Source organism: Sinohyriopsis cumingii, chromosome 10 (genome assembly GCF_028554795.1).
Source record: "Sinohyriopsis cumingii isolate HCF-2022 chromosome 10, ASM2855479v2, whole genome shotgun sequence".
Classification (NCBI taxonomy): Eukaryota; Metazoa; Mollusca; class Bivalvia; order Unionida; family Unionidae; genus Sinohyriopsis; species Sinohyriopsis cumingii.
The window spans coordinates 102551316-102688096 of NC_142970.1; the positions used below are offsets into that span (position 1 = coordinate 102551316).

The 136781-nt window shown below is 35.1% G+C and overlaps 2 protein-coding genes across 3 annotated transcripts; both read left to right on the forward strand.

The window, feature by feature from the left end:
* Positions 1-4906: 4906 nt before the first annotated feature.
* Positions 4907-87705, forward strand: LOC149790737 (protein arginine N-methyltransferase 2-like). 2 transcript variants are annotated; one of them, XR_016423890.1, is made up of 9 exons: positions 4907-5115; positions 6923-7096; positions 16259-16348; positions 22789-22860; positions 38864-39028; positions 41785-41960; positions 43001-43267; positions 49247-49459; positions 54793-54977. XR_016423890.1 is itself a non-coding variant. In XM_089972790.1 (9 exons), the coding sequence occupies exons 1-9, from the start codon at positions 4972-4974 to the stop codon at positions 85195-85197; spliced, it is 1311 nt and encodes a 436-aa protein (XP_089828916.1). In that variant the 5' UTR covers positions 4907-4971; the 3' UTR covers positions 85198-87705. The 2 variants fall into 2 exon arrangements, 1 of the variants encoding a protein (XP_089828916.1); XM_089972790.1 differs by lacking the exon at positions 49247-49459 and adding an exon at positions 85159-87705 and having other exon boundaries at positions 54793-54976.
* A 37345-nt stretch (positions 87706-125050) lies between these two features.
* LOC149790738 (uncharacterized) lies at positions 125051-127882 on the forward strand. The gene has a single exon (XM_089972791.1). It carries the CDS (start codon positions 125348-125350, stop codon positions 125672-125674), a length of 327 nt encoding a protein of 108 aa, XP_089828917.1. The 5' UTR covers positions 125051-125347; the 3' UTR covers positions 125675-127882.
* The last annotated feature ends 8899 nt before the right edge of the window (positions 127883-136781 follow it).

A 136781-nucleotide genomic window follows, 5' to 3' on the forward strand; every position in this document is an offset into this window, starting at 1 on the left:
GACGCATCAAAAGCTTTTTCCATGGCAGTCGTGTCAGCAGCGGGCAGTGCAGCAGGACAAAATATTGCTGATAAAACCAAGGGCCTGTCACTGAGCCAAGTTCACCTATCGCAAGTAATAGGGATATAAAGCATGTAATTTCTGAAATATCAACATCAGAAATTAATAAGGCGTTGATAAAAACGACACAAAAAAACGGACATCTCCGCCAAGTGAAGACATTATGAGACAGTTAGTAACTAAAACTCCACCTCAAACCGCGGCGCGGTTCGTTAATAGCGTCGCATTCTAGTCGACTGTTTACAGTCTGCAGTTAATTTACCGTAGTTTACATTTTTGTCTAACAATAACAGATAAAGAATGTCAATCAAAAATTGCATTGACCTGACCAAGGAAATACCAACATATACCACAAGAAAATAATTTGAGTATGTTGAGTATCATCGATAAAAATTCAAATGGGCCTGATGAGCAGGGCCTCAGGACGTTTAATGCACGCGATAAAAATGCATTTCCATTACCGCATAAAGTCGTATTTGAAGTACGAGGAAGTATAAGAACAGCTATAGGTGGTAATATTGCGTCTGGTACTCAGGTGACACTTGTAAATAACGACTGGAGCTGGTTCAGAAGCGCCAGATATCAACTCGCTAATCAAACTGTAGAAGATATTTCTATGCGCCTATCAATAGCAAGTACTATTCTTAACGTGGTGTCGTTCACGATGATTATTCGAGATCCGTTACAAAAAATAGTTTGTGGTTTAAAGATACTGGGTCTGGAGATACTATTGTAAACGTATATGATTATAACAGTATAATTACAGCTTTAGCTGATGCTGATGCTGATCGTGCTTCTGCAAGAGATGTTTATATTAAGCTCTTAAAATTACAGCACCAGCTGCAGATTAAAATGTTGATATAATAAGGACTTTGCTGACAACCATGTATTATTCTTGGAATTCCTGCACAGGCGCAGCTGCAACTTTAATTCAGATGATACAGTTTAAAAACAAACTAATAACTATTAGAAATAGAACGTACAACGAAGGTTATGCTAAACGAAGAGCATTTACAGACAACTCAAATCAAATAACAATGCTGCTACCGTTGAGTACAATACATGGGTTTTGTCGCGACTTTAGCAAAGATTTTCGTAGCATGAAACATATTCTTATACCTGACCGGGCTGATCGAAATGATTGGCTGATGAGAACTGCTGAAGCTGGTGATAGTGCGTTTGTAATTTCACGACTAGTTTTGTGGATGCCACGTGTCGTTCTGTCGATCGATAAATCAATATAACTTCAGTTAATGCTTACCACGTTTACCAAAAAGTTGTATGTTATGCAAAACAAAATTATGCAACATCAATACCAGCTTCGACCGATAACACATGGCAAATAGCAACAACGCCTAGAGAACAGTTACTAAGACAAGTATGTGTTGTGTTTCAGGGACAAGACCGACGTAATAGTCAACCACAAAACAATTCAATTTCTGATATTCCAGATGTCAGACGATTATTTTTCAGAATAAATTCTAAGTAGTATCCATATGATGCTGCAGAATTAGCTGATAGAAACATATCTCGCGCTTACATGTATCTTATAGCGGTCAAGCAAAACTGTAACAATAGATTAGTAGCGTATTATGCATGTGCGTTGATCGAATCTGAATTCTTAACGAGATTCTACAAAAGGCAGAATGACTATCTAAGTGTAAACACGTTGTGTGAGGTGTTCCGAATTCGCCTTGCATTTTACAGCGGTGGAATGTATTAATCGCCTAACAAAAGGCAGAATGACTATCCAGGCGTGTGAAGTACTTTGCACTTACAGAAAGCGGCGGAATGTATTGCTACCCTAACAAAAGGCAGAGTGACTGCGGCATAATTTTATCAAGCAAAAGAAAAATAAAATACGATGAAATGTATTGTACACGAAATGAACTTATCGCCAGGACACATTTTTGTTTATTAAAAAAAGCTTTTATTAAACGACAGTCCGTTTCGCTGAAGATGGATTTCGGAACGCACAGGGATCCACAACCAGCAAAACTGAACAATGTTGAAAGACTTTAGTATCAATTGATATCAAAGGCTTCCTCAAAACACAAAAACTGATATATAAACAACCGGCAGATGGTGTAGTGGTCTGGTTTGAATGGTCAAAAGCACAAACCTAGTATATTAGATAAACGTCAAGTGTGCAACAAGGAAGATCTTCTTTAGACGCTAGTGTGGTACAGACCAAACTTCAGAACAGGAGAAACTTGAATATTTGCAGTTATTCGCTTGTAAATGAAATTTTTAACTTTAATAACTTTGTTTTTGAAAATGTATCTTGTCTATAATATGAAATCTTACAAATAAGTTCCAAGTTCAATATGTGTTTTTAAAAAATATTTAACTGTGTATCGAATTCCATTAGAGCATTTTACGGACGATTTCAATATAAATCTATACAATAATATAACAACCATTTATGCATTAATCTAATGTTTTGATAACAAAACAATACATATAGTGGAAAATATATCAGAAGCTAATTTTTAATAATAGTGAGTTTACCTTAGAGATCATAATGAAACCTACTATTAATAAGTTCACATTACTGGCTGGCCATCTAGGTTCACAACATGTACAAAATTAAGATACTTTCAGCTTAAACCTTTACGTAGAATTTCGGTTACAAAAAGGTTTGTGAATAAGATGTAAGAAGTTAGTAGTAGTTCATGTTGTCTTTGTAAGGATGCATGTTTTTTCTGAGGAGTATCGTACTAAATACCTAATGTTTCGCAGTTTAAAAAGGAATTCAAGTTAACTATGGCGCCAATAAACAATGCTTATGTCAGTTATAACTGGAAATAAGATGATTTTATTTGCAAAACAATGAATCTTGAACAAAAGGCTTTTTCATTCAGTATTATGCATGTCAATCCCTCATGAACATATTTATGGAACAACGATGGATGGAGACAGAGAGACACATATAAAAAGGTCAGATTGATGGATCTTACCTTATATTACATTAAATATATATATGCATGTTAAAGACACAAAAAGTCGCGAAACAGAATTTGATACGGACACTGCATTTATTTGTGTGAGTAATGTTTTACATAGCTGCTAAACAATACATAGTTATTATTTTGCTAATAAGTGTCATTTTAATAAGAACTGGATATATAAAACAGGTAGTCTTTTTTTTCGTTTCTGTTTTGTTGGCGGGGGGATCTATGTATTTTCGTTTAAGTTTCCAACGATAGAAGAGGTAAATGTAATGAACTATAATTGAACTTACAATTTACATATAGAAATGATTTTCAGTATGCATGTGTATCATAGTTTGCATAATTTGCCTTTTTATCGCTTTCTTCCTTCCCCTTTACCGCTCCGGTGCCCTAGTGGTTAGAGCGTTGACCTCGGATGCGGGAGGTCACAGATTCGAACCCCGGTCGAGTCATGCCAAAGACTTATAAAAATGGTACTAACAGCTGCCTCGCTAGGCGCTCAGCATTTTAAGAGGTTGGTGTTAGGACTGGTTGGCCCGGTATCAGAATAATGTGACTGGGTGGAACATCATGCTACATTTCTGCAGCATGATGCCCCATTGCTAGACATCACTTTAAACTGCCACACTGCAGCCATCGTAGCGATATGACTGAGAAACAAAAAATAAAGCTAATTTTAAAATGCAAATCACACACACACACACGGACTTTCTTTCTGTCTTTCTGTCTTTCTTTATTTTTTTTCCTTCTTTCTTTTTTTTTTTCTTTGTTTCTTCTTATTCGCTGATTGTTTGTCTATGAATTTCTTGCAATGATTTGTTATGTTTTTCTTCCCCATAGGAGTCTACTGTGGAAATAACTTTGTGAACATTTTAAAATCTGTTTATAATCTGATCATGAGCCAAGCAAAACTGGAAGCAGGCTAATATCTACGAAAACATTAGTTATTGTGAATATGTTCTAAACGTAACTCCGTTCAATTCTATGCGAATGAAAGTTATTATGTTATTTCTCATAATTCGTTTTTGTATGATACAATCAAGGGGACCAGAACAGGTAAAAAATTCAACTTCGCATTGGCATTTTAAAAATCATGATCAGATCCCCTTTGGCCGACAGAAAATAATATGATTTAGGGAATGCCCACAGTCTTCTGTAAACGAACATTTCCCTTTATTCGATCTCTTATCAACGTTTTCTCCTTAATGAAAATGAACATTTTTAATCCATATTGAATGAATTAAATCCTTGATTCTGAATTTAACAATAGTTAATCAACTTTGTGGTGTGAAGAAAATTACCCTGATCACATTTGCTTTCTGCTGGATGTTTGTATGTGACATTTCCGTCTGTAGTCCGATCAAATAGCTCCAAAATATGTTTTGAAACTGATGGACAATAAAGCATCAGTCAACAACATCACAGGTGTAGTGCTGATTATCGTCATATTCCGTCTGTTACCTCGTTTTATGGGTCACTTATGTCTCTCTTTTTTGTTGTTGCTTTAAAACACATAAGTATGTGATATATTCAAAGAAAATATGTTAATAAACATTCTGGCTTCACACAATCATGATCTCACTCCTGAATATACCTTCTTATATTTTAATTTCTGACCGATTCGCCATTTATAATAAAGAACGAGTACGAAAGTGACGTTATTTACATGAACTGTACTATTGGTAAAAATTACATAATTCGTATCAAAATCGCATAAATCAAAGTTAGCTTGTATTATTATTATTATTATTATTATTATTATAGTGCAATTGCTAATCATAATATTGGTGTGTTCACCGATAGATACGTACGTACTTTTGTATCCCGGTTTTTGAGCCCCTTTCGGTGTTTCTTGTAACCGGAAAAGACAGTGACATAAGTTGTTCGGAAAACTCTGTTATATTGCTTTTAACGAAGAACACTTGTTTTCGATGTGCAGTTCATAAAAATTAGTAGGATGAGTTCTGAAGAGGAGAAAGAAAATTTTGTACAAGAGCAACGTAGTATTAGGGAACCGGATTGTATGCATACGACCAACGAAGAAGAAATAGACGAGATTGTGTATGCTCTAAGCAATTTTAAGGGTGTTGGTCAACATCAGGTAGGTGCTCCCTAATTTCGAACAAATCAGTTTTAATTTAGTTTATGTACAAAATCAGTGGGCCATTATGTATCATCATGTCATACGACAACATAAAATATTAACTGAACTAAGCAGGCGATAAAGACTTTATGGTAAACTCGTTCATTGATTCAAGAGTGCTCTCAAAACTCACTTATTTCTACTGCAAGAACAAACTTAAAGACCTAATAGCTACCTTAAATATTCTCAGCATGTTTTTTATGTTTTCTAATTTCATGGTGTTTGTTTTTGTAAATCATATCATTATGTTTTTGTTTTTTTTATCTTATAGGTGTTGTCTAATGTTGTAATGTTGTAAAGCACTTAGAGCTTCTAAAGATTAGGCGCTATACAAAGTCCTCATTATTATTATTATTATTCAAGACAATTCCTAATCCCCACCCTCATTCTCAGCTAATTTATGATTACACCCTTACCACCTTGTACTGTGTCTGTGTCTGCAGTATTATTGTTTGTTTGTATCCCACATCTGCCGAATTTAAATCCGAACAACATTATGGAGAAAAAAAATGCACAAACCTTGTCATTTCATCAATTGATTAAAATTTCAAACTTGGTTTTTGCCAAAGATGTAGACAAGCGAACAGACTACTGAGCTCGCTGTTCATTTCTGGTTTGTATAATATTCTATTTCAGTAAAACGTTTGTCATATGTGTCCAATATTTGCGGTGTCTAGTTTTAATATTTTTAAAATATATTGACAATATAGACAGGAGGAACTCTTGTATAGATGTGTTAAAAGAGATGTAAATCCAAAATTTATGGAAATATTGAGATTTTCAAAGATGGTAAACTAAATCACATCTGTTGCTTGAAAACATAGACTGTCACAAGCAAATATGCTGACCATATTGCTAAAGAAACTCCCATTTGATTTGAAACACCCACAAGTTGACAATGTTTGGGACCCCCTCACAAAAACCTGGTTAGAACTTATAAATCAATTAATGAAATTTTTAGTGATAGTATTTCTTTACTATAAAAAATGTTTTGCCCCCCACCATTCCTATGGAGGGAACATATCATGTTGCCATGTTTGTCCATCAGTCTTATTACTTAATGTTCATCACATATTTGGTTTGTGGCTTTTGATTTAAATCTTGGCAAAGTTTGATTTTCACCCTTTTCTGATAAATTTCATGGAGTTGTTGACCATGTTTTGACATAGAATTTTTCGCTTCAGTTGTATGACATTGACAGGAAGTCTTTCATGTGTGGACACATTTCTAGACATGATATGCAGTTATTTATTGTCATCAGTACATGTGCAAAGAAAACAATGCATTTTATTACAACATTTCTTTTAATACATATATATATATATATATATATATATATATATATATATATATATATATATATATATATGTATTGTATATACTTGCTCATAATCTATGTCTACCATTGCATAATATACCGTCAAATCATATTTATGTTGTTTGCTTAATTAAGTAATCCAAACATGTACTATTTCTTTTTCAAAACTTGGCCACCTTGACCATTATCACAGGACAATGATAATTCAACATTTTGGCCTTTAATTAATACTTATAAATTTTTCACATTTTATCCTGAACATTTTTCCTTATTATGGATGTACATTATTTATTTTTAAATAGAAATGGAGAGAAAACAATTTACTTTTATTTGATCACTAGCTGTATGCCTGTGAGACTTGATTATCCAGACTGCTACATAGATGTATTGAGTTTTCCCATTTTAGAAAAAACTTTTGCTACAAGCAACTTTCATTTCATCTTTTAGCTATCATTTGGCAAGGGTGCTGCCATAAGGATTTTGCAGAAACCAGATGATAATTGGTGGTGGGGAGAAATAAATGGTGTGGAAGGTTACATTCCTGTCAACCATCTGACTTATGAATCAGTGCAACAAATGTACTGGGAAGACAAAGAATATTTTGGAAACTATGGTAACTTGGTGAGTGTAAAAGGATTGTAACCAAATGAATTTTTGGACAATACCATAGCATCACTTAAATCCTCATTTATTCCCAAACATGTTAGATGCAGATTTTGCTTTATTCATTGTTTCAACCAAATTGCATTCTTCTACATAACATTTCAGCTAGTCCTTAATAGCTGTTTCATTTACGTTGAATCACGCTCTCACGAGTTATTCATTTTCAGTGATATAAGCGATCCTACAAATGGAGGTAATGTTTTTAAAAAGGTATGCAGATTTAATTGTATAAGGCATATAACTAGCATAATTTACATGATCATGAAGAGTGGTAATAATAAAGGCTAAAATTCTCATATAGATCAACTAAGATCAACATCTATCAATTTTAGTTTTGTGTTTTGGCTGAACAAACATCATAACTTTCCACACAATGTAAAGCTTGATGTTTCGGCATCTCCAGTGTTGATAGTTGGCGAATTTGTCTTTCATTCTGTGACAGCAGTACAGGCCAGTTAATGATTAAAACCCTGAAATAGGCTTGTGTTTAGAAAGAATTTTGACTGGAAACTATACCAGTACATTGATGTGTAATTGCCTTTTATTCCATAATATTAGCATGACTACCATAGTTTTGTAAAACGGGGTGTAAGGCATACCTATGAACTTTTCAAAAGCCAAGTAGGGAGATTGAATAAAAAAATAGATTGGGACATAAAATCAGGAGGTTTTTCGTGGCATTTTTAAAGCCTTGTTTTCACTAAATAGTGATCGATCTTTCTGGTCCAGTATGCATGAAATTCGTTTTAAAAAATCTCACCATTTCTCCCTGTGACATGCCCCATTTTCCCCCAGGACATGCCCTATTTTCATATTCTGGTCAGCTGTGGTCAAACTGCACAATAGCTAAAGATTATTCTTAAATAAACAAGCAAGAAAGTCAATGCGACTAATTCAAAGTTAATCATTATTGATGCAACTATTTTGTAAAAATGTGGTGATTCAGAAGAACAACGTTCTACACTATTGTGGGTTATGCAAGCACAATTGATTGGCAAATAAAGGATTCCCAATTTTGTTAAACTAAAGGTACCTAAATAGGCAGTCTGATGGTATTTTCCCCTCCTTGTATATCTGACCTTATTCCCTTATTGTTAACTCGTAAAGCATTTAGTATTGTTTACTATAAAACATGTATTCTGAATTAGTTTTTTTGAGGACACATTTGCTACATGGTATGTATTTTCATTTCTTCTTTCAATTTAATGATGGTAATTAACATACAGTATAAAAATGCCAGGTGTTCACTCGTGTTAATTTCTTTCGTGGGAATGGTGCTATAGCATATGAAGTTACAGCATTCATAGTGATCATCCTTGGGATCGAAATTAATTATGGACGATTTTATTGTTGTGGTTTATTTTTTTATTCTGGTTTATTTTTGTTATTTTTGTATTGTTGTAAAGGTAAAAAAAATCATTAATTAATGTGAATAATGTTTAAACTTAGAATTCTTTCTAGTAAAGTAATTATTTTGTCACAACAGTAATTCACAGGTGATGCAACAGAACATGTAGGACTTTTCTTGTTTAGAAGACTTGAAAATCAAAACATAATGTAATAATCGGGAGTTCTCTGCAAAAATCTGAAGATATGAAATCAGGAGGTAGGGGTAGAGTGCCCCCAAAATCGGGAGTTCTTTTTCTTCCTGGCGTGAAACTTGACAGGTATGTTGTAAGGTCACTTACATCAAAGCAAACTACAACTCAGCTTTTACAGTATTAGAATCATTTTTGAAGCATTATTTCTGAAACTTCGTTGTTGTATCTTGGAGATATCATTAAAGTTAAGCACAATTGTGCCCATGATTCGACTCCAAAGGATGTACTTAATTCAGCATGTAATCAGACCTACAATGTACATGTGGTGGCACCATTATGCAAATACGTTAGTAGCCTAACTGAGAGCGTTGAATCAAACCATATTGTTGTTCGTTGTGTTGTCATACTGGGATTACATTTTAATGAGTTAGGTATTTACAATTTCAAAGCAAAGTAAAAACATAATTACCAGTGCACTGATATAAAATGTCAAATGCAATAATGATAAACAAACAATCGAGTCAAAAGGGAGAGGTAGTGTTACAGCAACTCATGACTGCTAAACAGTTGTCCTCGTTTGATCATATTATACACAAATCTAAATTAGGCAGCAGCAAAAAGATAACAGAAAATTAAATAAATTACTTTTCTAACAAGATTATGCCATTTCTTTTTACTAATCATGCACGCCAACCTCAAGATAAGTATTCATTATTTTTTTTAAAACATAAGTTTGCCTAAATAAGTGCATTTAGAACTTACCTCTTGCATCTTGAGATGTCTTGGAAATGTGGGTAGGCTTATACGCGGGTCATGCACTTTTTAGTGTTTATACCTGTTCAGTTTTGGGGGGGGGTTCGGCTTATATGTGGGTATATATGGTAATAATACATTAGACCGACCAAATTTGTTATTATTCAAGATCAATAATATACATTCTGGGCTTAACAGAAACCAGGTAAATGACAATCATGCATATGTCTTTTTGTTTATTGATGGCTATGACACACCAATCAGACATTATAGCGGTTCAAGGATGGAAGTTTTTTTGTTTGCATAAGACGTGGTTTATCATTTGAAGGGGAAATGAGCTAGAAGCAGATGAAATTGAAACAATCTGAATCAAGGTAAATCAATCAAATACAGAGTCATTCCAAGTCAGTTTTGTCTATAGGGTCCTCTTCTGTGAAGATCGGGTGCAGGGATTTACAAATTTTGTAAACATCAGCTTTTCCAGGGCAAGTTAACTGGAAATAGAAACTTGCCCTTGAGAAATCTTAGGTTGCCCCAGTCATAATATTCCAATATGAGCAAACCAATAAGATACAATAAAATATGGGATATTTTAAGTTGAGTGACATTTATCAGCAAATAATTACCAATGACAATATCCTTGGGGTGATGGTTGATTTGCAGTGGAATGAGGATATTCAAGTCGTGTCATAAAGTCAATTCATGTCAGGTTATACAGCAAGATACGGTCATGTCTGTCAACAAAAAATAGGTTATTATATTACAAAAGCTGTGTGCAAGACTCTGGCATTGTTACCTGGGGAAACACATCTGACAAGAATATTTGCAAATTATTCCACTTACAAGAAGCGCTTGCAGACTCTTCCTAGATAATGCTGTAAACCTCAAAAATATATGAATGATATTAAAATTTAACAATAAGTGAACAAGTATTTTTGAGGAAGGCTAGATGTATGCACCGAATTTCAAACAATATGGCCCAGTTATATAATGAGGAAACATTTTCATGCAAGTCAGTTTCAGCTAATTACCTTTCCATCCCAAAACCAAATCAAGAATTCTTCATGAAAACAGGGTTAGAAGTGTACCTCAGAAATCTCAAAAAAAACTTATAATTTAATTTTGACCCTAGCAACCTAAAAAGAAGCTTAAAAAAACTGAATGGAACCTAAATTTATATTTTTTTAAAAATAAAAATTGATGACTGGCTTTACCCCAACCAAACAAAAGTACTTTTGTTAGACTTTTTTGTTAGGCTAGCCAAGTCGTCAAGAAAGAGCACAAATTTCTTACTAATTACAGGTATTTGTTTTTTAATTATCTATTAATTTTCACTTTGTCTTTATTTTCATTTTATTTAGAAACAAAATCAAAACATACTTTGTCATATTTTTAATAAATGTTATGCTCACCATGGAAATAATCTTGTAACTGGTTTGTGTCTTGGACTGCAAAAAAAAATTTAAATCTTGAAAACTGATTGAAACAACCCCGTTAAATTTTAAAATTGACTTTCACTTCTAACCATGAAAAAGGTTTCAATATTCAGGGTCACTAATTTGGAACAGAATCTCAAAGTAAACTGGAGAAAGTACAAATATAAATGCATTTAACCATACTCTAATTGGATGAAAAGTGGAACCTGTAAACTTTGACAAATGCAAGACAATTAAAAGTAAAAATTCTCAATTATTCCACTTTGTCGTCCCATTATTTTTGTACTGCATATTCACTGTGTGCCTAGATGGAGCATGTTCTTAAAAACTTTTCCATGTGTTTTGTCAACATATAAATATAGCAGATTATCAATGCAATTTCATTCTTCCTCTTTTTCAAAATATAGGCAACTATATACTCTATATGAAAATATGCATAGAGGGCCACAGTGAGAATTAGTCCATGAAACTAATTTAAATAAAGTTATTATTATTATTATTGTTATTATTACTATTATTATTATTATTATTATTACAGTGCAGCCTTGTCATGTCCAATAACCTATCATCAAGTATGTCCCATATCATATTTACTAGTTCTCATATAGTTTTCCTTTTGCAGTTGCCTCCCTTAAACAGCAACATATCTTTAGTTATAGCTAATGTTGTTTCCATCCCATGCATGGCTGAAAAACCATATAGACTGCACTGTGTACAGTAGACCCTCACTACAAGGTACCTCAGTATATAATGCTGTAATGATAAGCTGTACAAGGAAATCTTGCCTGTAACACAGTACAGTTTTAGAGTAGCATTATCTTGACAGTTGATTGTACTTCCTTTTCATTAGATGGATTAACAGAAACAGTGAGGTCATAGAGGTTTGCAACAGATTTCTTGATGTTGAATTATACTGAAAGTGTCACAGGATTTGCATGATTAAATGCCGTGTGTTAGACGTATAGTACTCCATCATTATAAGGCACCTTAATATGACAAGCAGGAATAACACACCTCATTATAAGGTTGTCTGCAGTGAACAGGATTATAGCGAGCGAGTGCTGTATTGTCTTGCCATACCCAGATTAATTTTTGTATAGCTGAGGTGTCTTTTTACCAATCCATTTTTGCCCCATCTTCAGTAGCTGACTGTTACAGAGATGTAACTTATAAAGCTCCATCAGCCAACACTCACTAATTTGTCCGTGACAGTGGGTAACTCAGTGCAGGAGGGAGCCTGAAATATATAAGGTTGAAATGGCATGATAAAGGGTACAACTTGAGCTTGAATCTTCCATTGTAAGCTATACAGTGTCAGAGGTCTCGCTAGGATTTTAAAACTTGGAGTCCAGGACTCCCGTTTTGGTAAAAATAGGAGTCTCACCTGAGCAAAGGTTGCAGTCCCCTCCCAGAAGATATTGAACTTTGCAGAATAGAAGAACTGTTCGTTGCCATTGAGTTTAATTTCCACATTCTTTATAACACTGACATGTTTAACTATGTCGGCCTATACTGCATGTTGGGTATTTCTGCGGAATGATATGTCATTTCTGTAAATATTAGATCACATGTTGTTTTTGTTGAAAATCCAATTTGTATCAAGAAAGAATGAGCCTCTTTTATTTAAGGAAAGTGATATTCATAACCTGTACAAAAATAGCCCAAATTTATATTCTAAATGATTATGTAAATGTGATTTCTAAATGTTTATGAAGACCTTCTCCATGACCTCTTGAACTTGTAACCCAGAAAAACCTATTTAATATTTATCTTTTAGAATCATACAAATAAATACATTAATTAAATGATAGAATTGTTTACCTTAGAATAATGCTGTATCTTAATCAAAGTTTCTAATTTTGCAAAAAGTTGTTCCACACGTCCAAAGTCCCACTCCTACTTTATTGTCTGCTATTCAATTAGTCAACTTGCATCTCTGATGGATTCTCAAGAAATTCCCAGGCGTTTAGTTTGTCTCTAAATTCTTTAGTAGTTTTTTCCCAATAAATGAGATGTTATAAACATGTTACATCCTATTCATTGTTGTTTCTCTTCAACATAATAGCTTACTGTTTTCTACAAAATAATGAACTTTTACTAACTTTTTACAAGATCGGTTTAGTTTGTTGAATAGCTCTTACCATTTAGTGGTATTGTTATGTTGAATTCTGTAAAACCAGCTATAAACATGGCCTAGTTCATTGGCTGAAATTCTGACAGAAAAGAGTCCAAAGTAATGTATTTAATTTCCATAGCCCGGTGCATAAACATTACATATTTTCAAGGTCATGTGCAGAATAGGCTGCCATTTCGTGACTCATGAAAACATAAGGGTGATATCCCATTTGCCCAAAATTAGTATTATTCTGAACAGAATGTTATGGTGACAATTGCCACTTTTCATTTGATAAGAATTGCATAATTTTATTTTCATCAATCAGTCGAATTTGGTATGTGTTTTGTGGCAGTATTGGTGACGGAAACCTTGGCTGCGCAGAATAGCCTGACAGTGGTATAACTCTTGTTTGTCCTTCAGGGTGAGACTGAATTTTGTCAATCCAAGGAATGGTCTTCCTCCAAACATTAAGCCAGGCATCACACACTTTCTTTCACTTTTCTACTGTCCCATTCAAACTATCAGTTGTAGCAACTTTACCACTCTTCTGAATCTCATTAAAATCTTTATCAGTTTGCTGTTTAACCCCAAAATACTTACCCAAATTTGCAAACAATAATTTGTTTGAATCTTTATGTGTCTTGATTTCAAGGTCGTATGCACTATTTATTCGGCTACAATTAGAAATGAACACAATATAAGAAGAAGCTAAAGTTCTGATGTACACTTATAATAGCCACATGTACATCTCTGTCATTTTCTGCCTCTGAATTCAGTTATTGTAAATATCAGCACATTTTCCTATCCAAGCTGCTAGTCTAAATCTTTGAACTTGCCACCCAACTATTGTATCGTGTTCTTTTGATGTACTCTTATAAATACAGCAGGTACAGCCAGGGGTCTTGTAGCAACCTAATTCTGTCATTGTAAATATCAGCACATCCTCCCATTCTGTAGTTGGTTGAAGTAGGACTGGCAAGTCTTTAAATTTGCTGCCCAGCTATTTGCATGTGTATGTATTACTCCTGCATGGGTGATATTCTGTGTCCCAGATAAAACGTTTGCATCATAAGACGTGTAATCAAGTGTTTCCGAGATATCTGCAGTTTTATCTACTTATGTTGTCATTTTGAGCTACTGGTCGAAAATCAGACCCTGCATTTTCAACACATTTTAAGTATGACATCAAGTTGGATTTCAAGGACAGAAAATTTTACACTCTGTACATTTTAGTAGAATAAATATAACTTAATAAATCTTTTAAACTTTGGTTCTCCAAGTTTAATATCTGGTTTGGGAGATCTTACCTTGAACACAAGTTTCTTGCTCAAAACATTTCAAGAATATGGGTCATTGACAAAGATTTACATTCCATGATACTGTAGATGTTGTCTGACATTGGTTTACCCTCCACCATTGATTTTTTGTCATTAGTATGAGTTTAGCTTGGTTGGCTTAATCAACAACCACATTGTGTCCTTGTATTACTAATTTCCTTTTAAGAGTGGAAAAGTCTAAAGGTCATCCTCATAGAGGAAAATTCTTAATCCTGTTTGCATGTGTGATTAACATAATCATCCTCAGAGAGGATACATCTTTATCCTGTTTGAATATGAGATAAATATTATCATACTCAGAGCAAATAGACCTCAGTTCTGTTGGCAGGTGAGATTAATTCAGTCTTCCTCAGAGAGGGTAGATCTTGGTCCTTTTTGCAGGTGAGATCAAAGCCTACCTCAGAGAGGATACATCTCAGTCCTGTTTGCAAGTGAGAGTAAGAGATTCGTCAGAGAGGGTACATGATTGCATGTGTGATTTCCAGAATCTACCTCAGAGGATACATTTTAGTCCAGTTTGTGGGTAAAATTAATAGTATCTTTCTTAAGTGAAATCATCTTAATCCTCTTATGGGTGAGATTATTATCATCCTGTCCATGTATGTTGGCAGGATAATTTAGCCAAAAGTGAATGAGATTTGTGTCAGGGAAGAGGTTTACCAAATCCTCGCACAATTCTTATCCCATCAGGTTGGATTTCCCCATTCTTTCCACACATACAGTATGGAATATTCGTTTTCTCAGCCACCAGATGATTCTTTTCTGCAAACATTGCAGAATAATGAACAATCAATGTAATATTTGCATGTTATAATACATGTTATAATGAAGTCAAGTCAGTGATGCTATGATAACAGTGCATGAACGTTTCTATCCATTGGACTATGTATATTTATCTGTCCCTTGGGCTGGGTATAAGTATATTTTCTTTGGGTTAGGTATATTTTTATATCCCTTGCGCTAGATTTATTTTTCAATCCCTTGGACTATGCATATTTATCTATCACTTGGTCTACCTATATTTATCTTTTCCTTGAGATAGATGGCTATGTATCTTTACCTATCCCTTGGGCTACATATTTTTATATTTTCTTTGAGCTAGGTGGCTGTGTTTCTTTACCTATCCCTTGGGCTACATAATTTTATATTTTCCTTGAGATAGGCAGCTATGTATCTTTACCTATCCCTTGGGCTACATATTTTTATATTTTCCTTGAGCTAGGTGGCTGTGTATCTTTACCTATCCCTTGGGCTGTGCATCTTTATCTATACCTTGGGCTAGGTATATTTATCTTTATCATGGCCTAGGTATATTCATCTTTCTCTTGGGCTAGATATATTTATCTTTCCCCTGAGCTAGGTATATTTATCTTTCTCTTGGGCTAGGTATATTTATCTTCCACTTGGGCTGGATATATTTATATTTCCTTTGGGCTAGGTACATTTATCTTCCCCCAGGGCTAGGTATATTTATCTTTCTCTTGGGCTAGGTATATTTATCTTCCCCTTGGGCTAGATATATTTATCTTTCCCCCGGGCTAGGTATATTTATCTTCCCCCTGGGCTAGGTATATTTATCTTTCCCTGGGACTAGGTATATTTATCTTTGTCTTGGGTTAGGTATATTTACCTGGCTGAATGGCATGGTAGATAAATGTAGCCTGTGGAAACACTTGAACTAATTGTGTACAATATGTGAAAAATACTGATTCATGCGACCTTTAATTTATCAAATATTCTAACATCTAAATATTGGCTAGAGAAAAAAAAATTGCATGATTTTTTTTACATGAACAGTTTTCTGTTGTACATAATTTTACCTTAGTAGTGTTGATTAGCTATATAACTACATTATCATCATTGCTGGAAATAAAAAGTTACATACATACAAGTGAAATTGTAATATTTCCTAATATATTCTATGTGAATTATTTTAGAAAATCCACCATGAAATGTTGAGTGATAGGCCTCGAGCTCTTGCATACCAATCAGCTATACAGAAAAATGCCCAGCAGCTGAGAGGAAAGGTAAATATTTATAAAGAACTTGTAAACATTAGAAGCAGAGAGAGTGAACAGACCTTTTGCTGAAATTTATGGAAACTAAAACCTCATATAAAAAAAAATGAAAAACATACGCGTAATAACACTAATCCGAAGCCTCTAACTTTGCCGAGAGCTTCTCTAATTGGGTTAGTTTATTTTGTTAAATTTTTTTGTCGTTAATGTTTTTCTAAATTTGTATTTGTGTTTTTGTTTACCCACCGGATGTTTCATTGAGGTTGCACCATCTCTGCTGCTATAATTAAATCATTATTATATCAATAATGGCACCAGCTATGGAGTCTTATACAGCTAGATTAGCTCAAGATAAAGATTAGAAGCAATCAAACAGTTTTTGCCTGTTTGTCATTCTCTTACACAAAAACTTCAAGAATGTCAAGAATCACAAGTTGAATTTGCAGAAGATACAGAAAAGTTATTTAAACCAATTTCGAAGCAAAGAACTGCAGAATCTACTGGGGCTCTTATTCCAGCAGTAAAACAAACTGCTGCGCAAACTGAAAAAATAGCAAAAAGATCTAAACAAACAAAAAGAATTTTAAGAGATCTTCCAGCTGGAATAGCTGCTGCTCAGCCTCACCCTGTTCCTCCTCAACTTGAAATTTTTTTTAAAGATGCTGTTGGAGTAAAACCGAAGAAAAACTTAAACTGCCTGATAAATTTGAGGAAGAAATTGTTGGTGTAATAAGAAAAGCAAAAGTAGCAAGAGATTTATCTGAATTTGCTGTTATGAGTTTTAGTAATAGAGATATATTTTTAAAACCAGAACATGCTGATAAACCAGATTCAAGAGATACTTGGTAAAGTTGGATATTTCGATTATACAAGGGAAGTAAACAAGCTAGGGCAGGTGATTTGATTTTATTGCATATGAAAACAAAGTAAGAAAAATATTGTCCCTTTTACAACAATTTAAAAAACAAAGTAAACCTAGACCTGTAATTGATTTTCAAGACAGATTTAAAATAAAAGGTAGTTTATGATATTGCTTTAAGATATGAAAATAGGGGTAAATATATGAGATTAAAATATGTTGATTCTTCGACAGAAGATGATTGGGTTAGAGATGTATATCTTTTCTACTAAACAAAGTTTTCTTAAGGATGATGATTCTAATTTTCAAAGATTTAAAAGAAGATTAAGAGAAATGGAACAATCTAGACAATCACAACAAGTTATAACTGAAGACTCGGTCATTCTGCTGGCATTATTAAAAATTCATTTAAAACGTGGTAAAATTCCAATTGCTGCAGCTCCAGCGTTAATAGCTGCTGCAGCTCCAGCTGTAGCAAAAGCAGCTGCACTTGGTGCTGTCGGAACTGCTGCTGGAATGGCACTAAAAAAAGAAATATGAAAAGGATTTTAAAAGAGAGGAAGAGGACAGAGACTTCCAGGAACTTATACTTATCAATATGAAAAAGGCCTGAGACTTCCAGGAACACTTATTAATCTTTCCAATGTCAAATTATGATTTAAGTGATTTAGCTAATAAATTGAAAATGAAAAAATTTAGAGAAGTTTTTATGCATGATCAATTACCAGAACAACCAAATAATATTGAAACCGGAATTATTAATCTTGATAATAATTCTAGGCCAGGTACTCATTGGCTTGCATATGCATTTGATCCGCATGGTTCTATTTATTTTGATTCATATGGGCTTCCTCCGCCAGTAGAATTTTTAAAATCCACTAAAAACATTCCATTTTGGTATTCATCATTGCCAACACAAACACTAACTGATCTGCCAATATGTGGTTGTGAAGTAATTAATGTATTAAATGCTATATCTTCATCAACATTACCACCTCATAAAGTCATGCATGATTATACAAGTAGCCGTTAATCGTTTTAAACAGATCTTAAAGTATAATGGTTGATATTTACAGAAGAGCTTCTCCTATCAAAGACAAAAAAAAAATGATATTGATTTGTCAAATTACGCAACTAAAGATGAACTTGCTGATATTATGAACCTCTCTGGACTTGACCGAGATGAAGTTGTTATTTTTCAGGATGAATATGGTGTTTTAAAGACAAGTAATATCAGATGGAAAGATGATTCGTAGAGTTTTCGGTGCTACCATGGATAATATTCCAGTATTTACTGACGGCGGTAGAATTAGAGACTCAAATATATCAATCACAACTATTAGAAATGAAATTGAAAAAAGTTTTGATAATTGTTTACGATATACTGGTGATATAATGGCAGGTAAACTCAGCATGAATGGAAATAAAATAGTTGTTTTAAGAGATCCAACATCTGATGAAGATGCTACAACAAAAAAATATATAGACAGAGTCAACACTAAATTAACCATGCAGCAGGCTGAGTATGACGTTCACATATATATGCTTTCAAATCTTCATAGAAACTTTCAAAGACTCAGTAAAATCGCAGATGATTTCTTTGGAAGTCCTTTGACTGCCAATGTAAAACTCATTGATATTAACACAAAACTCAGCGATATTAAAACAGCTAAGTCAGACATTGAAACACTAACTGATTAGGTGTTATCAGTGATCCTAAATCATTTTCAGAGTTAATTACGATAGCGCAGAGTAATATCGATGATATTAGAAAAAGACTAGAAGATGTTATAAGTGGAATTCCTGATATCGTTAAAAAAATTAATCAGATTAAAATTTCCCACAAGCAGATTATCAGTGTGGTATATACAGTAGCTTCTGACCAAGCATTATGGTCACCACTTAATAAAACTATTAAACATCACGCTGAGGTTACTGGTATATACAGGTTTTCAGTAATCACTGTTGTTAATGTTTATAATATCTACCATGATTTCACTGTGTTATCCACTGACTCTGTCAGGTGGATCTTCTGGATCTATGTTAGTGATGTTAGATTAAAACGATGAGGAAACATTTACTGTGGAACCCGAAGAAACAAAACTCGGCTTGATTTATTATTGGTGTCTTGAATTAGTAGCTAAATTCCCACCTACTTTAAACATAATGAGCATTCCAATCAATGTTCAACGTTTTAGATAAAATCAAGCACGTGAATGGCAAACAAAATTAAAAATATCATTGACGAGTATACAGTAAAAGTAAAAAAAATATGTAGTTGTTGTTGACATAATTGTGTATTCAATGTCTGCTGTTAGTGCTGGAGCCATGTATTATTATCAACAATAGCAATAGCACCAGCAGTTGTAACACTTTGTGTTTCAGCTGCAACAACGATTGCCAGTATTCTTAATATCATCACAAAAAAATATGCATGTGCACAAGTGCAAAATTACATGATTATATAATAAAATTACATACAACAACATTAGCATACTCCAAATTATCCTCGTTATTATCAACAAGTCTTAGTGATGGAAAAATATCAGATTTTGAGTTTATGTAGATAATTAACATCTACAAAGAAGCAATGACTGTGATTGATTTAGAAAATTGGGATTTAAATAATGTCAACTCCAAACGAATTACTTCAACGAATGGTAACGAACACAGCTCCAGCAAAAACAACAATGATATTGGTAAGCTCAACTAATCCTGAATTTAATGTTAATTTTCCAACTGCAATTCCAGCAAAAGAAATTGCACTTGCACAATTACAAGTATACCGTAGTTTGCCAAATATTAGATCAAAATAATTCGGTGGATTACAAGCGAATAATTTGCTTGTATTTGCAAATAAAAATAAAGATGATGGAACACCAGACTGGAATGTTGTCAGAATTTCAACAGGCAGTTATCAAATCAAACAAATCAATGATGAATTGCAGCACAGAATAAAATCTATAGCCGAAAGAGAATCCAAAATAGCTATAACAATTCATGAGACAAATTTATCATCTGCAATTGAAATATATTCTCCAGATTACGTTGTAGATATTTATCAATCGTTAAGTAGATATGTTTTAGGTTGGCCTGAAATTACACCACAGTATAAAAGACTGCCAGAACCTCAATGAGATGATTTCTCTATTAACAAAACAAAAATAATAAATGAACCACCATATCAAGATGGATATCCATAGCATCATTATGCAGAAGATTGTATTAAACTTACTGATGGTAGATTATTTCCTAAAATACCATTTTCAATAATTTTCTTTCATAGAAAAACTTCCGATCATATTGTTTATGAAAAAGATTTCAGATCATTGGTTGATGAATTCAAAACTGAAAATATAACTACATTCACGACATTAATAGTTATTTAAAAATTATATCCTGGAGTATCCTAATAATGATCTAAAAAAGAATATTATTGAAACGATACAACATTTAAATCAAATTGTATCAGATCTTGAATTTACTAATCGAGTTATTATTGAAATAATAAATGCTAATACTTATGATATAGGAAGTAAAAAAAATGACAAACATCAGACAACTATATTTCACTATAAAATAACTGAAGCGAATTTATTAAAATTTGTATTACTGGGATTTGAAACTGATGAATTAAAATAATCAATCAGTCATTAATCTTAATAATGAAAACTTTCCTAAAATACTTGAAGTAGGGGGAAAACATCACCACAGCATCTCTCCTAAAACATAACACTGATCCGTATGGTAAATATAACTTCAACAGTTGCAGTTAATCTTGTATGTTGGGCAATTAATGGCAGTTATAAAATAGATCTTGGAAAATCAAATCGAGCTCAACAAGGAAATATTCTGTATACATTTACACCGCATGTACCTCCTGGATATTTAATCATACAAGAACCAATCAATCCGGTTTATCTATGATGTTATAATAATTTATTGTCAAGAATACATTTCAAACTTACTGACCAGAGTGGACACTTAATCGACTTAAGAAATGAAAATTTGAATATAAATTTTTATGTAAGATCTTAATGATTTTTGATCATGCAGAGAGTTTGATAATTAATTATTTAATATAAAGTATTATATAATGTACCAGCATGTGAGACTTTTCATACACGACAAAGAGGTATATGAAAACGCCATCAGATAGAGATTAGATTCTTGTATTAGATAAGCTTAAAAAAATATTGCGAATTCTGAATAAAAAATCTGATTTCATTAATATGTGGGGTATATTACCCACACTTTTTCAGATTATCAAATAATTTCATTAAATTGATGAGTACTTTACCCATATTAAATCAGATTATCAAACAATTTCATCAGATTGATGGGGTATATTACCCATAATTTTTCAGATTATCAAATAATTTCATCGAATTGATGGGTAAAATAGTTTTAAAATACTGAAAATCTCATCAAAAACAGAAGAAAATAATAAAAAATTGCATAATAATCCTTGACAAAGCAAAATAGATATATTATAACAGAATTTTTTAATTATTTCTCAGGTGGAATAAAAGTCAGACGATAGTTAATCACGACATTGCCGTAATTTTCATTTTCATCAGTGACATCAATTCATGTACTTTCAAAATCCTCATTACTATTTTCAGTTTCGTAACTACTTTCACTAATAACTTTGTCATTTTCATTTTCACAATCTGACATAAACTTTTTTACTGCCTGCTACATGTGTTAATAATTTTCTTTGTTTCATATTTGTGAGTTAATTCTGATCTAATTTTTTCGATCACGCTTGAGAGGGATACAAATTGTTTAATTTCCATATTTTTTACAGTAGCCAAAGAGTGGAACATAGCTTGTTGTACAATCTTTGTGAATCTGTATTCTGTTGGTAGTGTATATCTATCTTCAAATTTATGCTTTTGCAGTGATTCAAAATCAAAAATAATTTTTTCTGGAACAAGTTGAATTTTTATGCCGTCTTTTTTAATTTTTTTATTGCAAAATAAGATCATTAATATTTTCGTAATTCATTATATAATAAATATATATTTAAATTGTATTCCTCAACCAAGGTGGTATGATACAATTTTGTGATCTAGCAGAAATACAACCTCTAGATTACTAAATAAATATTCATTTGCCTTTGTCCACTCCAGATTGCAAACTTCTAAGCTGACTGAGATGTTGTGACTCTGTGCCTTTTATAGTCCACACAGAACAATTCTGAAAATCCCAGAAACATGTAGTAACAAGTTATTTTTAAATCCCTGTCTGGCAATCCCCAGAAACATGTTGTAACAAGTTATTTTGGAAATCCCCATCTGGAAATCCCCAGAAAAATGTAGTAACAAATTGTTTTGGAAATTCCCCCGTCATTCCAGAACATTTTGTGCAGACTATAAAAGGCACAGAATATCTTTCACTCAGTCAGTCTGGAAGTGTGCATTCTGAAGTGAACAAGAGGTAAATGAAATATTTTCTTTAACTATGTGTGTTAATTATTATACATTAATCATGTCATAAATTACATAATATGTATGTTTTTTCATCAAAGCTTGAAAACTTTCACTGTTCAAGTACACATTTGTCTCTTTACCTTTCTACATTTCAGAGAGTTATAGATGTTGGCTGTGGTACCGGAATCCTTAGTTTAATGTGTGCAAAATATGGTCTACCATCACAGGTAATTTAACATATTCAAATTTTTGTCACTGTTAAAGCTGTCAACAGGTAACTGGGTACCTGTCCATTCATAATTACCTGGGTAATAAAAAATGAGCCATAGGGTACATTTACCTAAAGCAAGTTTTCTGCTATTGCTTGTTAAGAACGTACTCACTCTGCTCTCAAGTTGACAATCCTTTTGGCTGAGTCTCGAATGTGTGTACTTTTTCAGTGCCTAGCAGAGGTGTAACTTGCAGTAAATAACTGATGTTAATCCCACAGCTTGTTTTCCCACATGATGACCCTTTGGTTGCACTGCAAGTGTGGTTCAGTGGCAAGTAACATAGGGTGGTTATTTGATCTTGCCACACAACAGGCATGTGTTCTGTTGTAACATTTAATAGATTTCACAGACTGTATCATCAGTGTGTTACTTACAAAGCTCAAGCTCAGTGACTTAATAAGCATCTGCATGTGACAGTGAGGCCAAGGAAAGGGAGACGGGCAATATTTATGATGACTATAGTTTTTGCATACCCTTAAAAACAAAAGCATCATTGATATAAAAATTGCACAAAACTTCATCCTTTCATTCATTGATTTATAATTTATAACCTGATTGTCACCAGGAGGTCCCTGATACTTGAATTATTGGCATTTCAACACAAACCTAATATTCCAATTTTAAACTCACTGCTTCCTGTCCATTTCCATTTTCTAGAATAGTCTATTTCAATATAAAGCTGAGTTTGCGTCCAATATTTGCAGTCAAGTGTTATTATTTATAAAACAGATTGAGCAAATAAAAAGGAGGTGCTCATATATACATGTATTTAAAGAGATGTAAATCTAAAATTTACAGATTTATTAAAATTTTCAAAGAGAGTGAACTACATCACATCTGTTGCTTGAAAACATAGACTGGCCCAAGCAAATATGGGGACCTTGTTGCTGAAGAAACTTCATTTGGATTCTGAATGCAAACAAGTTGACAGTGTTTGGGAACCCCTGGCAACAATAAGGTGAGAACTTACAAATCAAGGAATAAAATGACTAAGTTTTGTGCATTTTTATATTCTTGATGCTTTCTGTTTTTAAAATCAGTAGAGGGTACAAACAAACTGGATGGTGTGGGAATAATATAGACTATGATGATGGAGGATTTCAGAACTTGATCAGGCAAAATAACCCTGTATGTTATTCAGATTGCAATGGTTTTAAAATAAGGTTGTGTGTGTACCATTTTTTAACATTATATATATATTAACTTCAGGTTTGTACACATTTAATACAATTTCCCTTTGATCAGGTACCTGTTCCTTATCCTAGGATCATTGGGTACATGGTATATGTTTTCTACAAATTTAACAGTCTCTATTTTAGTATTTGATATAAGAAAGAGGTTTGATGTTTCTGTGTCAAATAAGTTTCCTGATCAGATTAAATTGGATCACCTGACATTTCTTCTTTTTTTCTCCAGAAGCATGGAAAATACATGCACTTTTAATCAGCTGGGAAGTAATGTTGGCATACGACTTCCCGCTATCAGTTTTGATAATGAAAATAATTGAAAAAATTGAGGGCACAGACTGGAGCAACTCTGATTGCCCCACTAAGATGAATCAACAGTCAAGCAGACATACTCAGAGGAGTCCTGATGACTTCCACTTAAGTAGAAGAGATCACCACTTTTCCACCCCTTTCACTTCTTTTTGTAGTAAATTGTTTCTCCAATAATACTTCACTGATTACAGTACAAATAATCATTCCCACCATTCCTGGTAATGCGAGCATCCTTTGAGGTTTCATGCAAGTCAATACTGGTTATAATGGTAACCACAAAGTGGGTAAAAAGGGGAGTTAACCTGTAGGAGTTACTTCCCTTAGTATACTATGTGGACACAGTTTTTTTTTTTTTTTCTGCAATGACTGGATTTGGATGTAGCAGACAAAGTTATCATAACATAATGTGATCAGGCAAGTATTATCAGAGAAACAATATACCCACAAATTTGCTTTCTCCACAGGCTCTTTGGAAATAAATTTGTACATCATGAAGTTTATTGTTGATATGCAAAAATTTAAATTAATAAAAACTTAGATCTAGATTTAATAAAGTAGATTCAAACTATGATACCTGAGAAATCACTAATTGAATATTCTTTGATTAGTTACTGCTGGCACAGGCCATGTGTACATATAGAATTTGCAGATACTAACTGATTAACACCATTTAAGGGCTCAAAATCACTCACTGTCCTCACCATTAGCATTTTCCCAGCTTGATTAATCTGATGTGCTTCATAATAAAAAGTAAAAAATTGTCATCATTACTATCATCAACCAGTATTTGCTGAACAAAAATGTAATTAACCAGACCGGGAATCATTGTTTAACAGTGCCAGATATATAAATGATGGTAGAGAAATCGAAGCATGCTTCGATAACATTGATGTTGCTATGACAATTATCAGTCCTACAAGATACAGCAATGACTGTTTATGGTCCAAAGGGCCATCCATGATGTTTGCGAAGGACATTACTGACATTCCCGATGATAAGCAGCATCTCACAGGTTAGTGCCATTGATCCTAAACCAGCTAGAATAATTCCTTGACCGGCTGTTTCTTTCGCGACACTACTTAGTGTTAATCCAGAATTCAGCTTGGGATTTGCAGCATGGCAATCTCAGGTTAAAACAGATGGTGCATTTTCATGTGTGATACCATTATCACATATCTTTGGATTCTGTAGACATGTTAGAAACGTTATCTTTGGAGCAATGATACAGCTGCACTGGTTCAAAGAGCCACAGACAATGATGCTATCTAGCATACTGGAATTGGTGGAGGTGGTGCTCATAAAGGAACACTACAAAACTAACATTATGGATACCAATAATGACTCCTTCGTTAACTGAAGAACAACAATTATTTTCATTCATGAATAATGGCGGCAAATCATGGCAGATTGCATCACAACAAGGAATTTCAGCACCACACCACATATTCTTGGCATTTCAGCATGCCGTCAGATATAATGATCAGACAGCGAACCTAATGGTGTTTGATAGATTAGCAGTGTCTTCAGTTTCACTGAGGGTAAATGAACATCAAGAACTATCTGAGGATATAATACTGAATTTTGACCACAACAATGTTGCATCATAGTTTGATGATATTTATGGGACATGATCAGAATCTAGACTCCAGCCTGCAGATATATCTGCAGGATTTCTCAACACTGTATCCAATCTACTATTTTTCCTTGGAACATCTTGGTTTATTCAGACAGTCAGTCGTTAAGGTACACTTGCAAGCTACTGTTGGTCCTGCTCCAGCTGGTGGTTGCAGAGCAATCGCTGTTATACTGTCAGACAAAACAATGTTGCTTGAAGATGTTGGTGGATGAATGAGAGTCATTGATGTGCCTGTAGAAAATATGTTGTTGTTGTTTTGTTTTTGTAGGGTTTAATGCCATTTTTCAGCACACGACAGGCTATACATGGCGGCCAGTATTAATGGTGGAGGAAGAACCTTTAAAAACCCCAGAAAGAACCACCGACCCACGAGAAGCTGCTGGCAAGCTTTCTCACATATCCACATAGGCAGAATTCGAGACTCGAACCCACAATGACAGGTGAGATGGCAGTGATCCGTAATGGAGAGTGCTTTAGACCACTCGGCCACTCGGGGCCTGTAGAAAATATGTAATGTTAATTAGATCATTCATGATGTTATAGTGTCATATCATCATGTCAGTGTTACTCTGACACCTGGTCAGATTAAAAAACTTCAGTCCACATCAAAGAAGAATTATGGGACAAAAATAACTCTGAAATCAGAAGCATTGCAGGGCCCAATTTAATTATTGTTCACTGAACATCAACTCAAACACTACAATGATGTCAGGAAATCAAGAACTGGTGTGAGACTTTACCTTTCTGCGACACAACAAAAACTATATATTTCCGTTTCTAGCGGTGTTACCAGCACTAATTGGAGCTGCGGCTCCAGCTGTTGCAAAAGCAGCTGCACTTGGTGCCATTGGAACAGCTGCTGGCATGGTGCTGAAAAAAGCAACAGGACAATGCATAAACACCTCAAAAAAAGTGACACAGTCTAAGATTATCCAGAATGAGGTATGGTCAAAGTCTAAGGCTGCTGAGGATGTTTCGCTGTGAACTTCAACATCGTATCAAATTAATAACAGGAAAAGAATCAAAGATCACTATCAGGGTACACGGGCCAATGCTGAGTGCAGCTGTTGAAAAATCAATGCCAGATTATGATGCTGACTTATATAAATCATCAATCAGAACCATGCTGGGATGGTCATTGGAAGCACCAATGTATGCTAAACCACCATGACCATAATGATCTGATTATATTTTTGGGGCAAGCATACTAGAGTAAACATTCCAGAGCTTAGACAACATTTTCAGAGGAGGGATTGGGTAGAGTGACATAAAGAAAAAATTAATACAGCAATACAGTGACAACTTTGTTAGATACAGACAGAAACATTGGGAAAGTTTTGGAAGAGAGTAACATGGGGGAAGACAAGGCAGACTATGTTAGAAGAGGTCAGATATACCCAGGGTAGCTTTATAAAGAAGTAGCAGTGACGGAATCAGAATTAGAGAAAAACCACAAATTGGGGGTTTCTCGTAATTATTGATAAAATAATGCAGGAACATGAAAATGCACAGAGCAGTCTGAGAGGGGTTTTTGAGCAGTATATAATTGAATATCCGAATGATAATCTGAAACTGGAAATCATTAATGTAGCATTATATATGAGAGTGGTAAAATTAGAAACAGCAATTGGCTAGTCTCATCAATTGTTTTTACTCCAGGGCGAATACAAAAAGTTTTTTAAGATTACCACGGAACAAATATCTAATATGCTGAAACTACCAGGATTGGATATCAATAATATGAAGCAGGATCTCGATGGCATAATTGACAAATATCTTCCAAAAATTATTGCAATGTGGGAGAAGTTGCAGGGCCCTACAGATATTCTCTGACATAATAATGATCCAGCAGGTGGTGATCAACATGTATTACCAGGCATTATCAATATCACATCAACGATTTCTGTAAATCTAATCTGTGATGCAGTCAGTGGCAGCTATACCACATCTGGGCAGGCATTATGGCAGTTTTTCTCCAGATGTCCAGCAGGGTCAGTTGATTGTGTCTGTGCCAACTAGTCATATTTATTTACCATGTCATAAGTTTTTAAACTTACCTATGTCCATGTCACCAGGACACCATGTCACAAGAATATTTCACAGCATGTGTGGTGTATCAATCCCATTAAAAATAACCAAAATGTTACAGTGATCCCTGATCACTTTGGGAATCTGAGTATACCGCTAGTTGACCTAAATAACATCTGTGTTTGTATGTCTGCCCCATGAAAATAGGATGGCTGGATTTGCTTGTTTGTCAAGCATGACTTTATCATAAACCACTAGATTGTTAATATCCCCGCTAAGATCCTCGATGGACAGCGCTTCATCAATATCCATTAAAAATTCAATAACATTGTCCTCGGCCAGTGCAGATTCATTATATTTCTTGGGAACATTATAGCATCATTGCTAACCAACAGCTGGTGCTACTAATTAAAGTTTGTCCCACTTGAGCCACCTTATTAACAGGTTGAGTAAGAACTGGGTTTTACCTGACCCAGATGGTCCAACTATATTAGCTCGAATGGAATTAGGTAACACTGGATGATGCTTGACCAGTGTTTACTAATGTGTTGCAAAAAAGTCAATCATTTTCATATTGTACAGATATAATATTATTTATAAACATGAGTTTATGTTGTGTTCGATGAAAAACAGTCACTGGTACAAAATTTCTGATAGCAATCATTTTGAAAAATAACACTCTGCACTTACAGGTAAATGTCTAAAATGTGGCAAACAAAATTATAAGTTTTTGATGCTGGATTGTGCTGCACAACAATCATTGAGATTGACATTGGTATCTGGCTTATTAAAGTGTCTACCAGACCAAATTGGTATCACTGGATGATTACTCACTGAAAACTCGAATGATTCAATCTCAGCAAATCCAGTAAGATTGATATTTGGTAGTGGTCTGTTTATTGCAACTTGTGTCATTTCTTGTGTTGGGTGCCCAAATTGCTCAAAATAATGTTGACACTAATGCTGCCGGATAAGCAGTGATATTGTCAACAGAAATCATGTTAGGGGAATTGTATTTTGTGTTCCAAAGAGTGCCATAGCCAAACTCAGCACAATACTGTGATACATAATCCAGATTTTTTTTTTAGTTGGGTTATATGAACCACAAAAGACAAAATTATAAAACAGTTAATGAGTAAATCATCATTGTCTATGGTAATTTTTTCATATTTTGTTGGAGTGATTCCTTCCAATATGGAACCCCAGACGGCAGAAGAAACTGATCAAATATTGATTTGTCTGACTCAGAGTCATCTCTGTGAAATATCTGGACCAATACAGATTCATGCTAACTTATGTTGTAGATTTCTTCATAGATATCGCCTTCATAAAACTGTATTCTCTTCCTTGGAAATTTTGTCACCGAGTCGGTCCATGCATGTGAATTATGATCAAACAAAATTATCAGAGCACCCTTACTTCAGTATTTACCAGAATTGTACAAAATCTCATTGGTTATAGTTTTTACAATTTTTGGAATCTTTCATGTTTTTTTCTAAAATAAACACATCATTTATTTTAGCTTAGTTCATAAGAGTTTTTTCCCAGTTATTTTTTTTAAAAATCTTGATTCTGTAAGTCCATTTCCTCGTCTCTAGTTTGCAAAATGTTCTCTGACACATTCAGCCACACAATTTAGTGAGTCTGTTTTAATTGAAGCAAGAGCAGCTATGTCTGGTTCGTTCAAATGATAAAGTGCATTAGCATGTGCGAAAACTGGTTATGCATTATTATAGTATGGTTTGACAATTCCGGTGAAAATATCTGCTTTAGAATTTGTATCTACTATGACGACATTGTTTTGTCGCCGTGATTCCTTAACAGGTTCGAGTTTATCATGAATAATCCAAATCAGACAATCTTCACTAATGTGTTCAGCAATAAATTTTATTCTGAATATATACTTGCTGTAATCAACAAGATTATTATTGATAGCAGATGCACGTTTTTCATCCATTGTGGAATCAATAAATGTTCCATCACCATCAATCTTAAATGTTGAAAAAACATGGGACGCACCATCATTGATAAATTCATTCTTTGCTTGTAACTCAAATGGTATTTGTTTTCTGTCACCCGGTAATCTGTCAAAATCTGTTTTGGCGAGGTGCTCTGGCTCAATCACAGATAACCGTGTAAACTCATCGTGTGTTGCTTCTTGTAATCTGATGTAATTTTTGATGAGATTTAAATCTGTTTTTGATTTTGGTGATATGATTATGTTCCCGGTGAGATCTTGATATTTTTTGCAGCAATCTACCTTCATCTCGTCGTCCCACGTTATATGCCTACTTTTCTTTATATACATAATAGTATTTCTCTAATTAGGCTTTCATCTAATTAGACATTTACTAATAGTATAATGATCAACCAAACATATAACAGTTGCTGATGATGGGGTCATCTACACCTTGTGAAAAAAAATATTGCAGTGGTTATTGTGCACTTAATGTTCAGCGTGGAAGTACTGGCTCAAAACATTGTCTGGTTTGTGAGTTGGCGTTAAAGGAAAAACATGATTGTGTGTAGCTTGTGGTGGGAGAAAATATTGTGTGTTGAAAACATGCTTTGAGATTACATATGCTTCAGATGATTTAAAAATCAATAAGATTACATTGACCATTATACTAAAAACTGTAAAATGTATAAAAGTAGTGAAAAATCCATTGAACAGGTTAGTGAAGACTCATCCGGTGCCCCTTAGGTCAATTACCCCCACCATGTTGATATTATGAAAAAAAATTCACATTTTATAGCACATAAAATAGTATCACCATGTCACATATAGTTTATGTTACTGTTTGTTGGTCATTCCAATGGTTCCATGTATTGTTTTTGTGTCATTTTTTTTCACCCATGTCTGGCCAGTTGACCCCCTCCTGCTGCTGTAGATGGTAAGCAAGCATTCTCAATACTGTTGGTTTTTACTAATAAGTATGAGTACATGTGACTGCAAATTCTGTGTCAGATGAATTCTAAATTTAAACAATAACAAGACAAAGTAATAATAATTATTCATGACTGCTGAAGATTAAAATAACTTGCATACAGTATCATTTTGTATCAGTTCTCTATTGTTTTGTGTCGATATGTGTATCATCACAGCAAAAGTATTGATGAATTGATATATTGATAAATGATTTCAGCCCTAAGTTGTACCATCAGTATTTTCAGATGAAAACGATGGCATTAACACAGTTGCCTGAGAATGGTAAATTTCAACTTAGGTCCCCATCAGTTTGAGACTTTATTTAAAATTTCATGAACCATTTTGGTGGCCTAACTGGTTAGAGCAGAGGTGGGCAAACTTTCTAGTGCAAGTGCCGCATGCACAAATTTACACCTTATCGCAGGCCACATAGTTCATTAACACATTAACCCCTAGTGACGACTTTATGGGGCAGGAGGTAGTAGCCTACTGCCAAGCTCTGTAGCGTCATAGTCATGCATGATACACTAAAGTGGGTGGTATTATAGAAAGGTAGACAGATGTAGCTCTACAATGATACCAAATAATCTGGAATATCTAGTTGCACTACAAAATACAGATAGAGAAACCTCATTTTATGGACCCAACTTTTTTTTCTCGCAAAATTTGCCCGTGGTCGGAATCCCAATTTGTGATCGGATTTTAAACTTTTTGGTCTCAGATCTAAGGCAAACCGGTATGAACTGCAAACAGACAGATGAGCCTTTGCAAAAAGTAGGATAAGATGGGCATTTGGAATAAAGAGTGGTCTCCATACCAAAATAATGGCTCTGTTTAGCAAAAAAAAAAAAAAAAAAAAAGTCCAACTTTTACCCTTCTGCTCATGTGTGAGTCAAATAGCCAATGAAAAATGATGTTTCTAACACAACTAGGTAGTATGTTTTTGAAAGATGACTGGGGATTTGGTGTTTTCGAGTCTATTCAGAAATAGCTTTCAAAATGTATTTCCTACTTGATTTTGAGGCAAAAATGGCAAAAGGCTCCAGGGGTTAATGTGTTAAGTAAAATAATATTTGAAATAGCAAAAGCAAAAGGTTTTTCTAAATAGCATCTAATTAACTTTCAGTTGTTAATATGTTGTTATTTTTTGAAAACTTAAACTTAAAAAGAATCACATTTATTTGATAAACAGAGTAACATAAACAGAGTCAGTGCGAATAATGACTTGTTCCTAGGCCACATGAAAACCCTTGGCTGGCCGCATGTGGCCCGCGGGCCATAGTTTGCCCACCCCTGGGTTAGAGTGTCCACCTTGGATGTAGGAGGTCATGGGGTTTTACCCTAGCTGAGATATACCAAAGACTAACAATATTGGTACCAGCAGCTGCCATGCTTGTTGCTCAGCATTAAGAGATTAAAGTTAAGACTGGTCAGCCTGGTGTGAAGTTAATGTGACTGGGTGGGACATGTTGCCACATGTCTGCAGCATGGTGTACCAGTAGTGGACATCACTATAAACTGCCATAATGCAGACATCATTGTGATATGATTAAAATTGTTAAAGCTACATTAAAAATCCAAGACACACACACACATAAACACACAACATTTCACTAAGAAGTTGATTCATGCTGAATGGATAATTGCAGTTTATTATTACTATATAAATTATGCAAAAATGTGTAAAAGATTGGATCTAATTACCTTTGGCTTTAAGAATGCTGGACTTATTTAATTCAACAATTTTATGATTATTTACCTGGCAAACATGTGTGTGTACCAGCATAGTAGATTGACACAATGTTGACTCTTCAACCAGTCATAGACCAAAGTTATCTCACTTGTTTCATCCATGCACCATTATTCAAACTGCAAACACCAAGGTGGGTTTTAAATGTCATTCAGGAGGGAGACTACACTATCATTGTAGATCTGAAAGATGAATATCTACATGTCCTTTATTCACAAATCTTCCAGGAAATTCCTGTTGCTTGCTTTCAGGGAGACAGTTTACCCATTCAGAGAACTCAATGTCAGTTCATGGGTCTGCATACATATTGCAAAGTAATGGCCTACTTCCAGACTATTCACATGCTGGTAACATTAATTTTACCTGGACACCATTCTTCATAAAAACAAGGTGAATTATGTTTTGAATCAAGACATGAAATCCCTTGTTACACGCTCCTCGTTAGCCTTGGATTCCTGTTCAGCAAGGAAAATTCTGGTATCTTACAAGCCAAACATTTTACCCACTTGTGTATGGAGTTCAAACATTTCCATGTCTCCCACAGGAGCATTGAAAATCAGTTGATCAGTGGCTTAATCATCTCAGATAATTATTTTGCCTTCTGGGGAGATGCAGACTTCACTCTGTTAGAGTGCATATTTATGAGGCCATGGAACAAAAATTACCAGTTTTCCAGCATATGAGGTTCTATTTGAAAAAATGGGAGAACCTTATTGACTTTTGTTGGGTGTTCCCTTTCAGATGGAACCTCAAGTTGACAGTTTGTATGGATGTGAGCACAGTGGGTTGTGGTGCACATCATCTTTCATTATTGCATGTGGCCAGTGTACAGTGGCTCACATGGGATTGTCTATCGCATATCAATATTCCACAGATGGAAGCCATAGTGAAAGCATTTTATTGGTGGCAGGAGGAGCTACATGGCAAAGACATGCTTATTGTAATCCAACAAATCCTCTGTCATGAATTATGTCAGAATGCAAGGGGAACCAGATCTCTAGACCTCTGAGTTCTTGTCTGGGATTTTCTGACGTGTCATTGACAAATCCATGTACAAGTTCATCATATTTCGGCAGACTAAATGCATTAATAGATTCACTCTTATAAAAGTATGAACTAATACAAATGGAATGGTCAGTTCATTGTTGGGATCTACCACTGGTGGGTTTATTTTCTACAAGACGGAGTGCAAAACTCCCAGCCTTTGTCTCACTAGTTCCAAACCTGAAGGCCGGGGTAGTTTCTGCTCTTTCCATAGATTGGAATGGCTTGGACACATTTCTTACCCACCAGCACCTTGCAAACATAACACAAATAGGGAAGTGAAATGGGGCATCACCTCATTTTGATTGCTTCCCTGAGGTGGGAAATATACATGGCTTAATGACATCTTGCAGCGGAAATCCCATGGAAAAAAATATATATTTCCTTATCTGCTTTAACAACGATGTTGGCAGCCATTTCATTATCAATGCTCCATTCTGGTTCCCAATGTGGAATCCATCTCACATATGTTAAGGGACCGGAGATGGTCGGGGGGGGCATGGGATGGACCTCACCACCTTCTGCCTATTCTTTAAAAGTATTATGATTTGGCAATATATTTGAAGAAGAAGAAAAAATTGTTTTCTTATTAATAATTGTTCAGTCATGGATACACCTGTGCAGCCTCCCTGCAGTTACAGCTTACTAGAAGAGAGCATTTACTCCTCTCCAATAGTAACTGATGCACATGCAGGATTTGGTTCCAATCCCTGTATCAAGGGGAGAGCACTGTGACTGCCACATATGTGGCAAGACAACAATTAGCTCCCATAGCTAAACTTTTAGCTGGGAAAGCTGAACTTGCAAGTAGTGGTAGTGCTTACAAGGTACTATGATAGGGCAAATATTATGCAAAAAAAAATATATTTTTACTAAAATAAATTAGTATTTCCCATGAGCTATGACATGACATACACATGGCAACCATTGCTGTTCACAGACCAATCAAATAAACAAGTTTATATGTAACCTTATCTCTCAGATATTACAGTCATGCTTGATATAGTCATTGTGGTGGTAACAGTGAAATTTGCATACTGTTGAAAAGATAATGTGAACCAGACATAGATGATGAAAACGCTAACCCTAGTAAGAGAAGATGTACTTAATAAAAAATGGATTGAAGAGTGTTCATGGCTTCATTATGTTGTTAAACTATATGCCATGTTCTGCACTCTATGCCAGAACCAGAGATTAAGGATCAGTGAATTTCAGAAACTTAGCCATTGTATTGCATCTAGCTTGGACTATAACAACATTGCAGATGGGAAAATGCTGGAAACTATTTTCAACAGGAAAGGTAGATGAAGGTATGAACACCTGGAAACTATTTTCAACAGTGCTACAGAAAAGGTAGATGAAGGTATGAGCACCTTTTTGGAACATTTACTATCATTACAAGGATAATTTATCAATAGACAGGTTCTATTCTTTGAATTATAGTAATAATAATAATAATGCTTTATTTATAGAGGGTGACTCATTAGTCAAGGAATATTCTTACTTGAGGCCCTTTTAAGGAGAGTATAACAATGCACATTAAAGGAAGATAGCAATAATTACTGTTATTTTAACATTGTTTAGTAATAAAATATTAAATTCCATTATCTATTAGAAGTACATACATGCTCATGATATCTCTTCTTAAATACTCTAATATTTTCAGCAGATTTTACATGTAGTGGAAGCTTGTTCCTCAGAACTGTACCAGAGTATTGGAAGCTCATTTTAAATTGTTCTGTTCTTGGTTTTGGTGCTAGAAGCTTTCCATGTGATATTGATCTCAATGGATCTCAACTGGTATTGTGTTGTAAAGGGCCTGAATAAGTCCTGAAGATACTCTGGTGCCATTCCATGTAGACATTTATATAAAAGAACTGCCTTGTGAAAATCTATCCTGTCATATATTGTGAACCATTTGAGTTCTGTAAATAATGCTTTTGAATGATGATCAATAGATGCATCTAAAATTAAGCATCCTGCTCATTTCTGAAGTTTATAAAACCTGTCAAACTGAGATTTAGCAGTTTCCCCATACATATGAACAATAATCCATTGTTGGAAGAATATATGACTTGTAGTGTAGATTTCGAGTTTCCATGGGTAAATATTTCTTGATTCTGCTGAGTAGGGCAATTTTGGATGACAGTGTTTTACAAAGCTTATCAGTATGGTCATTCCATAATAAATTATCTGTATTTGTGGATTCATTATTTAATGGTAGATCATTGATATAGATAAGGAAGAGGAGAGGGCCCAAAACTGAGCCTTGAGGGACTCCTGAATGAATAGTGTGAGTGTGAGAGCTAATATTGCCAATGCTTACTTGTTGATACCTTTGGTTTAGGTATGATCTAAACCAGTTTAAAGAAGGATTGTTGAACCTGTAACAGTTCAACTTTTGCAGCAGAATTGCATGATCAACAAGGTCAGAGGCTTTCTTGAAGTCAAGGAAAACAATCCCAGTCATATGTCCATAATCCATTTCCTTCAGCCAAAGATCAATTAATTTGGTAAGTTCTGTTTGGCTTGAGTGGTACTTTCTAAATCCTGATTGCCCAAGATCACAAGATCACAGTTCCATGACTGAATTCCTGTCTGTTTTATTTGATATTATATTGGATCTGTTGGAAGAAAGCATGATATCAGAAAGATAAGATTGATTTCAAGTCTGCATGATTTAAAAGAACAATTAAGATAAGCTCTAATGAGCTTTATAGGAACATTAAAGAACTGAATACTGACATTAATGAACTGATTACTGACATTAATGAACTGAATATTGACATTAATGAACTGATTACTGACATTATAGAACCGAATATTGACATTAATGAACTGATTACCAACATTATAGAACCAAATATTGACATTAATGAACTGCAGGAGAGTCCAGCTGGATGAGTGCACAAATTTATCAATACATTATTATTTGATTTTGGTCATGTAGCTTTTGAAGGATGGTGAATTGAAAATCTGTTTCAGGAAACTAATGAGTCTATCTCCAGCTGTTTCATGCCATATAATTGCTCCACTGCTCACTTATTTAGTTTTGGCTAGGTTTTCCTTGCTAAAAGTGATGGTATTGGATCTGATAGAGCTATTATGGATTAATGGTGGTGTAGCAGATTTTCTGAAAACCTAATCGTCGTACTTGCCTGAGATATGCTCTGTGGCTCACATCTTGCACTTGCTTGGTGGATGCGGCAATGACCATCCCTGAAGGACTATAAACATATTCCTTATTCCATGCACATGTATTTTAAAAGCATTGACATGCTCATCAGCTCTAAAATTCTGGCCAGCTCTAACAGAAAACCTAAAATAGCCTCTTTGGAAGTTCATTGTTGGCTTTCCTTAATTGCAGTACAGCACTCGTTGATCTCACCATTAATTGTATCTTGGCAGAGGTTGGTTTGGATATCATGGGTAACTTGTTATACCATGCCCTGATTTCTTTCTGAGTCACCTCCATAGTGACATTTTCAGATATATTTGAGTGTTAATCAAAACTCTGAAGTTTAAAGATCATTGTGACAAGCCCAATATTTAAAGAAAATCGATGTTATGAACAACACTTATCCTGATTTCTAGAGACAGCTTGTGAAAGTTACAATTTCACTGGATTTGACTTCAAAAGAAATGCATGCAATGTATGGTTGACAATGAAAGCAGTAGAATGTGCTGAATTTCTCTATATCATTTCTCAGGGATGTTTTCCAAAATGTTTGATGCATTTAATGTCTTTGAACCTACCAATTTTCTGGACAGTGTATCAGACAGTGAAAGATATGGAAACAACAAAATAGGAATGTTTCTTGATCACTATGAAAAAACGAAAAGAGTACTGCAGTTTGTTAGGAGTAATCAATAGAAGAAAATAGCATAGACCCGTATCGTCTGGTGCAGTTTGGGTCTGTGATGTTTGCCATTAGACCAGACCTATACATCAGTATAAATGGTGTCTGTCTGTGTGTGTGTGTGTGATTTGGACTTTTAAGATAGCTTTAACATTTTTTCAGTCATATTGCAACAATGTCTGCAGTGTGGCAGTTTATAGTGATATCTATATTGCATGCAACAATGTCTGCAGTGTGGCAGTTTATAGTGATATTTATATTGCATGATGTCCCACTTAGTCACAATTATCCTGACACCAAGCTGACCAGTCATAACACTAACCTCTTAATGTTGAGCACATAATGAGGCAGCCATTAGTACCAATTTTATAAGTCTTTGCTATGACTCGACTGGAGTTTGAACCAGCGACCTCCAGCATCTGAGGTGGATGCTCTAACTACTAGGTCACAGTATAAATGGTAATGGAATCTGTTACTGTAACCACCTTATAAAGGGACTACATTATACTGGGATATCCTGCAAAGAGGTCTTCTGATGAATGTTGCCTTCATTTTTTTCCCATTATGTCACTGTGCTGTAAAGCACCAAACCAGAATGAACTGGATCCCAAAACATGTATATCAGTATATCAGTGTCCCTTCTGGCAATGCAGTTATAGTCATAGATGTCATCAAACTGTTTCAAGTTGGTTTTAATATTACTATATAAATTATTTCATTTTCTGCATCAACTTATGTCCCAGTCCAGTCCAACTGCAGACAGCATATAACGTGATCTGCTATCACTTAATGCACCCACCAATCAAGGTCCATTTTGTTTGTTCTGCAATTTACTCTTAACAAACAGCATAGACCCAGATCTGCCAGTGCATTATCTGGCTCTATGCAGATGGACTCAATTTATAAGCTTGTATATATGGTATTTTACTTCAAATTCGTTCTATATTTTGTGCGCAATCATTGGAACAGGTGCTTTTTATGGCTCCAGTGAACATTATTATAAAGGCAGAACCCATTTTCTGCAGTTACATGCACATAATTCTTTATATTTTTGCCCAACCTCACCATTTGTAGGTTATATAGTGCTAACTTTGTCCTTGTATTCATACATCCATCCATCTGTCCATCACACTTTTCTTAAATCATTTTTCAGGCATTATGGTGGGACGTCTTTGATCCGTGAACACATTTCAAATTTCGTTCATGTTTCAGATATATGCTGTTGAAGCTAGTGACATTGTAGAACACACCAAGACAATTGTAGAGAAGAACAACCTAGGGGAGATAATTCAAGTAATACATGGTTATGCTGAAGAGTTGAAGCTGGAAGAGGGAGTTGACCTTATTATATCAGAATGGATGGGAACTTTACTCTTGGTAAACAATTAGTTGACTCTTGGTAAACAATTAGTTGACTCTTGGTAAACAATTAGTTGATCATTTTTATAATAGTTCATACAGCTAGAAATAAGCAGGGTATTAGGTAAATTATAATGTTCACTTAGCTTACTGTTGATCTAGGCTTATATTTGAGTGAAAACAATAGCGATTAAATCATTTGTTTAAATTTAAAAATACTACTGCAAACAATAAGAGTTTGAAAGACTGTTCAAACTTTGCTCTTTTTAGTTCAGTAACTAACAGGAATATTCATTTATGAATACATTACTTATGTCTCTTGTTCAAAAAGGAAAATCCTCCATATGTATACTTGTCAGTATTAATGATGCAAAAGATTAACTTGTAAGATAGGGTTGCTTATCAGGAAGAGGAATTTGTAACTATTAGTGCAAGCCTGCTTGTTTGATAAATGCTAAGTAGAGTGAACTCTTGAATTCATACATGTCTTGGATAAATATGATAAGTGAATCAAAATATTTACCAAATTTTTATTCAAATTCCATTAGTTTCAAACACTGGCAACCTGGGCTCCATCAGTCTTCCTGATTGAAGGATTTGTGACATCACGAATGTCACATCTGATTTATTGCCAGTACACTGACCTGATGATTTGTTGATACCATTAAGGTCATTTTGGAGCTGTTAAATGAAATCACACAGAACAATGATGTTGATCCATATAGTAAAAAATAAAGATGAAATCAGGTTATGAAGATGCACAAAGAACCAGTCTATTATGATTTTTCTGACTTCTTTGAGATATGATCACTTTTCACTAAAACAAGATAACTATAAATTATTTGTAATACAAACTTAAAATTGTATCAATATACTAAGACATGTGCTTTTTCAAATGAAATCAGATTCCACTGAAATGAAATCCACACTTTTTAGCAAATTTCAAAATTATGAGTCGCTTTCAACCAACGATCATCTTGGTACAAACCTTGAGTCTATTAAACATTAATATCACAAGTACTGGCAATTACTGCTTTTACATGTGAAGGATTTACAGAGATGGCAGTATCTTGTGCATCAATAAAACCATCGATTGCAGAAAGCAAACATTTTGCCTTACAGATGCGCCAACAAACAAAACTTATTTTTGTACACATTTGTATGTAATTTAATCACTTTGTCACAAGCATTTTTTTTTTTTCCACTTAATATCCCCAGGTCATGGTCATATTTTTTTGTTAGATTCTTTCGGTTGGCACATGTCCATTTAATGTCCTTTGAGTTGTGGTCAGTTGTTGTTTTAGCTTTTTTTGCCTAGCATACATATTGGAATGAATACACTAAATATGTGGTGTCATGTCAAGTTTGTGGTGTCATGTCAAGTTTGCATAACCATAATCAGATTAGTGGTAAATACACAGAATAACATGCTAGTCATTAATGGTGAAAATTTCTAAAGCTTTCTCATGTTGTCAAGCTGAACAAGTAAAGTATAATCCATGTATTCAGTAGGATGGTGTTTTTTTTATAGAGTACAGGATTCGTGTAACATTTTATTTAAGCCAAACACAGACACGTGTACCACAGTGGCCTGGCTCCAGATCTCTTATTTTAGTAGATTTTCAGTAAGGTCACATACAAATCTGAAAGTGATCAATATCAGATACATGGTTACTTACAGAGGAATGTGTGCAAATTCAGAGCAGAAAAAATATATCATAAACAACTTAAATATTCATGGGTTGGTTGTAAACATTTCACACTGCTTGAAGATTTACAGAGAAATGGACAAAGGAAAATGGCAAATTTTGGCTCAGCTTACCATCTTGTTTCCCACTTTGAGATGTGAACCATTCTGAATTTTGTGGAATTGTTACTGATTTGTAGTGCAGAGTCTGCATTGTGAATAATATTCATGACATTCCAGAAAGTGTAAACTGTATGATGGTTGAAAATTTGAGCATAGTTTTCAGTGTGGACACAGAATGGGAGAAAAATGCTTCAGCATGGTATCACAGTTTGTAGAACATAGTTTTTCAGCGTAAAAACAGAATGTTCCTTATTCCAGGTATCTTTTTATAAATGAATATATATATATATATATATATATATATATATATATATATATATATATATATATATATATATATAAAAAAAACTAATTATCATTCTGGAGAAAGTACTGTTCAAAACAATAAAGAACCTGACATTGAGGACGTCTCCAGAATCTCTACATGATCGTCAATACTAAAATTCATGTGCATCAGACTAAATGACACTAAAGTAGAGTGTATTAGTACAATATGTTGTTTAAATTTGCTTTCATATGTGTGTATTCAGAGATTCTGTCACACTGGTATGTGGGTCGGTGATTCTTTATTGGGTTTTCCCAGGTTATTCCTCCACCATTTATACTGGGTGCCATGTATAGCCTATTTTGTGCTGAAAATGGCATTAAACCATACTACAACATCAACTGCAACATCAACTGCAACAACAACAGCAACAACTTCCTTACTGATACATAGTACTGGTGCTTGTGAAACCCTAGTGAACTCTCTATTAGTGTAATAGATAAGTTTGAAAATGATTGACTGTGACATGGACAAAGGTGTTCCATTACACATTTTTTATTCTTACACCACATGATTGAAAAAAGATATGCCCTGATATGAGAGAAAGAGATATGTTTGAGCCCTTTATTATGCCATTTAGCAAGACATGACTGCATTTCTATAAAAAAAATTTATAGAGTATATTAATTTCTGTTTTAGTTTGAAATGATGATAGAATCTGTGATATTGACACGTGACAAGTTACTGAAAGATAAAGGAATGTTGTGGCCTTCCTCTGCCAATCTCTTTCTGGTTCCCTGCTCTGCACATGCTCAGTATAGTCAGAAAATGGAATTCTGGGATAGCCAGTATGGTTTTGATTTTTCACCATTAAAGTGAGTATGCATATGTTATTGATGTCCATGTTTATAAAGCAGCTCATTTACTCAAAGATGTTATCAAATTATCATCCATGTTTTATATTCTCACAATTCTTCAGCTTGAAAGAAGTTCAAAATCAAAAGTTTATAAATTTGGCATTCTGTAACTGTAAAGATTATAGAAATTTAGAAATTTTCTATAGTTTTATTTTTTTTCTCTATCTGTACCCCAAATTATAACATATATGTACTTATGCATCATACCTGTTTTTTGTGATTTATTGATAAAGCTTGAAAAGACTGTAAAATTATTTAAGAATAAGGCCAGGTGTCATGTTTTGAAACTTCTGTCTAATAATGCAGTTGTTTCTTGCTTTCTGTAAAATCTGGAAGTTATTAAATCAGCCCTATCCATCCTTCCAGCTACACTCCTGTCCCACCTTGATTTCTGCACAATAGCTACCCTAATTATCCAGACCAGTTCAAGATGTCTCTTCGAAACATGGTACACATATTGCTTTGGATTATCAGATTGTAAGTTCATTTGTGCTAGTTGTCTTTGGATGACTTGGAACAAATTCTTTGGGAGCTTTGAAACTATTTAATGTCCTGGTTTCTAGTGTTTGTTGAGGTGTGTGGGTGGAGGTCCATAATGTACCGTGTTCACTGGCTTACAGGTCTAACTTCAAATTGCACAGAACCAGAACTGTAATTGCATAATTCAATGGCAGATCTGGGTCTGTGTTGTTTGCAGTTGGCCTCAGCTTATAAGCAAATGTTTATGGCATGGCAAGAAAAAAACCCATAAACAATTGCATGTCTTTGTGGTACCAGTATATATATATATATATATATATATATATATATATATATATATATATATATATATATATATATATCCACAAACACTTCCAGGGACATAACTCTTTCAGATTAAATAAGTTCAGGGCATTTTTTCAAAGATCTATTTGACAGATTTCATCAAACACATTAGAACTGTTTGTGGGCACCCAAAAATGAAAATAAATTATTGGATGAATTTTCTTGTCTTCCAGGCCTGTAGCGCGACAGGAGTTTCTTCATAAGCCAGTACATAACCATGAAATGAAGCCTGAGGACTGCTTGAGTTTACCTGTCAGTGTTCTTTCCATTGACATGAAGACTGTCAGAGTGGCTGAACTGGAACACTATATGCATCATTTCTCCTTTCAAATTCAGAAAGACCAGGTCATGCATGGTTTCGCTTCCTGGTTCCAAGTGACATTTGATCCATTGGGTCACAATAATGAAGCTGTGATACTGAATACAGGCCCCTGGCATGAGTAAGTATCAATACTAATGCAAAGTATTATCCATCCATCCATCCATCCATCCATCTAGAATAAAGAAAGTTCATTTCAGTCACATAAGCATAACAGATTTATGGGCTGTGATGTTTTGTGCAAAAGTCAGGAATAAAAACTAAAATTGAAAACTGGTAACACTCTCCTTTACTTCTCTAAATATTTTTTTTATTTTTTCTAATGCTGTAAGTGACTTGAGAATTCGTTGACTAAATGCCTACTCAGCATGAAGTACCATTGGCTGCACTTTTTGGAGCAAAATTGATCAGTGTTCTGTTTTTAAAAAAATACCCACAGTTATGGCAGCTTCTTCATTAACCGTATTACACAAAAGCACTGTTAGCTTCTCATGGGTCGGTGGTTCTTTCAGGGGTTTTCCTGGGTTGTTTCTCCACCAATAATACTAGCCCACGTGTATAGCCTAACGTGTGCTAAAAAATGGTGTTAAACCCTACAACAACAACAAAAGCACTGTATTGACATGTATAAAGGACAGATTCTGCAGCAAACTGTATAGACCCAGGTCTGCCATCATACAATTCACTAGCACATGTGAGTCTGTGCAGTATGTTAAGACTAATCAGTAGCACAGACAGTATGGACCTCTTGTGCTGGTGCATTATGTTACGGTAGACCATGGTCTTGCTTACAGTTGGCCATGATTTTTATGTAAGTTTATACAGTACATTGTTCTGCTATGCAGTTATGAGAGTTATGAATAATACACATCAATAAACTCCACAGTCAATGTAGATATTATATCACGACATGACTGGAGAGATTCTCTCAGATGTCACAGAGCTGTGTCTCAGCCACCCGCAACCATTGGTGTCCCATGCTCCATCTGCAACTGCCTGTGTGCATTGGAATTTGGACTCTGGAGCCACATGTGCATCCAAGATCAATGAGATCGCACAACTTGTCTTCCTTGGCCCGAGAGACTACCAAGAGAGAGTATATAATAGCTTCCTTGCCACCCTACGTTGACTTTGAATACCACAGTAAATGAAAATACTAATTATTATAATATATAATAACTTCCTTGTCACCCTACTTTCACTTTGAACTCCACAGCAAATGTAAATACTACATTAATATAATATATAATAACTTCCTTGTCACCCTACTTTCACTTTGAACTCCACAGCAAATGTAAAGACTACATTAACAGAATATATAATAACTTCCTTGTCACTCAACTTTCACTTTGAACTCCACAGCAAATGTAAAGACTACATTAATATAATATATAATAACTTCCTTGTCACCCTACTTTCACTTTGAACTCCACAGCAAATGTAAATACTACATTAATATAATATATAATAACTTCCTTGTCACCCTACTTTCACTTTGAACTCCACAGCAAATGTAAAGACTACATTAACAGAATATATAATAACTTCCTTGTCACCCTACTTTCACTTTGAACTCCACAGCAAATGTAAAGACTACTTTAATAGCATATATAATAACTTCCTAGTCACCCTACTTTCACTTTGAACTCCACAGCAAATGTAAATACTACATTAATAGAATATATAATAACTTCCTTGTCACTCTACTTTCACTTTGGTCTCCACTTTCATGATAAGAGTTGGTCAGTTATTTAAAAAAGTGAATTACGTTTTTTCTTGAAGATGAAGATTTATCTGTGTTTGAAAATTTCAAATGATGTTTTCACCAAATAGTTGCTTATCAACTGCAACTACTTATCATTTGAATTAGATGGTCATATTTTGTTAAGAACTGGATCTTTTCAGGCAGATTTCTAGATGACCATTGGATCTTACATTGCTGGTGTCATTAAAAATCATTTTATAATTAATTACATAATAATCTCTCAGAACCCCCCCACCAAAAAACCCCAAAAACTCTGATATCTTTGAGACAAAAAAAGCATCATATTAATTTTTAAAGATGGCATTTGTTAAACAAACATACTGTGAGTGAAGATTGCCGCTTCATGAATATTTTTTAAACAATTAAGTTCATTTATGCATAACTGTAAATATAATTAAAGACAATTGCATTTGAATTTGTTATAATTCTTCTGTTTTTCCAAAAAGATAAATCACTGTTAATTATGTTTAAAATACTTGTATGAAAGAAATGATTTTTATGCATGATCTTATCTAGCTATCTTTCTTGCTATCATAGTTAAACTAGTAGTTCTTTTGGTAGTATAGCTCAGCTTTTTCATGATGGTCTCATGCTAGATCTGTCTATCTGTCTGCCTGTCTATATATCTATCTACCTACCTACCTACCTACGTGTCTGTCTATCTGTCTGTTAATTAAAGGATGTAATTTGTATCCTGTATTATACATATTTCCACTTTAATATAAACTTAAGTTTTATATGATTAAAATTAATTATCTCCAGAATTTTTATATTGCATTACATTTACATATCACAGTATATCATGTTAAGGACTGCATTTTATTACATATTACAGTATATTGTGTTCAGGATTGCATTGAATTACATATTGTAGTATATTGTGTTCAGGATTGTATTGAATTACATATTGCAGTATATTGTGTTCAGGACTGCATTGAATTACATATTGCAGTATATTGTGTTCAGGACTGCATTGAATTACATATTAATGTATATTGTGTTTAGGACTGCATTGAATTACATATTGCAGTATATTGTGTTCTGGACTGCATTGTATTACATATTATCGTATATTGTGTTGAGGACTGCATTGTGTTAATATTGCAGAATATTATATTTAGGACTGCATTGCTTTGCATATTGCAGTATATTATGTTCAGGACTGCACTGAACTACATATTGCAGTATATTGTGTTCAGTGGGTCTGTGGTTCTTTCTGGGGGATTTCCCAGGTTCTTCCTCCACCATTAATACTGGCCGCCATGTATAGCCTATCATGTGCTGAAAAATGGCGTTAAACCCTACAACAACAACAACAACAACAATACTGTTTTCAGGACTGCATTGCTTTAAATATTGTAGTATATTATGTTCAAGACTGCATTGCATTACATATTGCAGTATTTTGTGTTCAAGACTGCATTGAATTACATATTGCAGTATGTTGTGTTCAAGACTGCATTGAATTACATATTGCAGTATATTGTGTTCAGGATTGCATTGAATTACATATTGCAGTATATTGTGTTCAGGATTGCATTGCATTGCATTACATATTGCAGTATTTTGTGTTCAAGACTGCATTGAATTACATATTGCAGTATATTGTGTTCAGGATTGCATTGAATTACATGTTGCAGTATTTTGTGTTCAAGACTGCATTGAATTACATATTGCAGTATTTTGTGTTCAAGACTGCATTGAATTACACATTGCAGTATATTGTGTTCAGGATTGCATTGAATTACATATTGCAGTATATTATGTTCAAGACTGCATTGCATTACATAGTGCAGTATATTGTGTTCAGGATTGCATTGAATTACATATTGCAGTATTTTGTGTTCAAGACTGCATTGAATTACATATTGCAGTATATTGTGTTCAGGATTGCATTGAATTACATATTGCAGTATTTTGTGTTCAGGATTGCATTGAATTACATATTGCAGTATTTTGTGTTCAAGACTGCATTAATTACATATTGCAGTATATTGTGTTCAGGATTGCATTGAATTACATATTGCAGTATTTTGTGTTCAAGACTGCATTGAATTACATGTTGCAGTATTTTGTGTTCAAGACTGCATTGAATTACATATTGCAGTATATTGTTTTCAGGATTGCATTGAATTACATATTGCAGTATGTTGTGTTCAAGACTGCATTGAATTACATATTGCAGTATATTGTGTTCAGGATAGCATTCAATTACATATTGCAGTATTTTGTGTTCAAGACTGCATTGAATTACATATTGCAGTATATTGTGTTCAGGATTGCATTGAATTACATATTGCAGTATTTTGTGTTCAAGACTGCATTGAATTACATGTTGCAGTATTTTGTGTTCAGGACTGCATTGAATTACATATTGCAGTATATTGTTTTCAGGATTGCATTGAATTACATATTGCAGTATATTGTGTTCAGGATTGCATTCAATTACATATTGCAGTATTTTGTGTTCAAGACTGCATTGAATTACATATTGCAGTATATTGTGTTCAGGATTGCATTGAATTACATATTGCAGTATTTTGTGTTCAAGACTGCATTGAATTACATATTGCAGTATTTTGTGTTCAAGACTGCATTGAATTACACATTGCAGTATATTGTGTTCAGGATTGCATTGAATTACATATTGCAGTATATTATGTTCAAGACTGCATTGCTTTACATATTGCAGTATATTGTGTTCAGGATTGCATTGAATTACATATTGCAGTATTTTGTGTTCAGGATTGCATTGAATTACATATTGCAGTATTTTATGTTCAAGACTGCATTGAATTACATATTGCAGTATTTTGTGTTCAAGACTGCATTGAATTACACATTGCAGTATATTGTGTTCAGGACTGCATTGAATTACATATTGCAGAATTTTGTGTTCAAGACTGCATTGAATTACATGTTGCAGTATTTTGTGTTCAAGACTGCATTGAATTACACATTGCAGTATATTGTGTTCAGGACTGCATTGAATTACATATTGCAGAATTTTGTGTTCAAGACTGCATTGAATTACATGTTGCAGTATTTTGTGTTCAAGACTATCAAGAATATCTGTCTGAAAACTAAAATCAGACTATTGCGAGCTCTAGTCATCTCAGTCTTTTTGTAATCATATGAGGCATGGACCCTGACAGCAGAATTACAACGAAGAATCCAGTCACATGAAATGAGATGCTACAGAACCATCCTTGGCATCTCTTACATAGACCACATCACAAATGAAGAAGTGCATAACACCATCAGGCGCAAAGTAGGCCAATATGAGGACCTCCTCACCACCGTCAAAAAGAGAAAGCTGAAATGGTATGGCCATGTCACTAGATCCAACAGTCTATCCACAACAGTCCTGCAGGGCAGCATCCAGGGTGGCAGAAGGAGAGGTAGACAGAGAAAAAAGTGGACTGACAACATCGCAGAATGGACCAGGAAAAGTTTTGCGGAGACACAGGCATTGGCACATGATCGAGACAAGTGGAGGGAACTGGTCAGATGTTCAGCAGCACAGTGCCTCAACGACCACACTAGGTCATGAGACTGATGATGATGATGATGATGTTCAAGACTGCATTGCATTACATATTGCAGTATATTGTGTTTAGGACTGCATTGCATTAAATATTGCAGTATATTATGTTCAAGACTGCATTGCATTACATATTGCAGTATATTATGTTCAGGACTGCAGTGCATTACATATTACTGTATATTGTGTTCAGGACTGCATCGCATTACATGTTGCAGTATATTATGTTCAGGACTGCATTGCATTACATATTGCAGTATATTGTGTTTAGGACTGCATTGCATTAAATATTGCAGTATATTATGTTCAAGACTGCATTGCATTACATATTGCAGTATATTATGTTCAGGACTGCATTGAATTATACATTGCAGTATATTGTGTTTAGGAATGCATTGCATTAAATATTGCAATGTCTTATGTTCAAGACTGCATTGCATTACATGTTGCAGTATATTATGTTCAAGACTATATTGCATTACATATTGCAGTATATTGTGTTCAGGACTACATTGCATTAAATATTGCATATTATTATGTTCAAGACTGAATTGAATTACATATTGCAGTATATTGTGTTCAGGACTGCACTGCATTAAATATTGCACTATATTATGTTCAAGACTGAATTGAATTACATATTGCAGTATATTGTGTTCAGGATTGCATTGAATTACATATTGTAATATATTTGAAAACCTATGAAATATGCAAAAAAATGATTAAAGAATGAACAAGTAGGCGAAGTTTCATACAACTATAATTTCTTTTGAATTTCTTTATGTAAACAGTGATTGAGAAACATCCTTACCTGAGGCTGAGTCCAAGCTACATGAGATAGACTACAGTTTGATTTGCATCATCTCACCTTGGACTGCTATGTTGGATAGGATGGGATGATTCTGGTGAATGTTGGCAGTGATGTTTGTTGTCTCACCCACGGGACAGTAAAGTTCATCATCCCACTCGTGAACTTTACCCCAGTGCTACATTCACAACAAATGGCAAGATTATTGATTAATTTTTCATCTCTTTTGGAATATTCCAAGCAAAAATGGTGTCAGATGAGTGATTTGTCTTTTTATTTGGCATCAGACCATGCAAGGCTTCATGTTCCATATCTGCCATTTATGGTTATTGCTATGTAACATTCAGGACATAGCATGCAGTTTAAATCTTTTTCTCAGCAGACATATATTTCACAAATCAATGAATTTGTGTGTGGCATGTCTGAATCAAACCTTATATTTATGTTGAGGTAGTCAGACACTGCATACTCTTTTTGTGGCGAGTCCCACTGCAAGCAGTACAAACCCAGATCTGCAGTCTCATAAAGTGCCACCAGTTATGGATCTATGCAGTTTGTTAGGAGTAATCAGTAAAACAAAAATCATAGACCCTGATCTACCATGCACAAATCAATGGCAGAACAGAACAGGGCCTGTGTTATTTGCATTTGGACTCAACTTATAAGTATGTTCAGTGTGACCCCGCTGTAACATGGTAGTTGGGTGTCATAGAACCCGACCATGCTATAGATCAAACCTTGTTATAAGCAACCAGGTAAGTTAGCTGAAGAAAATGATGCATGTACCATCTTAAATCAATGTATTTTAAATGAGAATATTTCTGTAATGAAAACAGAGAAGGCATACATAATATTTTACTTTATTCAGGGAACCAAGCATTGGTATTTATACGTGTATTCTGTTTATATATAACTGTCTAATGTATAGCATGAATAGAGTATCAACACCGTGTACTCACCTGTGAATCTTATCACATACATTGACTCCACAAGTAATTCCATCGAAAATATGCACACACAGATTTAAAATAGTCAATAATTTTGTCACAGGTCATATAGGTCTGAATTCATTGAAAAAAAATAGCAGTCATGTAGCAAATAATGAAGCACATTTACTTTTAATTATATCCAAAGTCTTTAAAAGATAGTTTGTGTTTTAATCTGCCATGTGTAGCATTCATAAGCATAAACTTTTTTTCCTGAAGAAAACTTTCACAGCACAGTAAATGTGTTCCAGTCACATTGAAAAATGAAACAATCCATCAGATTCCATTGCTTTTAATTAAGTTTGGTACTGACTTTCTTTGAAGAAATGTTTTTTTGTTTTTATTGAAGATTGTAGTTGGGTTTCTTTGATGAAGGGTGCATGCTTTATTGAAGTCACTGCTAAAGGCCAGCTTTGGAGAACCAAACAAATGCCCATTTCATATTGTCGCAGCAATATCAAATAATTGTACTGCATGATTGAGACCAGTATTTTTTTTTTCATTTGCTTAGTACATTTTCGTAACAGTCGATGCTTCAAAGACAAACTATTTTATCTGAGTACATTTTAAGAAAAGGTATTGGCAGTTGTTTCGTCGATTTTAGACACTGTTCTTTAGTGTGCATTGAATAGACAAAGAAGTAAGATTCTTTTTTTTTGTATTTGTGGTAGTGGAGTAATGCTGCATTATACGCATGCGTCAGAAAGTTAATAAAGGGTAAAAGAATAATAGATATGCAGGTGTGTTCTGGTCTGATTACAGGGATTACTACAGCAAATGTGAGTGTTCTGAAGGATTTAATTTTGAGTGACAAGAAGAGGAATTTTACTTACCATCCACATACAGATGTCAGTCTATGTAAATATATTAATTACTTTTGAGTGGCTAAAAATCCAACAAAAGATAGATTATGATCTCCAATACCAGGAATGTCAATAACAAAAAAGGATATCTCACAACATACAGTACTCATGCTAGATGTCATGATAAGCGGATTATGATATAACAATGCACTTTTAAAATGGTTTGTCAATATGGACTAAGAATTTCTTTATGTAACAATAGATAAATTTCAGTGCATTTTATATCTGGTTTGCGGCTTCCTTTCATGGGGCCTCTGAATTTCACCACTCCAAATCAATGGTTGTATAAACAAGTATAAACATCAAACAATCAAACAATGTTGCCAGTAATAATAAAAAAATGCCAGATGGTATATTTTCCAGCCAATGAGGAAAAAACCATATTTTGAGACATTGGCAAAGCCCTGTTCGATCCCTGAATAAAAATTTTAACACCTTATTTTTTATATTTTTAATAAGGAAGAACTTTTCTCGTGTATGAGAAAAATACATATAAAATTTCAGGAGCCATGCCATGATCATCTTGTATTATTCATACGCAATCTCTTCCCCAAAATAACTCTTTTTACGTTTTTTTCCTACCTTAGTGTTATGACGGAGTGTGCTTTTGCGGGGTCACACTGTATATACAGTATCTGTAATAACCATGTTTTCATTTGTCTAAAGTTTACAAATGGTTTTACCTAATCATATTACCTAAGGAGAACTGCTACTATCTCACAGATGGTTTCCTGGGGACTTGGTATCACATTCCTAAGCCTTTGCCCAGAATTCTTCCAGCTACAATGCAGCACTTATCACTTGCTCATCAACCAAAGCACATTCAGTCAACTCTGTTTTGTTCTTGTGTGTGCAATGGAAAGTAAGAACAGGTTCTAATGCTGTCTATTGTGGAATTGCAATCAGTGAGGACTCGCAAGAGTGTGGTGACTTAATGTCCCCACTCATATGGCTCACAGGCTACAGAATAGCAGGCTTGTTATATTTAGGAACAAGATATAATCGCATGTGTGACCCTCCTTTTCATTCTAGAGGTCCTTGTCATCAAGGATATCTCTGACCTCGTACACTTTCAAGATTTGGTCGACTAGGTCTGAAATCAATGTTCAAGTAAAAGAACATGTTTCCCCCAGGAACAAGAATTTAATGAATGCAATGGTAGATTCCCTGTCTGTATGGAGCAATCCATCTGCTAGAGAATTCCCTTACCTGCTGAGCTTGCACAATGCAGCAGCAGACGTCTTAATCCCCAGTTGCTTTGTTGCGCTCCTATAACTATGATTCTGTGATCTGTTGGAAGCCAAACCTTTGACCAATCTACCAACTTTCACAATCTGTACAATATGAGTTTGCATCTTGAAGGAAGCCACTCTTGACTTGTGCCAGGCATCCTCTGCAAGTACAACCCCTGGCAATAACAATCAGTATGGATGCAAGCAAACATACATACATACATACATACATTCATGCATCCATCCATACATGCATGCATACATACATACATACGTACGTACGTACTTACATACATACATACATACATACATACATACATACATACATAACTTCAGTGGCCTAGTAGCTAGAGCGTCCGCCATGGATGCAGTAGGTTGTGAGGTTGAACTCCGGCCGAATCATACCAAAGACAGATAAAAATGGTACTAGCAGCTGCCTCACTTGGCAGTCAGCATTAAGAGGTTAGTGCTTGGACTGGTTGGCCCAGTGTCAGGAAAATGTGACTGGGTGGGACATGATGCTACATATCTGTGGCATGATGCCCCCAGTGCCAGGCGTCACTAGAAACTGTCACACTGCAGACATCATAGCAATATGACTGAAAAAATTTTAAGCTACATTAAAATCCAAATCACATATGCACACACCAATGCTCTAAAAAAGTATGTATTCATAAATCCATGCTGTCCAGTAAGAATGTATTTAAAGTCCCATGCAGAATTCAACTGATCATTTACTTCCAGTATATCATGCTACATATCTGCGACAAGATGCCCCAGTGCTAGGCGTCAATATAAACTGCTGCATGCAGACATTGTAGCGGTTTGACTGAAAAAATTGTTAAAGCTATGTTAAAAGTCCAAATCAGACACACACACTTCCAGTATATTTTTCTTCAGCTGCATTTGAACGTGTACATGCTGCATAAAAGATGTATCATATAGAATGGTTGTTAATATACTTTGTTGTGGATACCTACTCTTTTTTGGGGGAAAAACAATTTCTGAAGATAGAACTGCAGAAGTCTTGTCATATTACACATAAGTCTGAGATACATTTTAACATTCACAGACATTGAGAAATATTTTTTCTTTTAGAGTTGAGTGATTTGGAAATTTTATTTAGATTTAAAAACACCTCTTTCTACTCATGACCATTTTAATAAATTTTCATTATCATCATTCCTCTCAATACCCATCCCCAAAATTTCATCTCAGTTCATCATGAAAACTGGCTATACAGGTATTTAAAAATATGGAATTTATACAGGTCACATTTTCTGCATAAATCTATCTCCAATTTACAAAATTGTTGTTAAAATTGATGGCTGTTCTTCTTGGTCAATGATCAAACTAATTGAAACGAGTCAATGAAATTGGTCTGCTTATTCTTCTTGGTCAATGATCAAACTAATTGAAACCAGTCAATGAAACTGGTTGGCTTATTCTTCTTGGTCAATGATCAAACTAATTGAAACCAGCCAATGAAACTGGTCTGCTTATTCTTCTTGGTCATTGATCAAACTAATTGAAACCAGCCAATGAAATTGGTTGGCTTATTCTTCTTGGTCAGTGATCAAACTAATTGAAACCAGCCAATGAAATTGGTTGGCTTATTCTTCTTGGTCAGTGATCAAACTAATTGAAACCGGTCAATGAAATTGGTCTGCTTATTCTTCTTGGTCAATGATCAAACTAATTGAAACCAGTCAATGAAATTGGTTGGCTTATTCTTCTTGGTCAATGATCAAACTAATTGAAACCAGCCAATGAAACTGGTTGGCTTATTCTTCTTGGTCAATGATTGCACTCTATTCAGTAAGTCAGCTTGGGATACACTCAGCTCAGTTTGCCTAAAATCAACAATGAAAAGTTTTTGTTCTAAATTCCTTGGTCATTTGTATCTACCCTATGGGTACCATGGAAGCAACTTTCTTGCCTCAAAGATAATAAATAAGAGTCAATGGCACATCCTAAATAGAATTCTGCACTTGTCCAGGAAGTATGCCCAGTTACATTATCAATTTTGTTTCATGATTGACCTTAATGTAGCAGTCCAAAACAATATCACAATTATCCTAAGGATTTTTTTCCTAATTTGTCAGATATATTTACCAAAGGCATGTCTTGACAAACTGAATCCTTGGGTAATAATAGGTAGAAACGTATACAGCAAATGAAACAATGCAAATTAAGTAAGGCATGGTTTGTGCAGTACCAGTGGCTTGTGTATAAATAGATGTCAGCTGTAAGCTTAACATGCAGATCAGGGAAAGAACTTGAGCTCAAACCATTATTTTGGTTCTTTTATACTGTGTACATGGTTAGAAATTTTCGTAAACATTACAGCCTTAATTTTTTTTATGTGTTTCACAGGACACATACTGCAGCTTGCAGAATACTTGGTGGTCTTTTAGATGTTCATATTTATATTTTTGGGTGTTTTAGACTTACTCACTGGAAACAGAACTTGTTTCTTCTCGATGAGCCCATCAATATCAGGCAAGGGGAGATCATTACTGGGTCATTTGAACTTCATCGTCATGAAGAATGGAGGAGACATTTACGAGTTTTACTGAAGTTCAAAAAAGTACCAAACGAGATGAAGGAAAATTGGGACACTGGTACAGAGGTAGGCAATTTATTTTTTTGTTTATCATGACTTAATTTATGTATAGAGCAAGTTTTCTGATTGAGACAGTATAATGAATCTGCTTTTCCCTTCCATTGATTTTGACATAATTTTTTTTAGTGATATTAGTAGTGATGTTGGTCATGGAATTCATGGCATAACTGCAATAACATGTGTCACACAAATAACACGATTTTTTACTAGACCCAAACCCTACCCCACCTGCTGTGAATTAATTGAATTTCAGTAATCTTAGGGGAAAAAAATTAACAGAGAAATAGAGATATATCAATTTTTGGACTACCACAGTGTATGTCCTTCGCATGTAGTTTGTCTAAACAGTAAACAGACCTGCTTAGAGCACATATAAAGTTTGGGGTAGTTTATACAATAGACTATCAGAGAGGCAATTAAAAAGTAAGGTGGACACACATAATTTCACAGTTTACTAAATTGGATGAGTAGAGCTTGATGAATCCATGTTAGCGCATTGACCACTGGAGATTCTTTTCATTTTCACCTAAAATTAGGAGTAGGAAATGTATTTTGGGAGTTGTTTCTGATTGCAGTCAAACACATCTGTTTCGAAGAAATTTTTGTTTAGCCAGATGCTTAGATGTATGAAAGATGTTATTTTCAATTGGATATTTCTCCTGGATATGTGCAAAAGGGTGAAAATTAAACCAATTGGACTTCATTTTTATTATTTTTTATTTTGCTTTTCATGTCCTGGCCCCATTTTACACCAATCTGAAACTTATCCTACCTTTTGCAAAGGTTCCTCTGTCTGTATGCAGTTTGGATAAGTCTGCTTTCGATCTAAGGCCAAAAATGTCTAAAATCCAGACGCAAACTCTGGTTATAAAACTGACAATTTTCAAGGTAAAAGTACTGAGTATCACAAGTTGTTTTTTTCATTGTATTTTTTTAATGCAAGTATAAAGTCTTCAGTATTTGGTATCACTGCAAAACTACATCTTTCACTTTTCTTGTAATATCATCACTTTGGTGTATTGTAAATGATGTTGATGTATCAGACATAGTGTACATTCCTCATGATGCATAAACATGGTACACTGGGTTAATGAGTTAAGATAATTTATTCTCACCTGGACAGTGTGGGATTTTTCTGGTCATATGTAACAGCATAATGAGAAATACAACATCCATTAATGAAAACTATGTCACTTTGACCTATATTTCTTGGCTGTATGCTTACGTTTGTAATTAACTCAGTTTTTTTTGGTTTGGGCTTATGTTCAGGTTATTTTCTCAAGGTCACTATTGCTCAGAGTCGTATAGGTTGATGTATCAAACTGTGGACCCAAGGAAGCAAAAGATTGACAAAGACTATTACCCCCCATGAATAAAGTAAATTTAAAACATTCATCTTTTTCACTTCTTTATGATAAATAGCATGTACCTGATTAGTAGTTTTCTTTATCCAATTTTACTGATTTTTTTTTTTAGCTATACTGGTCCTAGACAAAAATAGCTTATGAGACAGCCTGTTGTTTATCATAGTTGTCTGTCATTCATCCCTTGTTGTCCACTATCTGTCTATCCATTAGCACAAGTTTGTTATCAATACTACTTGGAGAAAAGCCATGAAACTCGACAGACATGCACATCATATGGTCTAGTTAGTCCAAAATTTAAAATTGTTTTATTGCTACTGTTCAGTGGATGTTTTTCTCAACTTGGGTTTTCACAAAAAGACCTCTTGAAGTCTAGTTGGCCTCTTTTGAAGTCTAGTTGGCCTCTTTAGAAGTCTAGTTGGCCTCATTTGAAGTCTAGTTGGCCTCTTTTGAAGTCTAGTTGGCCCAAGAAGAAAATGATGCTAATCTGATATCATTTTGAAAATCTTGTTCTTGCTAATTCTTGTATGTCATATCAATATGAAGTTTCCATCAATGGACTTGTATGATATTTAGTTGGTCCTGAATGAAAATGGTGTCAATCTGACGTTCCTTTTGGCCACCATATTATCCATCTTGAAAAGCTTGAATTAATAAGGTATTGTTGACATAAGATTTTCACCAGTAGGTAGGTTACCAATGAAGATGGATCTCTCCAGTCATCCATTATGGTAGACATGATGAAAACCAAGTCACTAATGTACCTGAATGGATGGTCCTTTCAGCATGGGGTTGTAGTTAATGTCTGGTTTGTCCTAAATGAAAACGATGCTGATCTTAAATCCATGATAGCTGCTACATTAGCTAATTAGAAAATCTTATCACTCAGGAGATGATTTCAACACAGAGCAAGTTGAAAAGAAGAAATGGTTTTATTTTTAATTCCTGGAAATTATTTTTGACCAGTAGAGTATCATTCAACACAAGGAAATCTTGTTTGCACCTTATTAGAAAAATCCGAGGTTTGACTTTGTGTTTAAGTTTGCACTAGATAGACAATAAGTTAAAGATTGTATTTAATGTTTTCCTTATTTTTTATACAAAGGAACTATGCATATGAATTTCACTTGCCTGACCTTATTAATTATTAGATAGCACATGGCTGAAACTATTAAATATTAGATAGCACATGTCTGACCTTATTTAATGTTTAATAGTGCATGTCTGACCTTATTTAATGTTAAATGGCACATGTCTGACCTTATTTATTGTCAAATGGCACATGTCTGACCTTATTTATTGTCAAATTGCATGTATCTGACCTTGTTTATTGTTAAATGGCACAGGTCCAACTTTATTTAATGTTTAATAGCACATATCTTACCTTATTTAATGTCAAATAGCACATATCCGACCTTATTTAATGTTAAATGGCACCTATCTGACCTTATTTAATGTTAAATGGCACCTATCTGACCTTATTTAATGTAAAATGGCACCTATCTGACCTTATTTAATGTTTAGTAGCACATGTCTGACCTTATTTAATGTTAAATGTCATGTTTGACCTTATTTAATGTAAAATGGCACCTATCTGACCTTATTTAATGTTTAGTAGCACATGTCTGACCTTATTTAATGTTAAATGTTATGTTTGACCTTATTTAATGTTAACTGGCTGGCATGTATGACCTTATTTAATGTTAAATTGCATGTCTGACCTTATTTATTGTCAAATTGCACGTATCTGACCTTATTTATTGTTAAATGGCACATGTGCAACATTATTTAATATTTAATAGCATGTATCTAGCCATATTAAATATTAAATAGCACATATCAAACCTTTAATAAATGTTTAGTAGCACATGTCTGACCTTATTTAATGTTAAATGTTATGTTTGACCTTATTTAATGTTAAATGTCTGGCATGTCTGACCTTATTTAATGTTAAATGGCATGTCTGACCTTATTTAATGTCAGATAGCACATATCTAACCATATTTAATGTTTAATAGCACATGTCTGACTTTACTTAATATTACAAAGCACATGCTTGTCCTTATTTAATGTTGAATAGGATATTTTTGTTATGATGTTTCTTGTGATGTTTACTTGTAGCTGGTCCTAATGATCTGACATCCACTATGGCCACCATGGCAGCCATCTTGAAAACCTTGTTATTGCTACTTATCTTGAATGGTTATATTCACATGGGATTACAACAAAAGACTTATAATAATGTTGAGTTTGTTCTGACTGAAAATGTTTATATTACATCCATTGTGTTGGCCTCAGCACATACTTTTACAATCTTATTATTGCAAAAAATATCAAACTTGTGTTTCATCAGACAGCATTTAAAATGAAAAGTGGTCTTATCTTGAATTCCTGGAAATTGTTTTCAGCCAGTGGAGTGTTGGTCCCTTCAAGTGAAATTTGTTATGTATTTGTATTAGTTCATCTGGACATAAGGTCATCTTAGCTAATGGTATGATCCAGTGTTTGTTGTGTTATGTGTCATCCATCAACAATTACTTGTTACCACCCAGGAGTCCATGTTTTTATTGATTTCATTCAAACTTGCATTATGGGGTTATATGATCAAAGTATCAGACAAATTTGTTAATGAGCACTCCTGAGGCCAAATTTTGATCAAACGTGGAAGATATCTGACAAGATTAATAATGACTGAGATCCATGCATATTAATGAGGTAATCTTGCATTATCTGGTTTTGATACCATTCTGGAAGCCATATTTGGGATCCACTTTGAGTCAGACTAGAAATTTGGGTTTATGTCAAGATGTTGGGTGGGTTTAATGCAGAGTAATAAACATGAATATTAACAAGGTATCTTTCTGGTCTGAGTTTTATCAAACTTGGTATACATGTTTATATCATCAAAGTCTTAGATGAGTGAAATGAATGCATGCCAGTGAAACAAGTTTGCATCTGATTGGCTGAACTTGGAACCAATCAGCTGGCCATATTTCTGATACAGATTCAATCAAACTCAGAATATTGGTTTATGTCATCCAGATTTCAGGTGAGTTCGCTAATGAGTGAGATCCATGCAGGTGATGCATTGTTACCACTGGAAGCCACTCTTATTTTTTTATTTTGATCAAAATGGAATATACACTTATATGATTAACATCTTAGACAAATCAGATAAGGAGCTGGACCCACATGTACTGATGAAGGAATCTTACATCTGATTGGCTGAGCTGGTTACATCCCAGAGGACCTTGTTTCTGATCTGATATTTCAGACTTGGAGATCATGGTTATATCTTTAAGATTTTGGATGAATTGAGTAATCATTGTGACCCATACATACATGTATCTGATTGGCTGGAGTTGTGCCAGTCTAGAAGTCATATTTTTGGCCCTGACTTTGTTAAAACATGTAACATGGGTTTATATGATTTTGGATGGGTTAAATAAAGAGTAATATTCACATATAATAATGAGGCAATATAGAATCCAACTGACCTTGTTACTGATCTGGAGGCCAGATTTCTGATCTGATTGTCATGAACTATGGGAAACATATTTACGTCATCAAAAGTTTCATAATGAGGGAGATCCATAAATGATTTGCCTTTGCATATGATTGGCTGAGTATTTTATCACTCTTGTATTGGATTGACTGAGTATTTTATCACTCTTGTATTGGATTGTCTGAGCATTTTATCACTCTTGTATTGGATTGGCTATGCATTTTATCACTCTTGTATTGGATTGGCTATGCATTTTATCACTCTTGTATTGGATTAACTGAGCATTTTATCACTCTTGAATTGGATTGGCTATGCATTTTAACACTCTTGTATTGGATTTGCTATGCATTTTATCACTCTTGTATTGGACTGACTGAGCATTATATCACTTTTGTATTGGATTGGCTGAGCATTTTATCACTCTTGTATTGGATTGGCTATGCATTTTATTACTCTTGTATTGGATTGGCTATGCATTTTATCACTCTTGTATTGAATTGGCTATTCTTGTATTGGATTGGCTGAGCATTTTATCACTCTTGTATTGGATTGACTGAGTATTTTATCACTCTTTTATTGGATTGGCTGAGCATTTTATCATTCTGGAGGCCATATTTCTAACCTGGTTTTGATAAAACACTGAATGTTTGATTCAATCTTCAAGATCTTTGATAAGTTCAGTAAGACCCTTGCAAATGTATTATGTGATCTTTTATGTGATTGGCTGAAATTGTTGCCACTCATGTGATGTGTCTGATCTGATTTTGATTCAAAATGAAATACATGTGTCATCAACATCTTGGACTGCTTGATTAATTACCAAAATCCACATGCATTATTTGTGTAATTTTGCATCTAATTGGCCTATATTGTCACCACTATGGAAGCCAAAACTGTGATGGCACTTGGAATATATGTTTATATTCTTCAGGATATTGGATAGATTAGATAATGTGTGCATAATAATGAGGGCATCTTGGATAGATTAGATAATGTGTGCATAATAATGAGGTGATCTTGAATAGATTAGGTATTGTGTGCATAATAATGATGGATTTTGGATCGATTAGATAATGTGTGCATAATAATGAGGGGGTCTTGGATAGATTAAATAATGTGTGCATAATAATGATGGATTTTGGATCGATTAGATGTGTGCATAATAATGAGGGGGTCTTGGATAGATTAAATAATGTGTGCATAATAATGAGGGGATCTTGAATAGATTAGATGTGTGCATAATAATGAGGGGATCTTGGATAGATTAGATAATGTGTGCATAATAATGAGGGGATCTTGGATATATTAGATAATGTGTGCATAATAATGAGGGGATCTCTGATAGATTAGATAATGTGTGCATAATAATGAGGGGATCTTCAATAGATTAGATAATGTGTGCATAATAATGAGGGGATCTTGGATAGATTAGATAATGTGTGCATAATAATGAGAGGATCTTGGATATATTAGATAATGTATGCATAATTATGATGGATTTTGGATAGATTAGATAATGTGTGCAAAATAATGATGGATTTTGGATAGATTAGATAATGTGTGCATAATAATGAGGGGATCTTGGATAGATTAGATAATTTGTGCATAATAATGAGGGGATCTTGCATCTAATTGGCCATTCTTGTTACCATTCTGGATGCAACAATGGTGATGAAACTTGGACTATAGTTTTATAGTCATCAGGATCTTGTACAGTTTAGATAATCTGTACATAATAATGAGCAGATCTTGGATAGATTAGATAATCTGTGCATAATAATGAGGGTATCTTGTACAGTTTAGATAATCTGCGTATAATATTAGAGGGGATCTTGGATCAATTAGATAATCTGTGCATAATATTGAGGGGAACTTCCATTTGATTTGCTAAGGTACTTGCCACTCATTAGGCCATATTTATGATTCCATTTTGATATAGATGTATATTGACATATATCATCAAGATCTTGGACAGTTATGAAAGTGCTTGAGGTTCACGCATATTAATTAGCCGATCTTGTGCCAGAGATAATTAACACTTTTGAAGTTACTGTTTTGATCCAACTTTATGATTAAACTTTAAAAACATGGTTATATGATAAGATGTTGCATCAGTGTTTGTAATGCTTGGTATCACTGCATGTTAATGAGGTGATTTTACATATGATTTGCTGAATTCTTTTCCATTCAAGAGATTGAATTCCTGATCTAATTTTGACCAAGATTGGTAAATAGACTTGAATCATCAAGATATTGAAAGTGAGTAAATCTACACATAATAATATGGTGATATGATGCTGTGCTTCTTACAGCTTGCAAGACTATCAGACATGGTAAATGGGTTTATATCATCAAGATCTTGGATGACTTCAAGTTTGTGTGTGTGTGTGTGATTTGGAATTTTTAATGTAGCTTTAACAATTTTCAGTCATATTGCTATGATGTCTGCAATGTGGCAGGCATCGTAAATAGAATACACTGGATTTTACAAAAATTATATAAGGACTTAGTTGTTGTTTCAACACATGATAGGCTGTTCATGGCAGCCAGTAGAACTAGATGAAGAAACCAGGAAAACTGCATGTATAATGATTTAAAGCACATAAAACAATAGCTTCTGTTTTCTTTCAAAACCAATAGTCCACCGTTTCTTCGCCAAATTCCAAATTTGAAATAAATATAACCATTAATAAAATATAAGATTGCAAGACAACTGGGTTAAAATTAGAAATAACAAAGAAAACTATATATAGCACACATACATATAGCAATATACACATAGCAAACACGGGATATAGGTGACCTCTAGCCAAGGTCAACTAAAAAATCAGGACTGGGACTTCAAGTAAGGTAATAGAAACCAACTCAGAAGAACTACCCTGTAGAAAACACTAGGAAATCCAACAAATACCCCATCAAAAATTATTTTAAAATGAATTTTTGATCGGAATTCTTTTCTTAAAAAAACAACATACAACACACCTGGGGAAAGCACATACATATAAACACTTTCTTTTTTTTTTTTTGGGACCGTGGGGGGGCATCTGTCTGGTGCCCCCCCCCAAGTATAATGATTTATCTTTAACTCTTCGTGTTTTATTGATAAATCGGTAGAAAATATTTTATAACATATAGTGGATGAACTTGATTTCACCATACTTAAATTTGAAAGTTTTTATATATTAGGAGGTAAATATTTAAGAGCGTTTGCTGGAGGCAAATTGTTGTTTATATCACTATTCTTATGATGGCTATTTTTATTTTAATTTACCAGAAATAAATAGTTTTGCTGACACTTCAAAGAAAACTGTTTATATTTGAAGCAACTATCGTTCTACAAAATAAGCAAATGAAAAAAATAATTCTGTCCAAATGAAACTCTACAATTAGTTGATGTAGCTGCCGCTATAAGAAATGGGCATCTGTTTGGTCCTCCAAAGATGGCCTTTAGCGGCGTCTTCAATAACAAATACACCTTCATCAATGCAAGCCAGCTACAATCTTCAATAAATACAAAGAACGTTTCATTAAAGGAAGTCATCACCAAACTTGAATAAAAGCAATGGAATCTGACTGATTGTTCTATTTTCCATAGTGATTGCAACACATTTATTGTGCCCTGAAAGTTTTCTGTTTGCAAGAAAAAAGTTTATGCTCATGGTCACTACCAATGGCAGTGTAAAACAGAAATTACATTTCCAGTCTAATGAAATTATAAATAGCTGGCCATCAAGGTAATTGAAGATGGGACATCTTATAAGAATGTTTTATTCTATTCATGTTTTCATTTCCCAATGAATAGCCTCATCCCCTTGTTACCCATGGCAAGATGATTGTTGTCTTTCACCGACCAAAATCTAGGCCAATTTAAGCACATGTAGCATGTAAAGAAATATATAGCCACATTCTAATGGGGTAAATGAATATTGAAGTGAATTGTTTAGTGACACATGTTTGTTGACAGTGAGATATAGATCAAAAGAGGACTACCTTTTTTAATATAATGTGTTATTTTTTTTCTAACAGGATGTGACTGATACATTAATTTTCTAACATATGATCTAATACTTGAATTAGAAGCCCACACATATAAAGAATTCATGGATTTTTCATATACATCTACATTACTTAACACGTTGTAGAGTGTAGTATGCAAATGTAAGTTGTCAATATACAGGTATGTTTTAGACTAGTTTTGTCTTCACTTAATCAAAATGTCCACTGGTTATTTTCTGTGCAAATTCTAGTCACTGATGACAGGTCACCCCATAAAAAAATTTCAGCCCCCCGACCCACCCAACACTTATGAAAACATTGTCTTATGTCAACAATATTACCTTGGTCCTGATGATGTTGAGATAAACGTTTAGTACTGTATTCATCACAAGGTGACATTTTCTGAAAATTGGCAACAAAATATTGAGGTTAGCAAATTTGTGGGTGACAAATTTTTTCAAGTGAGTGCCAACCCTGATTAATCCTCATGTCCATCCATCCATCCATCCTTCCTTCCTTCCAGCACTTTCTAGTGCCATTATTTCTGCAGTTTTTTTTAATATTATACCATGAAATTTGGTAAACATTATGGTCATCACCTGAAAAAAATATAATAACAAATCACTTTACTCCCCTAATTTTTCTCAGATTGTTTGGCCTTTTTGTCTAGAAGTAGTGATGACAAGATCATATTTTTGTCTAGTAGTGGTGATGACAAAATCTTGTTTTTGTCTAGTAGTAGTGATGGCAAGATCATGTTTTTGTCTAGTAGTGGTGATGACAAAATCTTGTTTTTGTCTAGTAGTAGTGATGGCAAGATCATGTTTTTGTCTAGTAGTAGTGATGACAAAATCATGTTTTTGTCTAGTAGTAGTGATGACAAAATCATGTTTTTGTCTAGTAGTGATGACAAGATCATGTTTTTGTCTAGTAGTAGTGATGACAAAATCATGCTTTTATCTAGTAGTAGTGATGACAAAATCATGTTTTTGTCTAGTAGTAGTGATGACAAAATCATGTTTTTGTCTAGTAGTAGTGATGACAAAATCATGTTTTTGTCTAGTAGTGATGACAAGATCATGTTTTTGTCTAGTAGTAGTGATGACAAAATCATGTTTTTGTCTAGTAGTAGTGATGACAAAATCATGTTTTTGTCTAGTAGTGATGACAAGATCATGTTTTTGTCTAGTAGTAGTGATGACAAAATCATGCTTTTATCTAGTAGTAGTGATGACAAAATCATGTTTTTGTCTAGTAGTAGTGATGACAAAATCATGTTTTTGTCTAGTAGTAGTGATGACAAGATCATGTTTTTGTCTAGTAGTGATGACAAAATGATGTTTTTGTCTAGTAGTAGTGATGACAGAATCATGTTTTTGTCTAGTAGTAGTGATGACAAAATCATGTTTTTGTCTAATAGTAGTGATGACAAGATCATGTTTTTGTCTAATAGTAGTGATGACAAGATCATGTTTTTGTCTAGTAGTAGTGATGACAAAATCATGTTTTGTCTAGTAGTAGTGATGACAAGATCATGTTTTTGTCTAGTAGTAGTGATGACAAGATCGTGTTTTTGTCTAGTAGTGATGACAAAATGATGTTTTTGTCTAGTAGTAGTGATGACAAGATCATGTTTTTGTCTAGTAGTAGTGATGACAAAATGATGTTTTTGTCTAGCAGTAGTGATGACAAGATCATGTTTTTGTCTAGTAGTAGTGATGACAAAATCATGTTTTTTTCATGTAGTAGTGATGACAAAATCATGTTTTTGTCTAGTAGTAGTGATGACAAAATCATGTTTTTGCAGCTAGTCCTGCATGAACAAGTTTTTGCTGGATTACAATGAAGCTTTGTAAATATTAAGATCATAAATGAAGATGTGCTTGTTGACAAATGAATTTGCTCCCACAGTTTTTATTAGTTTTTGTCCTTCTTGCCTTAAAACAGTGTTTTGACTCAACTGATACTTCAGTTTTTGCTATGAAACTTCGAAAATGTTATTCATCACCTGAAAATGTGCATGTCAGTAAATCACTTTGCTCCCCTAACTTTTGTTAGGGTTATTGCCCTTTTTGCATTGTGGCTTAATGCATTGTATACATACCTGCCATATTCCCAAATAGTGTTGTTGTTTGTTTTTTTAGACTTGACACATGACCCTAGCTGTTGTCAACAAATTAAGTAATACATGAAATGTTATTTGTTTATATCTAACCTCTTTGCCTTTTAATTTCCTCTGTGATAATTTGCTATATAAATAGCCTCAAGGCTAGTTTTACATCAACTCCAAGCAGACATGTTTAACATTTTGACATTCTACATGTTCCAGGCATATATTGAAGTGATGTTTTCATTTGGTTTTGTTATTTTAATTGGTTTCTTTAAAAGGTGTCTGAAAATTGTGGGGGCTTTTTAAATACAATTGTGTCAGGTTTGGGAGTAAACAAAATTCCTTTTAGCATGACATGTGTTATGGCAGGTATCTGTATGGAACAGTCTTGTTTACTTGCCCTGCAGATTTTGATGGATTGACATAAACTTTGGTAAATATTAATTTCATCTTCTGAAGATGTGGTGATCAGTGTCATTTTTCTCACCTATGTTCAGTTGCAGTTAAGTACTTTCTTGCCTTCAAGCTTAGGCAACATAAATATGTGTCTTCCAGTCGGCTGACCATCCCTGTTTGTCATTTCTAACCCTAGCACTTTTTAAACCCCTAGATAAAATAAATCACAACAAATCACATTAAATACATATAAAGTATTTTTTTTTTAAAAGATTTACCTACCCAAAATTTAAAACTAGTGCAACAGGAAACACATATTTTTGGGGTCTTTTTCAGTAATCTTTATTAAAATAATTAAGACTGAAAAATAATCACGTCAGTATATGCCTGTAACAACTAGTATGTATAAATTGTACACAGCCCTGCTTAGAGCCTTGGGGCTGTTTATACAACAAATTGACACAGATGGAATTAATAGGCAAAGTGGTCAGGTATAAACAACCACCACTTCATTGGCTTAAACAGCTAGGGTGTGGTATCAAGTCCTTTGAAGACTGCTGTGTGTGGATGGTGGGAGCCCATTTTACTAATTTGTATTGGTAAAGTTCACAAAGTGGAACAGCCCAGTTTGTTTGAAGTTATTGGTAAATTACTGAGAAGCTAGATGTGTACTGAAGAACAAGTTATTGCACATCATTGCCTTGAATGAGAATGTTTAAGCAATTCGTATTAGAGATTAATGGCAAGTTTGTAAACTGCAGCATTCTAAAGACACAATTTTCTGTGAAGTAGTATTTTAATCTGCATATAAAACACAAAGCATGATTATCCAAAGTGTGTGTAAGTCTGATTCATAAGCATTAAGCTATTAGTAAAGCAAGCAAAACCCAGCTACAAAATAAATTCAGAACTCCTGGTTGACAGAGTTGTATTTACTTTGTGAAGCACAACAGGGGGGTGCATACTGCAAAAAGCATATCAACATGAGTCATTCTGGATTGTAGGACATCCGTCAGATTATGTAACACATTCAACAGAATATTCAGTTTAGTTTTTTATGATTATTCATTATGTTAATCTTGTTAAAACCCAGAATGGTTTGATTGGAAGATGGTAATGAGTACACTCTAGTGTTTGAACAGCTGGTTTATGTTGATAAAGCATTGACACCCATACTGGACAGAGGCATTTGTTGCTACTGTATTTCCTTACCCACCCACCATTAAACTTTATAACCTTACCCACTTCCCTCATTAAGTGATCTGTCACAAATGTGATTCATACTCATTTTCAGACTGATGCAGTTCTGACAATGCTGATGTGATGGTTATCTAGAGAAACTCAGTTCTGACCAGGATTCTCTCAGAGAATCCATCAGTGAAGTTTGAAGAGCAACCAGAACCATCCAGTCTCTAGAGAGTGCAAGGATGAACACTAATTGTACTTGCATTACCATCAAACCCACTATATGTATGTATATATATATATATATATATATATATATATATATATATATATATATATATATATATATATATATATATATATAATCATCAGCAGTGCATGCTCAGCCATTTAACAACGTCATCATCAGCAAGGTGCAGAGCCTGCAGTCCACTGGGGAACTTTGTCAGTGGACAGTTGTTCACAATGTGTGACATGGTCTGAAGAGCTTCACAGCAACAGGAAGAGTTAGCAGCCTGGCCCCATTGGACAAGGTTAACTGCACAATGACCCTGTCCTGTCCAAAAGCAGTTCATTATGGTCCACAGATAACATGGAAGGTTGAAGCCAGGAGGGCAGACAGATGGCTCAGTTACAAGGGAGTGGTTTACAACATCTGTTGAAGGCCATTCAACACTCCATGCCGAAATAGCTGTCATATCCTCCGGCAACAGACCTAACCAGATGGGGCATCTGGAAGTCAAGCGGACTGCTGGATGTGAGGTGATGTCCATGTACAGAGGAAGTTTCTCACTGGCATAGACCTTGGCCAACATTTTTCTGGTTGCTTCCTGGCAATGCAGATGTGGAGGAGGAATATTGCTGAGTACCGACAGCCATGGTAAAGGAGTAGGTCATAGTGTTCCAGAGATTATACGCATTGTTGTGTTGAGCTGGACATCAACTAACACAGTGTGGGATAATCAAGCCCAGACAGGAGTGCAATACGCCGTTGTCAAATAACAGCTGGCCAGTGCTGATGTCTTGAGTGTCTGAGCACTAGCACCCCAGGTTGAACCAGCCAGTTTGTGGCGAGTTCTAAGTTTGCTGCAGTTTTCTTCAGGTGGTTGTAGAATGTCAGTGATCCATCCAGAGTCACATCAAGGTATGTTGGTGTTGGGTCATGTTTTATTTGCTGCCCATTGATAAGGATGCAAAACTCACGGTTTGCATTTGCATTATTAAAGTGGAAGATGCAGGAGGCTGTCTGTTGTGCTTGGCTGTAGATGCCATTTCTTGAAAAAGTCTGTTATATCCTCGAGGTCCTTGTTCTGTACCCCTCAAGCTCAGTAAATGAGTGACTTTGAGTCCAGAGAGCAATGTCATCTGTATACATGATACATGAACTTGTGTGACTGTGTTTCAGGCAAGTCATTGATATAGACAGTGAATAAGCTTGGCGAAAGAATATACCCTTGCTGGAGTCCATTAGTCTGACACCTCCACGAGCTGCAGTTTTCTTTGATGTGCACTCTGAAGTACTTGTTGTGAAGAAATAGCCTTAACTATCCAGTGTGGCAGTACTCAGGAAATTTTCAACAGCAGCCCAGCATGCCAAACCGTGTCATATGCCGCTGTTAGATCCAGAAAAACAGCTCCAGTTTTAAGGTTCCTCTGAATCCCATTTTCAACAAATGTAGTCAGAGCAAGGACTTGATTGCAAGCGCTATGGCATGAAGCCTGCCTGCTCAACACTTATGATGTTCTCCAAGTCAGGACCAGTTCTTTGGAGAATCAGGTGCTCCAGTACCTTAAAACAGACTGAAAGCAAGGAGATGGGTTGATAACTTACCACATTGTTGGGATCTTTGCCAGGCTTTGGTATCGCAATAATCTTTGCCTGGTGCCACAAAGTTGGCATGCAGTTTTCCCTAACAACCCAGGTGTAAAAAGCAGCAAGCCATTATTTTGCCTTCATGCCAAAATGCTTCAGGAATTAAAGCAGGATGTTGTCATAACCTGCTGCTTTGCCTTATTTGATGCTGCACAGCACCGTTTCAAGTTCTGTTGTTGTAAATGCCTCTGGAGCATTTGATCTAATTCATCTGACTTTCAACGGCAGTATTGTCACCACTCATCTCATACTTGACATCGGTGCCGTTTCTCCAGGGGTGCTTTTGCCAGTTGTAATAAGTGGCTAGCTACAGGATTTGGTTTGACAGCAGGGAAAACTTGAACTGGTGGTTGCTGAGCGGTGCCAAGTCTTCGAATCAAGCTCTAGCATTTCCAGCTGCAGCATGTAAAGTTGACCCAGTAAAGTAAACCAACTATTGAACTACTGAGAGCAGCAAAGACTGCATCTGATTAAGCCTCTATTTTGCCATCCAATTGATTTTAAAGACAAACTTCATGTATGTTTTTCTTTAATGTCAGTGTGGTTGTGAGTGTTTACACATCATATGTGTTGTGATCATATATGACAATTCTAAGTCCACCACTACATGTACTGTTTTCTTTGTAAGCATGTTAAATGCTTTAACCAAAATAGAAATGTTATTTTCTTTTATTCATATTTGAATTTCCAATAATTTTCTATAGGCTTATTTGAAAATATAGTTTATTCTCAATTGGACAATGCCACTTTTAGGGGGGTAACATACACTGACACCTCTAGTCTCAGAATGAACACTGTCTGGTAATATGGCAGGTATGCAAAGGTGAGACTGTAAACCTTTCAAGTTCAAAAGGTCAGTTAACTGAGGAATATTTAGGAGTACATTATTAGACGTAGCCCAGTGACCCACAGATAAATATAATCTTGTTTTGCACTGCCACTGTATTACAAGCAATTAAAGGAGTCCATCCCAGCCATTTGTAAATCCTACTGCCCAGCCCATTTTTGTGTTAATGTTGGTCTTGCTTTTACTTTAGGTGTGTCCCTAGGTTATATCCAGATTATTGGCCAACCTCATAAATGGGATCTGGCAGCTATCTGCAGGGGTGGCTCCTGCAACATCATGGGAGGTGAGGGTGAACATATAGAAGTAGGCAATGGGGATCTGTGGTATAACTCCGTAATGAAAGTCCTCATAAGCTCCTGCATTTTAAGCTTTTCCAGGGCATAATTTCAAATATCTTGATGTAAAGAATACTTGCTCTAGGAATTGTTAGGAATGTTTAATGTATTTTTTTTGCAGGGTGGGAGTATCTACAGGTTCTGCCCTCCCCCCTTAGCCACACACACACACACACACACAGAGATCTGCCACAGACCTTGCCATGTATGGAGTAAATGTTTGTTTTATGTGGTTCATTTAAGTGTACAAATTAAATCAGGGATCATGAATGTATTCAAATTTCAGAGCAGCGCAATTTTGGTTTAACTCATTAGGCCCCAATCCCGCCTGTAGGCGTGATGAGGCTGTACCCTATTTCCGAGCTCTGCAGCATCAAGGTCATTTAAGAGACACTAACATGGGTGGTATTACAAAAAAGCAGACAGATATAGCTCTAAAATGATACCAAATAATCTGGAAGTTCTAGTTGCACTACAAAATATAGAGGGAAAAACCTCATTTTTTGGACGTAGTTTTTTTCACCCAAAATTCACTCGTGGTCAGAATGCAATTTTGTATCTGGATTTTAGTCCTTTTGGCCTCAGATCTAAGGCAGACCAGTCTGAACTGCACACAGACAGGTGAACCTTTGCAAAAACTAGCATAAGGTGGGCATTTGGAATAAAGAGCGGTCTCCATGCAAAAATGATGGATCCATTAAGCAAAAAAAAAAAATAAATAAATAACTCCAACTTTTACCCTTCTACTCATGCACAAGCAAAATAACCAATGGAAAATGATGTTTCTAATACAACTAGGCATTAGTCTCATGGAAAATCTGTTGAAAGCTGTTATATTACGATGTATTCAGAAACAGCTCCCCAAATGTCTTTCCTATGTGCATTTCAGGCAAAAATGACAAAAACCTTTGGAGCCAAATGAGTTAATGAATAATTGTTTTTCTCTAAAATTATAGAATGAAATATTTGGGACCAGAAAGATATTTTTTTTGTTGCAGAAGAAGTTTGGTTTGATGAGGTTTCATTGGTAATATTTTCAACCTAACTTCTACTCTGTCACCCACTACACAAATATACTACTGCATTAACTATCGTTAGAATTCAAAAATTAAAATTTTGTCCAATCATGTTTTCATTTTTGATTTAATGACAAACTCCATGACCAATTTGAGTTAACGTATGGAGCTGTTCATGGAAGGTTACTGAGTAGATATGGTGGGTAATTTTAACATGGCAAATTCTTCTGCTTTTCATGGGAATTTATATATAAAAAAATATGCTACATGTTCTAGTGGACTGAAACAATGCTAGATGCAATGAGGCAAATAATATTAGTTTTCCTTGTTTATTGTATATGTAAAGTGTGATGAACTTGCTTTGGTAATTTGATCCATGTTCAAATGTTGCTGTTTTATGCAACATAATTCTACTTATTTTCTGTTAAATCCTCATGAGAAAGATGTAAAATCTATGCCAGTAAAAAAATCTGCTGGTTTGGAAGCCAGTCTAATGATCAAAATTCATAAATCTGCTGGTTTTCTGTCCTGGTTGTGTCACACATATGAAAGTGTTCAAATTAGAACCATCTGAATTTGTATATGGATGACAGTGACAGTTTGCTATGTGATTGATATTAGACAATAATGTACATGGCTGACAGATAGTGAAAGTTTGCTATGTGATTGATATTAGACAATAATGTACATGAATGACAGATAGTAACAATCTGCTATGTGATTGATATTAGACAATAATGTACATGGCTGACAGATAGTGAAAGTTTGCTATGTGATTGATATTAGACAATAATGTACATGAATGACAGATACTGACAGTTTGCTATGTGATTGATATTAGACAATAATGTACATGAATGACAGATAGTGACAGTTTGCTATGTGATTGATATTAGACAATAATGTACATGAATGACAGTGACAGTTTGCTATGTGATTGATATTAGACAATAATGTACATGAATGACAGATAGTGACAGTTTGCTATGTGATTGATATTAGACAATAATGTATATGAATGACAGATAGTGACAGTTTGCTATGTGATTGATATTAGACAATAATGTACATGAATGACAGTGACAGTTTGCTATGTGATTGATATTAGACAATAATGTACATGAATGACAGATAGTGACAGTTTGCTATGTGATTGATATTAGACAATAATGTATATGAATGACAGATAGTGACAGTTTGCTATGTGATTGATATTAGACAATAATGTATATGAATGACAGATAGTGACAGTTTGCTATGTGATTGATATTAGACAATAATGTATATGAATGACAAATAGTGACAGTTTGCTATGTGATTGATATTAGATAATAATGTACATGAATGACAGATATTGACAGTCTGCTATGTAACTGACATTATTATGTTCAGCAGGCTTTCAGGGTGCAGTGGCCTTGCAGGCTAAATTGATCTTAGAGCAGAATGTTTAGCAAGTTTTCATTGTGCATTGTATTCACCTTGCAGGCTATCAACTATACTCTGTTTAGTCACAGTAATTAATAGCAACAAGATTAAAAAAATTATACTGTACTAGTTCATACTCACATACCTGCCATATTCCAGTACAGTGTTGGTGAATGTTTTGGGCTGGAAAATATGGGGTTTTTTTGGTCTCAGGGTTATTGAGAGTCAAGTCAGTGTATATGACCTCAGAAGGTGATACTGTCCAATTGAGACTCAGTTATCTGTTTAGATAAACATATCAAAAGTTACTGCAAGTTCAAATTTGATCTAAAGGTAGAATTACGTTGTCTAATACCATCACCACTCACATACATAAATGTACACCAGTCACATAAACACAACCACACAGACATTAAATAAAAAATATATATGCCAAGTTTCTGTCTGTTTGTCTTTGTACTCATTACATATTAGATGCCTTGTTCTGCAGACTTCCACAAAGTTCTAAATAAAAAATTACCTTTCCACATCTACATTGTTGTGAGTGGGTGTGATCTTTCTGCATTTGCCTTGCTGTGAGTGAGTGTGATCTTTTTGTATCTACATTGATGTTTGTGAGTGATCTTTCTGCATCTACATTGCTGTGAGTAAATATAATCTTTTTGTATCTACATTTGTTTGTGAGTGATCTTTCTGCATCTACATTGGTGTGAGTGAGTGTCAGAGATGCTGAATGCCATTGCACTATTGACAGATGTGCTGCACTCCACTGGAATGACTACTGCAATATGGATTTTGCACAGTGTGCAAACATTAAAATGCTTCCCCATATAGTCCAAGTTTCCTCCTTCCCTTCCCACCCCAATATCCGAGGAAACTCAGACATATCCTATACAAATCACAACTGCATTTTGACATTTAGCTGTCAAAAACTGATCACATGTGTATACTGTTCCAACTAGCGAAATAACCATGTTTCGCATTTTAAATATGGAATAAAATCTGGCATGAATAAAAACATTGCCACTGATCATGAACTTGCCAAAATTCTTTGATAAAGATGGCTTTACCATTTTCATTCAAGGCAATGATGCGTACTATGCTTTGTTTTTCAACTGGCTTCTCTAACTTCAAAGGAATTGGGTTGTTCCAGTTAGTGTTATATACCTATCCATTATATGCTTGCTAATGGGCTGTCTCCCAGCAGCCTTCAAAGTTCTTGACAAAGCAATATCCTAGCTATTTTCAGCCAGTTAAGAAATTTTCGAAATGGTGGTAGTTTATCACTGACCCTGGTATTACCTATTAATTGCCCTCATGATGATCTGGGATTTAAATTGCCTCAAGGATAGTTGTGCTGAGCACTAAGCAGAAATGTTCACTGTTTATACAGACTACATGATATATATATATATGTGTGTGTGTGTCTGTGTGTGTGTGTGTGTGTACAGTGGTGGTCAAAAAAATATCTTTCCTTCTTGCTAATCTTACTAACATTATTGAAAGTCATGTTTTTTATGCAACACATTGTCACATTGTTATGGCAGTTATGTATCCAGTCTGGTCCCTTTTCCTATCAGATGTTTTTGCTTACCCAGAATTTTTTTTAGATTTTAGAAAACTGTAAAACAAATCTCTCCCCCACATACACACTAGCGACACCTCATTGGCACTGTACGCAAAGCCAGTTCAATAAATGTACACCTGTCAGTAGATTGCATAGTGAACTTAGCACTATTTACATGTCACCTCTGGTTTATATATATATATATATATATATATATATATATATATATATATATATATATATATATATATATATATATATGTGTGTGTGTGTGTGTGTGTTCACATATTCAGTTATGACCAGATTTGTCCATAACTACATGTAAGGTACAAAAAAGTCTCTGGCTTCAACAAAATGTACCATTGTGAATTTACCAGAACACACATATGTTTCAAAGTAAAATACACTACAGATTCAATTTTCTTACCGATCTGTTCCAATTATTAGTCCAAGCACATATATGTATTGAAATAGATGGTATTGATATATCTAAAACGTTTCATTGTATAACGAACACAACTAAATATTGCCCAGCAGGATTCCCAGCAGGATGCTGAAATTGCAAAATAAGTACACATATTAAAAGCAGAAAGGAAAAACTAAACTCAGAAACAGAAAGGGAAAAAAACTAAACTTTAAAAAATGAAAGGAAAAAGCTAATTTTGATAGGGGAGAGAGTGATATATGATATGATACGAACCCCCACCTCTTATGACACTTTGGTTACCATTACCTAAGAGAGGATTGACCGTGGTGTTATTGCCTGGATTGAGTAATTAATAACATAAAATATGAAAATAATGGATGGAATAACAGAGACCTGAGCAAAGATATAGAACAGAACAATACTTGCCCCATTATACAAAATATAACATTTTAATCAGTTATATAACACAAAATGAAATTAAAAATGACTTTTGAATCATATACTTTCGCTTAAAATTAGAATAACAAAATTGATGCAAAATGTGGTTATCCATTCTGTTATACCAATAAAACAAAATCATCATAGACTCGAGTGAATGAGCTCAAATTGCCATAATGTCAGCATAACCTGGTTGTTGCCAGTCCTTTCCAAATCACTCTTTAGCTTATCCAGTCATGATTAACTTCTTCTAACTGGCAAGCTCTAGTCTGCCTTTATTGATAACTTTTCCTGAGCAATATAATTTTATGAGGCCTATTTCAAATAGCCCCAAAATTGTTTCTGCCTTGTCTCAACTTTGTCATTTTTCGTGGTTTGACCTCACATTAACATCTCTGTCCGACCATTATCCTAGCAGATCCTAATTAAAATTCACTCATGTCCCCCAAACAAGAGAGGTTTAACCATCGCAAGCTATAATTTATGGTGAGCCTAGCCCATATGTCAATCATAAATAGTTGTGTCCCCACTGACCACGAGAAAATGTATTGCAACAAAACATCTACAGATATTTTGCACCATTGCACTAACCAGTTTTATAAATCTACACTACATAGTTTTATTAACAACTGTAGATTTAGATACTAAAGTTCATTGACAGAGAGTGAAGACATGGAAATAGATATCCTGTATAGAGTATTCCTTGTTAACTTCATATGCTATTACTTCACATGTTATTAATTCACATGCTATCACATCACATGCTATTAATTCACATGCTAATACATCACATACTATTACATCACATGCTATTACTTCACATGCAATTGCATCACATGATATTACATCACATGCTATTAATTCACATGCTATTAAATCACATGCTATTAATTCACATACTAATAGATCACATGCTATTAAATCACATGCTATTAATTCACATACTAATAGATCACATGCTATTACTTAACATGCTATTACATCACATGCTATTACTTCACATGCAATTACATCACATGATATTACATCACGTGCTATTAATTCACATGCTATTAAATCACATGCTATTAATTCACATACTAATAGATCACATGCTATTACTTCACGTACTATTAATTCACATACTAATACATCACATACTATTACATCACATGCTATTACTTCACATGCAATTACATCACATGATATTACATCACATGCTATTAATTCACATGATATTAAATCACATGCTATTAATTCACATACTAATAGATCACATGCTATTAATTCACATGCTATTAAATCACATACTAATAGATCACATGCTATTAATTCACATGCTATTAAATCACATGCTATTAATTCACATACTAATAGATCACATGCTATTACTTCACATGCTATTACATCACATGATATTACATCACATACTAATACATCACATGCTATTACATCACATCCTATTACATCACATGCTACTGCATCACATGCTATTAAATCACATGATATTAATTCACATACTATTACATCACATGATATTACATCACATACTAATACATCACATGCTGTTACATCACATGCTATTACATCACATGCTATTACCTCACATGCTATTACATCACATATTAATACATTACATGCTATTACTTCACATGCTATTACTTCACATGCTATTATGGTTATCATGACTTGCATCACTACATTACTGCACCATGTGGCAATGGATTTGGAAGCAGCATCAGGCAGTGTGAAAATAAATTTCAAATTTAAAAATGGCAAAATTTCACAGAGCCTCAATTAAATTGACAAATAAGGATATTTTAGGTTTTTTCAGCCCACTAGAGAATACAAAAATATTATTGGCTGTGCTAAATTTGAGCAAATGTCTTTGCTGTCTACACTAAGACTCATTGTGTATTTCTGCCAGCCAGACTTTGTTCCAAATAACTGTTTACATGGCCATTTTTTGCATGCATGAAAGACCTGATATTGTAACAGCTTGACTTATTAGTTTTATCTTGGAACAGATCTAAGTATTATTGATAATCTTGCAAAATATTTGATAATCAACCACAGGCTTGGATGCACTTCATACATTTCACAGTGGAAATGGAATAAAACAAAAGATGTCTCTACATCAACTATCACTGAGATACAGACTGTAGGAAACTTCTTTTTGTTGCTCTTGTTTCGGGTTTTAACACCATTTTCAGCACAAGATAGTCTATACATAGCAGCCAGTAATACTGTTGGTGGAAGAACTTGGGGGGGGAAACCCCTGTAAAAACCACTGACACATGAGAAGCTACTGGCAGATTTTTCACATAGCCTGTGACTCCAGCCCACAGGGACAGTAATAGGTAAAAGTGAGCACATTTGACCACTTGGACACACAGGTCCCTTGTTTGTTTGATAAATTGTGCTACCAAACCACAAATAGTAGTTTTCTTTAACTCTGGGTCATTGTATTCTCTAATAAAATATAAACATAGCCAATAATTTATACTCAAGTGATGTGCAACTAAAGGAATGCACTTTAAAAAAAAAATGAATGATGTGAGTTTATAGTTCATGTGTCAGACTCAGTTGGCTGTAAGGGACAGATTGCATGTTGATTATCAATTTCATTAGTTATTCAGAGTTTGTAGGTGGAATTTGTGATAGACTTGTGTAGGTCACTGGTCTATATGTATCAGTCACTGAACCAGAAGTATTAGTCACTGGACCAGATGTATAGGTCACTGGTCCAGATGTGTCGGTCACTAGTCCAGATGTATCAGACACCAGACCAGATGTATTGGTAGCTGGTCCAGATGTATCGGTAACAGGTCCAGATGTATCAGTCACTGGACCAGGTGTATCAGACACTGGACCAGATGTATTGGTAGCTGGTCCAGATGTATCGGTAACAGGTCCAGATGTATCGGTCACTGAACCTGGTGTATCAGCAATCCAGACCAGATGTATTGGTAGCTGGTCCAGTTGTATTGGTCAGTGGTCCAGATGTATCTGTCACTGGACCAGATGTATCCATCACTGGTCCAGATGTATCGGTCACTGGTCCAGATGTATCGGTCACAGGTTCAGATGAGTCACTGGTACAGATGTATCAGTCACTGGTCCAGATGTATAGGTCACTGGACCTGGTATATCGGTAACTGGTCTAGATGTATTGTCACTGGTCCAGATGTATCAGCAATGGAACCAGATGTATTGGTAGATGGTCCAGATGTATCAGTCACTGGTCCAGATGTATTGGTCACTGGACCAGATGTGTTGGTCACTGGACCAGGTGTATCAGTCACTGGACCAGGTGTATCGGTCACTGGACCAGATGTATCGGTCACTGGACCAGGTGTATCGGTCACTGGACCAGATGTATCAGTCACTGGACCAGATGTATCAGTCACTGGACCAGATGTATCAGTCACTGGTACAGATGTATCAACAACGGAGCCAGATGTATTGGTAGATGGTCCAGATGTATCAGTCACTTATGTCCAGATGTATTGGTCACTGGACCAGATGTATCGGTCACTGGACCAGGTGTATCAGTTTCTGGTCCAGTTGTATGAGTCACTAGTATAGATGTATCAACAGTGGAACCAGATGTATTGGTAGATGGTCCAGATGTATTGGGCAGTGCAGTAATATAAATTCTGAAATGTCAAAAGAAATGGTTTATTTAATTTAAAAAAATTCCTTTAAAAAATAATATTTGCATTATTTTAGGGAATAGACTATGTTGATTTATATGAGAAGCAGAATAAAATGTTTTTGGTCATTTATGTTTTCATTTCTTGAGAAATCTGTAAAAATTCCTTTCTCAAAAAGCAAAAGAAGAAATTTTATAATTGCATATCCCTCCTCCTAAATCTGCAAGTTTTCTGAATGCGTAGCACATGCTTGTACAGATTAATTATCTAATTATTTAATTGATATGATTATGCCTATTTGTCTCTATCCATGACCACAATGCGAGAGACGCACACTTGGTACAATATGGTGGGCTTGATCACAAGACCTCAGTCACATGACCCATTTATCAGAATATTAGAATATTAAGTAATGAGGTCAGACATCCATTAGAGTGACATATATTGTATAAATTTCGCTGGAACACATCTTTTTTTGTGGGAAATGACATTCATATTCAAGGAGCCTGATGATTATACAACTTCTAGAACACATATGGTCGTCATTTACATCCTCTAACATAGAATTGTGTGGTAATGATTTTATAGGAGTATATTACAGTGTACATTACTTGAGAGATAAAATCTGTTGTATGTACTCACTTAGAATCAAGTTCAACTACAAATTGCACAGACCCATATATATTTCATCCCATAATGCATCAGTAGATCCAGGTCTGTCAATTTTGTCAGGAATAATCTGTAGAACAAACAACATAGACCCTGATCTGTTTGTTCATTATGTTATGGTGTATCAGGGTCTATGTTTGCAATTGGACTTTTAAGTGAGTATTTACATTAAGTGAAATGTGTCAGTAATAACATCCCATCATATCAGCTAGAAAGTCAAGGGGTTTATGATAGGTGTGGTAAATATGTTGGGTCACAGATAACATATCATGATTTAATCCTAATTGCACTAGACAGTATTTGACACACACTCAGTAGCAAATGTTTCTTGCACAGTAAACTGGTGGTAAACAGAGACTTTTCATAATTAACTGCACCTAATGATTTATGAGAATACTGTAAACCATCTTTTCTAAAAGTTGTAAGCCATAATATTTTTGATGGATTTAATTTTAGAAAGTCTAAGAAATTCATAATGTTTGAAACATAAAATTGCTTGGATTTCATAAATGGCAGTAAATGCAGACAGGCACACCTTTTATCCAGACAATGTTTAATTGTTCCCACCATCATTTTTATGCCCCTTTCATATTCTATGGATGGGCATCTGCTTGATGTCTTGTCTGTTTTTTTGTCTCACTTACATGTACGTCATAGACTTCCAACCCATACATCTGTTACATCATGAACTTCTGCCCCTTACATCTGTATGACAGAAGCTTCCATCCCATATATCTCTGTGTCACAGACTTCCATCCCATGCATCTGCATGGCACATCCTTCATGCATGAGTCTTCCTTCTCACACATCTGGTTGACAGTCTTTGTTCCCATATATCTGTACACAACAGACTTCTATCCCATACAGGTGTGTCTCAAGGCTTCCATCCCATACATCTGTATGTCATTTTTTTCCATTCATACATCTGTGTGTCATCACAGTCATCCATCCCATATATCATTATGTTACAGTGTTCTATCCCATGCATCTGTATGTCTCAGTCTACCATCCCATACATCTGTATATCTCAGTCTACCATCCCATACGTCTGTATATCTCAGTCTACCATCCCATACATCTGTATATCTCAGTCTACCATCCCATACATCTGTATATCTCAGTCTACCATCCCTTACATCTATATGTCTCAGTCTACCATCCCATACTTCTGTATATCTCAGTCTATTATCCCATACATCTGTATGTCTCAGTCTAGCATCCCATTCATCTGTATGTCTCAGTCTATCATCCCATATAGCTGTATATCTCAGTCTTCCATCCCATACCTCTTTATATATCAGTCTACCATACCATACATCTGTATGTCTCAGTCTTCCATCCCATACATCTGTGTCTTAGTCTACCATATCATGCATCTGTATGTCTCAGTCTTCCATCCCATACATTTGTATATCTCAGTCTACCATCCCATACATCTATATGTCTCAGTCTTCCATCCCATAGATATGTATGTTACATTATTCTGTCCCATACATATGTATATTACAGTCTTCCATCATATATATGTATGTCACAGTCATCTTTTCCATACATCTGTATGTTACAGTCTTTCATCTCATGCATCTGTATGCCATAGGCTCCATTATATACATCTTTATGTCAGTCTTCCGTCCTATACATCTGTATGTCACAGGCTTCCATTCCATACATCTGTATGTCATAGGCTTCCATCCCATAAGTCTGTAAGTCACAGGCTCCATGATGTACATATATATGTCACAGACTTCCATGGCATACATCTGTATGTCAGCCTTCCATCCCATATATTTGTTCATTTAAATATAGTTCACATCTCTCACCTCTGGCTGTGTGAGTTCAAGTCTCAGCTGGTCTAACATGTGTCTGTAAGAAAGCTTGACAGTAGCTTCTTATGAGTCAGTGGTTCTTCCTGGCTTCTTCCTCCACCAAATATAGTGGTTGCCATGCATAGCCTATCTTCTGCTGAAAAATGGCATTTGGCCAAAGAAAAGAAAACCTATGCATCTGCATATGCTGAAGGCTCCAATCCCTTGCTTTTCTATGTCTTTGGCTTACATCCTACACATCTGTCCATCACAAGCTTCAATCCCTTGCTTTTCTATGTCTTTGACTTACATCCCACACATCTGTCCATCACAGGCTTCAATCCCTTACATTTCTATGTCTTTGACTTACATCCCACACATCTGTTCATCACAGGCTTCAATCCCTTACTTTTCTATGTCTTTGACTTAGATCCCACACATCTGTCCATCACAAGCTTCAATCCCTTACTTTTCTATGTCTTTGACTTAGATCCCACACATCTGTCCATCACAAGCTTCAATCCCTTACTTTTCTATGTCTTTGACTTAGATCCCACACATCTGTCCATCACAAGCTTCAATCCCTTACTTTTCTATGTCTTTGACTTAGATCCCACACATCTGTCCATCACAGGCTTCAATCCCTTACATTTCTATGTCTTTGACTTACATTCCACGCATCTGTTCATCACAGGCTTCAATCCCTTACTTTTCTATGTCTTTGACTTAGATCCCACACATCTGTCCATCACAAGCTTCAATCCCTTACTTTTCTATGTCTTTGACTTAGATCCCACACATCTGTCCATCACAAGCTTCAATCCCTTACTTTTCTATGTCTTTGACTTAGATCCCACACATCTGTCCATCACAGGCTTCAATCCCTTACATTTCTATGTCTTTGACTTACATTCCACACATCTGTTCATCACAGGCTTCAATCCCTTACTTTTCTATGTCTTTGACTTAGATCCCACACATCTGTCCATCACAAGCTTCAATCCCTTACTTTTCTATGTCTTTGACTTAGACCCCACACATCTGTCCATCACAAGCTTCAATCCCTTACTTTTCTATGTCTTTGACTTAGATCCCACACATCTGTCCATCACAAGCTTCAATCCCTTACTTTTCTATGTCTGTGACTTACATCCCACACATCTGTCCATCACAAGCTTCAATCCCTTACTTTTCTATGTCTGTGACTTACATCCCACACATCTGTCCATCACAAGCTTCAATCCCTTACTTTTCTATGTCTGTGACTTACATCCCACACATCTGTCCATCACAGGCTTCAATTCCAGACATGTGTCTGTTACAAGCTTCCATTCCATATATGTGTATGTCACTGGCTTTCATCTCATTTATATGTCACATTTTTCTTTTCTGCTTAATAACTTTTGAAGGACATAATAACTTTTGAAGGACTTAATAACTTTTGAAGGACTTAATGAACTGAAGCTATATTGCAGTTTACTTTTAAGAAAACTTAGATCAATCTTGATTTTCACTTTGAGCCATCAGAACTTGAGTTATTTCCCTGTTTTTCATAAAAGTTGCTTTTGTATTATTAATTTGGCTTCCACAAAATGATATTTTAAGAGACTTAATAAATTGATGTCACTTAGGTGGCGCTATACAGTTTCGCATTTTGCATAGGGTTAGGAATTTAAAGAAAAAGAATGTCCCCGGCTTTCCTCACTGGTTATACTGGCTATTTAGAAAAGACCTTGTATATCTTAGGTATAATGCAAAGAACCTTTAATTCCCTTTATTTTGGTGTATGATTGATGTGTGTACTATGGGTTATAGAGTATACAGCTTGGCCTTACTTCAAATGTGCACCTTTCAAAAAAGTGCTAGCTCTACTTGGTCATTTTCACTTCCTGAACTTCAGAGGTCAATTGTATAAAAAAGAACCGATAACTTTTTTACATTTTATATATTTGGTAATTCATTCATTGCACTTTCAGAAGCTGGTATTGTCTAGTCTGGCAAAATTCATTTTCCCTATTTTAATAGCTGCTATGTATAGTGTACTTTAGACTAATTCAGACTGATTTTTTAACACAAGGGAGCAGTCATTTTAGTTAGCAGAGCAGTCATTTTAGTTAGCAGTGTGCTTAAATCATGTAAAATTTCCAAAAGTACAATATCCAAAAGAAATATCATCCACATTACATTAATGTAGCATAGAGGTATGCAAACATTCTCTCCACTGTGCATGTTTTAAATGCGAACTACTTCACCTTACATACGTCACTCTCTCAAAAGTACATATTATCTGGTGAGCGCCACCTTATGCCATGTAACTCAATATCTAGATTACATAAATCAACTTTGATTTTTGCTTTTTCCATCAAAATTGTGAGTTATACCCCATTTGGACACATATCTGACTTTGCATGATGAATTTTGTTTCTGCTCAATACAATTTTATATTATGTTTAAAATCTGTATTCCATTTAAAGTTTTATATTCTTTTTAAAATTCTATATTCTGTTTCAAATTTTATAATCTGTTTAAAATTCTATATTCTGTTTAAAGTTTTATATTTATATTCTATTTAAAGTTTTGTATTCTGTTTACATTTTTATATTCTGTTTAAAATTCTATATTCTGTTTAAAGTTTTTTATTTTGTTTAAAATTCTATATTCTGTTTAAAATTAAGAAGACACAACTTACCTAGTATTCAGTCAGAATTTGCAGAAGTCCTTTGTGTACATGTATCCTCATATTCTTTATGTGCAGGTGTCCGTTTTGTACAAACATTTTTTTGAGCATTTGTGCATTATGCAGTGTTTTCTTTATATAATGGTTAGAAATGCATTATGCAGTGTTTCCTTTACATAATGGTTAGAAATGCATTATGCAGTGTTTCCTTTATATAATGGTTAGAAATGCATTATGCAGTGTTTTCTTTATATAATATTTAGAAATGCATTATGCAGTGTTTCCTTTATATAATGGTTAGAAAGGCATTATGCAGTGTTTCTTTTATATAATGGTTAGAAATGACAAAATAAGAAATGGGATGACTGTGTAATAAATATTGACAATGAGTGGCTGTCCTTTGCATGGATGTTTCTACAAAAGCAGGTTTTACTGTGAATCCCATCTGAAACAGGGTCCATAACTGTAAAATTTTATATCCCATCAGAAACAGGGTCCATAACTGTAAAACAAGGTCCATAATTGTAAAATAGGGTCTATAACTGTAAAACAGAGTCCATAACTGCAAAGCAGGGTCCATAACTGTGTCCATCACTCTTGATACATAACCATTACAAGCTCAAAGGAAAATAATGCAAGAGATGGTTTTGAAAATCATAGCATGTTGAAATAAGAATGGGGGAGTAATTTCCCAAAATGAATACCATGAACAGTTGTCCTCTGCACAACATACATATGCAGCTCAATTACTTAGTAAAATTAAAGAACTTGTAAAGGAAGTAAATTTATTGAATATTGAATATTTTTATACATTTCATGATGTGTGTATGTCTGTCTGTTTATCTGTGTTACTAGACAATTTGATTACTGTTTACTTAAACTCAGCAATTTGTATCATGTTTCTTTCTGTCTTTGCAGGAAAAAGAATATGAAAAATTATTTCATGTTTGGAGATGACATGTACCTGATAGGGCCCAAAAACTAAGGGAATTTGCAGTGTTGAATCTGGAAGTGTTATGTGCAATAATAGTTTCTTAAAATACTTGATTTGTATATATCATATTACTTGACATGTCATATTTCAAATGTGCAAATGCTGATAATAAGCAAAGTTGATGATATAAAACAACGATTACTGCATGTTGTGTATCCTTAAATTTGTAACTAGTATAAAGGATATGATGGATTATATCATGTTATTTTACTCTCGTGAGAATTATGAATTTATTTTGTACATCAGGGTTTTTTTCCACAATACAAGTTAACATGTCTAACCGAATTTTACAAAAATGTGAATGATATCTGTATTTTTTAGAACAATGACTATTATTTTGTTTCAGAATTATATAATATAAGTGTTTCTAAGAGTGCTGTATAAATTATGGTACATGACAGTCTAAGTAAGCTTTATAAATTATGGCATGTTACAAAGTTTGCTTGATCAATTATAGCATGTTAAAATGTAAGTATGCATTATAAATTATGGCATGTTACAGTTCAAGTATGCTTTACAAATTGTGGCATGTTACAAAGTATGCTTTATAAATTATGGCATGTTACAGTCAAAGTATGCTTTATAAATTATGGCATGTTACACTGAAAGTATGCTTTATAAATTATGGCATATTACAGTCTAAGTATGCTTTATAACTTATAGCATATTACAGTCTAAGTATGCTTTATAACTTATGGCATGTTACAGTATAATTATGGCATGTTGTAGTCTAAGTATGCTTTATAACTTATGGCATGTTACCGTCTAAGTATGCTTATAGCTTATGGCATGTTACGGTATAATTATGGCATGTTGTAGTCTAAGTATGCTTTATAACTAACGGCATGTTACTAAGTATGCTTATAGCTTATGGCATGTTACAGGCAATGTATGCTTTATCAATGATAATGTGTTACAGTATAAATTATGGCATGTTACAGTCTATGTTTGCTTTATAACTTATGGCATGTTACAGTCTAAGTATGCTTTATAACTTATGGCATGTTACAGGCAAATTATGCTTGATCAATTATGGCATGTTACAGTATGGCATGTTACAGTCTAAGTTTGCTTTGTAAATTATGGTATGCTTAACAGAGTATACTGGACCTGCAGTAGCTCATTTGGTAGAGCATTAGGATTGGAATCCAAGGGTTGCTGGTTTGATACCCTCCCAGGCCAGCCTGTGATAGCTGCCTCTGTATTTCCTAAGGAAAGGCACTTAATGCCCATTTTCTCAGCATCATATAGCCAGTAATGTGTTAAATGTGCTGTTAAAACCAGCAACAACAAATGTTTTTTATATATATGTATGAAATATATTGTAAAATGTACCTCATGCATATATACTTGCTGTCTAGCAATTGTATCTCTTTGTCTCATACTTTCTCTCTCTTACTTTCTGATTCTCTTTCTTTCATTGATTCACAAAGAATATGGAGTGCAACCTATTAATACATAACTCTCCAAAAAGTGGACATCTCTACACTCTGAATGACTTCTATCATCATCTCTTCATGTTTTCTTCTAGCATCATTATTAAATACTATATCATCTGAATCCTTGACTTTTTTTCAATGTACCATTCAGTTCTTAATGTACCAGTCAGTTCTTAATGTACCGGTCAGTTTCAGCAGTCTTGAAATTGATTCAATTTTCATTTCAGCGCTTAACAAGATACTATTGTTGTAAAACCATAATTTGGAGAAATCAAGATTTGTAATAATAAAAATAAACAGAAAATATTTACACTGTTCGATTTTCATAGCTAAACCTGTTGTACTGTTACAAGACGTACCTATATAATACTGATTATTTCCCAGCAAACTTAAGTTTAAAATGCATCCAACAATGCATGCACTGAAAATGTATGGTTATCATGCAGTTCAGGACATTTCTTGATGTATATAACAGCGGCAATTTTAAGACATTATTGGCTATGTCATGTAGATGAAATGAGACCTAAGGGCCGAATATTGCAATTTGCAACTTTGTTACAACAGATGAATATAATCAGACAAAGTATTATCTGAATAGAGAATCTATTTTGACAGACTGTACAATACCTAACCTTTTAGTATCAAAGACAAAAAAGAGATCACTTGGTAATCCACTAATTTTTATGTATATTTTAAACTAGGATAAATAGGCCATTTATGCAATAAATTTGGACAAATTCTGTAATGCTTTGAGGGTGGGTGTCAGTATCTGCCATAGGTTGGAGTTTTTGGCTCAACAATTTGACTTTGTGTGTTCAAAAACTGAAGGCTAATTGGGATTTCAGGCTGATAATCTGTTGGAGATCTGCTGATGATTGCAGACTTTCACATGCTACTCATTTTCTTGGTAAAGTTTTCAAAAACTATTTAGTGTTTGCTGGGGGTTGCATTACAGTGTTGCTCAGAAAGAAGTTCATGTTATATGTTTTAAATGTTTTGAGTTCTCATCAGTATTAAAGGTCACCAGCCATACTTCAACATTTATCTTTTCACATCAGATTTGCATTACATGATTAAAAATAGTTTTACTTGCACAAAAAGAATCTAAAAAAATTATCCAGTGTAAAGAAGAAATAATTAATTACTCGAAAAAGAAGTATACAATGCCGTTACTTACCCTTAGCTACGATTTCCCACCTATAGAGAACTCCAGCTGGAAATGACATACATTTATCCCCAGATGACAAAGTACGTGCTTCTTGTTGTCGAAAAATAAAACACTATAAACTATGGATAGGGAACATTTACATGAGAGTATTGAAAACTAATTTACTGTTTAGCTTTATATCGATGTGCGTGCAAGATGCACTAGATTGCGTCGCTTTCAAAACTGTTCCATTGTTTCAATTTATTTTCAAAATTCCCGTTAATACAGGTAAAAAGAAAGCAAAGCTGGCCTCCCTATGTCAGCCGACTTTGTGAAGAAAAAAAAAGAAATCGACACACTTAAAAGAATCCAAAGGAACCAATGTTGGCTTCTTTATGTGGACTAGCTTCATAAAAAAGTCAGTTTCCGGGGTTGGCTTGCTTAGTAATAAAATAACCTTTGAATTTGATATTCGTTTGGTTAGTTTAAGCAAGGAGTTTTTCCCTTGCTGCCAGTTGTGTTTTTTTTCATCAGCCGGGCTTCTATTTGTTTGCCATATGTAATCATAGTTGACGTTTGAAGAGTAAGTAGTACACAACAACAGCTTGCTTTAGTAATACTTTTGTAACTGATGCTAGCGAATCATTTGCACTCACAGTGAATGTATTTTAAAATAATGATTTTTATTTGCGAGATACAGTCATATAGTTAACCTGGATATAAAACAGTCTTGGTCAGTTTGCACCTTGTAACTCTTCATGCGTTAACGGCAGGTGCATTCAAGCAATCGGGTGATATTCTGGTCTCTTTTGCGATTTTCTTATCTGACAAAAGCGATACACACTACAGTAAGGAGGCATACGCCAGCCGGCATCCGCTACATATACGGAGTTCATGGTTATATTTTTTCTTTAATAAATTTCGCATGGTGAAAACAGAAGGAATAAATGATAACAATGCAAACTTAGTGGGGTTTTTTCATTTTATTTTAAAATGTTTGTTTATCTATTTAATTGTACCTTCCGGGGGGGGGGGGGGGGCCACATTCAACACAAAATTATCTCCTTTCTTATTTTTACTGGCATAATGGAGCAAATATGATTGACGATATTGACTAGTAATGACAAGCTTTCAGTTTATCCGTGCACAAACTAAGACATCAACTTGAAAAAATAAACAATAAATGTAACCGGTAAGAGCTTCATATTTCAGCAACTAAACACTGAGAAAATGCTCAGCATTATTCTCTCTCTCTCTCTCTCTCTCTCTCTCTCTCTCTCTCTCTCATGTGTAATCGTGTGTGTATTATATACAGCAGTGTTACAGCCTGAAGTATAAAATTAAATATAATATCTCGTGTACACTTCTCTGATAAAAATGTATACGTATTCTGTAGAATATTATCTGTTAAGTATTATTGTTTTATAAGTAAATATTGATAATTTGACTGAAGACTTAAATTGAGAATGTTATTGTGCAGATGCATATATTTTTAGCTTAAAAATGTATATAAATATTTTAATTAGAATGAGCAAGATGTGTCAGTTTTTGTTTTCTCTCATATATATGTACGTTACGAAGTATGATTATTTTCTTTTAAAGAATATGAAGATAGTTTAGTTTGTTTAAATTTGTTCGTTTTTTTTCCTAAAACCTATTGTATTTTACAGCCTATAAGAATTATCAAAAACATTTTCTCCTACATAAATTATATATATCTTACAGAGTATCTAATTGTTGTTTGAAGAGAAAGAACTTTTCAAACTTTTGTTAAGTTGGACCGAATTGTCTTAATTTCGGCCGAAATTGTCTTTAGGCCAAATTGACTGCAATCAGGCACAAATGGTACAACTTTCCCATCCCTCGCCCTATTCGATCCACAGCTTCAATCCACATTTTTTTTCTGGTAAACAGGGTCTTTCCGAAAAATATAGGACCATTTCCCTCATCATCACTATTTTGGTTACATCCATATGCAACACAGTGTACTATATTTGCTGTATTAAAGCACGATCGTAAGATATATTATATAGCCATTTACGTGGCGATATTAAACACTTGAATGGCTTGTTTTGATACAATGGATAAATGTACGTCATATCCGTTTTGGGCACGCAGAAACTACCGATTGTTTACTGAGATTGCCGAATAAATTTTTCGTTTAAAAAAGCGGAATTTTAAGTCTAATTAAACATTTTTATGGTGTGCTTACATAACTGCGTTTTTAGGACGAATATTACACGCTTGTACAGTATAGTTGGCCAGTGACCTTTAAGTGTTCTTTTGATCACTGGAGTCATTATGTTGCAAATTATCACCTGAGCAAGCTTGGAGAAAAGTCATGGTCATGAGATCAAGTCCAATAAGTCAAGTACATTAGTCACCTCCAGTCCATAGGTCAAGTCAAATGAGTCAAGTACACAAATCCAGTGCATAGATCAAGTCCAGTAAGTCAAGTAAAGTAGTGAAGGGCGATACTATACGGACAGTGAGAAATACATTACAGACCCCTTCCCCGGGACACTATACAGACAACATTGTACAGACCACCCCCGGGACACTATACGGACAAAAGGTTGGGACTGTATATTGACAATAGGATGGAACAGGTAAGGTGACGTCACGGTACTGGAGATTGGCAAGAATGTTGCAAGGGTCTGACCTGAATACGCGCTACTTTAGGTAAAAACATATATAACACATACATAGATTGATGAACAGCAATCTATCACACCTAAAATATAAAATCAACTAAAAAAAAATTATACAAAAAGGGTAAAAATTTTCGAGTCGAACATTAAATATAAAATCTACTAAAACAATTTTAGGCAAGAGAGCAAATCATTTCGAGACAGTGGAGTGGCCCTGAAAAGGGCACTTGGTTTTCTTCTTCATTGTCTTCTACTCTCTCCTTTTTCTTTCACCAATTTATCTTTTCTTCTCCTCTTTCTCCACTGTTTCTTCTCTTCTTTTTTCCTTTTTTCGTTCTCTTCTTTTTCGATTTGTTCATTCCATCCTCTCATTCGCATTCTGTTTTCTTTGTCCTCCTTGTCCTCCTTTACCTTTTTCAGCAGCTCTGTCAATCTTTCCTTCGTCTTCTTTAAATTGTTTGTCCCCATCTTGGTCTTGTGAATAGTATAGGTACCACTCTCCAATTCCATGACGAATTCCTCCACTATCCAGATGTAGTCTATAGTCTCTTGCAATGTCTTCATCACGTTAATCTGGTTCAAAGCGATCTTCTTTGATTATTCAATGTTGAATGGCGCGAATGGTTGGTTGTTTTGTTGAACTTGCGTCGTTTTCGCCCGACTGGGCATGTACGACGCTTTATTCCAGCAAAGCTGGATGTTTGATTACTCCAGGGGGAAGGAATTAAAGCCTCATCCTCCAGGCATTTATGTGTTCAAGGAAAACTTTAATTTGGCCATCAGATCGTGGAACTAATTAGTCTTGGCGCGAATGACGAACACTCGACTTTATATTTGTCAAGCACGGACGTCAAGGAAAACATCCCTTACAGCCAGTTCACATATTATCTATTGTCCACACAGAAGGGGAAGAAAAAAGCCCAAATATACTATCCACACACGGAAAGAGGAAAAAACCAAACACCAAACTATACTATCCACACAGGGGAAGAAAAAAAAAGCACTGAAGGGAAGGAAAAACCGAAATAAACCATCCACACACGGGAAGTGGGGAAAAAAACAAAATATATTATCCACACAGGAAATAAAACAAAACAACCCCCAAATATACTACACACACAACGTACGCGTACACATACAAACACAAACACATATCAGGAAAGTTGTGAGTGTTTATAATCACACTACTCAACATACACACCAATGGGCAACTCGAAGAGTCTCTTTGCTAGAGATCTGGGTAGCACTGAGAAGGGCTGGTTTTTTTTTGCGAACTCCGATTGCACCTTTCTTAATGGTGGCACCTCCCTGGTCTTGCGCTACAGGTACATCACCGGCTCCATTTCTGCTCCCAGTTGATGTTTGTTCTTGGGAGCACATAGGCTGTTTGATTGGCTTCAGCACCCCAATCTTCCGTTTCTAGGATTGTGAAGACTTCCCTTCTCCTATGCTACACCAGTGGATGATGAGATTGTGCTGCTGGTAGTGGTTATTGTGCTGGTAAAGGCTGCGGTATTGGTAGTGTCTGTGGTGCTGGTACTGGTTGTCGTGCTGGTACTGGCTGAGGCCTTAGCATGAGGTGAGGCAGGATTCTTTCTTCATTATCTTTTTCCTCTCCTCCTCGTCCTATTCTATTCTCGCACTTTCTGCAATCGCCTCCATGGCCAGCTCATCTAAAAATTAAAAATTGTGCATTTGGAGTTAAGAATATGGCAATTCCGTTGGTCATGACTAGTCAATGATGTGTAGCCAGACTGACGAACGCTTCCCTTTATATTTGTGAAGTTCGGACGTGAAGGAAAACATCCCCCGACACTAAAATTTACAAGGCCCATATATCATCACAAAAAAAAAATCATTCCAATCATTCCATTCAGTCATCAGCGAACGAAGCAGGATGCAGCATGGAAACAAGAGAGCTAGCGACGGATATAATTGCCGCCCAGGCACTTTCAGCACTAAAAGGTCTCAGCCTTGTAGTCGCAACAGGCTGGAGTTTAAGAGCGAAAGCCAATATAATGGCTTTGCTCTTACTGTGGGAAAATAACGAAGCAGAAAATAAGAAGAAAAGGATAGGAGTCGGAAAAGGGGTGAAAAGCAGAAACAGATGGAGCATATGCAGACCCAGTCGAACTGCCAACCGCCTACTACGACCCACAAAGAGTCAAGAAGCTTACCGAGCCAATTACTACTACTACTACTACTAGTACCCGGCCACCGGTATTGACTGCCCTGGAAAAACCAGACCACGTTCTGGAAAAACAACAGCAAACAACAACAACAATCTCCGAAGGGATCATTTGCTAGCATTGTTGCTAAATCACCACCACCACCACCAAAATGTAGGACACCACCAAGGACCAGTACTCCTATTCCTACAAGAAGAATACAGCCAAGAGCAAGTATTCCAAAATATCCAGAAGCTTTTGGAATCACCCCAGAGACCGAGTTCACCTTTCCCGAAAACACAATGACAATAACTGCAGCCGAAAGGGACAAAGGAGCGATAAAAGGGGCAACAACACTTGATGATAGTGACCCAGACATCAAAAGGCTCAACACATTGGGACTACGTTTGGCAGTAGCGGACATCAGGCTATCAATGGAATTCATCAAGTCAACCGATATTATAGCCTGGAGTTCCCTCAAGACAAAGAAACCCACGGCAAAACTGGCACCAGGGAAGACGCATCCTTCAGAGACGTTTTAAGGTGGCGTACACAGAACACCCAATGTCAACCCTAATAGACTCTACGCAATTCCTATGCGAATTCCATAGGTTTGAGGGATATCCTGCACGCAAGCGAAGAGAAACCCGGACGATTGCTGAACTTTGTGAAGAGGAGCGACTTCCCTCCTGCTGTATAAAAGCCCTTCTTAGGGCTACTTCCAAACTGCCTCTTACCTAAGGATACCTTTTTTTAGCTTGGTATCCCTATTCGATAAAGCCACATTACTGACTTGTTCCTTTCGATACCACTGCTTCAGACTTAAAACTTGTTACCTAATAGTGACCAAACTTTTTTTATGTCTCTTTTATGACATTTCAATTAATAGAAATTGTTAGGGTATCTAGAATGTACACTCTGTAATTTAATTTATTTAAATGATAGAAAATAGGAACATTTTAAGACTTGTATGTTTTGACACAATTACACAGGTGGCTGACACAATATTGATACTCGTTATTGTCCATTGCAATAACTGGACTAAATTTGGTTAAATACGAGCTGACGTTCTGGGGAGTACACGACATCCATGGCCGGCTTGCAGAGTTTTTTTTTTGCCTCCTTGCCACTCTCGGACAACGAGCACAGACGGAGATGTGGAACCATTTCCACCCTTCTAAAGCTAGGTGTCCTGATGTGACGTCATCGCTGCGACCAATCGCATCGGACGTTACATACTGCTTGGGTCGACACCAACTTCTTGATAACATGAATGTGTGTTGAGTCCATTCCCACTCATGAAAGCCCGTCATTCAGGTTGTTGGGGACACCTAGGCCCACGATCTGATGGCTAAATTAGCAGTGCTCTGTAAGCACATAAACGCCTGAGGGATGTGGCTCAAATTCATCCCCCCAGGATCAATGATCAGTGCGCCGTTCGGACATAAACCAGAGGCAGGTGCACTCCGTGCGAACGCCTTTAATTCCAAATAATCGATCAACTAATAATCAAAAATAAAAACATGGGACGCGCGGATCTAAGAGAAACACTCACTTTTTTACTTACAATCACTAACTACAGGTTAGGAAAACGAGGTGCCTATAGACACACTCCTATCTTTTATATGGACATAAAACAGAGAAACGAAGTGTTTATAGACAAAAAATTATATGATTGGCAATTGGCAATATCTTTTCTAGAGTATTGGAGTAGCCTTGAAAAGGGCTATTTTGTGGATGAAGATTATGGCAATCTTTTATGGTTTAAGATTGCGTCCCCATTTGTGGCCGACTTTCCCACAGGAAAGAGAAGGCTAACTATATTGTGTCTGCTCAAAAGTCGACAAAACCTCTGAATGGTTCCTGCTGTTGTTGCTCTCTCTCTCTCTCTCTCTCTCTCTCTGCTTCTGAAGTCTGTACTTCTCCGTCCATTCTTCTTTCTCCTTCTTGATTTCTTCTCTGAAGACCTCTTCTATCAGGTCTTCGGCCACGTTCAGCATCCTGACATTCTCTATCTTTTAAGGCTTGGGAATCAGGCTTTGCCTGACACAATGCAAATACACATAGGCTTCGTTTAGTTTAGCAAAAATAAGGCATCTTCTTAGGTTGACGAGTCAACAATGGATGGACAGACTTCTTCTCTTTAAATTATAGTCGTGTGCGTCCATTAGGACACGTAGGACACTTTAGACACGCACGGCGTGCTTTTTAATTACTCCTGGGGGCAGGAAGGAGAGCCACATCTCCCAGGCTTTAATGTGTTCACAGAACACTTATTAATTAAGCCTTCAGGTTGTAAGACTATTAGAGTCCTTAACAACCTGACTGAAGGGCTATTTCATGAGAGGGAATAGAACCAAACACACTCATGTTATCAAGAGATTGGTTTAGTTGCGATTGAACGCACCAGGTATGTAACGTCCCCTACGATTGGTTGGCAGCGATGATGTCACATTAGGACATCTGGTTTTGTGACGGGTGGAAATAGTCCCACGTTCCGTCACACTGGTACGATGTCCGAGCTAGGCAAAAAAGGAAAAGGTGCTCGGCAAGCCAGCCATGGATGTTGTGTACTCCCAAAACGCCAGCCCGTACTTATTTCAAATCGAGTCCAGTTGTATAATGGACAAAGTATTACCAATGATGAGTAAGCCACCTGTGCAACCATTCAAATCAACTAAGCTGAAGAAATTTTGAAAAATGATTCACTGACAAGTTGGAATTTAGTGTACGTAAAATATGCTAATTAATTACCAGTCAATAAAGTCAAAGTGACTTTTTGTGGGCGGGCTGGAGACTACCTCGCTTTATATGGCTCAAGCGCTGACGAGATAGAAAACATCTATACTGTTTTGTTTTGTCGGAACGCTATAACGCTCATCTTCGGGTGAGGGATAGAGAGAATTCAAAGAACATGTATATTTATATAAATTCAAAACAAATGACAGAAATTTTTCAAAACACATTTTTTTATTCGGACAACTAACAACGAACAATTAACAATAAAACTATTTTTGATAAGGTTGACAACGCTATGACTTGAAATTAAATTTCCACTGATGGAAGTCACTGGGCCATTGAGGTACACTACGTTTCCTAGCTAAAGACAAAATATAGCCATAATGGTCACAAAACCAACTATCTTCTTTGTCATCGTTTCAAGAAGTGTTACGATCGAAATAAGTCACTTAACGTTCTAAGGCAGTGCTGTCCAACCTGCGGCCCGCGTGCTAATTTTAAATGGCCCGCCAGAGCTTGAGCAGCTACATAGTCGTTGCTTTTCAGTTTTCTGCTGCGGCCCTCGGCTTCAAGAAAAACATTTTCCAGTGGCGCATGGTGTCAAAAAGGTTGGACAGCACTCGTCTAAGGAATATCCAAAACTTCCTTGATGAAGAAAATACACACGATATTGTCCAGACGCCACTATGCCTATGATCTTTTTGTTATATGCCTATCAATTTTCAAATAATTTAATAAGATCCTATCCTTAACTGGAAAGATGAAATTGAAGGAATTTTCTTTTTCTATTTGAACCCTTTTAAAACCAACTTCGTCTTAAATCCTTAACCGATTTACATTTTGATATGCTCATGAATATCTAAGTTGTATAAAGTAGTTCTAGCCTCGTTTAACGGAGGGTATGGTGATAATGAATTGATCATGGTATATTTTCCTACTTACAAAAAATGTCGGTAAAATTCTATCTTTCTGTCGAGTAAAAAAGTAATTGATATAAAATACAAGATATCTGCGACCAGAAAGTTATTCGTCTTTTATACATCAGAGTTTTCACGATTACCATTCACTTTAACTTGAATCCGATCAAAATTAAGTTTAACCCTTTATATAAACAATCAGGTAACATGGGATTTTGGTTTAAATAACAGCCATTATCTGGTAATTCCACAACAGTAAATTGTCAGTGGTTCGATGACAAAGTGCAAAATGAAACCTGAGGCAGTATGTGTCAAGTTAATGACGTAAGAAATCACTACCACGTGTTACTGTGTAGTATGCAATAATAGTATGCGATAGTTGCAATTGGTTAAACGAGAAAGAATGTTACATAATAGGTAATCTGCATCAAGTTAGTAATCAACCTCAGATTATATGGAAACAATTTTGATTTAGATACAGTAATTGCCATTTAAACAAGAAAAGGCTTACGGCAGGAAATTATTTGTAACGCCTTCCAAGTATTTAAAACTATCCTTTTTAAACATGTTTTCACTTGCCCAGCTTTACTTCGTGAAAAATGGTTGTTTGGCCTTAATTGTTAGTTATAACGGGCTCCAGGGCAACACTGTGCAAAAATGCCGACAGCCCACAAGTCCAATGCCAGATAATTTCATCAGAAAATAAATAGTCCATCTGGCCAGTTGGATATTTAGGTATATCGACTAAATTTTATTGATATTTTGTATATTGTATCATATTAAAAGAATTAATAGAAACCATGTGAGAAATAAATAATAATAAATTATTGCTGATGCTCACTTGCAAATCTGGAGCATATCAATAAGCTGGATGACGTGATCATGGAAATATATGTATAATTTGCGCACAATACAGGCTAGTGGCTCCAGATAAATACTTTATGCCTCTGTGCAATTTGTGTGATGCCATATGCTGCATCTAATTCCTAAAGTCAATATTGGGAGGTATCTGGATGCATCAAAACCACCAGGGGACCAAAAAAATAACCAAAACGGCCACGGAAGAAGAGCTTGTCAATGGAAATAGGACACTAATAAATGAAAATGATATTCTAAAACTAGTGGGATTAAAAAATTCCTATGGATTAGTAATGATCCCTCAACAATAAGAGTTATTGATAACCATGTAGATCATTGTGCCCCCCCCCCCCCCCATCTCAAAAATGTTAACTAGCAATATGCTGTTTGAACTCGTTTTTCTGCAGACCTAATTTCTTGGGCAGTTGTACTTTGGATATCATGGCCGTATCTTTGAAGCCTAAACCTAGTTCTGATGCTGCCATTGATGACAAGTCAGTGGATGAGGATCCTGATTTTCATTATATGATTCAGATTGGTCATCAAGTTAATAAACGTTGGGCATGTTATGGTGAATTAAAAAAAAATCATCCAATGTTACCATTGTAAATCAAAATCAGATCTCCATTATTTCATGTAAAGATCTGACGGCAACCGCATAAAACTCGTGTTCTTTATATGTGCGCTCCTCGCAGACCCCTGCTATATTAGCTGGTAGACCTTCGAGAAGCCCCCATGTGGCCAAAACAATTAAAGGATTTAATATCTTTCTGTATCTCCCTCAGGTCTGTAATGATGTATTTCTATTTAACAAATTTAGCAACAAAACTTTATTTAGATACTTGTTTTAGAAGATGTGGTTGATCCTTTCTTAAGAATTTTGTTGGAACTTGCCAAAGCTCCCAGCCTGAATCCTCAACGTTCCCTATATCTAAAGAAGTGGTTATGGAGGTTGTACTCTCGATCCTTAGACACTTGTCTGAGTCTGGTTTCCTTCCCTCTCGTGCTGTATTAATCTTTTGCAAGACGATTTCCCAATTGCCTTGTGTTTGTTAAATGTTCTATGCTATATTGTATGTTCGTGCATGTGTTTGCGTTAGGGCTAAAATCTAAATTATATATATTAAGCTAATATTCCCCTTTTTGTATTTGTAGGATTAAAAAACAGGGGGTGGTAGAAGGGTTTGTCAGCTTGCAACTTCCACATCTTGTAGATATAATTACCAGATAACTTCCATATAATTTTCACATGCCTGGTGGACATTTGTGTTTGCCTAAGACGAAAATAAAAAATAAACATAAAATAACGCCTTTTTCGGTGTTATATGTGTTGACGAGCCTGCATTCTGTAGATATATAAGTCTCTCCTAATCACAGCTCTCACCCTCAGGGGTTGGATTTCTATCTTTATTCTCCCCTGGCGGCTTGAGCCAATGAAAATGCAGCTTTCAGAAATCTGAACATGATTCAAATCGTTTGACACACATTGATGCTCTTCGGCCACAATGCTCAGTCTCCTAAACACGAAGATATAAGATTTCATCTGGTTGACTGATAAAATTAGCAATGATGGTAATGACATATGTCACAGAATATGACCCCTATGCGGTCACTATCAGATCTTCACGTTGGACAGTGGAGTTCCGATTTTAATCAGATTGCAAATGTATATATGATCGGATCGTATAGCATCTTATTTTCGGGGGGGGGGGGCTTGGTTTTTCCAGTTTTGACTACAAAGATATCTTTACTAGGGGCTGCTTTTCATGTTTACCTGCATTTACCTTTGATTCATTCACCGCATTTTGTCTACTTGTATAACGAAATGTTGGACCAGTTGGTTATGGACAGAACCAGTAGATTGTTAGGATACTGGTCCTGTGAACTTGCAGGATTATTTGGCGACTTTCACACACTGCAAGGCAATGGGCTTTTCAGTTCCTTATATTATAGAGAAAATCACACAAGTCGGCATATGACTATATTTAATAATTCATGAGCGCCCAAGATCTAGAAACAAACGAGGAGCGTAGTGAATGAATGAGTCGACGATCAATGTTAAGTGACTTACTCAACGTAATCTAATTACCAGGATGTATTATTCTGTTTATTATATTCATTACATGGGTACCCGCACATATGGGCGAGGGGCGGGGGGGGGGCACTTGCTCTCCCACCACCACCATTTCACCTCGAAACATGTTCTGGTCTACATCCTTGAAACACTTAATAGCTGACCACTACATGAATGCCACCCACCCAACCCAAAAAAAAATAATCTGCGGGAGTCCCTGATAGTGGGACTTGTGCGTGAAATATACATTTGAATTGTTCAAATTTCATGGCCCACCCACGGTTTCGTCATATGATAAAACTGAGCCGTTGCAAACTCCGTGGTTTACTGCCTTTTGATAGGACGGTATTATTTTCACAATACAACAAACTGGGCAGGAAACCATAATCTTTCATATTTTTATCTCACTTAATTGAGATTGCATTGGCTGTGAGCTTGTCAACTTTTACTGTTACAATTCTTGGTTTAGACTGCATAGATTTTGTATAACGTTGAGAAAGAAAAGCAAAGAAAACAACATTTTTTTTTTATTTCTCGGTGGAAACAAAAAGGATGATAACGTAAGAAGCTAGGATATAGTCCAGGGATCTCAAACATGCGGTCCGCCAAAAGGTATCCTGTGGCCCGCAAAATGATTGGCGTCAGAAGGTGTCATGAGAAGATGACAAAGGTGGTGCGGCCCTTGGACCATCGAAAATGCCCTCATGCGACCCTCAGGGTGCTTTGGGTTTATGATCCCTGATATAGGCATACATCATGTATACCGATATCATCGCAAAGTAATGGACCTGCTTTGTTTTCGTGATTGACGTGATGTAAATGCACAAAGAAGGAACAGTAATAGAAACCATATTTATTTCTCGTGAAATAAGCCGCGGACGAGTGCACTAAGACGTAGATGACATAGGGGGTCAAGGCATCGTTGTGGCAGTGCTAGGATTATGAGAAGGGCTACTTTTCGAGTGATCTTCGGTTGAGAGGTGGGGACAGCGCAAAATGACGAATGTTCTGCCTACTCAGGATCCATCCTTTTAACTTTCATCCTTGAAATGAGGGAGACGGCCTATGCTTTCATTGAGAAATAAAATCCGGCAACCAAACACGTGTAGCCTCTTTAAAGTTATTGCCCCGATTTATAAGGAAAAGAGAACTCTTTATAATAAAAATAAACTATATTTTGTTGGAAAATGGGAACAAAAAAGAAACAAAAACATTATTTACGAAAGAAAATGCCCCCTCCGCCATAGATTTAACAACGAAAAAAAAACACAATTAGGCCTGCATGTTTTTCGTTTTTAAAAATCTGATTAAAATCATGTATCAGCTGCCCTGTATAACAGTGAAGATTTGATTTTAATCAGATTGTCGTTTTCACAGATTTTCCAGTGATTGAAACAAGTTTCATAATTATTAAAATTGTATGTTGTGTGTCAGAAACTAATGAGTTTGTGCACGTTATACAGTAAATTGAGTCTGTCAAACCTACTAGGCTGGACAAGCTGTTCTCAGATTACCCAGATATGCAACAATAAGCAGCCCGAAAATGATCGAATTGGAATTGCACCATCTGCTAATTTTTCACACAAGCATGACCGTCGTCGTGCATCTGCTAATACCGGTCTATTCTCTAATATTTTAATTAATAACTTGTTGTTTAGTTTTTTCTCCCGTTAATAAAGTATTCGAAATAAGGAGTGAGGGGGCGTGGTAAATAGATTGTCGGCATCAACAGAAGGATTTTTAAATGAAATTGTTCTGACTCCTTGTTAAGACAGTGATAGATTTTTCGATGTCATACAATGATAATTTGGTACTTAAACAAAATTATGAAGTCATAAAATATTGTTCTGTTTTATAATTGCCATGCTATGATTTGGTCTGCATGAACATAATGTGAGGTAATATTTGATGGAAGATAAAGAGTGAGAGGAAATACTTAAATTCTTTGATGATTTCGTTTTAATGAAAATGAAATTTTGATATCAAGATTCGGGGTTTTCTGATGTATGAAATGAAATAGTGTTGCTCAGAAACCGTCCGGTAATGTGAATAAAGTTTTAGCAAAATGCTTAAAAAGTATGTAACCTGAGGTTACCAACAATATCTGAACTTTCAAAAAATAGTATACACCTGAGAGTGGGTGTTCCTCCGGGAAAAAGAGGACGTATGGCAATCCTATGCTACTGGTCCGGTGGCCATGTGGTTAGAACGTCCTCCTCAAATGCGAGAGGTCGCGGATTCGAACCCCATCCGAGTCATGCCAAAGACATAAAATTGGTACTAATAGGCGTTCAGCGCTAAGAGGATAATGTTAGGACTTGTATCAGGAAAATGTGACCGGGGGGTGTGGGTCGTCATTTTACATGCCTGCGGCATGATTCCCCAGTGCTAGGCATCACTAGGCCCTATAAACTGCCACACTGCAGACATTGTAGCGATATGACTGAAAAATTGTTAATGTTACGTTAAATTCCAACACACACGTTCAACCCTATGAAAACAATGACTGTGATGCAAGACATCTAGACAGATATACGTTTCTTTTAGCGCTGCTGTTGCAAACTCTAGATGGCTGAATCGTTATAAATACGTGAAGGCCTATTTTGACCTTTGACTTTTGACCTTTCTCTGAATTAACTGACCTTGTTGCTGTTTGTTTATCTTTCGTCATGAAAATGTTGAGTCTGGATTTGTACTATCGTATTATTTTGTACATTACATAATAAATTCTCGAGTTCCGATTGGCTAGCTCTAGCTATTTGTGTTCGGACACTGCGCCTCATCGATATTCTGTCTGGATAGGCAATCAAACCTGATCCATCCGGCATGGTTATAAAATAAAAACACATACCCGGAGTTAGTTGAGGAAGATATCGAAACTTGGGGAAGACTACTACGTACTAAAATTTATATGAATAATGGGGGGGGGAATAGAAAAATCTAGAACAAAAACGCGCATGCACAGAGACTTGTAATTCTAGGCCACTACCAGAACCAGTTCTTAACAAACCACCCCCACATAAGATTCTCCATGCCGAAGAGATAGACCGAAGGTCAAGCGAGCATGGAGAAAACAAACACAAACAAAAAGCAAACGAAAGTAAAGATAACACAATACCAACAACTGAAACATAACAGCCCCACCACTACTTGCAGTGCCGGATTACCAAATAGGCAGAGTAGGCACCCGCCTATGGGACCCACGCATTTTACGTGTCCCGCGGCAACACTTATTTAATAATAATAATAATAATAATAATAATAATGATAATAATGTGGACTTTGTATAGCGCCTAATCTTTAGAAGCTCTAATTGCTTTACAACATTAGACAACACCTATAAAATCAAAAAAATATAATGATATGATTACAAAAACAAACACCATGAAATTAGAAAACATAAAAGAAACACGCTGAGAATATTTAAGGTAGGAAACATTATTAGGTCTTTAAGTATGTTGTTACAGTCGAAATAAGTAAGCATTGAGAGCACTCTTGAATGTGATCACTGTGTCTTTGTGTCTAAGTTCAGTGGGCAATTCATTCCACGTTGCTGGGCCCTGGTTTGCAAAAGAACGCTGTCCATATGACCATGTTTTCATAGCGGGAATAATGAGTTTACGATTGTCAGAAGAGGAGCGTAAGTATCTTGCTGGTTTATACACATGGGTGAGGTCGGATAGGTATGTTGGACTAGAGTCCGACAGTGAAACGTAGCACAGAGAACAAATTTTATATTTGATTCTGGATCGAATGGATAGCCATTGTAGGGTACAGAGCAGCGGGTAGGTGTGCTCTGATCGTGGTACTCTAAGTATGATCCGAGCAGCTGTGTTTTGAACTTTTTAAGTTTCTGGAGTAGATATTGAGATGAACCAGACAGAACTGAGTTACAATAGTACAGTCTTGAAAGTAATAATGATTACACAAGTGTTTTAGTGGCATCAACTGAAAGATATTTGCAAACTGAGCTGATGCGTCTCAGCTCAAGATATGCAGCCTTGCATATGTTCATGACATGTTGGTGCAATGTGAGAGTACTGTCCAGAGTAGCACCTAGGTTTCGTACTGATTGTGTGAATTTAATGTTGGTGTTGCTGATATTTATTGTTTGAGGTAAAGGATGTGAATAAGAAAGTCTTTGTGTTGTAATCAGAATGGCCTCAGTTTTATCATCATTCATCTGCAGCTTGTTACATGTCATCCATGATTTCACATCAGAAATGCACCTCTCTACACCTTGAATGGTAGCATCAACTTCAGTTGGGTGGCTAGATTTTTATATTTGGGTGTCATCAGCGTACAATTGGTGAGACACAGGATGATGATCTATGACACTTGAGAGCGACTAAGTGTATAGAATGTAGAGGACAGGTCCAAGAACAGACCCCTGTGGAACACCACAACATAGATCAACTGGGCTGGAGTGTATTCCATTTGCAGATACAATTTGTGTCCTGTTGACCAAGTAGGACTTGAAACACAGTAAGGCTGTATCATGGATGCCAAATACATGCTGGAGACGGTGAACTAATATATCATTGTCTATTGTGTCAAATGCTGCAGACAAATCAAGGAGGGTGAGGACTGTAATCTTTCCGCTTTCCAACGCAGAGAGAATGTCATTAACTACTTTTAGAAGAGTAGTTTCAGTACTGTGGGAAGGGCGATATGCAGATTGTACATTGCTAAAAAGACTGTTTGAATTCAGATGAGATACAAACTGGGATAGCACAACCTATTCTAAGATCGTTGATATGAATGGGAGATTAGAAACTGGGCGGTAGTTCTTTAAATCGTCATGGTCTAGTGCTGGTTTCTTCAACAGAGACTTTACAATGGCAGTTTTGAAAAATGATGGGAATTTCCCTGTTGAGAGAGAGGTATTAATAACATCAGTTAGTGAAGGCAATACTGGATATAAGCACTCAAGCAGCAGTGATGTTGGAATTGGATCAAGATCACATGACTTTGGTGCACACTTCATCAGGATTGTACATACGAAATCCATAGAGACAGGTTCAAATGTTTAATGACATTGATAATTGTTAATATCTGTTTTGTGAAATAAAACTGGTTTATTAAAATTGTTGGTTGGTAAAATTAAAAACGTATTAGGAGATAATTTGCGAGGGGGGAGGGGGGCAAGATTTCGACTGCCAAAGAGCCTCCGCATGGTTTAAACCGGCACTGTGTACTTGAAGAGACAGACCTAAGGTAAAGTGAACAGAGGTGTAACTATCTAGATAACCAACAAGAACCAACGATCTAAATATAATGAATCCAATTATAGTTCAACCAATAAGTCAAGGCCCAAAGGGTCGAAAAGACCGATAAAGAGGAAAACTATAAACAAGGCAAACCAGAGGGAGAGGAGACTGGTAATATTAGTCCTTTCCACGGCGAGAACTAGTTCTTGTTAACAAGATACCACCCACACTTCAGATTCGCTATATCGAAGAAATAGACCGAAGGTCAAGCGAACAGGGGGAAAGGGTAATAATAATAATAATAATAATAATAATGAAGTTGTCTAAATAAAAGAGTAAATAATTTTTAAAAAAACAAGACCAAAGATAATGACCCCACCATTAGGTAACGCAAGAATACCGAACAGGTAAAAGGAAACAAAATAATTTTAAAATACAATAGGCATTTGAAGATAAATCAACCAAATGAACAATCAGGTGAAGGCGACATAGGCAACAACAACGCAGGAAAAGGAGCAAACAGGGCTGACGAAGAACAGAAATAACAGAGATCAGTATGGAAGAAAAAGAAGACCGCCAAGGCAGAGAATAATGAAGAGAAAAATGACACCAGGGAAGTAGATGACAGAAGCCAACAAATACCAAACACAGAAGAAAAAAACATTTGGAAAGATAACACCAAGGAAAAAGGAAGAGCTCAAAGTTCTTCTTGCTATCCCAAATAAATAAAAAAAACAGCAATGCCCCAAACCAAGGAAAATACCCACCCACCAACCCAAGTGAAATATGCTCGTCAATATCTCACACACAGTACAGCACTCCTAACATGGCACCAAGAAAGCCCTCATACAGCTATAACTTAAACACAGCATAGCATTCACATGCAAAACCTACACACTACAAATAAAATAAATAACACACAACACAGCTATCAAATTGGGCTTCAATTCTAACCCAAGAAATCCATCTTCAAGCGAAAACTGACGCCTTGAAAAGACAACACAGATTGAAATACTGGTGTTCAAATGAACTAACGGCGACGCGAAAACCAAATTAAGATCACAAAATCATACGGCAAGCATAGATAACGTCAGTGTTACTTTTTCGGAAAACAACAAGTACGCGCAGTACACACAAAAAACCCAGCAACTACCTAATTAGAAAATGTACAACTCGGTACTATTCCAACCGGGAATGTAACTAAAGCATTTTTCGGCGTTAGGTTAAGGAATGCCTTCGCAAATATTCTTTTCGGCGTTAGGATAAGGAACGCCCTCACGGATAATTCTGGGAATAGATTTGGCATAACACAACACTACAGCGGCTGGAAGGTGGCATGAGGCGAACGGATGGATGAACTGAGGAAAACAAGGATCGGACCCGAGAAACGAAGAATTCGGAATCCGTGGATTCCCTTCTCTACCTAAGGCTGGACGGATATTGATCCTGTTGGCGCTCTTACTTCCCTTGAATTGTTGGACGGTATTAATAATACGCGGATAAACTCAAAAATTAATTAGTGCGCAAAGGCACAAAAAATATATGGTCGCACATGAGGACAGGCGATCACAGACGTTAATTCAAAGCATCAGCAGTAATATGTTGCCACTGGCACTATTGCCAGGCATCAGTATCATATGACATCACATTACGCCATGTAAAATGCTAATTCTATTGTCTTCATACCTGGGAACGTTTCTCCAACAGCGTTTTCTCCTAGGCATTGAGACGAAGCATGGCCGTATTAACCATTAAGCAGACTAAGCACGTGCTTAGGGCACCAGGGACAAAGGGGGCACCACAAAGTTGAGAAAAGGGTGAAAAGAAAAAAAAACGAATGAAGATTTGTAAAAAAAAAATGATAAAACTAGTGCAAATTTATCATAATGTTCTGTTTCTTGATCATGGTGCACCCTAGGGTTATCTTCCCAGGTGTACGTGGAAAGGAGGGGGGCACCAAGATTTGTCAGTGCTTAGGGCACCAGTGAGCCTTAATCCGCCCCTGAGTCGATGTACCAACAAAGAAAAGAAACGAAAGAAAAGTATAGCTATTTGTACTTATAGATTAGTAATATGAGTCTGGACTATTCAATGGTGGAGAAAACGCGTAATGACATAATAACCACATGGTAACATGAATCATATTAACCCTGATATTTGATGACCAAATTTCAAGACAAAAAGAAAAGATGCTTAACACAGCAAGAGGTTCGTAAATTTATTTCAAGAAATATTATTTTACGATGGATTACAAGAATTCTGATGGAAGATACTTAATATGAATATATAAGCGCTTTTAATATCATTTGGCTTTCAAAGCGGTTTGCGCTCAATCAAAATCAATAAATTATTAGCGGAAAATTTCAGGTGTAGTTGGCATGTTAAACTGTGTATCGATTTCAATCAAGTATATATGTCCATGTCCCTTTTTAATCAGTCAAGGTGTAGTTCCGAAGATGGGTATTTACTGCAACTGCTCACCAGTTTTCCATGGCATTAGCAAGAACCATGCCGAATCTTTCTGAAGGCCAACAGCATCGCATCTTAATCTTTAGGGTCAGCACGCAATAAAGCCGTTTTATTTTTCAGTGTGGCAAGTTTATTACCAATTCCCGTTAGTGGTTGATAATAAACAGCAAAACACTTTTCAGTTATCATTATTTGAAGACAACCAGCGTTTGAAGTGTTTAAGTGACCAAAGGACAGTTACAGTTTTCCTAGGGGTTCTCATTTCCATAAAATCTGAGATATGTTAAGACGACATGAATGATAATATCGTACATGCATATAGAGGTGTGTGTGTGTGTGTGTGTGTGTGTGTGTGTGTGTGTGTGTGTGTTATTTTCTCTCTTTTTCCAACAGGTTGCATACATTTGATGTTGTTGTACAATTTACAAACTTAAACAAAATAACTCAAAATTGTTCATAGAGACTAGCTTAATTTATTTAATTTTTGTACTCGTATGTTTAGTGCTGACCCAGTTCCAAGTCAGCTAAAACGCTGGGAGTAATGGTTACTTGGGTCATTTCTGTGCTACAGTGGATCTCATGACGTCATAGTACGGAAGGAACTGTTGGCTATAGAAACGGTACTTTCCTGGAAAATGTCACATTCTGAGTCAAGACATATTAGCTTGTATCATAGTTTAGTGATAACTCGTATTACGAAAGAAGATTGACTCTAGCTTTTACGAAGCGCAAAACATTAATTTCTGATGTATGAAGTCCAAATGTCGCAATTGAGTTGGTAAATTAGAAAAAAGTAACAGCGTTTACAGTGTGGCGAACGATTTTTGTTTATATCTAATACGGGATGTAAGGAAAGAGAGGAGTGGAGAGCAGTTATACTTTGTACCAACTTCTCGTGAAGGAGACGATATGACTACAATAAATGAAATAGCAAAATTAAAAGGAAACTAATGCGAATTTCAGTATAATTATTTTATATAACAAATAGTGGTACATTGTGTTAAATTCAACCGTTTTTAGAGAGTTGATCGAATGTGTTAAGAACTGAACATGAAAGCCGTCGGTACCAGGTGACAATATATATTTGTTTATTGGTTGGGATGGCATCAAATGTTGTGAACACTAGCTGTTTTAAAAGAGATACATTAGACCTACTCATTTGTTGTTGTGGCAGATTCAACCATTTGTTACGTGTTTAGGCTCCAATAAAACGTAACAAGACAAAGTGAATTCAACTAGCTTTGTAAAATTTAACAAATAATTTAATTCTCTAGAAAAACATGTTAAAAATGAGAAAAAGAACTTACGGTTTTAGGAATCAAATCCAAAAATAATCCAAGGATAATTCATGAATAAAACAAAATAAAGGTCCTAGTAATAAAAAGTTTTAATGAAACTGAGTTCGAATCCCGATGAAATCTAGAATGGAAGGTGATGACATATGGTGTGGTCAGCGTCGTACCGATGTGTCAACAGTTCTAAGTTGAATCACAGAAAATAAGATTCCAGTGTTTGAATTCTGTGTACATTTCGATAACTGTCCTTGCCCAAGAATTAACTTAGAACACTAGTATTTCCGGGGAAAACAATCTTGAAATCCAAATAATTTGAAGAAAATAAAATTAATTAGCCCAAAAAACTGTTCACAACATAAACCACTTTAACTTCTCAAGTGTTAAGGCAAGTAATGACTATTCTTTCTCCAAATATCAATAATAAATCTACTACGACGCAAAACAGATGCCCGGATGTGTGTCAATCCTCTGGGAAAACCTAATTGACACATGCTATTTGTCACGTACTGAAAGTATAGACTTGATATCACTCTATGGATCTTACTCTGAGAAAGAATCAAAACATTTTTTAAAAAGTTGATTACTTTAACTCTTACTGGTTCTGAATCAAGGTCAGGAACTAGGTCAGCATTAGATACAAAGTTTTTATTATTAGTTATTTACTATAAAAAACAGTCAGGTCAAACAGAACTGAACTGAATTTCTAGACAATGTCAAGTCCAGTAAATAAAGTTACATTCCAATAGCATGTAAAGGAATGTTTTAAAAAAATTAAAACTAACAAACAATTAAATTAAATCAAATATAAATTAAACCAAATATAAATTAAATCAAATATTCATAGCACATTGTAGTGGCAAATGTTGACTTAACTCTGATATTATTTGTCTGTTATGAAAGAATCGAATTAACGTTTCAAATGCCTTAAAATAAAAGTACCTGTTAAAAATGGATGTCGTGTGTTCTTCTTGACAACTCATAAAGAAAATCTATCAAGCGTAAAGAATAGTCTTCATTTTTTGTATCAAACAATTTCAAATTATATACCAAAAGAGGACCGATCCACTAGAGACGACCAACAAAGAAAATTATTAAAGATATCTTTACGTCAATCCTGAAAGTCCAGATGCGTACAAAAATATCAATCAGTTGTCGGAAGACATTAAAAGAGACAAAGTACGCTGAACTGAAAGAATGGTTACCCAAATAACCTATTTAAACATTACACGCGAGTTTATTTTAGCCAAGTTGATGACCAGTGCCAGGCAGACATATTTGATATGCAGGCATATGAAAAATACAAACAATGGATACAAATATTTTTTGACTGTAATATTTCTCACAATACTAGGAGACTGAGGAAGACAAAATAAATACGGGAGATGTCGTACATGAAGCTTGTGTAGAAATCTTTACAGCAAGAAGGTTGAAAAAGGTACGAGCTGAGGGAAAAAAGAACAAATCGAATAATTTTCAACTGACTTAGAGAAACAAACACATGTAGTAGAGCCCGAAGCAAAAGATTTAAAAGTATTTATTAAAAATGAAAGCATAAAACTGGATCAGGTTCTACCAAAGATAATCAAGACAAACAGTGACACTTCACGGCAGATCAATGGGCGTGACTTATATCGAAGCAGGCTAGGAAGATACTAGATCAAAAGTATTGATCAGTCTGTTCGGTTACCGTACACGATATACATTTGGAATACCTAAATTGAAAATAGATCAAAACGTAAGTTCTAAATGCAAAACAATCGGTGCAAAGGGCTACCTTCCTAATTTTACTGAGCTATAACTTACAGCTAGAACAGTAATTCTGGGCGAGTCGTTTACACACTGGAAGAACTGAAAGAAGAGAACACGGACACATCATTTTACGAACATGAGTTACATCTTTACGGTAAGGAAGATTACATATAAAGCTGAACAGATATGAACAGGCAAAGATATGTACTTGTGATATGGAAACGATATTAAAACTCGTTTAGCAGCGGAAACCGGATGGAAATATTGCGCTGTTAAATAAGGAACGCCGCTCTGTTTGAGATAACTGAAGGATAGAATATAGACAGAATTTTCAAATCACGTGATAACCTGTTGTTTATGAAGAATAAAGAGCTCATAGTATGTGTTAGGTGTAGTAAAGGCAGCGTATTGGACAATGAAGGATTATTTGGGTTTTCTTTTCGAGACAAACCTATGGAATGAGAGTTTAAAGCGAATCCCCAAATCACGCTAGTAAATAACAAAGTTGTACCAAGGAGACTGTAATTATGCGAATACAATACAAACAATGATGTCGCAGCAGATTCAGTCTCGTTACGGAAGAAATATTTCAAATTATGACGTTGATTTAAATACAGCTATAAAGAATTACATTAAAGTTTTGGGGTTTTTTAAATCATATTTTCAAACTCGGATGACACTTTTACTGATCTGGATAACGTATACGGTGATTAAAAAAAAGAACATAAATTTGTCATAATTCTTTTAAGTCGCAAAATTTTGCAAGTTCATTTATCTGGAATGACATAGTATTGATCTTTTGAGATTCTGAAAAATTTTATTTTTATCAATCATGCAATGTATTTGTTGCTGTATTATATTATTACGAGTATACGCTCTTAAAATAAGTAATATAAAAAAAAATGAAAGACAACAACTTTTGTAAAATGTAACAAATAATTTATTTCCCTACAATGCAATGTAAAACAGAAAAAACAAAAGAACTTATGGTATTGCGAGTTAATCCCAAAATAATCCAAGAATTATAGACACAAGTCCTAGTAATTTGAAGTCCTGAATAAAATTCAGGAAATTGTCAATTAAATCCAAAAACTGAAGGAGATGATATGTCTGTTATTATTCCTAGAGTGTTGATGCTGCAACAGGTTATTTTTTGTTGAATCACATTAATACAATTCCAGGTTTGAATTCACTATTAATTCCAGTGAATGTCTTTACCCAAGAATTTTATCAAAGCACTTTTGTATTTCCAGAAAAGAAATCACATTAATTCAATAATTTTTTAGAAATAAAATTCAGCCCAACTAGACACAACGTAATAAACAATTTCAAGGCGCTAGTTATTAAAGCAACTGATAAAATCCTTTCAGTTAGACTATATATAGTTCTATACTTGACCTCAGGTCACAATCAGCATTTTCTAGAATATAAACATTGCCTAATGGAAACTAACCTTCTTCAATGATCCTGATGTTTACAAAATAATAACCTGGATTATGTATAATTCACTTAGGAAATTCGCAAACCTAGACCCAAATAAACATATTGACATCTTCTCTTAATAACCCGTGCATAGAGAGAATAATTTAGCTATGCATTATTTGTTAACAAGAATAAAATTTAAAAAAGTCAGTTTGGGTCCAGCAGAAATGAACTCAGTGTTGAACAACGGTCAAGTCAAACATACAATGTTACATTACAATAGCATGCAATGAAACAAAATAAAATAAAACTATCTAACAAAGAATGCAAATTAAATATACATAACAATATACTAAATACGTATCGTAAAAGATTGTGTAAAAGAGATCATATGTAATATCAGTGGTAGAAAGTACTGGAAAATCAACGGATGTCCTACGGATGTCCCTTTAAAAATATAGTTGCCAAACAGATTACTATGGCTGACCAGTAAACTACTGTGATTGTCTCGAGGATTGCTGTTCTAAAAAGTTCAGCTACTTTTGACACATACACAAGCGCACGCGCGCGCGCTCACACACACAGACACTCACATACATACATGCATACATAGAGACAGACATACATACATGCATACATACATACATACATACGTAGGTGCGTGCGTGCGTGCGTGCGTTCATGCATACATACATACATACATACATACATACATACATAGAGATATACATACATACATACATACATACATACATACATACATACATACATACATACATACATATATACATACATACATACATACATACATGCACGCATGCATGCATGCAGGCAGGCAGGCAGACAGACAGACAGACATATATGTTAGCTCTGTATCTAAACAATCAGGATCCATGAGATTTTGGTTTATGCAGTAGCCATTATCGGATAGTTAAAACATGAAGAAGGCAACGGTAATTTTCACTGGTTCAGTGACAAAGTATAATATTAGATCAGTGGCAGTATATGTCCAACTCAAGATAAAAGAAAGTGGTACTTCGTGTTACCGTGTTGACAAAACACAAAAATTTGAGAGTGTTATTTCATAAGTGATTTACTTTAGCATCGTTATGGCCGATAAAACCAGACAAAGAGTGTTCTGTTTGATATAGACCCGGAGCAGCAAGGGTACGCAGTGGGATTGTTCAACAATGATGTCAGAAAATAAAGCAATCAAGCAATTTCCATTTTTACTGTTGTCTGTCCAAATCCGAAACATGGGATATACCATGTCCAAACTCCTACCCAAATGTTATGTTTATCTGAGTTTACATCATTACCATTAACGTCGTCATTAATCCGATATAATCGGCTTATTCCTGTTTCTAAGATATGAGCTACTGTTACACTTATAGAGTTTCAAATATTATGCAATAATCTAGATACGAGAATAATATTACATCATAGGTAATCTGTCAGGCCGAAGACAAGAAATCACGAACATTATGTTATTGTGCTGACAGAAAACAAGTATTAACTAGTGGCATTTTTTAACGATTCACCCTGAGGGTTTGATGGTACTGAGTGCGATTACTTAATCAGACCGATTTAGTGCGATTACTTCATCAGACCTATTGAGTGTGCTTTCTTAATCAAACATGTTCATTGTGAGTATTTAATCCGATCTATTGAGTGCGATACCTTTATCAGATATATTGTTTGTGGTTATTTAATCAGTCTTGTTGGATGCGATGACTTAATCAGTCCTATAGATTTATTAGATTTTACTGACTGGTTGTTTGATTAATGAAAGTTGGTGTTGGGAAATATTCCTCAGCCCATGTAATTAGCCATTATATAGGGACAAATGTCACAGAGTGCTTTGTTCATGAGATTTCCTGTTGTCATATATTAGGTTTCGTACGGAGTTCAGGTCAAAGCAGGATAAGTGGGCATGAAACCAAGTAGTTGCTATGTAAATCAAAAGGTGTTGATTGAGTCTGTATCTCCATATGATATTTGTGTGATAGGGCTTATATTTTGTATAATGGAATAATGTAGAAGAAATTGTTCCATTATCTGGAGACGCCTTTTATTGTTGCTATGATGGTAAATATTTTGGAGTGATACAGATAAATTCAGATTTATAATCGTCATTCGATGGACCCAGGGACAGAGTATCAAAATTGTTCCCTGTATTAGGTGTTTGGGTGGTGATTTGCATTTATGACATTTAAGTACTATGTTAGGGAAATCTAACAAGGAGAAACCATGCAGTTGTGAGGTTGCCTTGCAACTGTGAAGTTGGGATGCTGATATGAAATTGTGATATTTTGTGGTCATTCAGTGATTAGAGCAAACTTAATTATAGTCTTACGATTTAAGTAAACTTCATTCACGCAAGCGGTAAAGAGACCCCTTTTGATCTCTCTCTCTCTCTCTCTCTCTCTCTCTCTCTCTCTCTCTCTCTCTCTCTCTAGTTAGGCAAGATAAAACCACCCAGTTAGTGATTGAGTTGGAATATGTGTCATGTGATTGTTCACTCAATGATGCCTTTCTGCCCTTTATCTTCCAACCGCAACTAAAACTGTACTATTAAGTACATTTTGTTACGATTTATATTTTGGAAATATCTTCGATCCATTAAATATTCAAAACCAGTTGGTAAGGGAACGTGATGAAGATATTGGTGGCAGCAGCAGACGGATTTTGAGATCAAAACTTTAGGACAGGTTGTTAAAATAATATAGATTTTTAGTTGTTATGCAATGAAGCTTTGGTACTTAAACAAATGTGCGAGGGCAAAGAATTAGATCAGTTCCTTCTGTTTTATAATTTGCTTGTTTATGACTCGGTCGGCAGGAATATAATGTGTGGTAATAACTGAGGAAAGAAAAATGAAGAAAACGAATGCTTGATTTATTTAAATTATTTTTTAAATGAATAGAAACAATATTTCTATATCACGTTTCTCTTTTTCTTATATATGCATTAAAAAAATTGTTTAGAAACAATAACGCAATTTAAATCCAAAGTCAAGAAACGTAATTAAAAAGCTGTCAACAGTTGTGAATGCATGGTGCATAGATTTTAGTCGCTGCTGTTGCAAACTCCGGATCTTGAATGGTTATAACTACCAGTAAGTCATCAAAAATGTTCCAGCAGGTACAACTGCTACCAATATCACGTGACTTCACATTATGCCACAAAAAAATTATGTTGCCTACTTACGTGAAAACGTTTCTCAAACAGCGAGTTCGATTTGATATAGAACCGGAGCAACAAACAGACAGCAACAAAAAAACAAAGAAACATTAGAGAAACGTTCCTAAGAGAGGAGGCGCTAACAGAATAGCAATAGTGGAGCCTGGATCAATGCATTTCAGCGTGATGGATGCAACTAAATGACCTAGTGTCCACATGCTAGCATGTACATTATTAATCCCTATATCTGTATGAGCAAATTTCAAGACAAAAACGTCCATATTGCTTAACACTAAAAAAAAATAGTTTGCTAAATTTATTTCAAGAAATATTCATTTTCAAACGGATTCGAATCTGATTGTAACCGGATTGTTTTCATACCAGGTTTCAAATAAATGCATAGAAAGGATGCACTAAATGTCCACATCTAAATATTTTTCGGTTTACAAGCTGTTCGAGCTTAATCAAAACCAATACATTATTTGAGGAAACCTGCAGGCTTTTTATATGCTGTATCGACTCAGAGAAAGACAGGGAGGTTGCGATATACATTTCACTATATCAAGGAGTGTCAGGAATAACGAGTGCAACAATAACCTTGTCTGCTTGTTTGACCATTTGAGTCGGGCGATTACTGATTTTCTGTACATGAACGGGTTTTCTTGAAGTTTACAATATAATACGTAGCTTGTAGCGATTACAACATTTTTCCTAATTTATTACCACCCGCGTGGTTTGTTTTAGAACTTTGAGGGAGAGGGAGGCCGGGGGACATATTTTTATGATAGCAACAACTAGATCTTTCTAAAGTACAACTAGTTTAAAATAACTTTTAATTAAGAACTTTAGATGACATTTGGATGTTAGTTGCCCAAACTTGTCTGCATTTATTTTTTAGTCGTAGCTCTTCTGTTTTTGTTGTTGCACATTTAACTGACACAGGAACATTGATTTCTTCATACTAGCTAAACCCAACATCGCTTAATATAGATTTTACTTCTAGCATCCATTTAAAGTCACAGGAATTATCGCAAAAATGCTGCTATAAGTGAGGATAAGAATAATAAGACAATTCTTTTCTTCACAAAAGTAATAAATCTATTTCAATAGTCCATCCTGCGAGTTTTAATGCCAATGATTAAGATGAACCGATCAAATTCATCCTATACCATATTATAGAGTGGTACATTTTTTTTACATTCCATATACTCCTAATGAAAGAAAATGAAGCTCTTTTTCAACTATATCAGATGTTACAATCCCCAAATTTCACAAGCGTGTGTTACAAAACGGTAGAATAGTCTCATCGAACAACTAAAGTTGACAATCAACAGGCAAATGTAAATTATGTATCAACTTTTTAAATACATACATACCTTAGTTTTAAAAAAAAAAAGACATTAGATGATTTCAGGTCATTGGAGAACTTTTAATACTGTGAAATAAAAGGTATATATACACCATCAACGTAGGGGGTTCTTATTATAAATTTGTGTTCGTGATTTTGCCTTGAATCCAATACATACTGTTAGTTTTCTCTGTATTGATTGAAAGTTTCCAGTTGTTGCAACATCTGCTAAATGCATTATGGGTATATTGTGTATCAGTTATCAACAGCATGTTCAGTATCATCAGCGTACAAATGCATCCTAACATTTTTCATATTTACAACAACGGTACAATTTCGACACATAAACTAATTTAGAGTATTATGTGTCATTTAAAAAGGTAGAACAACAATGGAGATACATTTTCCCTTTCTCTTGCACCTCTTTCACTTGGAAAAATGGAGTAATCATTTTTCAAACAGACACATGATTTGATAGCATTATAAATACTTAATATAACATCAAAAACGTTTCCTTATGCATATCGAATATAACTTATGTCATAATTCAGCTGCCAATACATTATCAAACGCCCTTTTAAAACCAACAACGCCCACCCCCCTTCTTTTTAAAATGTCTAAAATATTACATAAAACTATGCAAATAAAAATATATTGTCTGTTGTGAATTACTCTCTACTGAATACATCTTGAGCTCTAGATGGTAACTTATTATCATCAAGAAATTTAGTCAATCTTGATTTCAATATAGTCATAAAACTACACCAATATCTGACTAATGTTGAAGGTCGACAATTAATAAATCGGTTTTCTCACCTTTATTTGTATAAATTGTACAATAACACCATTAGTTCAACCATCTGGTACGAAGCCAGTATTCAAGATAATGTTAAAAGTTTTACCTGCGTATATAACGTTTCAGGAATCGAGCTTTGTTTATATTAATTTAATTTATTATCAATTGAACTTGCTTTCATGTTTCCATATATATATATATATATATATATATATATATATATATATATATATATATATATATATATATATATATATATATATATATATATATATATATATATATATATATATATATATATATATATATATATATATATATATATATACATATATACATATATACATATATATATATATATATATATATATATATATATATATATATATATATATATATATATATATATATATATATATATATATATATAATTCTAACACTGTGAATTTTGTAGCTGGCATTGTAACATATAACTGAGAGAACTTTGTGAATGTCATTGTGATATATAGCCATTTTAAGTTAATGTATGTGATTTGGCACGGAAATAAATCCATGGCAGTGGTAAGGATTCGTCACTTCAGTCGGTCTGGTGGGAAGGTGATTGCTTCTTAATGATGTCCGTTCAATAACTGTGTATAGTTAACGGGTGAAGCTTTGGTTGCTAAGAATGTCAAGGGTTGAAATGTTGCAAGAAATACCATTTGTACTTGCTGAAATATTAATAATATGTTTAAACTTTCCAGATATCGTTTTTTTTAAGGAAAGCTGGAAGTGCGTGACGTTTTATAAAACCCTTAAGTGGGCGTGTTGGTTATGTTGGTTAAATCGAACTAAATTCCTGATTGGATAAGCTAAATCTCAGGTGAAGTTTCGTGTTTTATAAACGAATTACCCCGCAAACTTCGTCAATCTACTTTTTCTACGGAAGACAAAAAGAGTTTTGATTCCGAGTAGAATAGCGAGTATACTGTCGTAAATAGGCCCAAGGAACTGCATTGACGGCCTGGCGAGACGATTCTGTGAACGGGGAAAAGAGAGCAATAAACCGTGTGTAAGTCTCATACAATATTTGTTTGGTATAAGTGTTAAGATAATTGCTTGAATTAATTTGTCTTGACTGTTATATGACTCATGTATTATAAGAATGTTTCACATTATTTTCTTGATAGGAGTCCTGAGACAATTGTTTGAATCGATTCGTGTAAATGTCGTACAAATCTAAGAATTGATTTTAATCGGGTATGTAGAATGTTATGCCAATAAATTGTTAGTTACCAAAAGATGTGGTTAGAACAAGAAATTAACTGTGTTTATTTCATTTCTATAGCTAATATGTGCCTTCCCTATACCTACGAATCGGTGTATAAGCATTTGAGCAACACTATGGACCATACGACTTGTTATTGTCTATAATAGTATGAGTACATGTGCCTGACATTAGATAGTGATTAATAGATTGCATTGTAGGGTCCTATTTGTAATCTGTATGAGGCAAGGGCAGCTATGCTTTCGATCAACTAGTACTTGGGGGCTGCAAATATTAGGGTATTACGTTAGGTTCATATACTATTTTAGTGAAACGGTATATAAACAAAATTACGCTAGGGTATGCAAAGGTTGTGCCCTGAAACCATATTAACAGTTGACATTCTGTAATGGTGAAAAATGTTGTAGAGATAATTTTGCAGTCGAGGGCAACGTGGAAAGTTACCACTACGTTTGACGTATGGGCTAGACTCACAATAAATTATTGGATGCGAGGGATGGGATCTGCTCTGTTTGGGGAATGAACTGAATTTTAATTAGAGTCCGTTCGTTAACGATACGACAGATATGCCTATGTAGGGTTACGTGTATGGATTATTGGACTGAGACAAACCAGAAAGAAAAATGGGAAATCTCGGGTCATTTGAAACCGGTGTCAAAAACGATATTGTCCGCAATAGTTATTAATAAAGGTGGACTAGAGAGGATTATTTTGAATTCGATAGGAACGTTAATATTGTTTCGGGTACAGAAAGTAATCTGGATGGATAAGCTAAAGCGGGGGTGGGGGTGCTTTCCATGTGAATTTAATGTTTTAAAGTAATCTCTCTCTCTCACGATATTAGTCAGCCCGAGATTTTCTGTCTGAAGAGGAAGCCTGCTTCGAGATCAGTCAAATGTACTCTCCTCATTAAGTAAATCGTCCAAGGGATAGGGGTCTGGACATTTGAAAGACCCGAAGCCAGAGAAGAGACAGTGAATTCTTTGATGATAAGTGTACGATGACTCGGGACGGCAAAAGGGAAAAAATAGATCCATATTTGTACCAAGACAGTTGCTCACCCGGTGAGGCTAGACAGACAGACAGACAGACAGAAAGACAGATAGCGACAGAGAGCGAGAAGAAGAAGAAGAACAACAACAACAACAAAAACAACAACAACAACAAGAAATACGGCAAAGCCGACCTATCACTAAAAGTGATTTGGGAAGACCAGAAGCAACTAGGCGATTCTGACATGCCGGCACTTTTGAGTTCGATCAGTCACTTGATTAAGTGATGAAATTTGTTATATCGGTATAACAGAACAGCTGTTAATGACTCCTTCTTTCTGTGTGGGAAGATAATTCACCAAGTTCATACCCAGAGTTAATGGCCCTTACTACAAAACTGTATCATGTCTTAAAAAAACAAATAATTATACTGTGAAGCCATTAGAGCTTGGGATTTTTCTTTAGGTAATTTTCCATTTGCAGTTTCTGTATTTAATATGCATTTAAGAAATGTTGCTCAGAAACATTCAATCTGGTGATATCTGGGTAATTAAGTAAAAATTCAAGATCGACGGGATCAACTTCGCATTTGTATATAAATTCATAAAAAATATATTAACTTTATTCAATTTGTCTTGATGATTTCCTCTGAAGCAACAATTGATTTTAATAAGAGGTGGCATCATTTTAGTTGTATAATTTTTTTTTCTAAATTGCAAAATTATATGGTCACTATCACCTTCTTCAATCCATGTAGCTTTAGACTTCACATTCCCTCCAACCAATTTTTCCTTTCAACTCTTTTGTTTTGTTTTTTTCTGTTTCACTAGTTTTATTGTACTCCCTTGTTACTCTGTCCTAAATTACGTATATCTAAATAAAGCAACTTGCTCCGTCGATCTTGAATTTGCTTTAAAAAATATGCATATGAAAGTGTTGTTCCTCTTATTTCTAATACAAGCATTTCACAAGTTGATCGTTTATTACACACTTAAAATCAGATAAAGGTATGGTTTCAAAGTTATCGAATTGTAAAGGAACTGTTTAATAATGTTTAGCTTTAAACATAGGTTAATTTACTCTTCTTATACATTCTGTGTCTTTTACTTATGAATTATTAAATTTAAACAACATTTTTAATTTAATTTCCATTTGGAACTCTATCTTCATTTTTACAAAAGAAATATTAGTTGTATACCCTGGTGAACATTTACGTGTTCCATAACTGTAAATAAATTTTCTGAAACCAAACGAGTGTTTACTGGATTATTTTTTGTCCAGGTATACCTACGGATCCAGTTATAATATTATCTTCCCTTCCAACATCTACTAACTTACGTTCTGTACGTACGTGTATATCCAAGAAATAATTTACTTTATTATATTTTAAAGTATCTATGTGTGGATCCATCACACGATTGAAATCTCCATCAATCATAACGTAATCGTTTTTAAAATGCAATTTATCTTTTCTTACCAGCAGGTAAAAAATAGACCGTCAATGTTTTTGATCCATAAATATTAATCACTGTAACTCTGTGGTTGCCAGTGGTTACGTCCATGCTAAGTTTATTACCTGCATTATCCTTTTACTTCCATGCTAGGTGAACTGGAAATTATTATTCAATAGTTTGGCAATACCGCTTGGATTCGAAAAGCATGGAATATAGACTTTTTTAAATAAAACATCCATCTCCTCATGTTGTCCATATGAAAATGGCCTACTTTTCAATAAAGTGTGTATCTTGAAGGAAGTAGAGTGAATACTTTGCATTCTTTATAATTTGAATATATCTCTTCCTCTGTTGAGATCCACAAACCCCTGACGGAACGGTTATATTTCGTGTGTGCATATACCAAAAATAAAATTGTATGTAACAAAATTCGCAAATAAACCATGCACCTGAAAACATTAACAACACTGTTGTGTACTGTACAATACTGTTTTGTATTGTACAATATCAAGAATATTGTTATAGCGTCTAATGGTGCTCTGGTATACCGATCCAGAAAGTGCCACAGAAAAGAATACAAAAGACAGAAGAATTATAGTTTTTATAGTGACGGAAAAAACAATGAAAGAAAACAAAAAATACAAAGAAGTATAAATAAAACCGAAACATATTGCTTCATTTTTGTCGGCTTCACCCTCGTATGCAATTTTACCCTTTATAAAGTCATTCATATATATATATAGGTCAAGTTTAATTCAATATTAGTGTATATAATAATAAAGTCACGTGTTACATGTCCCATTTATCACACGTCAAAGCATAAAGATTTGCAATTGTTTTCTTATATTGTCGACTAGATGAGAAGATTCTACTAGCTTGGCTCACCGCATTTTTTTTTTTTTTTACATTAGTGAAATTCCCTATGCAAATGGTAATCTTTTCTAGTTTCATACACTCGTTGCCACACCATGTTTTAGAGTCATCTGTTTCTTACATGCATTTGTACAGAGTTCATCTTGATGTCCTTAATGAATAATGACAATTCAGCAGAAGTAAGAAAACTATTACTTATATCGTTTACAATTATATTTATATCCTATAGTGTTGTATTATCTTTCTTTACAAGTGCCTGCAATTAAAAATGGACTTCACTTAAATTCAGAACAGATTTTATTATCCAAAACTTCGTTTTTACTTTGTGAATCCCACGGTCTTCTATTTTTTGTATCAGTTGAATCAAGCATGTCCTGATTAGTTCAATGTTAAATCAATATGAAAAACCTGAAAATAAAGGACGTCAACTATTATCATCACATGTGGAATTAACCCTCTCACTAATGATTAATTTAGATAACATACACAAACAGACAGACAGATCAACAGACGGTACTAGGGAGATCTAAACTGATCTTCAGCAATCCAAAAATATTATACCCTAAACTTCAAAGAGTTACAGTGATGTTCCTTTTATTTTAAAAAAATGTGTGTGTGTGTGTGTGTGTGTGTGTGTGTGTGTGTGTGAGGAAAGGGTTGGAGTGACTTATCCCACATCGTTTCAGATCACTGTCGCGTGTTTACTGATCTAAATGTGTCTATGTGGTTAGTTGGTGTAACAATGTCTGTTAAAGTAGCGATTTTTCACCCACCCCCCACTCCACCCTGTCACAAAAAAAAACATGCGTGTCCTGTCCGAATGAAATGAAGTGACTTTTTTACGAAGAAATTTGTCCTGAAATCAAAATCACTTATCATGAAGACTAATATTATTTTTCTCATTAAAGAACAATTGCATAGACAGGGAAAGACACACTTTTTTTAGCAAAGAAAGTGACATTCTTCATGGAGATTGAACTTCTTCAACAAAAAATTAAATAAAGTTTTTTATGAAAGACTTGCATTAGGACTAAAAGATACGTTTATGTGAAGAAAATGACATTTTTCATGAGAATTACACTTTTAGGAAAAAAGTTTCATTTTTTTTTTGTTGACAAAATTTATTTCGACGTACAATACTTTTTGTATTTCCTACATTCTACACAACAAAATCATTTCGCCACGATTACTTCTCATTTTAGTGAAAAAAATTAATTTGTTCATGACCATTTTAAAATTTTAGTGCCCCAAACGGTATTTTACGAAGATTGTTTTACTGGCCGCTCGTGTTATCAAACACGATGATAAGAAAACAATAAAAGATCGGTTACATAAAACAGAAAGATTGAGAGAAAAAAAAGCAGACTGGGTCTAAATTCATGTAGCATATCCGTGATCCAGCAAAACCCGCCGGCACCATGGATAAATACAGTGGTTGTTGAATTGCGTTCACTGGCAGTCTTTCACCTTAACCTGAAAACCACTTCGGTCATAAATCAATCGGAACATCACTCGGCCATTCCCTTTAAGTCGATATAAAAACCACGGACGTACTCAGACTACAATTAATTTTTCATCGTCAGTACTGAACTTTCCGTTTTGTTGGAAGCCTAATAAATCATACATTATCTGAAGTATCTTCAAAGATAATCGTGGTGAAGTTCTTGTTATATTATAAATGATATTCTTTTTGAGAGACTAGTATGTACACTAATGCACCATGCAATGGTCATATATTTCACTTCCGGATTATCACCAATCCCTCGTTAATCATTGCGCACAATCACCAAAATACATACAGACAACTACACCATCGTGTTCTTGTTGTAAGAATAAACAGTTATCTTTATATCAATACCAGTAATGCTTACCTCTTGTAACACCACCAAAACCTGAAAGGAAAAATATTCTAAAAATAGAATGGAACTACACTCGTGAGTACTGAACCCGAGGTAATAATTGTGACATAAGTCTGGATGTAGTTGTAGGAATACATGAGAACCCGCGAGATTTCTTGCAAGGGGGGGGGGGGGGGGCAATCAGTCACGGATGGGATAGTTGCGTAGTTCCGTGCGTAGCAGTCGGAAACTAAAACTAATATTTACATCGTGTTGAACAGAATCTTGTGACATATTTTCAGCTTCATTTGCATCATGAAACTTGTCGAAATTTAGGGAGCAGGGACCAGTTTTTATGTTCAAATTTGATGCCACAATCACCAGCCTAGTGACAAATTCACAAAAAGTCAAATACACAAGTGAGGTCAAAAAGGTCCATATTTTTGGATACATATATGAAAACAAAGCATAAGAATATTATCTACTTGACCAATGAAGTCAATGGCAGTTCATAGTTTATGCACCCCAATCCCAAATTTATATATGCAATTTTCACGTCCGAAGGTCGTTTTTGACACTATGTGATGCTTACAGTGCAAACACAAGCCCTTTTCCTATATGATAATTGTGCAAAACAGTGTGTACTAAACAGGCTGATGCAATTGAAAATAATTGTCATCCAAGCCGTTTTTTTAGATATTCTACTTGCCCCGAACCCACGTGTTTACTGCTATGGGAGGCTAGCTCCTCTTCCTAGCCGACTATTGGTATTTCACTATCTACATACTACAGAGTAACTATGGAAGGTGTACATGCCTGGCATAAATTTCAAGAACAACACAAGCCCGAAACACCTAGTTCACAAATATATCAATATATTTAATTAGTAAACATTAATAACTGAAAAAGTCACACCATAGCCTCAGTGAAGTCATTTGGGAGGGCGGACGGGGAAAGCAAATCCTCCCGGATCAAGTCCTCCCCCACCCCCACCCCACCCCCACCCCCCAAAAAAATTGAAATGACATCTCTGCATAGCCTTAAGTTAAGAAATTTGCCAGGAGCCAATTTACGAAACTAGCCCCTGTCACATACATTTGCAGTATTTTTTTGCGGGGGGGGGGGGGGCGGCATTTGACCCCCATTGACATCTGCTGCGGGCGTCCATAATCTGAATATGATGAATTTGGTGATTCAGCTTAAGTGGATTGCACCCTATATTTTGATACAGAAAAGTCGATCGTGTTCCAGTTGTGATAGTTTATCTTTCCGCCGCTATACTGTGCCTTGTCAACAAAAATAGTTCCAGATATGATATCAATAGCGGAGAATACAGATTTCATTTTAGACTTAACAAAAAAGACCGAAGATGGTCAGATCTGGTGCTCTCTCTCTCTCTCTCTCTCTCTCTCTCTCTCGTTACAAAGCTGTAAATCTATAATATGAGCGAAGTTGAGGAGAAATAACGTGTAATGTTTGTAAAGGATTTACACGTCATGCAAACTTTTCGAAAAGAAATTTCGATTCTTTATCAAAAAGTTCAGTTTGCGCGCGCTCACACACACACACACACACACACACACACACAAACACACGCATCAAAACTTTCGACGTCGCTCCTTAGATTAAAGTATCCGTAACTGTTTAGTCTAACTGATAGTTTTGGCTAACAAAGCCAACTGATTGATTCATCTCAGTAAGAAACCTTTCCAAGAAAACACATTGTTTGATAGCAACCTATCCCCACTTTAAAATTTGCTTAGTAATGTACAGTAACAAATCCTACTCAGCTGTCGGCTTGTGGTCATCTTCAAAATACGTTCTTACGGTATGTCATATTTGTACCTGAAGTCGACATCCTCGTGGATGTGTCAACTGTCATCAGCAATTTTCAGAATTCTTTAAATTAAAACATATTAATTGTACTATTTTCTGCCTCCATACTGGCTCATTTTTGGGATATAGTTCATTATTCGCCAGATAACCAGAGAGATAGTCACCCCAAGCTGAAAGCAAGCGTTAAGTATTACTGTACACTAAATATACAATCACGAGCTGCCTCTAGGCGCATATTGGATTTATTCAGTGCGCCTGCGTAGCTACCACGCCCCAGCTGTTTCACATCTTACCAGTTCATTTACAAAACCTGTTGTACAGTATTTAGGAGTCGTGAAAGTTGGTGATTGTTTGGAGTATAAGTATACTGTAAGAAGAGGAAACAAATATGTCTGGCGAATTTCAGCACGGATTGTGTGGATGCTTTGATAATTTTGGAATATGCATTATTTCATGGTTTATACCATGCTATCAATTTGGCAAGAATGCCGAAGCAGTGGGAGAAAGCTGCCTTCTTTGCGGGTTAGGGATCATGCTTCCAGTGGTTGACGTCTTCCTAGGGGCTATAGTTCGTGGCAAAATAAGGGAGTCAAAAGGAATCCAAGGGAGCTTCATAGGAGACTTACTGATGTGGTGTTGTTGCCCTTTCTGTGCACTTGTACAAGAGGGACAAGAAGTTCAAGGGATGACCCCGCAGTCTATTGCAAGACAGTAAGATTGGAACTTTTGTGAAACTAACTACAATATTTTCCAAAATTGCTGCAACATGTATACCTTCTCGGTAAGTGAATACTGCATATATGAAAATGTACACCGTGATTGTTTCTGTGTGAGAATTCGGACTGGATTACGTACGCTCTTTGCAAGTTTTCCATATATTGGACTTTGTTTTGAACTGCTGGAATATCTATCTATATTATCTATAACTGTTTGTTTCTACGTACGCAGCTGGAGAAAAGTTAAGGCATACATTGGCAGTATTCGTGGATTTCAGTGAGAAATACATTTTGACTCCGAATTTATGCATTGACTTAAATTTAATAAATAAATTGAATAAGATGATGTTAAAGAGATCAAATTTTATATTGCTCGAGCATTTCTTGCTTTTCAATCAGTTTTTCACGGAATATAAAATACAAACGCTTTGCTTTGAAATAAATGTGAGGTACTGCCAACAGGAATTTTTCTGCAAGCTGTTAAGCTGTAGACGATATTTGACCTAGATGTTAAGTACCAAAGGTCAGGACAAGGCGGCTACCTGACAAGCTCTTAAACTGTTACAAACACTGTCTGCAGGGTTGATGGAGCCAATCACGATTCAAGATTAAACTCTTCACTCCAAGAAACCTTCATAGAGCTCCTCCGTAATGCGTACTCATGGCAACGAGACCGGGAATATAAACCAATCATCGACAAGAATAGAAGAGAAACCGAGAAAGCTTAACTTCGAGGGTGAAATACTTCCGGTTTTCTTTTGTCCACTCGTATTGGAAATCTCGAATTTTTGTTTAGGAGAAATGAAAAAGAACAATAAAAGAAATTAACGAAAAGTTAATCCAGGTGGGATTTAATTTAAGACGCAACACATTCCGAAAACGAAAGCCACCGTTTTCATTTAACATTATTTTAGTAACATTAGATAACGAATACAAACAGATGAGAAACAAACGCCGTTGGAGTTCTATTAAACAACTTTTGAATCAAACGAGGACATTTTCTTAGTTTGCCGTGAAATTCTGGGTTTTGGATTGTAATTTAATGACCAAAATGTGTTATGTACTCGAAGATCGATTGATAATATACAGATAGTGCTGGTGTTATTAAATAATATAGTGACGCAAGTGCCTAAGCCTTAAACAAAATTTACCATCTGTATGGAAACCGATTTTGGATAAAAATGACTGGTGTGATTTTACTTCACCGAGCATAGACATTTAACTCAGTTGATTTCTGGTTTTTGATAGGATTGTTTCATGTCAGTTGTTTATTGGACAACCAATAATTTATTTTTCTTTTGATAAACTGCTTGGCAAAATAAAAGTACGGTTCATTTCATACTTAATACTGAACTTAATTGTTTAATTCAAACGTTTTCGAAAACTTCATTTCATTGTGCAGATGTACAACGGCAAGATATAGTCGTTTCCATTACGACAATCTGATATAAAAAATATAGTTGCCAAATCTAGTACGCCAAAAAGAAAAACGGGGGAGGGTGCATTATTTTCGATATTGGCCAGCTTTGCTTAGACAGTGATTCTCGTAGCTAAATTTGTTTCGTATTAGATACTAGTATTTTCTATGTAGATTCAACATTAGTGTATAAATGCATTTAGTTATTTCTCATCCTATCATGTCAAAACAAATTGTATAACCATTTTACCTTTAAGTGTGATGTACTTCGTCACTTTCTTTTCACTGCCTTTTTGAGGAAATAATATTGCTGAAAACGAAATAAACTCTATTTCTAGTTTATATACGGGAAGCATAGTCTGGTAACAACAACCGTGACAATTCTTTTCGTTTTTATTCCATTAATACTTAATAATAGCCATCGTTCTTCCGTCAGTTCATGTAGTCAGTAAGTATTTGACATTTTGTGATGTCGTAAGCAGATCAAACTAATGTTCATTTCAGTATATTAGTTAACTGACTACTTTGCAAATTAATTTATAGTATGTTAGCAAATAATCAATTTCCCTTTCACGCACATGGTTGCCGTATTTTATTTTTAAAAATTACAGTATTTCAAAGGCACCTGTTTGTATCAAAAGTAAGCTTTTCCGAAAACAGCCCAGGTATGTTGGATTATCCTCAAGCCAAAGACAACAACTATATGCATATCGCCATTGACGAACACGTAGTCATTTTTAACATCAAATATTATTTTCACTCTTATGTTCTAATACAAATTATACGCTTTCTTTGCAGTTAGATGTTTTCTTTCATTTTCTCATGCACAACACATATCCTGCATTCAACAGTTTTTATCCGTAACAATTTTTCTTTTCTTTTTCTGTCTACAGATTGAAGCATCAGGTTTTCCTCATTGATTCTCGTGAGACTGAATTTTTGGCCTGTATTTTATTATCGACAATCTTCTTCTTCTTCTTCTTCTTCATGAATGTAACCAAGATGAACTAGGGTTTAAGTATGAACTCACCATTCATAGAAGAGTGAATATGGTGATTTGTCCCTGGGAAGGGCAATTTACTCCACTTGCTTCGTCACTAAATTAGAAACCACAGTTGCTTGTCGTAAAACGCAAACCATATCAAGTATGCACATTACGCCAATCCTTGCTTAGAAGGTGATACCGTAATCGTTCAGTTGACAGAGCGTTAGGTCGAACTAGACATCACACGAAGTCTGTGATGTTGTAAACAAAAATTGGGTTCAGTATCCACCCAAGACAGCTCGGGTCTACCGCCTGTGTTTTCTCTTCGGAAAGGCTCCCATTTATTTTAGAGTTGCCAGATACGAAAGGAGCATTTGTTTTCTTTGTGCCCAAGTTCATTTCGTTTAGAAAAGAAAGAAAGTGGGCGTGACCTAGGACACGATATTAACACACCACTGCGTTCAAACATTCCTATTTTCCTGGTAGGATTTGATATCACGCGGTTTAGCTATAGATAGTGCACAATCACGATTTTTTACTGACTGATTCATGCATGCTGAAAGTGTAGAAAAATAATTTATTTCTTCCCTGAAAGAAGAATTATATGAAATTATAGTTAGTTGAATCAGATGGACGGTTGGATAGATCAATTTAAAAAAAAAAGTATAATATGTCATCACGTGCCAGAGTAGATATTTTATCACGTTTGATTTAAACTGGATACTTACTCCTTGTTTTCGTTAGAAAGAATAATACTAAAACTATATTAAAGTGTTTGAAGCAATAATAACAATAACAGTAACAATAATAAAATAACAGTAACAATAATAACAATAACAGTAACAATAATAAAATAACCTTATTATTCAGCCTTCAATTGTATTACTTAGTCGTCGTCATCATCGTCATCATCATCTTATTATTATTATTATTATTATTAAGATTCTTCTGTGTCATATGTGCCAGATCAGTTTCCAATCTGTGGAATGTGGACACCGGGGGAGGGGGTGTATTCCAAGGGAGACCTAAAGTACAACTATTTCCATGTAGGGTCCCCGAAACGTTTTGGAAAGTGAAGAAGGTATCCTCATAATCTTAAAGGTCCGGAACCACTACGCTAGATGATTGAACAATGCAGCTTCTGTTTCCTTATTCTTGCCATTGGATTGCAACAATCTACGTACAATATGTCGCTAGTTCCATATCTGATTCCAATACCCATGACGTGTATCTGTATGCACATTAATTGAGTACATTTATATTACTGGCGACATATTGTGGAATGAGTGTGCGGCATTAGAAACTGGATGCTTGTATGCATATTAGATGCGAACAAAAGCGGAAATGATAAGTGATACTAACCTGGGGATGGTATGAGACGACAATATTGAATATTGCTGTTTGAAGCATTGTAGAGAGAGACAGACAGACAGACAGACAGACAGAGAGAGAGAGACAGACAGAGAGAGAGAGACAGACAGACAGAGAGGAACCATAAGTGAATCAAGGATTTGTTACAGACAGTACGGCAGCGTACGTTGAACTTAAGATGCAGTTCCACGTATCCTAGCAACAATATACTATTACTCTTATAATAGTACAATGGCTGTATTTATTAAATTAAGAGTCGCAGATTAGCTTTGCACTGGGTTTCTATATTAAGGAAGTTGTGATCCCTTGCAAGTTACTAACGTTTTCAGAGGCGTATATTTTCAAAATTAATTTACAATAGATATAGTCTTTTAAAAATCCCAAGATCTGAATTCTAGCCAGTTATTTTCTACTTAATGTTTACATGCAAATTCAGACGGTCATAAATCGAATTATCACATATTTCAGAATACAGCGCTGCACATTAACATACGGAAATACAATTCCATAAACATTGGGTGTAACCAAAGGTCTGGAATTAATTAAGTACATAGAAATGTCAGTATGTGTGTGTTTCAAAAATAGATTGTCATGATATCCGGTTTTTGTTCCCACAGGTTTTTGCTTTATCTTCTCTCTATGTATGACAAAGATGAAAACAAATAGCTTAACCATCTCTCTCTCTCTCTCTCTCTCTCTCTCTCTCTCTCTCTCTCTCTCGGTCGATCGAAAGATGGATGACCGGAAGGAAAAATGAACTTAAAGTGTTAAATATGGATGGATGAATTAATATTTCTATGGACGAATATAGAATAAAAGCCGTGTTAGTTGGCCATTTATTTAGAAGACGGCTGAACCCTGACTAAATGATGAACGCTAAAGCAAATTAAATGTTCACTAAGAAAGAAGGAATACAGACGGGCGTACAACCGGATTCACATACACACACATATACATACATCCATGCATACATACATACATACATACATACATACATACATACATACACACACATTTACATACATACATACATTCCTACATACACACATACACACATTCGTACATACATACATACATACATACATACATACATACATATACACACATACGTACATACATACACACATACATGCATACATACACATATACATACATACATACACACACATACGTACATACATACATACACCACACACACAACATACATACATACATACATACATTACATACATACATACATACATACATACATACATACATACATACATACATACATACATACATGCATGCATGCATACATACATACATACGCATGCCTGCACGCAGGCACGCACGCACACATAAATACACACATACGGACTGTAAGATAGTCCTAATGGCAAACATTTAGTCGAATAATTTATAAGAAAATGTAGAGCGTGTTGTGTATAATTCATCATTCAAGACAATAATTAAATGATAGGACAAAAGTGGATCAATATCAGGATAAAACAAGCATTAGCTTGAATGAATGTATAGCCATATGGATAATAATGTGTAGCCATATGGATAATGATGTATAGCCAAATGGATAATGATGTATAGCCATATGGATAACAATGTATAGCCATATGGATAACAATGTATAGCCATATGGATAATATGATAATAATGTATTGCCATATGGATAATAATGTATAGCCAAATGGAAAATGAATGTATAGCCATATAGAAAATGAATGCATAGCCATATGGATAATGATGTATAGCCATATGGATAATGAATCCATAGCCATATGGATAACAATGTATAGCCATATGGATAATGATGTATAGCCATATGGATAATAATGTATAGCCATATGGATAATAATGTATAGCCATATGGATAATGATGTATAGCCATATGGATAATGACATATAGCCATATGGATAATGATGTATAGCCACATGGATAACAATGTATAGCCATATGGATAACAATGTATACCCATATGGATAATAATGTATAGCCATATGGATAATAATGTATAGCCATATGGATAATGATGTATAGCCACATGGATAACAATGTATAGCCATATGGATAACAATGTATAGCCATATGGATAACAATGTATAGCCATATGAATAATAATGTATTGCCATATGGATAACAATGTATAGCCATATGGAAAATGAATGCATAGCCATATGGATAATAATGTATAGCCATATGGATAATGATGTATAGCCATATGGATAATAATGTATAGCCATATGGATAATGATGTATAGCCATATGGATAACAATGTATAGCCATATGGATAATAATGTATTGCTATATGGATAACAATGTATAGCCATATGGAAAATGAATGTATAGCCATGTGGATAATAATGTATAGCCATAAGGATAATAATATATAACCATATGGACAATAATGTATAGCCATATGGATAATGATGCATAGCCATATGGATAACAATGTATAGCCATATGGATAACAATGTATAGCCATATAGATAACAATGTATAGCCATATGGATAATAATGTATTGCCATATGGATAACAATGTATAGCCATACGGATAATAATATATAGCCATATGGACAATGATGTATAGCCATATGGAAAATGAATGTATAGCCATATGGATAATAATGTAAAGCCATAAGGATAATAATATATAGCCATATGGATAACAATGTATAGCCATATGGATAACAATGTATAGCCATATGGATAACAATGTATAGCCATATGGACAATAATGTATTGCCATATGGATAACAATGTATAGCCATATGGAAAATGAATGCATAGCCATATGGATAATAATGTATAGCCATATGGATAATGAATGCATAGCCATATGGATAATAATGTATAGCCATATGGATAACAATGTATAGCCATATGGATAACAATGTATAGCATATGGATAATAATGTATTGCCATATGGATAAAACTGTATAGCCATATGGATAACAATGTATAGACATATGAATAATAATGTATTGCCATATGGATAACAATGTATAGCCATATGGAAAACGAATGCATAGCCATATGGAAAATGAATGCATAGCCATATGGATAACAATGTATTGCCATATGGATAACAATGTATAGCCATATGGAAAATGAATGCATAGCCATATGGAAAATGAATGCATAGCCATATGGATAACAATGTATAGCCATATGGATAAGAATGTATAGCCATATGGATAATAATGTATTGCCATATGGATAACACTGTATAGCCATATGGATAACAATGTATAGCCATATGAATAATAATGTATTGACATATGGATAACAATGTATAGCCATATGGATAATGAATGCATAACCATATGGATAATAATGTATAGCCATATGGATAATGATGTATAGCCATATGGATAAAAATGTATAGCCATATGGATAACAATGTATAGCCATATGGATAACAATGTATAGCCATATGAATAATAATGTATTGCCATATGGATAACAATGTATAGCCATATGGATAATAATGTATAGCCATATGGATAATAATGTTTTGCCATATGGATAACACTGTATAGCCATATGGATAACAATGTATAGCCATATGGATAATAATGTTTTGCCATATGGATAACACTGTATAGCCATATGGATAACAATGTATAGCCATATGAATAATAATGTATTGCCATATGGATAACAATGTATAGCCATATGGAAAATGAATGCATAGCCATATGGATAATAATGTATAACCATATGGAAAATGAATGCATAGCCATAAGGATAATGATGTATAGCCATATGGATAACAATGTATAGCCATACGGTTAATAATGTAATGCCATATGGATAATGATGTATAGCCATATGAATAATGAATGCATAGCCATAAGGATAATGAATGCATAGCCATATGGATAATGATGTATAGCCATATGGATAATAATGTATAGCCATACGGATAATAATGTATAGCCATATCGATAATAATGTATAGCCATATGGATGACAATGTATAGCCATATGGATAATGATGCATAGCCATATGGATAATGATGTATAGCCATATGGATAACAATGTATAGCCATACGGATAATAATGTATAGCCATATGGATAATGATGTATAGCCATATGGATAATGATGTATAGCCATATGGATGACAATGTATAGCCATATGGATAACAATGTATAGCCATATGGATAGTGAGGTATAGCCATATGGATAATGATGCATAGCCATATAGAAAATGAATGCATAGCCATATGGATAATGATGTATAGCCATATGGATAATGAATGCATAGCCATATGAATAATGATGTATAGCCATATGGATGACAATGTATAGCCATATGGATAATGATGTATAGCCATACGAATAATAATGTATAGCCATATGGATAATGATGTATAGCCATATGGATAATGATGTATAGCCATATGGAAAATGAATGCATAGCCATATGGATAATGATGTATATCCATATGGATAATGATGTATAGCATATGGTTAATGATGTATAGCCATATGGATAATGATGTATTGCCATATGGATAATAATGTATAGCCATATGGATAATGATATATAGCCATATGGATAGTGATGTATAGCGACATGGAAAATGAATTCATAGCCATATGGATAATGATGCATAGCCATATGGATAATGATGTATAGCCATATGGATAACAATATATAGCCATATGGATAATGATGTATAGCCATATGGACAATAATGTATAGCCATATGGATAATAATGCATAACCATATGGATAATGATGTTAACTGAATGAGATCATTTTCCTATGATATTACAGATTCTACATAATACAATATGACGCCAACGTCATATCCTAACATCAATATGACGCCAATGTCATATCCTAACATCAATATGACGCCAGCGTCATATCCTAACATGACCTCCGCCACATATGTCCATAATGTAGTACTATTGATTTTTTTTGTGTGCTTTTTACATAATGCTGACATCTGTCGAATGCATCCGAGGTATTGAAACTAGATGACATTTTTTACAGGCATAAATCTATTATTATTATCGAACTATACAGGTCTAGTACAAGTGATGCAGAATAATGGAAGTACAAAAATGGAGAATATGTTCGAGATGGCCTTATCAGATCTAGGTTTTAAAGTGGTTCGCATGCAAACCTAGTATTTGGTTGTAAACTGAGAGAGAGAGAGAGAGAGAGAGAGAGAGAGAGAGAGAGAGTAAATACAGTATGGTCAAGGCCCTGTTAATATAAACCAAATTGGGGGACATTACATCAGTATGTGCTAAGCTATACTTGAATGTGGAAACCGTGGGGGAGGGGTACCCTGGCGTCGTTTCTAGCTTTGCCTATCTTACGTAAGAGGCATACGATACTGTTTACAGCCTATAGATGGCTGCTTCTAGTATTAGACCACGTATGATGGCGAGGTCAAGAGGTCATATAGACTTTGCCGCTTTCAGTTGACGTAAATTTGATAAGGCTTTATATTCCGAGACACGTTTTGTTCAACCATTTGCATATTCGCTTGATAACAACATAGAAACGAGTGTGCTCGTCAAGTTCAATGCTTTGTGTTAATGATGCATTGCAACGATAAGCAAGAGTACCGTAAACGGTATGTTAAACGCTAGCTCTGTGTTGAATTGTCCTTTATACGGACACGTATCCCACGAGTAATTCTAAAGATTATTGACTAATAGGTCTCAATGACGCGGACCATCGATCAGAAGATGCTGTTTTGAACTAAAATTATTGTGCATAAACTATTCTTTTCTTTCACTGACTTACCATGGCCGTGGCCTCTGACCTTTTAGGTCACAGAATTCACATGTATTTATATACCCTACGTGGAAGCCAGTCACAAAGTTTGGGTTAGGAATTTTACCCAAAAACAAAAGTGCAGAAATTATGTTTCTTTGAGCCACATGACCCTGATCTCTCACCTTTATATCAGGACCTCTTCCAAATCTTAGGTGCAAGACCTTCACAAACTTGAGTATACTTGGTATAGATGCAATGTCATCATGCAAATTCCACGTTTTTCTTTCGGCTGCAATGGCCTTGACCTTTGGTTTGTTGGCACCCAAGCCAAAGCGTAAATCATCCACTAACATAAATGGCAGAGAACCGAAAATTGGATTCGGAAACAAGTTTTTTTTTTTTTATTTCATCACAATGATGTACACTTTTGACGTGTTAACTCCTAAATCGATAAGCTTCTTGCTTACCACGAATGTCCAGCATCTACAAAGTTCTGTCCAGGTATTTATCAGAGGGCTAAATTTAGTTCTTTAAGGTGGTATGGTATAAAAAAAATATATATATATATATATATATATATATATATATATATATATATATATATATATATATATATATATAGCCTTTAGAAGAGAAAATACATTTGTATATACTTCTCTACATTCTCTTGATACATTTAATAACGTTAGATCTATGATAGATGGCTACATCTTTATTCACAGTTAAATATAGTGGTTGTGATTACTGTTAGATATAGTGCTATCTTTAACCACACGGTCCCAAATGGGGTCATGTTACAGTTCATTCTGGCAGGCCACCGAAACAAAGAAACCATTTAATTGGCTGGATTGTGTGTTTGTAGAGTTACAATAAATCAGTGATAGCAAATTTCCCGTAATAGTCAAACATTTAGTTTTGTGACTATTTGTTGTGAAATTAGTTCCTCTTTTAATGTGCGTAAGTGCTTAAAATAGAGTTAAGTAGTTACAGTTTAATTTGGAATGAATTAGATTATAAGAATATATTTTACAAGTAATTTCCAACTTAATATAACATTTTGGAGAATTTCTAATACACATTAAAGGTTGTAAAGGAGTGTGTGTGTGTGTGTGTGTGTGTGTGTGTGTGTGTGTGTGTGTCTGGAGAGAGAGTGGACAAATGGCTATAATTTGGTTTTTGATTTTAGGTTTTGTGCTTTTTTGTATGTAGTCTAGGGTTAAATAAATGTCTGCAATTAACACAGTCAGACCACAAGTTTAGTTCTAGAAAGGGTCATCAAGGAATGCTTTCTGTAAAGTCCGCTAGAATTCTTTATAAGCTAGTGTCAAACGTAATACAAGGATAAAGTTTCTATCACGCAAATTGTGGAGGCCCCTTCCCAGTTTCCAATTTGTGCGATTGTTAAACATACCTGGTTAGTAGCCTTGGATCTTGGGTGGACATTTTGGATTTTCAGGGAGGTGTGTTTCTTAGGGCAAATGATATCAGCTTTTGGAGTTTGTTCGCTGATTTTGAGTTTTCGTTAAGGGAGGTTGTTAATGATTCCCCTACGGTTCCATTGCCATATTGTCAAATTTTGTTTGGT

Coding starts and splice junctions, on each gene's coding strand:
- LOC149790737 (XM_089972790.1), top strand. CDS start 4,972: ATGAGTTCTGAAGAGGAGAAAGAAAATTTTGTACAAGAGCAACGTAGT. Junction 5,116..6,922: donor AGGGTGTTGGTCAACATCAG/GTAGGTGCTCCC, acceptor TTCATCTTTTAG/CTATCATTTGGCAAGGGTGC. Junction 16,349..22,788: donor CCCAGCAGCTGAGAGGAAAG/GTAAATATTTAT, acceptor TCTACATTTCAG/AGAGTTATAGATGTTGGCTG.
- LOC149790738 (XM_089972791.1), top strand. CDS start 125,348: ATGTCTGGCGAATTTCAGCACGGATTGTGTGGATGCTTTGATAATTTT.